Below are 144,179 nucleotides of genomic sequence, written 5' to 3' on the forward strand. Positions count from 1 at the left end.
TTCCCTTCAAACTTCTGCATGTAATTCTAGCATCCATCTGTGGATCTTGCCTGTGGTGTTTTAAGGTGATTTTCTATGTCCCTCGTGTCCCTCGTGTATAATTGTAATTCTTCTGCAAAGAAGATCTGTCCCTTCCCCATTTATTTATTCATCGATTTATTTATATTTGTATTGACTCATAGTTATTTCATTCTATGAGCTATAGTCTAATATTACCATTCTTTATTTTGCTCACAAACTGTTACAGCTCTGGCTGTTGAAAGCTCTTTCATGTTAGTTCCTATGCCTTTTTTTTTTTTTTTTCAACGTTTATTTATTTTTGGGACAGAGAGAGACAGAGCATGAATGGGGAAGGGGCAGAGAGAGAGGGAGACACAGAATCGGAAACAGGCTCCAGGCTCCGAGCCATCAGCCCAGAGCCTGACGCGGGGCTCGAACTCACGGGCCGCGAGATCGTGACCTGGCTGAAGTCGGACGCTTAACCGACTGCGCCACCCAGGCGCCCCCCTATGCCTTTTTGACATGCTATTGTCCTTTCGAGGTTACTTCCTTACTTCCCTGCACCACACAACTGCTCCAGATTTCTCCATTATTTTCCCTAACTCGGTTCTACAATCAACCACTCTTCCAATGGGCCCTGGTTCCTTTCATTGGAGAATGGTTTTAGAAAACAAGATCTGGATGCTCAGTAGCACTCTCATTATAAGATAATTTAGAATCGAAATATGATTCCAATTTTAGAGATAAGAAGTATGTGGATTTGTGAGGTTACATGATTCCCAGTGTTACACAGGGTGGATCCTGTATTCTGAGCCTCTCTACTAGTGTATATGCCTCATTTATTAAAAACATGAATTACTATTTGGGAAAAAAAGTGCAGATGTGCCAGATAAATGTGATTTCTGGTTGATGGAATGTCATATAAAGTAGGTTTATATATAAAAACAACCTTGGCATAAGTGTTTTTGGATTGACTTTGTTGAATGAATCATCATCATCAAATACTTCTTGGTCTCTGTGAAATATCCTATGGTTCGTGTGCTTTAATTCCTTTCCAGAAAATGGTAGGGGATATGTAAAGTAATAAAGAACATAGAAAAAAACGCCAGGGCAGGTTCACTTTTCGGATCCCCATGGTCTTGGATGGAAACGTGATGGCGGGGTTTACCCTCTCTTTGCCATGTTGCTTTAGTAAGCCAGGAAACCAAGGCTTAGGAATAGGGACCTGAGTTTGGCAAGTGGGAGCAGAGTGGAGCTACAATTGAGGTCTTCAGGCTGGATCCCGTCTGCCTTTGAGCGTCATTATCTGAGCAGGACAGGATGACAGTATCCCCAGACAGTGAGCCTGGGTCGGCAGGACCACAGACAAATTTTCCGTACTTTGTGGCCCAGGCCCTTGGGTTAGTCTATACTGCTGGGAAGAGACCTAGCAACTCCGCTCTCTTCCTGTCCCTCCTGTGTTTAATCCTCAATATTGTAACACTTCCTGCTTCCGTTAGTAGTGGCTAAGAATCCAAGACAGCATAGGTAGAGAAAGGAAAACATGGTGGTGTGACTGAATGAGATTGATCCAGAGGTAGATCTGATTTCTAATCCCAGATTTGCACTAACTGGTTGTTTACACAGGCAAGCTCTTTTATCTCTCTGAGCTCCTCTTACCTGGTCTTAAAATGATAGGGTCTGGCCAGATGACCTCTTAGGCCCCATCCTCCTTTGAAATTCTTGGAAACTATAAATTCCTTTTCAGAATTTCCCTGAAAGGTCCTTGGGCCATCCCCAGGCTCATTGGTAGAACTCTGGCGCCATCTAGTGGCCAACCCAGAGGACTCTTTCTCCTAAAAGGCTTTCTGCTCTCAGGTCTCGCCTCAATTGAAGCAAGAGAACAAAGCAGGTTCTGCCCTTCTTTGCAGGAGTGCGGCAAACTGCCAGACCAAGGAGAAACACATATTTAATTCATGTCCTAGGAAGATATTTTGTGCGAACACTGCTACTTCCTATGGCACAGGCTGCGGTGTGGTGGGCATGTGGTTACAAAGCCAGGCTCCTGATGTCAGGAACACCCAGAGAGGCCCTCTGATAAATGCAATCGGGAGGCGATGTGTTTGGGTTGCTCCCTGTGTGCTAATCTGTTACCCGCTGGTCCTTATGCTTTCGGCTGCTCCCCAGTTAACACTCATTAAGCATGCATGTAGTGCTTCCATCCTGAGCCTTGGCCCCGCTGTCAGAACCCTCCTCCAGACATCTGCAGCAGGAAGAGGACGGAAGGACCCCTTGGGTCTCCTGCTGACCTGGAACAGGGATCCTTCCCATTTGGAAGGTCCCTCTGGAGTTTCCCTTTTCCTGACGTTCTCATCTAAATGAAGATCACTTCTGAAGTCAGCCTGACCCCAGGCTGAATCACCTGAGTCATCCTTGGGCTGTGGTGCACTTATCCCACACACCTTGGCATTTGCCAAATGTTGCCATTAATCCCAGAATGACAGCCACTACCTGACGGCTCATCGTTCCTCTCACGGTAACTGCAGATCACCTGGAGCCAAAAGCTCCAAATCTTTTGCTTTTTAGTTTCTATATCCTGGCGAGGCAAGTACAAACAGCATTGTTGGTGCCCCTCATACAGGCAAGAAAAGCAAGGACAAAACTGCGTTATGTGACTCTCCTCACGTATGCAAATAGGGAGTGGCAGGGTTACAATAAAACAAAGGAGTTCTGACTCCCTGTTCAATTCTGTTTGGAAATTCGTTTTTCATGGTCTCAATGAGGGGCCGTTGGTTCATTAATTTTCACCACAAACACTATTGAGAACCATTAACTGCCTGTACCTTAAAATTTTTTTTTTTTAACGTTGATTTATTTTTGAGACAGAGAGAGAGACAGAGCATGAACGGGGGAGGGTCAGGGAGAGAGGGAGACACAGAATCTGAAACAGGCTCCAGGCTCTGAGCGGTCAGCACAGATCCCGACGTGGGGCTCGAACTCACGGACCGCGAGATCATGACCTGACCCGAAGTCAGACGCTTAACCGACTGAGCCACCCAGGCGCCCCTGCCTGTACCTTAAATAGCCGTGTGTGCACATGTGTGTATGTGTGTGTTTCCCCTGCCAAGCAAGACAATGTGGTCACTGGGTAGAGAGACCATGGGGCTGGGGACCAGAAAAGCTGGGTTTTTAATGTGGCCACCGCCAAGATGGGGGGCCTGGGAAGTCACAACCACTGAGGCTTTCATTTCCTTATCTGTGAAATAAAGAGAGCGCATTTCTGATTTGGGGTGTGTTTCAATATCTTTAACCCTGGATCTATCCAAACAAAACAATTCAGTGAGGTTACCTTTGCCTAGTAACTAAGTATCATTCACCTGGCTAGTCCAGATTGTTCAGGTGGGTTTATTGCTTTATTGATTTTTAAGTTTTTTGTTTTTCTTTTCTTCTGAGTGACCTGGCCTGTTCTTGGTACAGAATTCCATTCTCAGGTTATAAATTCCTTCAGGACAGCAATGGCTAATAGGTTTCAACTTGAGCGCCCTTCAAGTCAGTGAGCAATGGCTGTTGGGAGATCTGTGTGAAGGTTTCTGAGGCCATGTTCTGAGGCTCCATGGGATAGTGGTTGGTTAGCCATGCCTGCAGTGGGCATGGGCTGGGGAAATGTGGAGGGTGAGGGCTGTATCTGTGATAGCAGTGACGAATTTGAGAGGGGCAAGGGGAACCATGCCCCTTGTGCCCAGAGTGACAGAGCTCCTTGGAAGTGAGAGCTGGGATGGGAATCCAGGCCTCTTCCCTTCAAGTTCAGGTACTTCCCACCTGGTCTCCCTCTTTATTGGTTGTTGGCAATCAGGTGCTTAGAAGATGCTCTTTGATGACGATGACGATGATGATGATGACACTAATGGCTGTGACAGCAGGCTCTCTGCCCGTGCAGTTGTGGGTACTCCATAGATGTGTTTCTTCCTTTCTGCAGGAGAGAAGAGCGTAACCCTCGACAGGAGATGGGCCAGGTGCCTTTCATAAGTGTTCCAAAGATTCATGTCCTCCTTTCTCCTCCTGGCCAGTCCCAAGAGAGACTCCTGAAAGATAATGCCTTGCACAAGTGACAGGTAGCAGGTGGAGAGGATCCGGAGGGGAGCGGAGGGCAGCAGGACAATGGGGCCAGCCTTCTTGGCCTCACAGAGGGGTATCTCAGCGAACAGCGATGGCCTGTGGCCTTCCAAATGGCAAAGGCACGGTCCCAGCGAGGTCCACTGTGGAGGGGCTCTCCGCCCAGATGGACCTGCTGTACTGTGAAGGAACATTCTGTGTTCCTCGGCTGGCAGTGAGCACTCAGCCTATCAGCCTCCCCTGACTGCACACCAAGGGCCCTGATGTGAGGGCACCCTGGAACTTCTGCCCGGAGCAGATGCCTGGGCTTTCTGTTCCCACAGAGCAGCCTTGCCTGGGGCGGTCTATCAGTCTTTCTCCGCTGGGAGGCAGCCACCTGTCCTGAGCTGTGCATGGAGCCTCCTCACAGGGCCCAGGAGGGAGGATGCTGCCTGGGTGGAGGATGCTGTCTGGTCTGGCTCCAGGCATAGGAGGCTGGGGGCCCATCCCAGGCCCTGGAGCCTGAATGCCCTTTTGTTTGCAACGAAATCAATCTACCCTTTAAAAAAGCATCCAGTGGCCAAAGTCCCAGGTAAAAAGCTGTGCTGCTGGGGTGGGGGCGGGAGGGGCAGAATTCCTCAAGCTCTGTGGGCCTCGAACCGTCTCCAGGAAAGGCCCGGGCCTGGCTGGCAGTGTAGATGGGATTCCCCCCAACACACACACCTCTCTTTGCAGGCAGGTAACTCCACAGTGAAGAATAATAACCAAAGCCATGTCTCAGAGCTTTCAGAAAAGGGGCTCTGGATCCTGGCTTCAGGTTTGGGAAAGGCCTGGGTTTCCTGGAGCAAAACGCCTTAGAGTCCGCCTCCGGACATCCTCTCCCAGGATCCTCCTTAGGTCAAATGCAGGACCCACCCAGCTCCCACCTGACTCTGATCTCACAAAGTAACAGCCTTCACGGGCCCGGAGGCTGACTGGCCAAGAAGTCCAACGATAAAAGAAACCCCGTTGGTACTCACACTCCAAAGTGCCTTGTCTTTCTTCTGCAAGACTATTCCTTTCTTTGCCACCATTGGTTTACATTCTTCAATCAAGGAAGCGCCAAGAGGCCAGAAGCCTGCAACACACGGTATGCTTATTTCCATAGCAGGATTATCGACACAGGGTTAGTAACCGAACATATTTTGGGTCCTGAGGGAGTTTACTTGTCAAAGGTGAATTTGTTCTCCATCGGCGGAGACATGGCCCTAAGTTTCTGTCTCCAGGGATTCCATGGAGGTCCTTGTGGGGCAGGAGCAAACACGCCATTGTTTAGGCTAAGCTGCATCCCCACAACCTGAGCCATCCTTACTCTCGAGATTGGGTATGGACATTTTTGGAAGGATTCCTGATCCAAGCGACCATGTCAGAGTTCTTTCTACACCTGGCCTTCTTTCATGCATTTCTCTGCATTTTATTGCAAGGCAGAGGCTGTCCCTGTGCCTATAAACACTCCCTGCCATCCTCAGGAGGAAGGGCCCTCGGACAAATAAGTGAACAAGGTTTTATCGAATACTATGTTCCAGGCTCTGTGCCAGCCTCAGGGAGCCCTGTGGGTCCTCAAGAGGAGATATGAGATATGGGGGCAGGGGGAATCAGCATAAAGTGTTACAGGTGACAAGTTAGAAGTAATTATCGTGTTCAGTGGGGAGGGCACAGAGTAGGAGCCAGTATTTCCTCTGTGGGTAAGGAGATGAAGGGAAGAGGGTGGGGAAAGCATCCCCCACCACCTGCAATTGTTTTCGAAATGAAAGTCACAACGTGGAGCTCTTCTGTATACTCTTAAATCCGCGTGCCAGGCTTCAGGCCTCGTGGTCCCGGATGTCTGCCTGCCCAGCCTGGTGGGGGACCAACATCTGGGGCATAGGTCAAGTTCTCCAAGTTCCAAGAAGATGGGTAGGACAAGATTGTCAGTATCCTAATTTCCCACAGTGGGAGCTCTATTTGTCCCTAAGAGAGTATAGCCGTCTGAGGAAAGGCCAGTCCTCTGGCATGGTCTTGCCCAGGACATCCCAAACAGATGTTTTCTTCAAAAGGAGCTATGTTTTCCGGGAGTTCGAGCCCCGCGTCGGGCTCTGGGCTGATGGCTCAGAGCCTGGAGCCTGTTTCCGATTCTGTGTCTCCCTCTCTCTCTGCCCCTCCCCTGCTCATGCTCTGTCTCTCTCCGTCCCAAAAATAAATAAACGTTGAAAAAAAAAGGAGCTATGTTTATTTAAGAAATACTCTAAGTTCGGGCTACAATCAATCAATCAATCAAAAGAAGCAGCAACCCATCCAGAGCCACAGACCTGAACAAGGCCCAGGAAATCCAGCTAGGTTTGTCAGCGGGCCACAGAGTTGTGATTTCACATGGTATGGCTAAGGGAAAACAGCTGCCCTGAGCACTTCTGGGCCTACCTCACATCATCAGTGACAGTCTGGGGTCTCCATGCACCCAAATGCATGATTGCATTCATTCACGCACCCTATCCAGCAGAGTTACCGTAGATAGTTTCGTTACGTAGCATATATATTAACATGGAGAAAAATGTCTACACCACAGACAATAACTCACAGCTAAGGACCAAAGACGGCTTCCAGAATCCTTACCTTGCCAAGCTCACTGCTCAGTGCGGATACAAAGAAGCTCAGTTCTAACACGAAGTATGGGAATTGCAAGGTCAAAGGAGTTCAAGGAGCATGCTCTCCTTTTTGCTATTTGTTATTTTATTTAACTTAGTCTTCCCTGTAGCTTAATGTCCCTGCTCTGGGCAGGCTTTGGGAAACACACATCTGCTCATTGCAATCTCCGAAAGCACTTAGAATTTACAAGCCTTGCACTTTGGTGAAACTCCGTGCTCTTCTAAGGAGCCTCTAAATCAGTCTCCACTAGGGGTTCTGAGGTGCCTTATTATGTCCAATTCGCTCTCTATCCGGATCTTAATGGGATGTGTGAAACCTTGGTGAGGCAGTGCCGGAATGTTTACCGTTCACTGCCCCTTGGCTACTCTGGCCTCCCCTAGACAGAAACTCTTTGTTCACATAGCCCCATCATGTCTCCCCAGCAGGTGCCATCCACGGGGCCATAACATCAGGGACACAGGTTGCTACATCTCAGCAGCCACCAGGTAGAGCCAGGAGCAAAACCTGCTTTTGTTTTCGCTTACTGAAAACCGTGATCTGAGCTGTGTGCTGCCATTAAAAAATAATTCGCGAGTTTAAAAGCAGTAAACTATCCATGGCCACAGGTTACTTTTAAGACATGCTCTTTTTCCTTGAGGAAGCTGCACTATCAGTAATGACTCCTGGAGGGAGAGAGGGAGGGAGAAGGGCGGGAAGCAGACCAGGGAGGGGAGCTCCCGCAGCAGTCACTTCAGGCTATAACTTTCCAAGCAAAGAAAATGGCTGAGCCGGTTCAGATCCCCTCCAGCCTGGATTGCTTTGCTCTTCAGGGCCTCAGGGCTCACTGGAGCACAGCTCAGCGCCTCAGCGGGTCAGGCCTTGTCCGGCACTCTGCTGGAGGCTTGTCCCACATAAACAACAGCGCCAGTGCCTGACATCTGGTTTTAGGCTGCATCATTATCTAGAATCCTAATCTGTTCAGAAGGGATGCATTATACTCAGCTGCCTGCATTATGCATTTACACGGTCCCCTCCACACGGCAGACACCGCTCTAGGCACCGAGACCTCAGAGGTGAACCCAACACGGATGCCGTCATCATGGGGCTGATGTTCTTATGGAAGCAGCCAGACAAGAAACAAATAAACACATTAATATATAATATAGCAGCTGGTAGTGATCTGTGCCATGGAAAGCATAAAGCAAAGGGGAAGGCTATGGGCTGCTCTGGGTGGGGTGGCCAGGGAAGGTCTGCTGACGAGGCGGCCCTTTGAACAGGGAGTCCTGAACGGAGAGCATTTCAGAGGGAACAGCAGGTGCTCAGCAAAAGGAAGAACCTGGCAAAGAGCACGGCAGACACTAAAACCAGCTGCTACTGTTAAGTGCTTACTATGTACGTAATCGAGCACTTTACATACACCCTGTGCTGCTTTAATGCATTGTCTCATTTAATTGTCACAACAGTCCTATGACCCAGGTAGAATTATTCTATTTTACAGATAGGAAACAGAAGCTGAAGCACGACCTAATTTGCCTCAGATCACATAGTTAGGACATGGCAGAGTTGAGGCTTGAGCCTGGGTCTGGTCTCAGTCCAAACACCCACGTTCCTAACCTTTAAGATATCGTGCCCTATGCTGCTGTAGTGGAGAGCACTCCCAGACCCACAGGGTTTAGTGTGGAGGAAATACTTTTGACTGCCAGCTGCACGGAAGATGCTTTGCTCATCATGCAAACCGCTTTCTTGTATGATTGTTTTCTCTCTTACTTAGAAACATTGTCCAAAGTTGCGTTTTGGGTGGTCTCTTGAGTCTTTGCTGCTTCTCTCTTCTTTTTTAAAAAAATTTAAGTTTATTTATTTATTTTTGAAAGAGAGAGAGACAACATGAGCCAGGGAAGGGCAGAGAGAGAGAGAGAGAGGGAGGGAGGGAGGGAGAGAGAATCCCAAGCAGGCTCTGCGCTGACAGCGCAGTGGGGCTCAACCTGGGGCTTGAACCCACAAACCTGTGAGATCATGACCTGAGCCAGAATCCAGAGTCAGACGGTTAATTGACTGAGCCACCCAGTCGCCCCGCTGTTTCTCTTTTACAAGGCAAATGTGGTTGCTCCCAGGATGCCCACGAATGCCACTCTGTTCCCACCTTTATTCCCGGGCTTCCTAGGGGTGCCACAAAGTTGCAGTGCTCTCTCAAGAACCTGGCATGTGGAGCTCAGAAATGTAAGACTGCTTTGTTCTTACGTTAGCCCTGAGATCAGAAGTGATTATCAGAGGACAGCCATCTTGGTGAATGCCTCATCTAGCAGGACCACATGGACACAGTGCGGTTTGGTAGAAAGAATACCAATTTGGAATCAGTAACTCTGCAATTTTGCAGAGTCAGACCAAAAAAAAAAAAAAAAAAAAAAAAAATCTGCCTGATCCTGAGCAGATAAATCAGTAATTTTCTCAGAGCCTCAGAGTCCTCATCTACAAAACAGGAATGATCATGCCTACTTCTTTCTACCCTTTTCAGCAGTGACAAGAGAGTATCCCCAGGAGAATATGCTTCTCGTGAAGGAGCTCCTTCATCCTTCCCCAGAAGAGAAGAGAAAACACAAACAAAGAGCTTGGTGTGGAGCTCAATTCCTGTCTCCTAGATGTGAAAAGCCTGAAGGCTATAAAATCGCCCTGGAATTCATCCACACCCAAACAGTAGTTTTGTGTGTTGGCTCTTCCACTGCCTTGGGGAGGCAAAGCAAGGTCACTGAAAGATCTCTCTCCAGGGGCGCCTGGGTGGCTCAGTCGGTTAGGCATCTGACTCTTGGTTTTGGCTCAGGTCATGGTCTCACAGTTCCTGGGATTGAACTCTGCGCTGACAGTGCAGAACCTGCTTGGGATCCTCTCTCTCCCTCTGTCTCTGCCCCTCCCCTGCTTGTGCTCTTTCTCACTCTCTCAAAATAAATAAATACACTTTAAAAAATTAAAAAAAAAAAAGAATAACTTTTTTAACGTTTATTTGTTTTTGAGACAGAGAGAGACAGAGCATGAACGGGGGAGGGTCAGGGAGAGAAGGAGACACAGAATCTGAAACAGGATCCAGGCTCTGAGGCTCAGAGCCCGATGCGGGGCTCGAACTCACGGAGTGTGAGATCGTGACCTGAGCCGAAGTCGGCCGCCCAACCGACTGAGCCACCCAGGCGCCCCAAGAATAACTTTTAAAAAGACAGAAGTGGAACTGAAAGCACCCTGAGTCCAGATGAGTGAGAAAACATCTCAATAAGCACATTTTAGATTTAACAAGCCCAAAATGACCCCAAATACAAATATGCATGGGGTAGCTGTGGATGTGATTAGTGGTTACGATATGGATTTTAAGCCAATCCCTTTGAGTTCGGATGGTGGCCCTGCCACTTACTAGCTATGTGACTTCAGGTGACTTAATTGCCATCTCTGTACCTTTATTTCACCCTTCGTAAAATGGAGAATAGTAGTACCTACCCCAGATTATTATGAAATTTAATAAGCAAATGCGCGCGCACACACACACACACACACTAGTCCCTGACAAATTAAGCAACATTTAAGCTTTGGCCATTATTATGAGGAACGGACCAGGTTTAGGGAGGAAAATTCCAGGCCGTGAGAAAGATGCTATCACTTAATTATCCAGGGAACGGCATTCCCTAGGGAAAGCAATCCAAAGTGTACCAGGAAAGGCCACTCCGCTCCGTGGCTGAAGATACGTGGTGATCTTGGTTGGGTGCGGATGAAAGCTCCGCACCGGTCCCGGAGAGTAGGAGGGATGTTAAGTGTATGCTGCATTGTCGTTAATTAATTTCTCAAGGGCTGCAGTAATCAGGAGGCTCATTAATGCGTTTCAGCCTGCCTTTCATTTAGAGAACGAACGAGCAGTAAATGTAAATGCAGTGCACTTAGAAACCTTAGAAATCGTTCCGCGCTGTAGTAGGAGGGGGGAAACCCTGCTACGTCTCTAAGGAAAAGAAAAAACCCACAAGGGCTTCTTTAATCACGTGAGAGAGGAACAATTCCAACCCAACAGCAGCAGAAGCTCCCTGTGGCTTTTCAAAATATTATCATTTGGACCTGGTTGTCCCATTGCTCTTGTACAATGTTTAAAGATGCCATGCTCTATCCATATTTATACTCTCCCCAGCAGGGCGCTTAATCCTGACAGGCAGATTCCAGGGGCCAGGGCTTGGGGGAGCCCCTGCAAAGGATCCGCCCTAAGCTCACAGGGATGCATGGCGGAAAAGGTCCCCGAAGGCCCCCCCTACTGGAGGCTTAGCTGTTGTGTCAGGTCGGGGGCACAGGCCAGTGGCTTCTCTAATTCTTCGAGGCCAACCTCAGGGTCACATGTGCCTTCTTCACTCTAATCTTGCCCTCCCCTGAGGAGATGTTTGAAACTGTGCCAATTCCTTCTCTGAGTAGTGAGCATGTTTCCGAAGAGCCCTTTCACGGACCTGGACCTCTTCTTCCCCAGCTATTCCTAGTAAATAAATAACGTGCATAGAACTGTGCCTCCCTGATAGGAAGCCCTCTGTAAGTGTTTATTATTCTCATTGTGATTCTTATTGTTAACTGCTGGCAGACAGCGAGCCACGGGATTTCGGGGATTCTGTCCCTCCATTTTTCCACACTGGGCTTCCTCATAATAACTGCTGTACAGGTGGTCACAACCCACCATAGCATCTTAGATTGTGACTTAGACCTCCGTCCTCCCTCTTTCCCCATCCTCATCTTTAATCCACTTAGGTCGGTAACACCTATTCTCATTTTTACCCTCCCCCAGTGTGCAGAAGAGGGCCGGGCCTCGGTCTACACGGCCTCTCTACAGTAGGACATATCTCCAGTGGGCATGGAGGTTAGCCCACGGAAAGCAGAGGTTCCCATGGAAAGGGATGCCGAGTAATCTGTGACACACCACGCTCCTCCTTGGGAGTCACTTCACACCCATATAGCCCCAATTCCCCCTATCCCTATCTCTCCCAGGGGAACCTGAACATCAGACCCTCACTTGGGACCCCAACCACCCTTTCCTCTTCAGTTCAGTTCAACAAGCATCTATCGAGCACCTATTATGTGCCAACCTCTCTGCCAAGCGCTAGGGATACAAAATGAATAAGACACGTCTCTATCCTTAGGGAGCACAGAGTCTAGGGTTCAGTCACACCCAGAAACGCCACTGCAATAAATGGAAGCACAGAGGAATCTTCCTGAAGGAGATGGGGCCTGACTTGGTCATTAAGGACAAGAGTCTGAAGGAAACGGGTGATGGGTGCAGTTTTACAACTTATTTGCTCCTTCCAGTACTTGCCCAGAGGGAGCCTCCTGAGAACACTGAAGAGTCGAGCCTTTATAACGATCATGGTTTTTATACTCTGGTATTCCAAGATGTTCCCGGCCGTATGAGATTCACGTTGCTCCTTGGTTAAACGAATTCGATAATGGATATCTAATCTTGAGATATGGGGTCGAATGTTTATGGGGTGAGAATGTCAATCTCTACCTTAGTTCCTAATCTGTAAATAGAGTTTTTACTTCTCTTGAAATTCTTTCTCTTCCATGAAGCTTTCCTATTAACAAGGGTTTGTTGCTGCCTCCTGCCCTTAACCCCCTATCATGCAGTGCCACAATTGGGAACATGCCCCAGCATGTCCTCGCAGGACATAGTCCTATTTATACACGTGTGGGTCTATATCCCAATTATGGCCTGGACCTGGGTCAGCTTCTCAGATGCAACATGAATCATGTTACAACATAAAGAAGAATCTTACTTCCAGGCTTTGACATCAATTGGGTCAAGGCTGAAGTTCAAAATGTTTATTGCAACATCTAGTTTTAAACCCGAATCATGTTTCACTTTTAAGATTTTTTCCACATTTTGGGGGGCCTGGGTGGCTCAGTCAGTTAAGTGTCCGACTTCAGGCTCAGGTCATGATCTCACGGTCCGTGGGTTCAAGCCCCGTGTCAGGCTGTGTGCTGACAGCTCGGAGCCTGGAGCCTGCTTCAGATTCTGTGTCTCCCTCTCTCTCTGCCCCTCCACTGCTTGCACTCTGTCTCTCTGTCTTCCAAAAGTAAATAAACATTAAAAAAAATTTTAATAAATTAAGGTAGAACGTCAGGAAAAAGAATATATGCCACAAATAAATAAAAAGCAGATACTAGACTTAAATCCAAATACACTGAAAATTACATTGAATATAAAGAGTCTAAACATGCCAATTAAAATGTAGAGATTGTCAGGGCACCTTGGTGGCTCAGTCGGTTAAGTGTCATGATCTCACAGTCTGTGAGTTCAAGCCCCGCATTGGGATCTGGAGCCTGCTTCAGATTCTGTGTCTCTCTCTCTCTCTCCCTGCGTCTGCTCACACTTTCTCTCTCTCTCCCTCTCAAAAATAAACATTAAAAAAAATGTAGAGATTGTCATGGGGTGCCTGGGTGGCTCAGTCAGTTAAGCACCTGACTTCGGCTCAGGTCATGATCTCACAGTCCATGGGCTCAAGCCCCGCGTTTGGCTCTGTGCTGACAGCTCGGAGCCTGGAGCCTGCTTCCAATTCTGTGTCTCCCTCACTCTCTGCCCCTCCCCTGCTGATGCTCTGTCTCTCTCTCAAAACTAAGTAAACATTAAAAACATTAAAAAAATATTTTTGCTACATTTTAATGATTTTTCTAAAGGTGAAATAAAACAAAGGGTAAATTGCTTACACATGCTCTACATCTGGTAAGTTCTCAGTAACGTTGCATATGTTCATTATTATTAAGAGATAGTTCTGCTGAGGACTCAACTCATTAATACCTCTAGAGGTGGATAGAAATTTATCTGCTATGAGAAATAAGTTTGGCGTTTTCTTTATGTATATTACGTTGGTCTCACTGAACTCTCGTATTGTTCTTCAATGTTTTGTGCTTACATCTGGGCCTCCTAATTAGACTAAAAGGAGTGTGAGGGCAGTGATCTTAGATTTCTATTATATTTCCCTCACAGCACTTAGCACCATTCCTTGCAAATAGCAGACACCCAGTAAATATATCTCTATGCAATGATTGGCTCTACAAGGCTCTACAAATGAATATTAAAGTACCACATATAAAATACAAAATACCATAATAGTTGGCATCAACCGCTCCACGGTCCCTTTCGTTGTCACTGCTTCTCAGCTCAGGAAAATGAGTAGGAGGAGGGTCCTGGGTGAGGGGACAAATGCAGAGGACTGTAAACTATCCCGGCTGACCGGTTCACACACCTCAGCTTCTCCTTGTGTCTCTGTCTCACACTATCCACTGTCCCTGCGGGCTCCCGATCGTCTCTGACCTCCAGGCTCCAGGGCACCAGCTGAGGCACTAGTTTATTGCACTAAGGTGCAAACGACTTCTTCAAAGTTCAGGAGAAACCCTGGAGAGGCGGCCTGCCTCCTAGGTCACCCGCAGCAAGCCAGGGCAAACTGGGTTGGCTCCGTCCTCCCTTTCAAATAATAGGCCATTCAGTCTTTGGGAGAGAAGTGAATCAGCAACCCCAGGGCCATTCTAGCGGCCCAAACGGCTGCCAGCTGGACAGCCCGCTTCAAACAACCAATTAGTATGAGCACCACAAGTTGATTTGAGCAAATCCAGGCAGCTCTCTGCGCAAAAACTAGAAGGGCCCACATGTCCGCGTGGAAAATGAAGTTGTTTCACCTTCCCTGGCACGGTTCCACTCCAAGGAACAAGCTTTATTTCTCTCAAAACTTGGCTTCCCTTGACTTGCCAGATGAAAAATGATGTGAAGTTATTGAAATCATCTGCTAAGGGAAATGAATCCAAGCTCAGTGAAAGAGGTTTTGCTGCCAGCCTGTCTTATAAGCAAAATAGAATGGTGCCACCAGGTGAAGACAGTAGTTATTTCAGTGAGCAATTGTATTAGATGTAGAAGGTAATGAGGAATAAAGATGCTGGACCCAGCCCAATGATTTGCTACATATGCTTCTCTTTCCTGTTCTAAGGTAGCAAATGAACGGAGTGAGTTCAGCTGTGGGATGATAGAGGCTTCCCCCAATGTGGACTGACTCACAATTCATCATTCGCTGCCCGATGAAGAGACAGCACAACCCTGGGGAATCCGCAGACGTGAGATGCCAACAGTGCCTGTCCCACCCTCGATCTAATACTGCCTTTGGTGCACAGTGACCCCGGAGGAAAATGGCAAGCCGTGAAGTGGGATGGTGGTTAGGGAAACGACAACTGACAGACATTGTTAACTTTGTTGCTGAAATGAAATAAGGAAGTCCCAAGGATCTGGAGTATTTTTGTTCATCTCCATCTTAGGCCATTCTTTTGATTTTAAATAAATGCATTTCTGGAATGGGAGGAAGGAAAAGAGAGGGGGTGGGACATAGAGTGACAGCAAGGGCCACCTTGTTCTGGGAAGACATCCACCAAATTGGGTTAATCTGGCAGAACAGACTGAGGCAGCTGATAGTCTTTTTGCAAATGTGGCACATTTGAAGTTTCTGCTTTGATTAGTGCCTCTCTCCGTGTTATCTGAAAAGCCTATTGCGAAAGCAAAAACTGACAGTGTTTCAAGGAGTAATTGACAATTCCTTGATTAGAGTGAGAGATTTAACACACATTTCTTAGTAATTGATAGATCAAACAGCCAAAAATATTCAGAATAGTTATAAAGATTTTGAACAACATAATTAACAAGTGTGATGTGAAGGACTTATATAGAGCACTGCACTCAACCACTGGAGAATACACTCTCTTTCCCAAATCACATATTACATTTATGAAAACTGATGATGAATTAGGGCATAAAGCAGTACCAAATTTTCACAAATTTCAAAGAACCAGTACCATAACACTGCAACACAATTAAGTTAGAAATCAGTAAAACTTATAACGTAAAGTCTCTACCCATCCAGAAATTTAAAAGCACACTTAAAATCCAGAGATAGAGGGGCGCCTGGGTGGCGCAGTCGGTTAAGCACCCGACTTCAGCCAGGTCACGATCTCGCGGTCTGTGAGTTCGAGCCCCGCGTTGGGCTCTGGGCTGATGGCTCAGAGCCTGGAGCCTGTTTCTGATTCTGTGTCTTCCTCTCTCTCTGCCCCTCCCCCGTTCATGCTCTGTCTCCCTCTGTCCCAAAAATAAATAAACGTTGAAAAAAAAAATTAAAAAAAAAAAAATCCAGAGATAGAAAGCAGATTGTGGTTGCCAGGGGCTGGCAAGAGAGGGGAATGGGAAGTGACTATTTATTTAACGGGTACGGGGCTTCCTTTGGGGGTAATGAAAACGTGTTGGAACTCGATAGAGGTGGTAGTTGTTACAACACTGTGAGTGTACTAAATTGTACACTTCAAGTTGGTTATCTTTGTATGGATTTCCAAGTCCGTAAAAAAAAAAAAAATGCTCGTTATCTCCGTGTTTAAATCCTAACCAAAGGATACATGGGTGAGACTTTTGCAGGCTTCATAACTATGACATGTACATTTTTCTGTACAGTATGTATATATGTTTATATTTTCTGTATTATGCTTCAATAAAGAATTTAAGAATGAAAAACATCAACAGGACGAAATAATATTATAAAGTTTGAAAAATAAGACCTGCATGACACTATGCCCAAAATTTACGGTAAGTAGTGAACTCACTCAGATCAGGGAAATAAGATGTGGCAAAGGGTGATGATGAGGTCTCCAAAGTACACATAAAAGAAGACACACAGCTTTAAATGTTTCTTTGGAAAAAGAAGAAAGGTTTAAACTGAGCAAGAAACGCATTAAATGTAAGAAGGGAGAAACTAACAGAATATTCCCAAAGAACGTAAAAAGATGGAAATAATAGCCTTAAAGAAACAGATAACAGATGCAATAATGATGATCAACAAAACCAAACACTGGGTCTTGGAAGAGACTAACCCCTGGAAAGATTGAATAGAGACACAAATAGGGGCACCTGGGTGGCTCAGTCGGTGAAACGTCTGACTTCGGCTCAGGTCATGATCTCAGTTTGTGAGTTTGAGCCCTGAGTCAGGCTCTGTGCTGACAGCTCAGAGCCTGGAGCCTGCTTTGGATTCTGTGTCATCTTGTCTCTCTGCCCCTCCCCTGCTCATGCTCTGTCTCTGTCTCTCTCTCTCTCTCTCAAAAATAAATAATAAACATTTAAATAGATATATATAGAGAGAAGGCATATATAACATTAGGAATGAAAAAGAAGAATACACAAAGATCACAAATATAATAGAAATATAAGATAGAAAAACCTTATGCTAATAACTTTGAAGATGTACCTTTTTAATGGAAATTCCCCCCAAAATACTTACCAAACTGACTCTAAAAGAAATAGGGCGTGCCTAGGCAACTCTGGATTTCAGCTCAGGTCAAGATCTTACAGTTTGTGAGTTCAAATTGGGCTCTGCGCTGACAGTGAGGGAGCCTGCTTGGGAGTCTCTCTGTGCCCCTCCCCTGCTCATGCTCTCTCTCACTCACCCTCAGAAACAAACAAATAAACAAACATTAAAAAAACAGAAAGAAATAGGCTGCCTACATAATCAGTAGCAGAAATCTTCCCATGAAAGAAATCCTAGGCTTTGAGAGTTTTACTTGTGAGTTCTAGGAGACATTTCAATTACAGCCTCAGATTATAACCAGCACGTTAAATTAAGTAGGATTCATGGGATGTCATCAAATAAGTGGTTGTCTCCTACTATCCCTTTAAATTTTCTCAGTGAAGGTAATCCTTCCCCTGACACTGGATGAAAACTCAGGCAAGCCCCTTGACTTTTAAGGTTATTAATGAGTAATAGAAATGTCTCTATTTACTTATAGACACAAACCCAGACTCAAATTAGTAACGTAAAATGACCAGTACAATACAAGATAGGCTTTCGGTTTAAAAGTTAGGATTTCTCTTCCCCCAACTCAGAGGCTGTGGCAGACTGACCACCTGTTTTGGGGGAAGGAAATGGAGTCAGCGTCTTCTCTTTTTCTCTCCCCCTTTCTCAATCACCCCCACCCCTATCCCACCACCACCACTGCACCATCTATAAGAGACTGAAAATTTACCAGCGATTTGAGAAAAAAATAATGTAAAAAATTAACTGAACAGAAGTCACTAACCAGGTGACTGATGAGACAAGAAGAAACTTCTAAGGTATCTTTAAGTGTCACGATTTCAACAGCAGCTACCATCCCCAGGGCTAAGGGAATGAAAGAAAGATGTTAGCATTCTTGAAACTTCAAAGCATAGACAAGGAAGCCTGCAGAGCTGAAACTCTCGACCCTGAGGAGGAAGTGATACTTGGTTGGTGCTGGTGTGTCTGAGCTCAGAGAAGGAGCCCATGAGGCCAGACTCAAACTTTGAAGTGGATGTGGTCCTGTTCCGGGATAGAAGGGGTGGATGTGAGCAGCCTGGCCTTACAAGTCTTGTTGAAACTGTGAATGAACTGGCTGCTGCCATGGGAGGAACTGCCCCTGATGGGGTCAGACGCTGTGACACTCACAGGACCAGACAGGAAGGAGGCAGGGAGGAGCACAGCCCTTCTGCTCCCCCAGCCTTCCAGTCCCCCTCCGGTACCTTGAGCAGCAGAGCCCAACAGGGAAAAGCTGGCAAAGCAGAAATGTAGCTTACGGGGCTGTGGCGCTAGCATCACAGAGCAGAGAATGAAAGGGTGGGCTTTTCCTAAATGACAGACCCCCATTCCCTGACTGCTGTTTCTGGTCCTCTCCAGGTTAAGGAGATGGAGAAGGAGGAGAAGAGAAAGTCCTTACTTAACTGGTACTGTTATCAGAGTGCTTTGCTCTCTCTGGACCTACTGGATATTTGAAGCGGATTCTCTCTCTCGTGGAGGGCTTTCGTGTGAACTTTGCAAAACCTCTTTTCTTACCCCATCACTGCTGATTTCCTTTGATCTAAATGAATACACTCTATTCTGGGCGTTGCTTATTAACCCCCATTTAATGCCCCAAAAAGCAGCATCCAGCTTCTCCTGTAATGAAGCCTGCTCACCTCTCCAACTGACCCAATTCTACTTGAGACCATATAAGATGACCCCGTGCCAGCTCCTTTGTGTGCATCTGGCTGTACTTGAGCCAAGGAAACACTCATGGATCCTTTGCCCAGGCAAATCTGGGGAATGCAGACTGACTCAAGCCCAGGCACACCTTTCTTTCACTCCATCGGCAAAGCAGCAGGCCAACCCTGTTGTTGCTTCCTGTGTTTCAGAGGAGAGCCAGCCACAGGCCCCCCAGACCTGCCTCACTGCAAAGGACCAAGGGGAACTACTGAATCCCTCTTCAGTTGTCTCAATTCATAACAGCAGTGTTTGCCAAAGAAATTTTCTTGCAAAATTTCCATCATACTCCCTCTCTCAAGCCATGCACATGCTTGAGAGGATGAGGGGTGGTTAATGTCAAGGAACGAATTCCTAGATATGTCTTTTGAAAAGGCATCTTGGCCTACCATCTCACTTTGGAAGTTTGTATCTTGAATCTTGGTGCTTCAATTACAACTGAATCTTAAATTCTTCCAATTCATCTTATGCGATTAGTATAACAGTGATCCTAAAATCAAACAAAACAGAACTAGAAAGGAAAATTATAGGTTAAACTTAATCATAAGTAAAACTGCAAAAAACAAACTATTCTAAACAAACTATTACCAATCCAGCAGAGCACAAAAAAGATGACCCATCATCCTAAGTTAGGTTTATCCCAGGAATGCAAAGTTGGGTTAATTTACAAAAACAATTAATTTAATGTATTATATTAACAGATCAGATGAGGAAAACATTTAATCATCTCAGTAAATGCAGGGAAAGGCATTTGAGTAAAAGCATCCTGATTTGTGACAGAAACTCTGAAGATTATAATGAGGAAGGTAACTTTTTGACAGGATAAAAGCCAAAAGCAAACACGTATAGCAGGTATGATCTTTCAAGGTAAAACTTACAAGCCTTCCCTTTAAAATCAGGAACAAGTTGAAGACGCTCAATGCCATTGTTATAGTCAACATTATTCTAGTGATTTTCATGACTAAAACGTAAATAGGAAAATAAATAAAAGGTATACAAATTGGAAAAGAAGGAATAAAGCAATCATTGTTAGCAGATTGATATGGTTGCCTATAGAGAATATTCAAAAGAATCTATAACCAAATTATTAGAATTGAGGAGCTAACTTAGCAAAGTGGCTAAGTATATAAAACCAATTGCATTTCTAGACAGCAGCCATAAAAATTATAGTAATGTAATTTAAAAGATACCATTACAATAGAAACAACACTATAATAAAATAAAGGGACCTTTATGGAGAAAAACATCAAAGAAGACCAAAACTAACAGAGAGATTTACCATGTTCTCAGGTAGAGAGACTCAGTATAAATATGTCGACCTTCCCCAAATTCAATGCAACTCAAATCAGCATCTCAGCGGTTTATCACAGACCTCATTAATCCGATTCCAAAATTTACACGGAAAAGCAAAGCCCCACGAAGAGTCAAAGTACTCAGATACTCTTGAGTAAGAACAAGGTTGTGCACGTCTTTGTGTGTGTGTGTGTGTGTGTGTGTGTGTAAGATGGGGTAGCTCTGCCAAATAGCAAGATTGATAAATCAACTTAACTATGACAATGTGATATTAGAAACGGGATAGACAAATAGATCAAAGGAGAGAATGGTAAGCCCAGAAATGGATCCATAAATATATGAAAACTGATCTACTGGCACTCTAGAGCAGCTGGATGGCAAGGGAATGAGGTGTTCAATAAACAGTGGGGGAACAAGAGTTTATCCATATTGGAAAAAAGAGATATTGGATTCCTCTCTCACATCATATATAAACTATAATCCAGGTGAAACGAAGATTTAAATGTGGAAAGAAAAACCTTAAAAATTTCATGTGTCGGGCACCTGGGTGGATCAGTCGGTTAAGCATCCAATTCTTGGTTCTGGCTCAGGTCATGATCTCACAGGTGGTGGGATCAAGCCTTGTGTCACGCTCTGTGCTGACAGCGCAGAGCCTGCTTGGGGTTCTCTCTCTCCCTTTCTCTCTGCTCCTCCCCCACTTGCATTCTCTCTCTCAAAATAATTAAATAAACTTAAAAAAATTTATGTGTCGGGGCGCCTGGGTGGCTCAGTCGGTTAAGCGTCCAACTTCAGCTCAGGTCAGTATCTCGCGGTCTGTGAGTTCGAGCCCCGCGTCGGGCTCTGGGCTGATGGCTCAGAGCCTGGAGCCTGCTTCCGATTCTGTGTCTCCCTCTCTCTGCCCTTCTCCCGTTCATGCTCTGTCTCTCTCTGTCTCAAAAATAAATAAACGTTAAAAAAAATTTGTGTCAATATAGAAAAATATACTTTTTAATGTTTATTTTGAGTGAGAGCATATGCATGTGAGCAGAGGGAGGGGCAGAGAGAGGAGAGAGAGAGAGAGAATCCCAAGCAGGCCGCACACTGTCAGCACAGCCTGATGTGGGGCTCAATCCCATGAACCATGACATCATGACCTGAGCCAAAAACAAGAGTTAGACGACGCTTAACCAACTGAGCCACCCAGGTGCTCCAGAAAAACATTTTGACTTTAGGTAAGGAAGTATTTTCTAAACAAGACCCAGAAAATACAAACCATAAAGAAAAGATTGATAAATTAGAGAAAACCAAATTATAAATTTCCTTTTATCAAAAAACACTGGGAAGAGAGTAAAAAGGCAAACTAAAAATTGAGAAGGTATATTTGTCATGCATCGAATTAACTAAAAATTAGTATACAGGATCCAGGAAGAAGACCTAAAAATCAGCAAAAACCCCACAAAGAACCCAAGAGAAAATGAGCAACAGGAATGAAAAGCTTTTCACAGGAGAGGAAACATGAATGACCAATCCATATATGAAATGTAGCTTAATTTCATTAGTAATCAAGGAAAAGCAAAATGAAATCACAGTGAGAGGCATTTTTTTTTTTCCAACGTTTATTTATTTTTGGGACAGAGAGAGACAGAGCATGAACGGGGGAGGGTCAGAGAGAGAGGGAGACACAGAATCGGAAACAGGCTCCAGGCTCCAAGCCATCAGCCCAGAGCCTGACGCGGGGCTCGAACTCAGGGACCGCGAGATCATGACCTGGCTGAAGTCGGACGCTTAACCGACTGCGCCACCCAGGCGCCCCGTGAGAGGCATTTTTATACCTACCAGACTGGATAAAGCCTGAAGATTTTAAGTAGTACAATGCGATCTTCAAAATACTTGTACTGGGTGATGCAATCACTTTGAGGAAAACACTTACCTCTAGTATAGTTGTGACAGCCCATGTCCTCTGATTCCTAGGACTATGCCTTAGAGGAACTTCTGCGCATGAGCATCAGATGATATGTTTGAGCCAGCACAGTGCGTAGTAACAAAAAACTGAACACAACTCAACAGGAGAAGAGACAAATCAACTGTGGTAGATTCAGAAAATGGTTGTAACAGTAAAAAGGAAGCAACTGCATAACTGAATTTCAGAAATAGAATGTTGAGAGGAAAACAATACATGAAAGATGGCATTTTAATACACTTGGAAAACAAGCAAAGCAATATTTTGTTTAGGGATGCATATACATATGTATATGGTAAGCTATTAACTCTATAGCAAAGGGATGATAAAGCCAAATTGAAAAGCAATGATTATCTGTCAGGGAAGGGACATGGGGCTGTGACTGGCAAGACAGTGTTGCCAGATAAAAAGAGGGGGGCTCAGGTAACTTTGAATTTAAATAATGAATAATGTTTTTAGCATAATTATACCCCAGATATTGCATGGGACACGCTTCTACTAAAAATTATTTATTGTTCATCCGCAATGTAAAGCTAATAGGGTATATTTTGTTGTTGTTGCTTGTTTGTGGCTAAATCTGGCAACCCTACTCAGAGGGAGCTTCAATGACATTGATAACATCCTATTGCTTAGGTTGTGTGGTGGGTTCATGGCTGCTCAAGTTATGGTTTGGTTTTTTTTTTTTTAATTTTTTTTTTTTAACGCTTATTTATTTTTGAGACAAAGACAGAGCATGAACAGGGGAGGGGCAGAGAGAGAGGGAGACACAGAATCGGAAACAGGCTCCAGGCTCCGAGCCGTCAGCACAGAGCCCGACGCGGGGCTCGAACTCACGGACCGTGAGATCATGACCTGAGCCGAAGTTGGACGCTCAACCGACTGAGCCACCCAGGCGCCCCATATGGTTTGGTTTTTTAAAAGCAGACAACAAACTTTAAAGCAAGGCTGCCGCTGTCCACAATTCCACTTGGTGGATCCAAAGCTTTTGCTAAAAAATCAGCAATAGCGAGACCGAGGTGTCGAGGTGCTGGTCTTCCGTGACCACCTGAAGATACATCAAACTTCTTGTGGCTGGGCTTTCTCCTTATTGCTCACCATGCTCCTGTTGGTCATTACTTCACCCCCACGCTGCCACTAAATAGAGCTGTTTGGCTCAGTTAGGTAGGGTATCCTACCATCTTCTTTCCATAGTGTCCATAAGTGCGGGGTGTTACGCAATGCCTGACCCACTTTAAGCTCATGCTCCAAGCAATAAAAGAGTTTTTAACCATCAAAGGGCCTTCTTATCTCCCCAGCTCCTCAGAGAAAACATCAGCAAAGAGATCACAGAGAACATCCAGATTAAAGAGGCTATTCGTTGCAAAATCACTTGCCTAGTCCCATGGGGAGAAGCTTACTGGAGGGAGAAGAACCTTACACAGAATTTAATTGATGAAGACTCAATACATGAAGACTCTTCTTGATGCAAGTGCATAAGCAAAGGGTAAAGACTGCAAAGAAGACTAAGGACCCCCAAATAAAAGTAGAACACGCCAGCACAGCACAAACAGCAAGGGTGCAGGGTGGGGGTGGGGTGCTCAAAACATACAGAAGAGATTCCAACTGGATGTGTCATTAATGAGCCCCAGGACCGTGAGCAGCTGTTTGACTCACTGTTGTGTTCCAAGTGCTTAACCCAAAGACTGGCATAGAGCTGTCCTCAATAAATGTTTGTGGGTGGAATACATGAATGCATAATGAATGAAAGAAGTAGCAAGGGGAGCATTAAAGATTATTATCAGATTCGTAGAAAGGAGGAATTAAAAAGTCACCTCAGAATCTGCTGATTCTCATATATTTCTTACACGGGCACACCTCAGAGATATTGCAGGTTTGGTTCCAGACCACTGCAATGAAATGAATTTTGCAACAAGGCAAGTCACATAATTTCTTTGCTTTTCGAGTGCATACAAAAGTTATGTTGACACCATCCTACAGTCTATTAAGTGTCCAGGAGCATTATGTCCAAAACAACAATGTGCATGTCTGAATTAAAAAATATTTTATTGCCTAAAAAATGCTAACCATCATCCGAGCTTTCAGTGAGTTGTCGCCACTGATTACAGATCACCGTAACGAAGAAAGTAATAATGAAAACGTTTGAAACATTGTGAGAATTACCAAAATGTGACACCGGGACACGACGTGAGCAAATGCTGTTGGAAAATCAGCGCTGACAGACCTGCTCAACACAGGGTTGCCGCAAACCTTCAATTTGTAAGCAAAGAAATCACAGTATCTGCAAAGCTCAAGAAAGCCAAGTACAATAAAATGAGGTGTGCCTACAGATAGGCATGTAAACCGCTTATGGCTCTCGACACAAAGTGTAGATTCATAAAACCTGAATAAAAGAACTGATTGAAACCCTCATATCTATCCCGGTCAAAAATCTGGTGTCTGCAGTGGGCAGAACCAGAAAGCAGTTCCCAACAGAAGCTCCCTTGACTAGGCTTCTTCCTGTCTGGGTTTGCTTAGTCACCCTGACACCATGGTTTTGTACATCTCTGGTTCCTTCTGGCTGACCCTGAGGGACGGTGGCCAAACTGCTGATACTTTTCCTACTGCCATCAGGTGCTGATATACGGTCCTTCAGTTCTTGCAATGAACCATTCATGCAATAAACATTTATAAAGTATGAACCAGGTGCTGTACTAAGCCCTGGAGGCTTAGAGGTGGTATTTAATGAGCACTTACTAAGACAGTCACTGTGTTAATAACATTGCTTAAATTATCTAACTTGCAGCCCTACGTAGTAGGTACTGTTATTACCCTATTTCATAGATGAGGAAGCTCAGAGGTGAATAAGACAATGTCCATGGCTTCAAGAGGGAAGACGGACATTTGCCCTCCACCCTTCTGAGCCATGGGAACATAGTGTATAGGTGACCTGAGCTGCTGTCCCTAACCCTCTGTATTAGCTATCTAGTGCTGCATAACAATATCACCACCCAATGAGCAGCTTCAAACGACACCCATTTATTTTCTCACATCTGTGGAATCGGGGTCTGGGCACAGCGTAGCTGGATCGATCATCTGCTTCCAGGTCTCTCGCGAGGCTGCGGTCGGGCCAACAGCCAGGGCTGGGTTCTCATCTGAAGACTTCCAAGCTCCTGTAGTTGTTGACAGCATTCAGCTCCTTGTGGCCTGTCACACTGAAGGCCTCAGGGTCTTGCCGGCTGTCAGCTATTAGCTGCCTGCAATTCCCTGCCAGTTGCCCTCTCCGTAGGGAAGCTCGTAGCAGGCAGCCTGCTTCCTCAAAGCCGGCCAAGGAGAGGCACTCCTAGCAACAGGGGCATTCTAGTCTATGTAACAATCTAGAAGGGACATCCTATCACCTTTGCTGACTTATATTAGCTAAAATGAAGTCACAGGTCTGGCCACACTGTGGGTGGAAGGGGCTTACAGAAAGATGTGAACACAGGAACCGCTGTGGCGTCTTCCCGCCTTTTGTTCTTCCTCATCTGCCCAGATTAGCGGCCCCTCCTATCTGCCTCCAGAGCTGCCACAGGTGGCTGTGCCTTCACCTGACTGCAGTGTGAAAGGCACCCTACCCCCCTCCAGGGTTGTGCAGTGCACGCCTTGCATGACGATACGCAGAAGCCCTGCCGCTTCCATGAAATTATGTTTCTTTTTTACTCCGTGGGTGATCTGTTTATTTTTCTCTCGCTTGACTCTACTAAAAGCTTCTTGATCCGAGACTAAACCTTTTATTTTTATGTCCCCAGTATAGCAAGTGCCAAACCAGTGTTTGTCAAATCAATGGAAGAAAGATGGCAGCAAAACCAGCTCACGTGGGGGAGCCAGGAGGAGGCATGGGGAAGACTTCACAGAGAAGTCACATGTGTCCTCTTCCCCATCACTCAGCTAGAACTGGACACTGAACTTTTCAAAAGAGGCTTCACGGACAACTTCCAACGAGATGTAATAAAAACGCTGGTTTAACTGTGCTTTGATTTCCGACCGAGTCATGTCCATGGAGATGAAAACAAAAACACCCTGCTGATTCAACCCAATAAAAACCAGCGTTCTTGTTCTCTTACTACGGTAGTGGAAGGTGGCAAGTGGGGTGTTTCTTATTTTTCTAGAACTGGCAAGTAGAGGCCAGAGAAGAGAAAGAGTGCTAAGCTTTCTGCGGTCCAGGTCAAGACAGCATCCAGCGCTGGGGAACACCTGTCTGCGGGGCTTGCTGAGTGATGCCAGCTTGGCAATGTGAGCCCCAGGCTCCTCCCACCACCTTGCTTCCTCCACCTTGCTGTCCTCTACAAGTCCCCGGAGCAGCCCAAGAACTTTCAAGTGAATATAAGATAGAAGTGGATAGGGGCGCCTGGGTGGCTCAGTCGGTTAAGCGTCCGACTTCGGCTCAGGTCATGATTTCACGGTCCGTGAGTTCAAGCCCCGAGTCAGGCTCTGTGCTGATGGCTCAGAGCCTGGAGCCTGTTTCAGATTCTGTGTCTCCCTCTCTCTCTGAGCCTCCCCCGTTCATGCTCTGTCTCTCTCTGTCTCAAAAATAAATAAACGTTAAAAAAAAAAAAGTGGACAGAACTAAGGATAGTCTTAAAACTGGTTATACATTTAAGACCATTATCAAGTCCCCTTTCATTTTCTTCATACAAAATCATTTCTGTTTCTTTATGGTTTCCACGTTACAGGCCTTCAGTCACCCACTGTGATTCTTCAGACTACCGATAAAGCGAAGACCAACACCCTGTATTTCGGTTCATGACAGCACGTGCTCAGGGCCATACCTCTCGGACCTGACCAAAGGCCCAACGTGGAAGCAGATGGAAATGTTAGGACCACCAGCCACACGTAAGGAAACCAATGATACATGCAGCAATGAGGGGGTGTTTAAGTACATTAAGTACTACACCCAGAAATGGCTACCATTTCAACATGATCATTCTAGAGTTTTCTCTGCAGGGACAGAGTTGGTTCCTCAAATCAAACTAATAAAGAAAGAGAACATCGAATGCTTGCCTGAACGCCACACTCACTGCACTGTCTTGGGGAGGAGAGGCAGGGATGAGTGGTGCCGAGCTTTGAGGGAACTCACGTTATCTGTTCAGTCACTAGAGGCCTTTGGACCTGATGTTCCTCCGCGTGTCAAGGAACACTTTGAGTCAGAACAAAGGCACCCACCAGCGAAGTTCACGGCCTTCTGCTGTTCCCACCAGAGCACAGATCACCTTCACACTGTCCAGACACTGATTCACTCCTGATGGCTGCCTCCCGTGGCCCTGTTCCTGAAGGATGACACAGTTAGAAAGTTTCTTTTATGTTGCTTCTATTAAATGTGAGCTTTTTGGTGCCCTCGAGTGGTTCTGAGGCAGTAAAAACTATTCAGAGGTTAACATTGTTTTTAAAAATTAATATTCAATTTATTAAGGTTACAGATTAAAAAAACTAATTTTTCCTGAAGCTTTTAAGTTCTGCATCAAATCTGACTGTTCTCTGTATAGTATATATAGCCTGTCATATATATTTAAACTATGTTAAAGGCCTTTGAATAATATGTGATCCTATTTCTAAGCTAACGCCTTCAAGCATTTTAAATTGTATTTATAAATCAATGCATTCTATTTTTTTATTACTTCAATGTTTTGATTGAACTAATATAACTTTCTGAGTGCTCAAATAACACAGAACACTAATAAGTCAAACTTACAAGGAGGGCTAACCTTAATTTCTTTTTTTTTTAATTAAAAAAAATTTTTTTTAATGTTTATTTATTTTTGAGAGACAGAGAGACAGAGCATGAGCGGGGGAGAGGCAGAGAGAGAGAGGGAGACACAGAATCAGAAGCAGGCTCCAGGCTCTGAGCTGTCAGCACAGAGCCGACGCGGGGCTCGAACTCACAAACCGCGAGATCTTGACCTGAGCCGAAGCCGGACGCTTAACCAACTGAGCCACCCAGGCGCCCCCTTAATTTCTTTTATTTCAATACTGTATGTATAAACTTAGTAAAAGTATAACTTAAAAATCTAAAGCAATTATTCATATGTTATAGAGTTTAAGTTCTCTTCATTTTAATAGTAGGTCAAATTTTCTTAAACATTACGGGCACATGATATACCAAATGTATGCTTCTCCCTCACACAAAATATTTACAATGTGTTGACTTCCTTAAACACACCCATACTTACATCTAAACCAGCCTGGAGTTGAGTGATACTTAAGCATTTTACCGGTTCCCTAGGGCTGCCGTGACAAATTACTACAAACTGGGTGGCTTAAAACAACAGAAGCTTATTCTCCCTCAATCTGGAGGCTGAAAGTCTGAAATCAAGGTGTCAGCAGGGCCTTGCTGCCTCTTGAGGCCTGAAAGGAGAATCCCTCCCTGGCCCTTCCACATTGGGTGGCTCCAGGCATTGTCTTCCTTGGCTTATGGAAGCCAAGCCACTCCAACCTCTGCTTCTAGCCTCACATGACCTTCTCTGTGTGTCTTCTCTTCTATCTCTCATTAGGACATTCATCACTGGATTTAGGGCCCACTGGGGGAAGGTCTTCTTTCAAGATCTTTAATTTTATTACATCTGCAAAGATCTTTTTTTCCAAAGAAGGGAACATAGATAGGTTCCAGGGATTTGGATGTGGACACATTTGGGGGGGGGGGGGAACCATTCAACCCATTCTATACACAAAGAGGCTGCCATTCCAGTGGATCCTCAGAACACCCAGAGGTGGTAACTGAGTGTCTCTCTGGGAACAGCACTACTGGAACAGAGTAGTTCTATTTAAAGCAAGGTTACAAGTGCCTTTCAGCCGAGCTCATCTCATCATTCGCAGTCCTGCGTTCACATTCTGTGTTACTGGATTTCTTTACCTTCTCCCAGAATTCTGCACTAACCCTCCTCCCACCCAGACTACACACTTTAGTTGATTACGTTTTGCATTTATTGTCTCTTAACATATATAAATATATTGTCAGGTTATCTCTGAAGACATTTATACTTGGTAGAATCCTGGATTCTTTTCATATCCTTCCAATCTGTTAGAATCATCAGTATCAAGGGTTATTAAAACAGTATCCAAATGAGTCTTGTGTCTGTCTTATGGCTCTGTCTGGCTAGTTGGTCATACTTCTCAGATCTTTCCACTGCCAGTTTCAAACAATAGGTTAGGGATTCTCTTAGGACTTGGAACAAACTGTTGAAAAATGAATCTCAAAGAACCAATTCGACATTAGGTCTTTACTGAAAGGAGGTGGCCTTGTAGAGTGGTAAAGAAACTCTTCTATGTGTGAGCTGGGTGGCTTGGGAAAACTCCTTAGTCCTTTTGAGCCGGTGCACCCCTGATATAAAATGGAGGTAACATCATTCCAAGTTACTTCACTGGGCTGTGAGTGCTAAAAGAGATGATGCGTGTAGAGTATTTCTCACAGGGCCCAGTTTATAACAAACACACCAAAAGTGTTAGTGATTGGAATACTAGAACTTGTGTGTCTGATAACTATTCAGAAGAGTGTTTCCATGTTCCCTTAGGGACTATTTGAGCACAAATTTGATATCTGGTATTGATAGAAATACTCCTTAAAAGGAGGTTCCTTCCTGTGTATTATATATTCATTCATTTTTATTTATATCCAAATAATTGTTGAGCACTTACTATTTGCCAGGCAGTGTTCTAAGTGCTTGGGATGATGACTGAACAAGACAGGCAATAACTCCTGTTTCATGGAGCTTAAGTTCTAGTGGGGGGAACCTTACGGAGCAAGGAAAGGGGTCAGGGCAGTGCCAGGAGTGGGGTAGGTTGAAAACTGGTTAGGGTGGTCAGGGAGGATCTCATGAAGAAGGAGACATTGGAGTAAAGATTTGAAGGAGATGAGGGTGTAAGCTATACGCAGAAATGCTGCGAGGCAGCATTTCAGGCAGAGGAAGCAACAATGCAAAGGCCCTGAGGTGGGAGCATCGCTGACATGTTCAAGGACAAGCAAGACAACAGTGTAACTGGAGTGCTGTGAGTGAGCCAGGGAGTGGAAGGGGAAAAGATAGAAAGGTGACAGGACTAGATAATGAAGGTCACTGGCATCACTTTAATAAGGCAGGAGGCCATTGCCAGGCCAAGAGCAGAGGGATAATGTGATTTGACCTGAATTTTGAAAGGATCACTCTGGCTACAGTGTGAATAGATAGTAAGAGGGGAAAGGGGGGGGGAGCAGGGAGACTAATCAGCGGGTCTGTAGGAATCCAGACAAAAGACCAGGACATAGTACTGGGGGTGGTAAGAAGTGGTCAGATTTTGCTTTTATGCTGAAAAGCGCTATTTGTTGATATATTAGGTGTGGGTGGTGAGGAACAGAGAGGTGACAGAAGACGCTAAGATTTTTGACCTGAGCAACCCGAAGGACTGAGATGGGGAGGGCTATGCGTAGAGCAAGCTTGGGGTCGGAAGAAATGACTACTACACATTGAAGGGGTATTTTCTATATGAGTTTAGAGCTGGAGAGAGACAGAGACAGAGACAGAGGTCCTGGGTATAGATATATATTTGGGAGTTGCCAGTATATAGATGGTTACTCAGAGCCATGTAGCTTGATGATATGACCAAGGGTGAAGGGAGAAGGAAAAGAGAGCTGGACCAGCGGTGGACCCTGCCATGATTAAGATGCCAGGGAGAAAAGTGAAAGCAGCAAAAGAGACGGAGAAGGGGCAATCAAGAGAACATGCTGCCTTGGAAGCGAAGGAGCCGTGTCCTGCACGGTGCTCCAGTTTGTATTCGATGCTGGGAATGTCCTTCGTGTGATGACAGTGAGCCCCTTAGCAGTCTAGGTTACATCTGCTGCCGCTCTCCCAGTTTCCCCTGACTCTTCCTCTCTAGCTAAACATCTTTTGCCTTTCTGCGTAGACTTCCACAGGGGAATCAAATGGATTTTAAAAATTAAAAAATAGTAAAGGAAACAAAAATCAAGAAATACACCTCAGGATAGTAATGATAATTTTTGTAAAGTGTGCCTATAACTCATTTACATAAGCTACACAAAATATACACATCACATGCAAATGCCCTCGCGTTCATTGGTTCTTAGGAAAATCCTGTTGATTCCATGGCAGTAATGGATTTCGTACCGTACCCTGCCAGCTGTACAAAGGCAACCCAAATGGCACTTTGAATAGTCATAACTCTGGTCATACGTTTTGGACAGTGATGGCAACCCCTTCCTTGTCCCATGATTATCTAGTGGAAGAGCCTTAGTCACTAGTGTAAGCTGTTTTTGAACTCAGGGTCCATCGTATTTCCCTTGACATCTTTCTCAATACCCAGAACGTTGTCTGGCTCACACTAGATACTCTACAAAAGTTTGCTCAGAGAATGAATGAATCAAGTGCTTGCTGTACCGATGAACAACTTGAACCAAATGGACTTTTTTGGTCAGCAACTGAAACGCAGACAAGCACAGCAATTACATGTAGAAGTTGCCTTTTTTGGTGAGTGTATGGCATATTTTTTATTGGATCATTGATATTTCTTTTTTTTTCCCCTATAACATAAAAAAAACCCCTCAAAAGTGTAGCCTTTCTACCCCAGGACAGGGAAGACACTTGCCACCTTATTTGAACCACATGTAGCTCCAAGAAGAATACTAGGCAGAAAGGGGGTAGCTTCTGCTTTTTAATTAGCAGTATTGTTGAGGACAGATGCTATTCTATTTTTCATCTCTCTCTCTCTCTCTTGCTACCATTTCATGAATTATGATTTTCCATATTCTCAAAGTAAAAAAAAAAATCGCTGACAGAAGGCAAGCAAACCAATGTCATCAGTGAATATACCACACAAGTGTATATGAGAAGCTATATCACTGGCCAAAGGGGCATAAAACCGAGTTAGTCTGCAAACCAATCAAAAGGATCATTTCCATGAGCAGCTGCCTTATTAGATGCATAATCAACAGTCTACCCAGGGCGTCTTTCCATGGGAGAAGCCGGGGAGATAAAGATTCATTTTGTCAGCGTGTTCTAGTTTTTCATATGATTCTTTGCTGTCTCCAGAAGTTTTTTTCAGCCCTCAAACAGACAGCTATAAAATTGATTGGCTTGAAAGCCAAATAAAATAAAACACAGTAGCCTACTTTATCATTTACTACTAGCTATTTATTATGAGCAGTGCTGTGTTGGGATATCGACCCTGAGATTAAAGCTAGAGAAATATAGATTCTGAGATTCTGCGGACACATAAAGCTCCCCAGCCATGGTGACAGATGATAATGAGATTATACTCAGAGGCCATCTTTTATCTCAATGGAGCCCAACAGCTATCATTTTTTAAAAATAATGAATTGTACAAACAATGCAGGGAACATTTGCTTAGCAATTCTGCGATGCAGCTTCCTTGGGTCCCAAGTACATTGGCAGCCTGCCCAGCTGTCTGGCCACGGAGGACAGACACTCCCCCAACTCATTTATCTGTTGGTTGGTGGAATCATTTGTTCTCTTATTTACTTCAACCCACCCGCCGCAGGAGGCGTTGTCTCCCTGAATATCTCTTGTATTCATCATGTTCTTTCTTGCCTTCGGGTCTTTTTTCTCAGAGTGTCCCTCCAGCTGGGAAGCCCTCTTGCACATCCAAAATCAAAACGCTCCTACTACTTGAACACACAGCTTAAGTCTCACATCTTTCACAAAATCTTGAGCAACAACTTGGGAGCAAATTGGTCCAGATCCAAATCCTGGCTCTTACTGCTTATTAGCAGGGGAGCTGAGGGCAACTCACATCACCTGTCTGAGCTTCAGCTCATTTACTATAAAGCAGAGGCTAAAATTCTTAACTCCAAGATTCTTATCTAATTCGTATCTTTTTCAGGACCAAGCGTGTGAAGCGCACAGCACAATTTCTACCCCATTGTAGCCACTCACTGTTAGTTCCCCCTCTTGGGCTCCTTTTCTCAGTTAAGTTTTTAGCCCACACTTAAATAATTAGACACTGAATTTTTCACAGCAGGATGTACTGGATCTCAGGTTCTTCTGTGAACCTTCCCATTACCTTTTTGCTTTAACCCATGGTTCTGAACCCTGGCTGCACAGGGCAATCACTTCACATACACGCCATGGTTGGGTCCAAGCCCCAGAGATTCTGATTTAATTGGTTGGGATGAAGCCCAGACACTGCTTGACAGACAGTTCAGCTCTCTGCAGCTGAGCCGAAAGACAGGCCAAAGGGAAATACATGAACTCTCTGAATGGTCTTAAATCTGGGCTCACTAGCGTCAGTAGGTGGGCTTGGTCTGGCGGTCCTACTGTGCTCCCTGGTCCACTCACTGTCCCACTCCCCTCAACAGGGACGTCTCACTTCCTCTTCTCCGCTCAACCCCCCTCAACGCCTCTTACCTTATCATTGCCCTCTGCTAAGGATCTGAAGCATTCACTGATTAGATAGGAGGAAAACCGTGAACGCACCCCATCAGCACATGTCCCAACTCCTTGCATGCATACCCTGCTTTCTCTCCTCTTACTGTGAATGGAATGTCCCTGTCGCTGCGAAAGACCAGATCCTCCACTTAGATCCCGGAGCTCATTCCTTCCAGCAATCATCACCACAACGCTCCCGAATCATTACGGATTTCCTCTCTACTGGATCATCCCCACCTGCAACTACACGCTGTAATAATTCCCATCTTAAAATAAGTTCCCCCACCACTGCCCATGTCCCTCCAGGGACTGTCCCGCTTTGCTGGTCCCTTTTTAGGAAAAGAGCAACAATTTGAAACTAGCTAGTCCTCACTTGTCTCCAGTGCTTTCTTCTCAGGCTCCCTTGGACTCCCTTCAGGCAGGCTTTCATCCCCCCCACTGCACTGAAACACCTCTGTCAAGGTGACCAAAACCTCCAAGGCCAAAACCTCACGTTGTAGCATCTGACACGACTGATGACTCTGGTCTTCACTGTCACTTCGCTCTCTTCCTACATGACTGGCTGCTCCTTCTGTCTTCTTAACAGACTCTTCATTTCTCTGAAATGAACATTGCAAATCCCTAAGAGTCAGTTCTCAGACCTTTTATTAGCTTTATCCACACTCACTGTCTATGCGATTTAGTTTAACCCCATACATCTAAGTACCATTCATATACCGGTGACTCCAAGATTACCATCTCCAGCCTGGACTGGTTTGTTTCTCCAGCTGCCTTCCCAACACCTCCACCTGGTTTTGTCTTGGCATCATCCAATGTCACTCTACAACTGAATTCCTGATTCCCACCTATCCCCATATCTTCTGTTCCTACCAACTTCTCCATCTCAGTAAAAACAAATTCTACTTTTGGAGGCTGTGGGTAGGTCTACACCTCGTGCCCCAGACCCCTTGCCTGAACGCTTTGCTGGGTGGTAGCTGGGGGGTCGGTCGGCGTTGGTTGAAAATCACCTGCGACTTTGGCTGCTGGGATACTCACCTCACTGCCCACTAGTCACCGTGAAGAACGTGAAACCCAGGCCTCAACACTCGCCACTCTGCGTGTGCGTGTGTTTGGCCGCTGACCCCCAACCTGTGTTCTGCCTGTAGGACTCGTATGTGGACCCTGAGGCCACGTGGCCAGGACTGACTGGGAGGGAAGGGAGTTCTGCTCCCAACTTTCAATAAAACTGTTGTCTAAAAAGAAATAAAATGGGGCACCTGGGTGGCTCAGTCGGTTAAACATCCAAATTCGTCTCAGGTCATGATTTTGTGGTTTGCAGGTTTGAGCCCACATCAGGCTCTGTGCTGACAGCCTGGAGCCTGGAGCCTGCTTGGGATTGTGCGTCTCCCTCTGTCTTTGCCCTTCCCCCACTCACGCTCTGTCTCTGCCTCTCTCAAAAATAAATAAACATTAAAAAAATTTTTTTAAAGAAATTCTACTCTTGTAGTGTTCAGACCCAAACGCTAGAAGTCTCTTTAAGATGCATCTCTTGTTACCATATCCAGTCCATCGGCAAATCACCATCATACATGTTTTTCAATATTAGATAAACCAAACTGATAATTTAAAATGTGTTAATTTATTGGGGCGCCTGGATGACTCAGTTGGTTGAGTGTCCCAGTCTTGATTTCAGCTCAGGTCATGATTCTAGGGTCCAGATCGAGCCCTGCCTCAGGCTCTGTGCTGACTGAGTGTGGAGCCTGACTGAGATTCTCTCCCTCTCCCTTTGCTCCTCTCCCCCACTCACTCGTGCACACGCTGTCTCCTCTCTAAAAAAGAAAAAAGAATGTTAAATAGCATTGCATACATAACAATAAATACACATACACAGTGCCAGGCACTATGTTAAATATTTGACATATAACTTCTTTCATCTCCATAACAAGCCTATGATGGATGCAATTGCCCAAAGAGAATCTTGGCCTAAAGTCACGTAGCTTGTAGCAAGTGAAAAAGCTGAGATATGTAGGCAATAGGATTCCAGAATCCATGCACTTGACCACAATGCTTTACATTTACTATTTAAAATGTTTAGAACTTTCCAGTGTTGTAAATGTTGTTTTGACCACCTTTGTGCACAAAGCCTTTTCTTAATTTAGAACCATTCTTTAGCATGCATTCTCAGAAGCTGAATTGCTCAAAGAGCATAAACATTCTTAAGCCCTAAAATGGCTAACCCATTATTAATTAACATTGGCTCTTTGATTCTGAAGTCATATACAGTTATTAAGCAATGTTTTCAGAATAGAGAAGAAAAGCTGAGGAAGAACTTTAAATAGCTAAGTTGGATCCTTGAGTTGGTCACTGTGTATCTTACACACTCATTCAATCTTGTGGTCTTCAGTTTCCCCTCATTTGTAAAATCAAGATAATCCCTAGGTTAACCTTTCTCACAAAGATGCCTGTACCGGGCCCTTATTTCTGTCAAAAGAAGAGAATTCGGTGTTACTTTCCACCAGGCAAACCACAGACTCTGAAGCAGATCTAGGACTGCTCTAGTCCAGAAAGGGGTTGATCTCTTGCCATCGGTTCGGACACTGAGTTCTGACTTTGAAATGACCTCACAAATCTGAGTCTTACACCTACTTTGGCCTGTTTCAAGATCCTCTTCTAGTCACACCATCTGGACCTGCAGGAGAGATTAAATAGAGCTATCTTTGTTGTGTTTGTATATCAACTCTGACACCAATATTTTCTATCTCATGTTCTCAACTTTGATAGCATAGGTTTGGATAATGAAGAGCCAATAATAGGTGAACTCTGATTTTATGGTTTTTTTTTTGGGGGGGGGGTCTCATTCCCATTCAGCCTTCAGAAGATCCATAAGATCTTACAGGAACCTGTAAATTATATGTACCAACACTTCATGTTTTAGTGAATTTTCACCTCTTAGTCCAGAACTAACTATATTATTATCTTCTACCCTTAATCAACAAAAAACAAAGGACCCATATTGTAGAAAGGGGGAATTCTCAGAAGCTAAGAAGCCCCCTCTCCTTCCTTTTTCCTGGATTGGCAGTTTGCAAATCTTTTTCTGACTGAAAATCTCATCTATCTCCCCTGAATGTGAAAGGTTGGAAGCCTGGGAACTATACTTCCCAGAATACAAAGCCAGCCAATACCCTAATCTAGATTCTGCCAGTGCCAGAAGTTTATGAGAGATGAGGAAGGCAGAAGCGAAGCTGAAGCCATATTCTTCCTCTAGCAGCAGCAGTAGATTTTGCAGTGGCCTCTGTGTGTCACAAATTACCTGCCTCAGGGGGCATGTCCAAAAGTTTGAGCCCCCCATGTGTGGCAGCAATTCCCAGAAAGTTAGCTACCGACCTGAGAGCCAGTTATGGGCTTGGCTTCCCTTACCTTTTCTCCTCTAGCCCTTCCAACTGTTTTATAAGTACCTAACTGCCTATTTTAAATACCTTCCTGTTATAAGTACCTAGAATGGTTTCTGGTTTCCTAACCGAAGGCTGACTGATAGGTCCCATCTCCCAATTTATATAAACCTGTGATCAGGCATTCACCTAAGAGAAACACAAGTCTAATTTAGATTACCAGTACCAGATCCCTAACCCACAAGCGGTAAACCGATTTTAACCCCAAAAGTAGCCCCTTTATGTGATTTCCTTTTCTTCCCCCAGGTCTTGGGCAATTCTACAAGAATTATACAACAAGGGCCTCTGGGTGGCTCAGTCGGTTAAGCGTCCGACTCTTGGTTTCACTCAGGTCACAATCTCACGGTTCGTGACTTCCAGCCCCGCATTGGGTTCCACACTGACAGTGTGGAGCCTGCCTCGGATTCTCTCTCTCCCTCAATCTCTCTCTCTCTGCCCCTCCTCTGTGCTCTGTCTCTCAAAATAAATAAACTTGAAAAAAATTTTAAAAGAATTATACAACAGAGTCAAGACCTTAAAAATATAACATCAACATTACCAATGTTTCCAAGTGATACTTTGAGGATGGCTACATCCATTCATGTCTCTCTTTAGCATTTTCAGCTCCCTTTCACTTGATTTCTCTTGGATTATTTGCATATATGTTTATGATTTTAATTCTTTTTTTCTAAAGTTTATTTATTTTGAGAGAGAGAGAAAGAATGTGAGCAGGGGAGGGGCAGAGAGAGAGGGAAAGAATCCCAAACAGGCTCCACACTGTCAGCACAGAGCCTGATGGGGGGCCTGAACTTGTGAACCAAGAGATCATGACCAGAGCTGAAATCGAGAGTTGGACACTTATACACACACAATGGAATATTATTCAACCACAAAAAAGGAAATCCTGCCTTTTGCAACATGGATGAACCTTGGGAGCATTAGGTTAAGTAACATAAGTCAGGCAGAGAAAGACAAATACTATATGACCTCACTTATATGTAGAATCTAAAAATGCTGAATTCATGGAAACCGAGAGTAGAATAGTGGTTCCCTGGGGCAGGAGGTGGGGGAAATGAAGAGATATTGGTCTAAAATTACACATGTCAGATGAGTAAGTTCTAGGGATCTAGCATACAATAGGAACGGTGACTATAGTTTACTATATTGTTGGGGCACTTGGGTGGCTCAGTTAAGCATCTGACTCTTGACTTTGGCTCAGATTATGATCTCACTTGATTGTGAGATCAAGCCCTGTGTCGGGCTCTGCACTGACAGCATGGAGCCTGATTGGATTCCCTCTCTCTCTCTCTCTCTCTCTGCACCTCACCCACTTGCACTCTCTCTCAAAACAAACATGCAAAAAATACTATATTGTATATTTGAAAGTTGCTGAAAGTTGATCTTCAATACTCTCACCACATTTACAAAAAAAGTAACTGTGAGGTGATAGACGTGTTAACTCACCTTATTGTAGTAATCATTTCACTATAAATACGTTTATCAAATAAAAAAAATAGTCGGACACTTAACCGACTGAGCCACTCAGGCACCCCTGATTTTGTTAATTCTTTTAAGGGTAGGACTTTTTGTTCCCTAGCATCTAGGAAATGTTCGAAGATGTTGGTTAAGTGTAAAAATAAATGTTTCTATTTGCCTTGGAGTAAACACCAGCTCACACATTTCACATTTAAGTTTCACTTTAGCACACATAAGCAGGCCATCAGGTCTCTAAGGTTCTCCATTTTGGTGAGCAGTTTTATTCCAGAAATCCTTTCCCCCCATATTAATAGATTTACAATTACACATTTCACACCTACCTTAATCTCATAGATTTTAGATGGTCTCTCTAGGTGACTCTTACGTACACTAAAGCTTGAGAACCATTGTAATAAATGAAAGCACAGTTCCTTCTCTTTGAAATACCCACACCAGGAGTGAAATTCAAAGAATCCAAAGACTTAGGGTCTTTCCATGATTCACATCTGGGAGGTGATGTATAGAATAATAGAATTTTGGAGCTAAACATGTCCCTATGGATCATTAAGCCCCTCATTTGGTAAATTGGCAATCCTATATAGAGTTTCATTGACCATTTAGGGTAGAGCAGAAATTAGAACCCAGGTATCCTGAATTTCAATCTAGCGCTTTCTTTAAGATGGCTGTCATGTACATTTGCACGGGTGGTGAACTGAAGAACTCTGTGCCAACCATACTGTGGACATGCATATACATTAGTACAGTTTCCTGATAGTAGTAAAGTTCTAACAAAATTAGGGTATCAGATGCTTTTCCAACAGATGCGAGTATCGTGAGGAAGGGATAGCAGTTTTCCCTACTTTTTTCAATATAACCGTATACTAATATAGAATGTACAGGCTCTAATCTCAGTAACAAATACAACACAGATGGTTTATGCAAATTTGAATTGTGCAAACTTGAAGTTGCTGATATAGAAAATTTTTATAAAGTTTGGCTGTACAAAATTGCAACTCTCTAAAAAGCTGGCAAGAACTGCATATCCCAAGACTGGCTGACCCCAGTGAATCGCAAACTGTGCTCATGGATTGGCATGCAAAGGCACTGCCTTGTATACAGTGACCCACATTCTTACCGATGTTCCCTGGAACCTCCACGTGTGATTTTGGTGACCATTATGCAATTGCTTGCACTATTAAACCTTTAGCTCAGAAGTAATCTATGATAAAACACTCTGAACTCGTAATCATTGCCATTAATAGTTTGCCATCTGTTAATTTAGGAGCAAGCACACTCTAAAAAGCACTGGTGAGGATGCTGTAAAAATAAAATACAGCATTAGGGCCCCCAAAAACCCAACCCCCACAGCAACAGCATCTCCCATTCTAACACTATTCTGTGAAAACTGGTCTTAAATTATGAGTGTTTTACATTAAGTGATGCGTTCAGGAGAGCATCACTCACACGAAATAAAATTTTCCTCACTTAAAAAAATTTTCAGGTCAAGTGATTTTAACCCCTATGCCTATGCCTGAAAGACAGTGTGTAAAATTGGAAGGAGCCCTAGGGGTTTCCAATTTAATATCACATTTAGTGGTCCACCAATGGGATATAATTCTTTGACAAGCATCCCAGAAGTCAGATCTGTGTTTTCGAGTTTTAAATTCTTTTTAGTTCACCGTGAGATGGATCATCATGTAGAATAACACCTTGGTTATTTTTATTCCAGGTTCTAACAGGGCTTGAGATTTTCGTTAAGTCACGTTCACGGTGTCTTCACAGGCTTAACATCATTATGGTTATTCAATCAATTAAAAGAGGGCCAAGCATTCTTCTCCCCCACCCTGAATGATTGAAGAATTAATGGGCTAATAAGCACAAAATACTTTCGACCTTGTGAAATTAGTCTACAGACTTGGGGCATGACATGCCCTATAGCGTGTGGGGTGGCATCAGAAGAACACAGCTGTACCACCTGCCTCCATGTCTCCCTTACCCCCCACTACCTGATGCTGATACAATTGACCTCGCCTCATCCTGGATCCTGAGTCATCCGATCACAGGCTGTGCACACGATCAGTATGCCTGGTAAAACAGGGGCAGCAAAATTTCTAAATTTTGATTGTTAGTGTTTATTAAAAGCATCAAAGGGCTGATTGTGAGGGCAATTAGAGCTCTGTTAGAGGTTTACATTTATTCTGTGGTTCAGTATTGTTTGTCTTTGGAATTACACAAATGGAGGCCATAATCATCTCAGTGCTTAGGGCGTCTAAAGATCACATTATGGCCCCAAGTCTACCACTCACTTCAAAAAATATTTCACCAAAAAATTTCACCAATTTATTTCCCAAAATGCTCTCTTTCCAAGCAGGCAGGCTTCACAAAGAACCAAATCCTCTCACCAACACAGAGATATGTGAACACCTTGGGCAGTGCTACAAATCTAAGGAAATTGAATCCTGTTTGGCTAGGGAGGAACCCAAGTTTTGAGTCAAGGGTTGGTCTGAAAAGGTCTAGGTCGAACTTTTAGAACCATCATCTCAATGACTTGCAGGTAAGCTTGGGGTCCTAGGCTTGAGGGGAAAAGCGTTCGTTCTTCGTTTTTTTCTCCAACTAAGAGATGCACTTGCCATGCTCTAGGGGAGCCCTGTGACCCTTGCCACTTGTCAATTCCAAATATACATGACCTCTCTACTCTTGAGCCATCACTGAGATATGAGTGTGCACATAAAAACAAAAGCTGTATATTTCCATCACGAATTTCCCACACTTGGATCCCCTCCAGACACTATTCTGAACACTACATTCTGCTGCAGGGTACTAAAAACAGTGCTTTCCTCAAAATGAAACCTTTAAAGATCCCTTAGTAGCTGTTCAGGGACTGGGATTCAATTTCAATCCTCCACCCTTTGGCCAGCTGTAGATTCGAGATGCTTACATAAAACATTGAGAGTATGTACTTCATGGCAAATTTGATTTTTCTTCTGCAATAGAAATGTGTGTTATAGTTACCACAGACTATATTTTTACTTAGAAAATACAAAGCAATAATGCACCTCAACAAGAGAGAACAAATTCTTTATTTAATTTTATAGGTGTTCTTGATATAAGCTTCAGATATACTCCACTTACTACATGGAGTTTGTGACATCTACACCTCAAATCATAATACTCTATTTTAGGCCATTATATCTAAAAGCATGACTTTTCAAATCCTTTTATTACAAGTAGTTCTTGCACATAAATGTTACATCACAATAGCAAAAAAAATGTAAACTTCTTTTGCAAACTACATAAATATTATAATATCTGCCTTGAAGTTATTCTTATTTTAAAATCAGAATATATTCTAAATGCTTTATATAAAAAACTTTGGTCAGTAGCCCGTGTGTCTGAAGCTTTTTATTTTTCTTACTGACTTGCCTTTCATGTTGCTTACGTATTTGAAGGCGAAAATTTTAAAAGAGAACTCAGATCAAAATTCAGTCCATATGTAAGACAAGTACCAGAAATATGTCAATAACTGTAAGCAAAATATGAAATGTGAAAATTATTCCATATACTAAAATCCGACAAGCCACCAGTGGTATGGAGTTAACTGAAAATAAGGACTCAAGTCAAGCTCATACATGGTCCTATATGAAAGGAATTCAGGCCCACTTATCAATATACCTTTTACTTTGCTGTATGTCTGTTTGCAAATGAATCACCTCTTTGTCTTTTCTTTTAGAGCACAACAGGTCATTTCTACAGCTATAGTTCTAGACTGAAAAGTCTAGATGGCCAGTGAATTTATTTCACTACCACTGTCCTTGAGGTCTTTAACTACAAATTGAAATGTATAAACACACAGATGTGTATACACACCCATGCACACTTCGGCGATCACATCAAGGCCTTTTTTCCTGCTCTAAGAGAAGTTTCTAACATTTACCCTTTTTTTTTGTTTCTAAGTAAATCTTCTTCCTCAGAATGTTCTTTCATTTAAAAATCAAGTCTAATCTGGAGCCCTTACTGATTTGTTTTTCTGAGATTCCTATTGAACACCTAGCTACTGGCCACGGTTTCTTTGAGGAAACAAATATAGCTGAAGCATTTAAAAAATTTTAAATGCATGCAGAGAGAACTACATAGTCTTTCCAAGCAGCTATAGCAAGTGGCTCAAGTAACATCGTTATTTATCTTGGTCTAAGCCCTTGAACAACATCCTTTTAAAGCACAAAGAGAATGGCTACAAGATGGCGGCAGGGCCCAGAATGGTCCTCTGAGTGGTTCACAGGACATCACTCAGGAATCTGCTGTGCTGTCTTCCCTCTTTTGTGCATTTTCTCTAAACGCGCTGTGTCCCCTCTTTACTGCTCATGCTTTTAAACTATGTAAAGTGATTTTTAAAAAATCTGCCAGTGATTAATTTAGACCTCAAATAACACTGTAGGTGGGTGTTGTCAGAGGCAGGCAGCCATTCTTAACAGCTCCTCTCCCAGAGGCCTGGGTGGGCACAGGGACACCCACAGCTTAGGAACTGCTCTTGTTGCAGACCGTGCCTTGACTGATACTGTCTTCCTTATACTGGCTGCTCGTGTCGCTCCTGCTGAGGATGGTGGAGGGGATGCGGGAGGGGCGTCTCTCCGGGTTCCTCTCCTGAGAGAAGCAGCAGATCATCTTCTTCATGGTGCTGTACATGTCCTCGTCTTTGTAGGAGTAGATGATGGGGTTCATGACCGAGTTGAGCAGCGCCAGCAGCAGGAACCACCTTTTCACGTGCTGCACGCCACACTGCGTGCAGTTCAGGCCATCCAGCAGCAGAACCACCAGGCCCGGGGTCCAGCACACGACGAAGGCCCCTGCAGTGACAGAAAAGGAAGCCGGGCTGCTTATTTAGATTTCTTCTCACCCGGCCTTCAGTCAGCGGCATCAAGGGACCTTAAGGATTTGTTTTGACAACTGCAAAGCAAACTTCCACCCTTCCTCTGAGCACTTGAGACCTGGGCTCGTTAGAGGCGAACAGCTGGGCACGTCCTTGCCTATTAACCACGTTCTCTTTCAACTCCTTATCGGCTTACCCGGGGCTCCTAATTAGGGGCTCACATTTACCTCCCTCCTGCTAAGCACCACTCGTGCCTTCTCTCCGTCAGTTCTCTGAACCACACTAGAAGGCTGCTGCAGTCATGACACACACTTTGCAGAGGAGAAAACGAGGCCGAGTTCCAGGAGTCTGTGTGGGGAGGCCTCACACCTCTGCTGTTCGCTAGATCAGATGTTCTGGGGCGCCTGGGTGGCTCAGTAGGAGAAGTATCCGACTTCGGCTCAGGTCACGATCTCGCCACTCGTGAGTTCGAGCCCTGCGTCGGGCTCTATGCTGACAGCTCAGAGCCTGGAGCCTGCTTCGGATTCTGTGTCTACCCCTCAATCTGCTTCTCCCCCACTCACGTGCTCTCTCAAAAATAAATAAACATTAGGAATTTAAATCAGATGTTCTGAATGTTTTCCTGACAATAAGACACACTGCATCTGTGGCATTCTCCTGGTCTCTTAAGTCACCTGTTCACAAATTGTATTCTTTATAAAACTATGTTGACAGTTAGAAAGCACTGTCTGCTTTTTGATATATTCATAGGCCACCTACTTAATACTCTGCTCTGGATTAGGTTTTTGTTCTTGTTGTCAGAAAGAAATCTGTTTCATGATGACATAGAAATGTGCTTGCAGCCAATTTATTTAGCACAATTTTAGCACCAAGTGCACACGAAGGGTAATCTCTTCTGAGTCGCCAGATATCTGATCACACTTAGCTTACCACTAAGCTTTCTGACATGTTTTTCCTAAAATATGAGACTTAGGTTCAAAATTCCCTTAGTTGCCATAACCTCAGATAACAGTGACAGCTCACATTTATACAATGCTTACTATGAGTGAGGCGCTGGTGTAAATGCTTTTCCTCTATTAATTCACAGAACCACACTGTGAGGTAGACCCTATTATCATCCCCAGGAAACTGAGGCACAAGAGAAGTAACCAGCTCGCCATCAGACAGCTTATAAGTAAGTAGGTCACCATCAAACATCTAATTTTGAACCTTGGCAGTTATTCTCCATATGGTTTCTTTTCCCCGAAGTCCTTATCATTTCTAAATGTTCTTGCTTATCCATTCAATAAACATTCATTGTGAGCTAACAATGTGCCAGGAACTGTACTAGGCACTGAATGAGGCAAGGACTATGCATCCGGGAGCTAAAGTGCTACTGAGGAGACAGAATAAACAAGCAAGTCTGTAATCATATCACCAACTAGTTATTCCTACTGGTTAGAATTAGTCCTAGACTGTATCCCTCTTGTCACTTTATCTTCATTCTGAGAGATACAATAGGCAAGTCAAGAGTTGTAAAAAGGCCGGGTGAGGCTGTGAAATGCCATGAACTTTGGGGTCAGACAGGTGTGCCCAGCTCCTCACTTTATGAACTCCATGAATGAGGCAAATCACTGTGCTTCTCTGGGCCATTCCCTCGTGTACAAAAGAAGGATAACACTCCTGACTGTGTGGGTGGTTGTGAGGGGTCAGAAGTAATGGAAAGTGGTTCCCAACATGGAGTTGGGTTCGCCAAGTAGTGATTATCATCAGATGCTTTGTCAAAGACATCTGCCATATTAGATGTTTAGGAGTTATCAGGAGGGTTTAAGTCCCCATTTCCTAATTCCAGCTCACCAAGGCTTCCCTTTTCATTCCCTCCTGTATCATTTTTGGTCTGGCTGACATATGTGAATAAAGACCTTGGAGATAAGAGATCAGATAATGGCTCCTAACATTCACTTACTGTACGACTCTGGGAGACCCATGTCATCTGGCTGGGGTTCGGTTTCCTAAGCCATAAATTGAGGACTGTAGGCAAGTTTTGGGTTTTTCAAATTTAGGGCCAGGACATCTTCGTGGGCATGCAATCAATTTAATGGATTTGGGCAAGTTTGGGGATTTTTAAATGAAAGAATGGAATGGAACAGCTCAGAGTGTAGGTACAGACCAAGGGAAGTTCTGTTTCATGCAATGTTTCAGTTTTACATACTATGTTTTCTGTGTGTATTGCTTATGAAGTAAACTATATTATTTCTGACTGCTGGGCTTTGTCAGAAAGTTTGAAAAATGTTAGTGTAGATAATCTTTAAGGCCCCATCCAGCTCCAACGGTCTCTATTTCCCATAACGGTAACATTTTTTGTTCTCTGCTATTCCCAAGAGAGCATTACTATGTTGTCAAAGGACAAGAACTAAAAAAACCAGACATCAAAAGCTGTAGCTGCCAATTTTGAGGTGAAGACTCCTTTCTGTGTGAAATTGCATGATTCCAAAGAAATCCCGGTAGGAGGGTTCCAAGGTCCTTGCGTTAATGGGAAAGAGGGAAAAATATTGATTAACTTTATGCTTTGTTAAATATGCATGTCAAAATTTAATAGAGTATATAACTTCCAAACCAATGGAAGGCGAAGAATGGAACCAAAGGAAAGGAAAAAAAAAAAAAAAGATCTCAATTAAAAAAAAAGGGGGGGGGGAGTGGATACAGTCAAACATAGTAAAGTAGGACAAATAAAGAATAAAAGAAGATACTGGAAATGAATCTAAAACACTGATAATCAAATTCAATGTTAATTGTGGTATTGTTTTTTTTTAAAAAACAGGCGAACCTAAACAATTTGATGTCGAATATTACATCCATATGTGGTAAAACCAAAAGGGAAAGCAAGACGATTAACATGAAATTTAGGATACGGTTATTTCTATAGGAGAGAGGGTCACTGGGGTACGACACATAGGCCACCCTAAAGATCTTGGTAACGTTCTATTACACTGGGTGGCAAGTACACAGGTATTCTTTACGTTTTTTGTTTTTTTTATTCTTTTAAGTGTTATTCTTTGTACTGTAGATATATCTTATATAATTTTGTCTGAATGATATATTTCACACAAACACATACACATGACAAAAAAGGATAAAAGTAAATTGCCAACATCTTTTCCTAAAAACTGTTTTTTTACATTTTTTCCCTAATGTTTATTTATTTTTTTTTTTTAATTTTTTTTTTCAACGTTTATTTATTTTTTGGGACAGAGAGAGACAGAGCATGAACGGGGGAGGGGCAGAGAGAGAGGGAGACACAGAATCGGAAACAGGCTCCAGGCTCTGAGCCATCAGCCCAGAGCCTGACGCAGGGCTCGAACTCACGGACCGTGAGATCGTGACCTGGCTGAAGTCGGACGCTTAACCGACTGCGCCACCCAGGCGCCCCCCCTAATGTTTATTTTTGAGAGAGAGACAGAGAGAGAGAGAATGAGCACAAGAGGGGCAGAGAGAGGGAGACACGAAATTAGAAACAGGCTCCAGGCTCTGAGCTGTCACAGCACAGAGCCTGATGTGGGGTTCGAACCAACCAGCCGTGAGATCATGAAACTAGCTGAGGTAGGACGTTTACCACTAAGCCACCCAGATACCCTTGAAAACAGTTTTTAAAATGGGATTTTTTTTTTTCAACGTTTATTTATTTTTGGGACAGAGAGAGACAGAGCATGAACGGGGGAGGGGCAGAGAGAGAGGGAGACACAGAATCCGAAACAGGCTCCAGGCTCTGAGCCATCAGCCCAGAGCCTGACGCGGGGCTCGAACTCACGGACTGCGAGATCGTGACCTGGCTGAAGTCGGACGCTTAACCGACTGCGCCACCCAGGCGCCCCAGGGATTTTTTTTTTTTTAAATCACAAAAGTTTTTTGTTTTTTTCCCCCAGCATGAAACTCTGGTTTAGATTAGTCAGGGGACCTGAAGACTCTAAATAAATCTCCAAAGTGATGCCTTGTTTGTCATAATGCAGTGATTCATACATATTCTCCCTTTGTATTGAATTGCATAAAATAATTCATTCAATCAACACTTGCCAAACCTATCATTGAGCAATGAATATAAGAATTTTATATGAATTAACCATTTACTCTTCATGACAACCCTATTAGTATTATTAACACTATCTAAAAATACCAATGCTACTCTCATTTTAAACCCAAGGAAACTGGAGCATAGCGAAGCAAGGTAAAATGTTCAAAGCCACACTGCTCATAAATGGAAGAGCCAGGATTTAAACCCAGGCATCCTGGTACCAGAGCCTGTGCTCCTGTCCACATGCTAGGCTGTTCAGCAATGGACACAGAATCTTATTACTAGAGTGATGGGGAAGGCAGAAGGGTAGTTTTAGCCTGTGAAGCTTCATTTATGGTATGTCATGTCTGACTGTGAAGCTGCATATGTCATGATTAAGTCATTCTTTGGTTTGCTAGCATAAAGATTTCCTGGCGGGCGGGCAGGCAGGCGGGCAGGCAGGCAGGGAGGAAGGGAGGAAGGAAGGAAGGCAGAGAGGAAGAGAGGGAGGGAGAAAGGAAGGAAGGGAGGATGGAGGAAAGGATGGAAGGAAGGGAGAGAGGGAAGAAGGGAGGAAGGAAAGTAGGGAAGAAGGGAGGGAGGGAAGAAAGAAGGAATGGAGGAAGGGACGGGAGGAAAGAAGGGAGAAAGAATTCCAACAAAAATATAGGCTGGCCGCAGGAGTAAGAAGAAACAAAAATCTGCTGACCTTTTCTTTATACTGTTTCCAAGAACAACAGAACGCAAGCCTTCTTTGCCGGAGCAGCCGAAACGCCCTGAGCTGCCAGAGAACCCGTGCTTCGGCATGCCGTCTGAGGTGATGGCTGCACACAGGGCAATAAGCCTGGGAAACACGCCGCTTCCTGACTCCTCCACTCGGCAGCCAAGTTCTCCCACCAAACACATCTCAGGGTAGATGCACGGTTTACCTAGCAGTTTGTTCTTTGGCGGGGGAGGCGGTTAATGTAGGTCGACAGCTAGTTATGAGGCCCCCAAAACAATTTAAAAGGAGAAGAACATGTTGGGAATGGTTTTGGCCTTGGGAATCTGTCATCTTGGAGAATTCCTACAGAATGAAGGAGATGTCAAAAACAAACAGATGGGCAACTGGCCTATTCCTTAAAAAGGGGACAGATGATGGACCCTGGGAAATATAGATCAGTCAGTCCCCTATCAAATTCCAAAAAGTTTTGGAAGAAAAAGCTAACGCAAATGTTTTTTGAGTATTTAAACTCAATGCTCAGACCATGCCAGCTGGGAATCAGAGTTTTCAAAGAGAGGTCAGGACAAGTCCTAAACATTTTTTTTTTTTTAAATCAGGCATTAACAAATAGAAATGGATCCAAGGTGCCTATTTGGGAACCAGTAGAAAGAAAATCAAGTATGTTCCCCCTGGAGAAGAAAAGGCTTAGGAAAGACATGATGTGCTAACCGCCTCAAAAGCCTGAAAGACCATCATGTAGAAAAAGAAAGTGCAGGGGCGCCTGGGTGGCTCAGTCGGTTAAGCGTCCGACTTTGGCTCAGGTCACAATCTCGCGGTTTGTGGGTTCGAGCCCCGCGTCGGGCTCTGGGCTAACAGCGCAGAGCCTGGAGTCTGCTTCAGATTCTGTGTCTCCCTCTCTCTCTCTACCCCTCCCCAGCTTGCACTCTGTCTCTCTCTCTCTCTCTCTCTCAAAAGTAAATAAAACATTTAAAAAGAAAAGAAAAAGAAAGTGCAGACTTATCCTGCGCCATGGCAAAAGGTCACCCTGAAACAGAGGGAAAAGTACAAAGGGGCAAAATTTGGATGCAATAGTTTTTTCTAAGTAATGAAGCTATTTAGCAGGGGAACCGGTTCTTCAGTGAGCAGAGAGCCTTCCCTCAGCTGACTACCTCCTTTGCCTAGACCATCCTGAGATATACAAAGGGAAGGGATTTTTCCTAATTGAGAGAGATGGTTAAGTGGCTTCTGAACTCTTTTCCAAGTAGAAAATTGCCACATTCTACGAGACTAGGAATTTCAACCTCTCATAAAATTCAAACAAATTTGACTTGTTTCCTGGACACAATGATCAGACAGTATGGCTAAAAACTATGGAGATGAGTACTTTGAGTTAACTGTTCCCAAACCCGACTGGTCATCCAAATTACCAGGGCAGGTTTTTGATAATGCAGATTCCCTGGTCCCACATCAGACCCAACAGTCAGAACGTCGGGGGTGGGATGTGGAAATCTGTAGGACTCAAAAGTTCCCTGGGGGGTAATTGTGCACAGCCGGTTTTGCAAACCATTTCTCTATGCTGACTCAAAGAGTTTAATCAAGCCGACCCCGTGAGCAAAACTGTAGACTTCACAGATACATAGCAAAAAGTAACTAAAAAGAGAGGGGGGGGGCAGATTTCTTTAAAATAAGCAAATAAGCACCTCTACACATGAATATCTTCAGCTTCCACTTGGAAAAATGTTTGAGCACATCCTATACGTAAATAAACGTGCAAACACTAGCAGCAAAGCTGGATTGCAGGCAAGGCGTGCACAGTCCTCCTCTGGCCTCTATGGGCCCTCTGGTTTGCCCTGCCGGGAATGCCTTCCTGCCTCCTAATCCACGGTCTACTTTTCTTTCTAAGCTTAGCTCAATTTCTGCCTCCTCCATGGACCTCCGCCTTCATCCAGCCCGCAGTGATCCTTCCTTCTTCTCAGCTCCCGTGGCATTTTCACCGACAACATCCACGTGGCACCGAGCTCACTGCCTGCCTCATTCACTCTAACATTTCCCAAGAGCTCTGGGCCAGGCAGTGTGCTCAAGGCTTTACACACACCGGTCATTTAACACTCTCAGCCCTGTGAGGTTGCCACTCTTACCGTTATCCCAAGCTTACGTATGGTGATTTGAAGTTCAGAGTGGCTCAAGAATTTGTCCTGGGTCCAGAAGCCAACAAATACAAGAGTCATAATTTGAACCCGGGGCGAACTCCCTCATGCAAACCCCTGGGCACTGGGCTATCCTGGAGGTAGTTTGTTTTTTTTTTTTTTTTTTTTTTAACGTTTATTTATTTTTGAGACAGAGAGAGACAGAGCATGAATGGGGGAGGGTCAGAGAGAGGGAGACACAGAATCTGAAACAGGCTCCAGGCTCTGAGCTGTCAGCACAGAGCCCGATGCCGGGCTTGAACCCACGGACGGCGAGATCATGACCTGAGCCGAAGTCTGGCCGCTTAACCGACTGAGCCACCTAGGCGCCCCTGGAGGTAGTTTTTAATACACACGCCCTCTTTCTCAGGCCTGTTGTAAGCTCTCTAAGCATGTGGATCTGCCTCATCACAGTCTGTATTCTCAGGACTAAGTATGAAGCCCCACACTCAGCAGAGAGGAGTCAGTTGAAGGTGACTGAAATTTAGTAAGAGCCCTCCCAGGGCCAGGTACTGCACGAGCTGTTAACATCTGCTGTTGTGAATGGTTGTACAGTCCCGGCCTTCACAGGCTGACAGGCAGGGAACCTGGATGCTATGTGTGATGATTTTGACTGTTGTCACGGAAAGTCTCAGGCGAAGTGGCAGCCAGTTGAGCTGGGTGTTGAAGGTCAAGACCAGCAGTGCAGAGGTGAGAACAGCATGATGCATTGGGAGAGTTCCAAATAGTTCAGAATGGTTTTAACCCAGAGCTGTGACTGAGGAAGTATGGGTAAAGTCTGACAGATGACACAGGCCAGACCCATGTTGCCGATTCACTGTCATCTTCATAACACACCCCCCACCCCAATACATATACACACACCAGGCACCTCTGAGCAAGGGCCCTGTGGGAAACACTCAGGAGTTGCGATTTATTGTAAAGATCAGACCCCATAAGCCTTTGCCCTCAGGTGTCCATTGTAGTAATGAACTAATTTCTCTCCCAAGTGCCTAGAATGGTATGAGTCATATATCATCCTTGGGAAGATTAGAAATATCTCTACTTTCTGTGGTCCATAAAGGAATCCCATTGAGAAAGCTTAGATCAGAGGTTTTTCAGACTCCATTGCAACTCATTAGCGAGCTGTGAAATCAACTTAGTGGGCTGTAACCAGCAATTTTCTAAAAGATGAAATGGCACAGAACAGAAAACATCAGAGTGCAGCAAGTATAGTAAGGGTATGTTTCATGAAACTTGTTTCAGTTACACACAAAAATGTGTGTGTGAACTGGGCCATAATATAGAATGCACACTATTTCTTATTGTGGGTCCTGATTTAAAAAAAAAAAAAAAAAAAAGGAAAACCCACTTCTATAGATCAGTGGTTTTTTTTCAAGTCAGACTTCCCAAAGGAAACCTCTTGTCAAAGTTCAAAATCCAAACTCCTCTGACTCAAGACAGAGATGGGCAGCAGGGGGTGAGAAGGAGTTGAGTAAAGCCCTTCACAGCAGAACCCATGCACCTCTTCACACTACGACCCCCACTCCACACATGTACACACACTGAGGCACCCCTGGGAGTCCCACTGACTGCTGTTTGAAAACGACTGCTGCGGAATGGTAGTTCCTTTAAGGTTTTTGATCAGGAGCACGGATACGTCTTAAATTTTAGAGTGAAGCTTTCAGTGCTGGGGATGGACAAGTGGAGCTCAAAGTCCGCATCTGAACCACCTGGCAGGGGTGGGGGCTCTTCAAAGTTCAGATTTCTGGGCCCTCCCCAGACCTACCAAGTGAGAAACTGATGAAAGTAAGATCTGGGCATCTTCAGGTTGAGCCGGCTCCCTGGGGAATGCTTTACTGTAACAAGCATGAGACCCACTGTTCTGGCCGGGAGACTCCCCCGAAGGCTGGCTACAATTCAGGCGAGAATGGTAAGGATGGGAAGAGCAGTGCTGGCGGAGATGGACAGAAGCAGATGGTTATAAGCAGACGGTCAGGAGGACTGGATGTGAGAACAGAGGGAGAGGAAAGAATCTGGGTGACTGGGTCATATGTGGCTCTGATAACCAGTCAGAGGGGGCAGCAGAGGGACAGGTTTAGAAGGAGACAGGGTCCGGTTTTATATGCATCTGGTGTGTGGACTACCCGTGGCTCCTCCAGCCAGAGACGTGTAGAAGGCAGTCGGCAGCTTGAGAGCTCCAAATTGAAATGTTGACTTGGGAGTCACCAGCAGTAGGTGGCAACTTTGGCCATATGTCCTTCCATTAATAAATATTTACTAAGCAATCACCTACCATGTGCCAGCTACTAAGAGTGAACATTTTCATGATGATTACATTTGCATAACAAATCTAATTTCCTTCTATTACCGAGTGACAGGTCAGTTACGTTGACAAGAAGCAATTAGGTTTTATTTTAATGAGGCACTATGTTCCTTCAGTACCTGTTTAAGAGACTCGCTAATTGTCCAATTAGACTATAAATGAGCTTTCCTCTGGTAATTAAATAAACTAGTTTCAGTGCCATACTCAAAAACCAGTATCATGAGTTCAATGTTAATTTTTAAAGTACAGTGAATCATATACTAGAATATGCAATTACAGTGCTGAAATGATATTTAATGACTGCAATTTAAGGTAATCAGAAATATCAAATTAAGGAATGTCTAACACTTAGGAAGATAGAATTACAAATGAAAATATTGGTGACAAGTGAAATAAAAGATCTTCCCAAGTCCCTAATCAATATCATGTTAGACAGTCTATAACAGCCCTCCTCTCTTCTTTGGAAGTTTTCAAAATACCTCAAAAAACCTTCCGGTTAATACTTCACCCCCACATTACACAGGACATCGGAAGGAAGAACACCAGTCCATCTAAGAAGAAGGGTCCCTCACGGGACTATATTTAAGATAGTTCAACATTCTTGGGGTTTTCGTGACAGGATGTGCAGAAGACAAAGACTTCAAGTTGCATGAAACCTGTTCTTCAGGACTCATAGTTTTTTCTATTCCGCTAGTCACGCTTGTAGCCATATTTTCCTCTGTTTAAAAATTCACACGTGCAGGGGCTCAGTCGGTTAAGCATCTGACTTTGGCTCAGGTCATGATCTCATGGTTTGTGAGTTTGTGCCCCTCGTCGGGCTCTGTGCTGACAACTCAGAGCCTGGAGCCTGCTTTGGATTCTGTGTCTCCCTGTCTCTCTCTCTGCCCCTCCCCTGCTGGTGCTCTGTCTCTGTCTCTCTCCCTCTCTTTCTCAAAAATAAACAGACATTGAAAATTAAAAAAAAAAAATCACACATGCAATTAAAAAAAAATCCTGACATGTGAGCGGCACACAAATAAAACATCTATACCAATTAAAGCAATCACTCACACCGAATTGTTGCGCTTTGGCACATGGACTACTCATCTCATCACACAGGAGGATGTATTTTAAATATGTTCAGTCTGTTATTCTTTGTTTTCAGTCCAGGAAAAAGTGGCAGGGCACAGGCAATAATGCTAACCTAGTAAGCCACAGGGCTGTCTGATTTACTAAAATAGAAAATTACAACTCTACATAAAAGTCAGGTTGCGAACTTCATCCAAGGGAGGCCCTCCTCTTATTTGAAAAGAAATTTTAAAAGTAAAAACTTTAAGGTAAAAAGCTATTCTTGGTCAGAAGTGTTATAATGTTCAAGTCACGCATTAACAGAGTATTTAAGTGGGAATGCTCTTGTGGCATCAGGTAATTTGTTCAATGATTTCAAACTAACACTACCAGATGTGGTTTGACTCTAAATTCATATTCGTTTAGCCACAGTGTTTCAGAAATCCAATAATTCAGAAAATAGATTGTCACATATGTGAAAGGAATGAAAATATATACTTTCAGTAAACCTATTTTTACTACAGAAAGCAAGAAAACGCTAAGACTCTTCAAATAGAAGACGAGCAGTTAAGCATTCCACAAATGATTCATTTAACACTATTGTCACTTCTGCTTGGCCTTTTGACTCTAACAACTGGTTTTAGACACTTGTTTTAAATTTGTGGCCAGCTTTGGAAAACTGAAAATCTCAGTGCCCAGGGGTTACGAGATAAAATTTAAAGGAGAGACATAGCAGCTAGAACCACAGCCTAGACCTAATTCTAGTGTTTAACTCTGGGCCACAGCTGGAAATCATAAACTGAATAAGTAAGAAACACCATCTCCACCTCCAGACTCCTCTTTAAGCATAATATGTATGGACTAACAATACCTCAGAACCTCCCTAGTATATCAAGAACTCTCTAGCATCTAAGAAAAGGTGTGAGGTCAGCTGTGTGCATTGAGAGAGTGACAGCTATTTGCTTGGTATGATTTTAAAGATGGAGAGATCCCAACTAGTCTGTCCAAGGATCTGAAATTCTTGCTGGAGTCATTCCTTCAGATTAGAAAGGTCTCTGTTGCACCCTACCTAAAAATGTTAACATTATTAAGCTACAGGCATAGAATATTTTATCACACAAACTGTCATTAGCACGGAGCGGGGTTCTGAGAGGACGTTAAAGGAGTATCTTTGATGGGGTTGAACATTTTCAAAACGAGGGTTGAACATTTTCTAAAGTATGGGACACTGCATAAAAAAGTTGACTTGCGTAGAATATGAGATTCTGGATGAAATACCAGATGGCACAAAATACCATTCTGAATTCAGAGGAAGGGAACAGGAATTAGTAGGAGCAGCACTTGACTTAGAGAAAGTTGGACCTGGAAGAGCAACAGCATGTTATAGCTTAGGACTTACAACGTCATGACGCAAGAGCCGTCACCCTCCTTCCTATGCCCCTGGCTGCCATCATGAATCCACCACAATACCTGCTTCTGAATCCACATATGGCCTCCAATCCTTCCTTCACAGCACAGCTCTAAGCTGCCTCTAGCAATCAGATGGAATTTGCCTTTGGGAGGAAACCCACTTAACCATCCTGTTATAGTAAAAAGAGGATAGGCTGGAGATTAAGCAGACACTGAGTTGACTACAGGCGAATCCATTCACCTTCCTGGGCCTCCTACCAGTTTCTGAGCTATGGAATGATACTGATTTGACAGGATTTTTGTGAAAATGTCATGAGATCATGCATGGAGTGTCCAACACAGAAACTCCCCAGAAAATGGTAGTTCTGATTACTCAGAGTTGCTTATTTCCCCTGCTGTGCTTCCTAAGGCAATTCATAAACACAATCCGGTAGAACACTTCAGTCGCTGTTGTGCACGCGCATGCATGCGTACTCACACACACACACACACACGATTTATGATGCTCGGTCCTATTCGCATCTGGCTGCCCTGCTAGCCCGATCCTCAAGATCCCTTTTGTGTCTTATTCAACTTGGGATACCCAGTGCTTAGCCAAGCACCATATATACAGTACTTACCAAAAGCTCGCTACATGGAGTAAGGGATCTCAATCCGAATCCAGACCCTAGAGTATGCTTCTTAAAAGGTCGTTATGTTTCTCTGCTCCCAATTTCTTTACCTGTATACTAATGGAATTGGACTAGAATGACCTGCAAGGTTCCTTTTGGCCCTCACATTTGATTGTCTGAGTTGCACGCAGAGCTTCCTTCAGTCATGGCCAATGTGTAGTCCCAAGTAACTGAACAGAAAAGCCAATACGGATGCTCTCTACGGTGCCAAGTGAGAGAGAGAATTTTATGGTAAATCTAAGGTGCATGTTACATGATTCCAGCAGAAACTGGTGTCTAGGTGGGGACGCCCAGAATGCTCTCAGATACCAATGTTTATTCAATTAATGTATGGTGAGCACTTAAGTGTCATGCGCTATGTTAATCACTAAGCTAGCACTATGCTAATCACTGGGAATAGCAAGACAAAGGAGACAGAGGAGTAACTGATTACCAAGCAGGGTGTGCACAAGATACTGTAAGAGCATACTGCCTGAGGGTCTTCACAAGAGTTGAAGTTGACCCTGTTCTCTACAGGGTCACCATGGACTGAGTTTTTAAAGTGACAGAGATGTTAAGGATACCCTATGGCAGTGTAGCTATTATTACCTTGTTTTCAACATAAACAATATTTTTGATATATTAAAAACAATCTTGTTGAAACACTGAAAGAGTTGACAATAATATTGATATAAACAATAACAGTACTGAAAATAATACTACCAATGTAGAAGATGTTCATTATGTATTGTTGAATTTACAAAAAAAAAAGTTACAAAACACTATGGGTATAGTAGGAATTCATTCTGATTAAAAAGAAGTTAAGCATGCATTGTGTATGAACATGTGTGCACTTAGAAAAGACCACAAAATATACAGTATTTCCGAATACCCTAGCGAAGATAATCTCCAGGCAGCATGAGCCAAGTGCTATTTACCTTCTTCCTTATATCTTTCATTATCGTCTTTATTTCTTCACTAGGAGCATATCTTTTGTTATAAAAAGCTCTCACTAAAGCTATTTTTGTTTCTATTTTGGGTACAAATATATCTACACGCACTAGATTTCTACTGCGAGAAATGCCATCAGACTGATCCTATGTAGCTGAAAAACAAGAAGGTCAAGACTGCCTCTCCTAACAAATCTCTTTTTTTTTTTTCAACGTTTATTTATTTTTGGGACAGAGAGAGACAGAGCATGAACAGGGGAGGGGCAGAGAGAGAGGGAGACACAGAATCGGAAACAGGCTCCAGGCTCTGAGCCATCAGCCCAGAGCCTGACGCGGGGCTCGAACTCACGGACCTCGAGATCGTGACCTGGCTGAAGTCGGACGCTTAACCGACTGCGCCACCCAGGCGCCCCCTAACAAATCTCTTAATAGGAGTTTCACTCCATGTTACCTTCAGATAGTTTGCTCAATAGAAAAAAGCACAGTAAGAGTCTGAGAAAATCATGAAATGGTAAAACCATGTCATAAACCTTGAAGGAGAACCAATAAAAGTCAATTCTGTAAAACGTGAGGTTTATTATCGCAGTGTTAATTAAAAAACATTTTCCACTAGTTTTACATTAATCGCAAGAGGAACAGGTAAAGAAAGGAGGACGTACTATACTCACTGAGCCAAAAGGTCCCAAATGATCACTTCTCCTCCCCACAAGAGCATGTGTGTGTGTATATATATATAACATATACATATGTATGTGTGTGTGTTTGTGTGTGTGTGTGTGTGTGTATCATCCAACAAAAATTTATTGAGCCCCAAGAGGAGCCAATGTTAGTGCTAATTACCCAGGACACAGAAGTAAACAAGATGGACACGAACTCTTTCCCTGGTCCTGACTTCACCAGCTCCTTCTCATTGTTTAGTTCTCAGCTCCAAGCATGCCCTTTGGAGAGGTCTTCCTTTGTGACAAATAAAGTCGTGCCCAGTCCAGCCATTCCCTAAAATATTGGTTTCCTTGTATCACTCTCTGCATTGATCTTTATTTGTTGGCTGGTTGACTGACGGATTTACTAACTGCCCATCACCCCAACTGGAAAGTAAGCATGAAAGTGGGGCCTTTGCCCACTGAATTCATCTGCAGGCACATTCCATGTATACAGCACTTTCTAGTTCCTTTATGGAGGTTCTGATTCTAAGTCTGGAGTGGGGCCCAAAGACCTGAATGTTTAACAAATACTCCAAGAGTCTCTCCTACTCAGGGCAAATGTGCAAAGTGCCAGATTCTATACAAACCCAAGTCTTAATTTTCATCCACTAATCCAAACATTTGATGACCATCCACTAAGAGAATGGCTTCTTAGGGATCCTTCTGTTGGAAAGGAAAAGTCTTTAATTCTGATAGACTCTGTAGAGTCATGTGAAATGTAATTTGGTAATACCGAATGGGATAGACCTATAGGAAATTATGAAAAACCATTACCAGTCAGGCCTCTATTCAAGAAAAAATATTTGGTAAAGTACAACCTAATAACGTATTATAATGGATCAACTGTGCCATCAGAGAAAGAAAAAAAAAATATTTGGAAACATATTCCTAGTCAGCATTGAGCAAATCTGCAAAGTTTGATAGAAGGAATACGAGGAAATGGGTGGCTTATGTATACAGCAAAGTAAAGTAGGAGGACCTACGTAGAATATGTGCAAAAGATAACACTGGAAGGATGGAATGCAAGCCGGTGCAGCCACTGTGGAAAACGGTATGGAGGTTCCTCAAAAAACTAAAAATAGAACTACCCTACGACCGACCCAGCAATTCCACTACTAGGTATTTATCCAAGGGATACAGGTGTGCTGTTTCGAAGGGGCACATGCACCCTAATATTTATAGCAGCACTATCAACAATAGCCAAAGTATGGAAAGAGCCCAAATGTCCATCGATGGATGAATGGATAAAGAAGGTGTGGTATATATATACAATGGAGTATTACTCGGCAATCGAAAAGAATGAAATCTTGCCATTTGCAACTATGTGGATGGAACCGGAGGGTGTTATGCTAAGCGAAATTAGAGAAAGACAAATATCATATGACTTCACTCATATGAGGACTTTAAGACACAGAACAGATGCACACAAGGGAAGGAAAGCAAAAAGAATATAAAAACAGGGAAGGGAACAAAACACAAAAGACTCTTAAATTCAGAGAACAAACAGAGGGTTGCTGGAGGGGTTGTGGGGGGACGGATGGGCTAAATGGGTAAGGGGCATTAAAGGAATCTACTCCTGAAATCATTGTTACACTATATGCTAACTAACTTGGATGTAAATTAAAAAATAAATAATTTTTTTTTAATGTTGGGAAATCACTTAAAGGGAACAAAGTCACTAGTAAATGTCAAATGGAAACAGAAAAAAAAGATAACACTGAAAGGGAAGACAGACACTGTAAGAAGTACATGCAGATGACATTAAGGTATCCTGTAAGAATCTGGAAATGAGAGAAAAATACTTGGTCTTGGAATTAAGCCCTAAACCAAAGTCACCTTAAAGAGATAATATGGTCCTTGGACCTGCAACACCTTTACTGAAATCTGACTGAAGGTGGTAACATCTCAGGAGAAAGAATGTCGCCAGAGCCAGGGATGTCCAGAAGTACCTTATGCAATTCCTAGGGAGAAAAGTTCCTGGTCAAGCTGTCTCTTCTTGTGGCTGGGAGGTCTCTAATGTTCTGATTCTGTGCAAAAGGCAACCTCTGAATGTAACTGGACTTGCCAGGTATTAAGTATCTGAACCTCTTGGTAATTAAGAGAGAGGACCGACCACAAGGGGCAAGGAAGGAAGCAATCAGTAGTGACACTTATGCTTTGTTCATATTCTTGCCTCTGTCACCTTTACTGCCTGTTGACCTCCTCCTTATTCTTTCAAGTCCAGCTCATTTGTCACCTGCTCTTCACAGCTTTCGCCAGACACTCCCCACAGGCTGAGTCAGATGTTCCCCATTCCATGTTTCCATGATACTTTCCACATGCTTATTGTCAAATCAGACACCATGAATGGCTTGTCCCTCCATGGCCAGCTAGACTGAGAGCACCTGAAGGGCAGAAATGCTGCCACAATCACCTTGGATTTCCGACACCTGATTGGGACTGGATGCTTAGTAGGTGCTCAATTTTCAAGCAAGCAAGCAAGCAAGGAGAGTTGGAATGTCACAGACAGTAACCAGAGGTGACATAAGAGAAAATTAAATATTCTCTCTGCTGGGTTTTCACTTAGAATGACTCAGCCCCATGTACTGGTTTCAGACAGAACATATCTCAGGCAATCGGCCCTGATCACGTTTCTGTGCCATCAAGGTAAGCTCAAGGTTACAGCACCTCAGGAGACCCTCCTTATGAATTTACTCAATAGCCTTTTCCCAAACTGTGCAAGTTTGTTGGCTGGAATTGGTAATAAACTTTGCCAGGAGCACAACTGATATATGTGGCTTTGAATTACTCTTAAAAGCCCGTTTCACCCATATATAGTTGGTTACTTTGTAGGTAATTATTACTAGGCTTACTGCAATTTGATTTGCAGTGATGTTTCATTGATTCATTCTTGACCAGTTATACCCTTTTTACCCTTGCTAATGTGTGAAATAACTCCCAACAGTCTCCACCCAAAGCGTGAGCCTTGCCTTGCCTAAGGCCCCTCCAATTCCCGCAAAGGGGGTTAGAGGTGCATCTGTTTCTTCTGGTTATTTCTTCAAGACCCTTCCTTCACTCCTTTCCCACAATTCCATATACCTCTTACACTCTGTGTTTGAAAATAAACTAAGTTAAACCTTAAAACATAGAATGTCTTACTCCATTTACCCTGTATAATGTATGTACACAGACGTATGCGTATACATGCACACTTTAAGTACATACACTTGTTTTATGTTATATATGAATATTTAATTTAGAGTTGGTAAGATAAAAATCTTTTTTGCTGCTAAAAATTTCCTTTAGGGAAAGACTGAACATTCCAGGCCATTGGGTGGGAACAGAGTTCCCTCTTAAGACAGTGAAAATTAGACTGAACTTAGTTTATATAACTTTATCCTGGAAAGCAAGCAGCAAACTTAAATGTGAGGACCATCTGTGCTAACAATGCAGTATCACCTAACCAGTCCTCACACTCTCCTATGGACAAGGATGATGATCATGGTTCCAATCTGTGTTGCCAATCATAAATGTGCTTCCTCCCCATCTAAGAATAGTTATACAAAATGCTAATGTTCTTTTTTTTTTTTTCAGGGTAAAACAGAAAAAAAAAAAGATTTGTGTAGGGCATGGCTATAATTTTATATAGGATTTTTGAGACGCCATCTTTAATAGCTCTTCTCTTTCTTGTGTCTTCCTGTAATCATTAACACGTTTATTCATTTCAGCAGTAAGAGTTAAGCAAATAAGATGCAGTTCCTGCTCTTGAAGTGTTTGCTCTCTGGTATGGCAAAAAGGGCTCACAGATAAAAATAATTAAGGCAGTAAATGACACATAGCAAATGAATGGAATGGGGAGATAATACAGAAACTCAGAGAAGAAATCCCCACATGTTGGGGTGATTGAAGACCTGATGGAGAGAAGAGGACTCAAAGGGGTGCATCATGGAAATGCAGGAATTATTAGAGAGGAAGAACACTCTTCATTTGTCCCCCAGCCCCTGGCTAAATGCCTAGTATATAAATACACCAAACACCTTTGAGATCAGGCACCTTGGTGCTGTAAGAACAGAAAGCTGAGACAACTCCCAGTGTGCATCTCACCCAAAGGAACTGTAAGCCATGTTATCATCACAGGTACCTGGAGAGCTAAGGACTCCTTTTCTGAATTGGGATGGTTTATTATAATCTAGAACAGAGGAATCTGCGGCTCTTCTTATAGTCCACGTTTTTCCATATTTGGGTTGATCCAACTCATAGAAGTCACATAAGCCACATTATGTCATTGTTGAAAGAATCCTCTGTTTAAAAAGCTACTTTTACTATCCTAGTAATCAAATGAGATTAGTAAGTCCAAATGTGTAAACAACAATCAATAATTTATAAACTGTTAATCAGTGAAGAAGAAACATCTAAATCACATATAGATAATGAGAAAGATCGCTCAAAGTTTAGAGGACTCCTTGAATTAGACCGTCTCTTTACAAACCAAACACCCTAAATTCAATAAAGGGCAAATAAAAAAGTCCAGAATACCGTGTCACTCCAGCAATGGAACTAAAAGCATCATAATATTCAAATAACACAAATGCCATTTTTATCCCTTAGTCACCCCCAGGAAAAACATTAAATGCTTCCTCTTTCAACATACCTTTTTATTTTACTGAAACAAATGTGTTTATTATTGTGTACAATGACTACCCGGTAGTGTTACCTAATGATACACATATACTGAAGGATTTACTAGTTTGGTAAACTTGGATAATCTACTTAAACTTAAGCCTCGCTTCCTCATCTGTAAAACAGAGGCAATAAAATCCCCATCATGATGCTGGTGAGGCCCAAGTGAAAGAACGAATATAAGGCCTTTCGGTGCAGCATTAGGCACAGGGTCATTGTCATGATCATTATCTCTTATTATTGCTCTAGGAAAGACCTTTTGGGATCTAATATTTGGAAAATCCACAATGGCACTGGTCAGAGGGATAATATGAATGTGTTTTCACAGCTTGGCCTCTAGAGACAGACTTCTGGGTTCAAATCCAAGACCTACCACTTGCTTTTAGGTACCCTTGGGTACTTGTCATGAAACTTATTTAACCCACTTATACCTTAGCTCCCTTACCTGTAACAAAGATAATAAGAATACCACATCCTAGGGTTGCCCTAAGGGCCAAATGACAGATTAGACATGAAGTATACAGGTAAGTGCTTGGCACAGAGTGAGACTCGATGTGTTGGCCATCCTTGTACTGACCCTGTTCTCCAGGTTTAAAGATGGTCAAAATCGAAATCAAGAGTCTCAGAAGAGGGGCGCCTGGGTGGCGCAGTCGGTTAAGCGTCCGACTTCAGCCAGGTCACGATCTCGCGGTCCGTGAGTTCGAGCCCCGCGTCAGGCTCTGGGCTGATGGCTCGGAGCCTGGAGCCTGTTTCCGATTCTGTGTCTCCCTCTCTCTCTGCCCCTCGCCCGTTCATGCTCTGTCTCTCTCTGTCCCAAAAATAAATAAACGTTGGAAAAAAAAAATTAAAAAAAAAAAAAAAAAAAAAAAGAGTCTCAGAAGAGTGAAAAAGATACTAAGGTAGCAGAGTTACAGGAGATGTAAGAGTCCTGTTCTTCCCTAAGTAATCCCAGAGGATTTTAAAATAAAGTGAGTCTTGCGGTGCCTGGGTGGCTCAGGCAGTTGGGCATCTGACTTCGGCTCAGGTCATGATCTCATGGTCCGTGATTTCGAGCCCCATGTTGGACTCTGTGCTGTCAGCTCAGAGCCTGGAGCCTGCTTCGGATTCTGTGTCTCCCTCTCTCTCTCTGCCCCTCCCCAACTTGTGCTCTGCCTCTCTCTGTCTCTCAAAAATAAATAAATATAAAAAAAATAAAAAGATAATTCTATCACTGAAAGAAAAACACTCTATCAGTTATTAATTTAAAAACTCACTTTAGGGGTACCTGGGTGGCGCAGTCGGTTAAGTGTCCGACTTCAGCTCAGGTCATGATCTCACAGTTTGTGAGTTCAAGCCCCATGTCGGGCTCTGTGCTGACAGCTCAGAACCTGGAGCCTGCTGCGCATTCTGTGTCCCCCTCTCTCTCTGCCCCTCCCCCACTCATGCTCTGTCTCCCTCTCTCTCTCAAAAAGAAATAAACATCAAAAAAAAATTTTTTTTTAACTCACTTTATATGAACACAGCACTTCAGTTATTTAAAGAAAGACAGAAAATTCCCCTAGGCTGATTCCACATAGTCAGCAGATGTGCTTCTCTGCAGATTCTGAGCTAGGTTAGGGCCAGCAAAAAGAACCTGGGGTCCTTTCCCATTCTAGGAGAAAAACAAGGTGACATTAATTCTGATGGAGTCAACAGAAAATATGTGAAATGCCAAACTTAGGAGTTTGTCACTGTGAAACATGGCAATATGATTCATTAGTAAAGTCGCTATTACATATATATTACACACACACACCTCATATTAGTCAATTGTCATGGAAAAGGGAATACTAACAGTTGTAATCAGATATGGAAACAGGAGGGTAGTGAGGCTCTACATACCACATTTTTGCTGGGCCACAGTAAAATCAAAGGTTAGAAACTTGCATTCCTATTTGCACAAGAACTAGGATGAAAAGAATATTATTTGGAGCTAGAAGAAAAATGATTCAGAAATGGTATCCTTACAATACATGTAATTTTGTGCTATCATGTTTCTTTGTGAAATACCATCCTGGGATGGGTGAACAAGATGGCCTCTAAGGTCCCCCGTGATATAATATGATGTGATTTTGTAAAATCTCCCTAGAACACCAGAGCTCTGTAAAACACAGGTCTAATACATACTGGGGTATAAAGAGCATCAGGCCAACTCCCGGAGAAAAAAGTTGTACTCACCTCCCTCCAGGGAAGACTCTGGAGGCCAGGGGACAAGATGCGGATCCTTGGAGCAAAAGGGATCTCTGGATAAGGATCACTGTTGCCACCAAACCTGTGCCAACAGTCTGGTTATTAGCCTCTCTGCAGGAATGCTAAGAAATCTGTGCCACCCAGTGTTGACGTCAGGTCTCCCATGGATTCCTCTGTAGATCACCTTCTTTCACTGTAAATTCCACCATCTCTTGTGGTCCCATTCTCAATGATTCCAGACTCTGTGCTCATATATACAGGTTACATGATCCGAGCTACAGGTAATAGGATCGCTTTCCTCTCAGTTGTCCAGGACAGAAATTTGGGTGTCATCCCCGACTTCCCTCTCTCATAGAACACATGACAACAGTCACCAAGTACTGTCAGTTCTGCCTCATTCATGTCCCTTATTCCATTAATTTCTTTTCAAACATCCAACCCGCCTCTTAGATCACCATCATCTGTAGCTTGGATTAATATAATAACCTTCCAAATGGCCTTCCAGTCTTTACCCCCTCTAATTCATTCTCCAAAATGTGGTCAGCAATCTGAATATAATGCAAGTCTGATGAAGCCACTCCCTGCTTAAAAGTCTTCAGGACAAGTCCAAAGTACATAGCCTGACACGTAGGTCCTTCATGACCTCACCCTGACTGACTTCCCACACTCCTTGCTCCTCTGACCCTTTACTCTGCCCTCTGTGTTATTTGCAGTGCCCTGAGCTGCCCATGCTGTCTTTCATTTCTGGGTCTCTGTCCTCGCAGCTTCCTCTGCCTTTAACACGCTTCACAGATCCATAGCCCAGTTCTTCACAAAATTCCACAGCTTCCAGCACTTGGCTTACTAAAAATAGCAGCTTACATTCAATGTGAGGGGTTCTGTTCAAAACATTTTCATGCATTTAGTTATTTAATCTTCGCATCAACCTTTTGAGGTAGGTATTATCATGTTCCCCTTTTATAGAGCTTGCATGATCTCTCAAAGCTGTGTTATGTACTTCTAAGTGCTCCCCGAGCCCCCCTGGGTTTATCATAAAACTTACTATTATGTATTTCCCCAATTTTCTGTTCCACAGACTACAGGTCCTAAAGGAAAAAGACACGTCTGATTTTTAGTGGTCTCCTAGATGAAGCTCAATAAGTGTCTGCCAAACTAATAAATGATGACAATCCTCGGCAATATGGTATATGGGTTGGGAATACATTCTAGAAGCAACTTGCCTGCATTCAAATTTCAGCTCTTACAATTACTAACTGTGTGACCTTGAGTAAGTTGTTTAACTGCTCTGTCTAGAATGGGGATAATGATAACATATACTTCATATAAGAGTTAAATAAGTTAATATCTGTAGAGTGCTTCGATGAGTTCCTGGCACATGTAATCATTATATAAGTGTTTGCCATTAGTAGCATTCATGTTAATGAAGGGCCTCAAACCACTTGTAAAATGGAATGAATATCATTAGCTCAATTTTCCAGGCAAGAGGAGCTGACTAAGATCAAGTGACAATCCTCAAATATATGCTAGCTCTAAAATTAAATATCATCATCCAAAGACTTGTTACAATGCGTCAGAGACACAGAGCTGAAGGATTCCTTACAAAACCAACCAGCAGTAGGCTTTTAAAAAACAGTAATGACAACAGTACATGAGTGAGTATTCTCCTCACCAAGTCTAAAGAGAAAACGATCCAGAACTTTCAGAGCACACCACTTTATTATAGAAAGGATAAACTCCTACATGGGAGGGCCAAATCTAGAAGAAAGTTACCAGGAAATGTTTCATAAGACTAACAGGACCGTCTCAGATTTGTGAGAATGTTTAGGACCAAAGAAACTGTTTTATGGAGAAAATTCCCTGAACAAATTACTTGCTGACAGTGAAAAAAACTTGCATCCTCAGACTCTGACAGGGGATTTAGTTGTGTGCCCTTAAAAGAAAAGCCGATGTCTTTTTAAAACAAAAAATTCTAAGAAAAGATAGAACCAAAGGAATACACATCGGGACAGGATTTTGTGAAACAATTAAAGTATTGCATTCCTTGTTAGGAACATTGTCTCTGTTCCAAGATTACTGAAATGAAGGCCCCATTTGCTGAAAACAGTGGCTAGTTTTCACCAAAGGAGACACAGAAATGGAGAAAAGTTTTATTCAGAGTTGACCCTTTGCTGAGCAATCCAAAGCCTCGGTCCCCACGTCTGTAACCCATTTAAATGCTCACAGGAATTTCCTAGTGAAGAAACAGCAACCAGGACTTTTACTCTAACGTTATCCCCTAGTTCTGAGCAGCAATCCACCCTTTGGCAATGATTGGCAATGAAAATAGTAAAGTATTCACTGAAGTTCATATCTTTTCTTTCTAAATCACATGTGAAAAGTGACTTCCTAAAACTCCATTTCCCATATTTGTGACAGACATTAAATCCAACTTAAAAAACAGCAAAATCATGAACACTTTTATTTGCCTGAGAGGTTTGCAAGAACAGCCAATGGTACCTCATGACAAATGTTTGTTTTACTTATTGGTTTAATTTTTTTTTTAATTTTTTAAACGTTTTTTTAAATTTTTGAGACAGAGAGAGACAGAGCATGAACGGGGGAGGGTCAGAGAGAGACGGAGACACAGAATCTGAAACAGGCTCCAGGCTCTGAGCTGTCAGCACAGAGCCCGACACGGGGCTCGAACTCCCGGACCGCGAGATCATGACCTGAGCCGAAGTCGGCCGCTTAACCGACTGAGCCACCCAGGCACCCCGTTATTGGTTTAATTTTTAAATGTTTGAGACAACAAAACCCCATTACGACTAAAAATCTGGAGAACCCCTGGATTTCACTGAAGAGGAATTTGTCCTTTAGTGGAAAAGAAAAATAGATGAAGCCACAACAATGAGATTCTAGAAAATTTTCAATGGCTCTGTCAATCTCCAAGCTTATACCTCTACACTATGATGCCATTGGGTGTGCATGGCTTCATGCTGTGGGATTAAAATGGACACCAGTAAGCAGATTCCCTCTGTTCTGGTGACTGCTTCTGGCTGCACACCCCTCTCAATTAATCTCTTGGTCTCTCTCTATTTAAGTATCACATCCCTTGTCTCTCACTGTCTTTGTCTGCCTGTCTCTCTGTCATACACACTCACCCTCCAGCCACATGGCTCTGCAGGTGAGGCTCCTGGCATATCTGATTCTACTCTGGACCAAAATTAGTTCCTCTGAAGCACCAGATCCATAAAGGGCCGATTAAAATCCCCTTCCTAGACAGCATCTTCTGGCCAGAGGTGAATGGTCTAAAGGTTGGCATCTGATTCCAGGCTGGGGCCACTGAGTCCCTTCCTAGAAAATTTGTAAAGGCGATTAAGACAGAGACCTTGACATATATGTGGCTGCCATGTTTTGTACATTATAAACAGAAGTAGTGGCAGGGGTGGGGGTAAAGAAAAGCAGTTTGCAGAAGGAGGTGTGACTAAAATCAGCACGTAGGAGAAACTAAGATGAAAAATGAACAGACTTTCCTGGATAGCACAGGGCTTTTCAACCTCTGGTTCCAGGCTATTCCTTGGGCATGTTTATCTACACACCCTAGGGTTCTATGACCTTTTGTTCTTCTTTTTCACCTAAACGACAAGAGTTGGTTCCTGTTTTTATAATCAAAAGTATAGTTAATACACGAATGGAACTCCAAATTTAAGTACAGGGCCCCAAACTGAAAAAGATATAGTTTCTTCCAGATATGTCACAGCCACCACTATCAGATCAATCGTTTGCTGTAATTTTAGAGTCTTAGACAAAAGAAGTACAATCCACGGTCAAAAGCCAAAAAGTTCCCAGAGAGTTTAGAAACAGAAAAACAAAAAACAGAAACAAAAACATAGTGTGTGGCTACCCATGTGCTTTTAATGGTATAAATGAATTAGAAATCATTTGCCTTACATCTCCTTTAGCTTTATAAATTAGAACTCTGAAGAGATATATTAAAGAAATACACTTAAGTAGATGAGTTTTCATTTTGATAAAATGTACAACATTCATGCAGATTGTAAACCTCATCAGTCTGTTTATTCATAGCCCTCCTAAAAATTGTCATTAAAAAAAATTATCTGTTAAAGTACTTATGACTCAGCACATTTTTTTCTTTATGTAGGTAAATGAGGGTAGATTTGGGAGTTCCTTTAGAAGCAGAAGATAATAACAGTCCTATGTTTGAATTTCAAGTTCAGTATCATATTTGGCATGGATTTCAAAGTCTTCCAGGGGTGCTGTTTTGTTCACAAGGAGGTTTTTCTTGTTTGAGCCCTCTTGCATAAGACTCTTGGAGGAGAGCAAAGAAAAAAAGATTCACTACATGTTGAGACATGAAGAAATTAGTGCACAGGAAACGTAAAACACCCAAGAAGCAACACTTCAGTCTCTGTAAGCTGAACAGCAAGGCAGTTTCGTCCTTTCCTTACAAGATGAGGTCAAAAAGGGGGGACCAAGTGCTGAGGAGAATGTAAACTCCCATCTTGGGTCTTCACGCTGTGGAAATTAAGCCAAGCCTGGGTGGATGACAGGACTGAGCCCAAAGTTCAGTGCCTATGGAGGCCCTAGCCTGTAGAAAATTCTATTTTTTCTGCCCTCACATTTAAAACTGCCTTCTTTTATCATGTCCTCTCTTCCCCTCCACACAGCTACTCCTCAGTCCCCTGGCCACTGCTCTCAGCCAATGCTGGGGTCCCTGAGTGGGAAGGAAGGTGGGTGGGGATCCACCCTCAGACACAGGAGGGAGTGGACACTTCTCTCTGTGACTGCCTTCCAACTAACTTAGTTTTAAATTATGATTTTTCTCTTCAGTTGTGTTAAGACACATTTAATAGTGAGCTGGGTTCTTAGGAAGCAAAGATGTAGGAAGAAGGACCCGTCAGTCATGAGCGTGCTGGCCTAAGCTTCTGCATGCTGGAGGTGCTGTGGGCCTGGGTCATATGTTAATCAGTTTCACACAGGCGGTCTTCTTGCTAGGGAAAGAGGCTGTGAGGAGCTCCACATCTGCTAGACACTGGCAGAGACTTCGAAGGCTTTCAGGGGTTAAATTCTAGTCCACACTAACAGCACCACCCTCCTAAAGACATGTAAGCATTTCACCAGCCCATTCACTTGAACCTGGCCTTCTGCAAAGAAAGTAAGTAGCCCAGTTATCCTCTGGATGCAGATCAAAAGTCAGTGAGGCCTGAGGCCATGGAATCTGCCAAATGACTCCTCTGTCAGGGCTTCTGCTCTTGCTGTCACCAGCCCTGCCTAAGTGGAACTGTCCCCCATCATCACTGGGCTCACTGCATGTGGGTTTCAATTCAGGTGTCACGTCAGCAGAGAAACTTCTAGGACCACCCAGCCTAAAGTAGCCTACCCTTCCCCTGTCTCTGCCCTGCCACTCTTTATCCCTTCCCCTGCTTTATTTTTCATCAGAGATCTTAACACTATTTGACATTACATTCTAATTCATCTGCTTATGGTTCACCCACATGAGCATGTAAACTCATGAAGGCAGGGACTTCATCTTATTCATCTCTCTGTTCCCAGAACCTGAATGGAACCTGGCCCAAAACAGCCCTCAGTAAACACTATTTGAATGAAAGAATGAATGAATGGGAACGGAATATCTCAATTTCTAGCTTAATATATGTTCATCTCCCCGTCAGCTTTCACTTAGTCCCCTATGCTTTCTGCGCTTGGTTTCCTGACAAGGGTTGATGGATGGAGAGCTTCACCCTTTCAAATGTCTTGTGCTAAAGCAGAAATGCTTCATTTGAAGGTATATATGAATTATAAAAACCTGGTGTTGACAGAAAGCATAAGGAGAAAGACACCGCACTATGTGGGAGGGGGGTGTGGACTGAGATAATCTATTGGAGGACAATTGAGAAATATCTGACAAAATTTTAAAAGAGCCTTTTCTTGATTTACTAATTCTCGAATAATATAGTCCACAAAAACAGTATAGAGGTACCCATAAGGATGCTCACTGCAGCATTAGTTGTGAGAATGAAAAATCAGAATAGACCATAAAATAATCAATAATTTGGTATGGAGTACTATATACTCTTATACACTGGATGAAGGGAATTAGATATGTTGATACGGACATGTAAAAAAAATCCAAGATATATTGTCAAATGAAAAAAGCAAGCTGGCAAACTATTATAAATATTAACACATTTCTGTACAAAAATCATGATTATGTGTGTGAGTACACACACACACACACACACACACACACACACACACACACACTTATTTGCCAGGAAAGGGTCTATAACAAAACGACACATCAAAACTGTTAACAGTGGTTCTGGCCTTCCTGAAAGAGAGGACTGAGGGCAACTTTTACCTTCTAAATCATAAGTTTCTATAATGTGTAAATTTCAGCAACCAGCAAGGACTACTTTCATTATCACAAAAATAATAAAGGCTTTAAACACATTTAAATTCTGGAGCCAAAGCACTTTAATATTTATAAAACTATTTACATTCTGAGCTCCAGTCTGGACATTCAGATTAACATGTTCTGTCACCTCTCTAGGCTTTATTTATTCCTGAGCCATAAAACGAGGCTAGGAATTTCTGTCCTGCCTGCTGCTTGGGGTTATTGGGCAGCTAAATCAAATTCACAGGGTGAGTTTTGAGAACATTTTGAAATTACCAAGTCACTTCAAGCAGCCGCTATGTATATTATTGTTGAAGCTCCTTGTTAGCATTGTTTTTCATTTACTCCTAAGAATACACTCTAGGAGGGATTTGTGGTAGGACTTTTACAGGTAAGGAAATGGGTGGAAAGAAATGAAATTTCTCCCTCGGACAGCAGAATTAGAATCCTATGCCACCTTTAAACCTTCACTCTATCCCAGGAATTACCCAGACAGGAGATAGAGGAAAGGGCTCTGCAAACCATGATCCCTCCCATATGAAAGGCACCGGAACAGTCAGGAGCAGGAACAGGCACCCCTGGAAACTACAAAATGAAATAAAACTGCCGTGAAAAAAACTGTTATGCTCCTTATCCTGCAAATGTGTTGGTCCAAGGCCAATTAATCCCTTTAATTATGCTCCAGTAAATGCTTTTATATACCCCCAGCCATAATAGTTTAGGAAAACCTCTTCAGAATAAATAGTCAAGATTTTTAAAAAGAAGAAGAGAAAATGTAGGCTTTGCTAAAACAAACATGCCTTCGCTTGGAGGAAAAATGAGGCTTTTAGAAAAAAGCAGGGATAGTGACTTTACCAAACTACAGAAAAGGCTACTTCATTCACTGGGAAGTTTCTAAAAGTTTGCTTGTTATGGCCATGCTACCATTATATACAAACAAGCAGGCAGGACAACATATTCTACCAGTGCCATGCAGCCTTGGGTCTAAAAGTTATTTATTATCCTTGCCAAGGCTTCAAATAAGAGGGCTCATTTCTAAATAAGGTGGGTGGGACCCAATTTCCTCAGCCTCAAGCAAGCAAATTAAAAAAAAATTTTTTTAATGTTCATTTATTTTTGAGAGAGAGACAGAGTGCAAGCAGGGAGGGGCAGAGAGAGAGAGGGAGACACAGAATCTGAAGCAGTTTCCAGGTTCTGAGCTGTCAGCACAGAGCCTGACGCGGGGCTCGAACTCAGGAACCATGAGATCATGACCTGAGCCGAAGTCATATGCTCAACCAACTGAGCCACCCGGGAGCCCCTTGGCAAGTAAATTTTAGTTCATCATCACAAAGTTCTATCAATTCCCCAGCACTAGCATGCATCTAGTAATATAATAAACGAATTCAAGATAGTAGGTTCACTGATCATCAAAGATTGTCAAAAAACATTCCCAGATAAATGTTCCTGTTTAAAAAAAAAAAAAAAAAGGCATTTTAAAGACGTTTCAGCTACATAACTGAACACCAGACTACTGATTACATTCTAGGTATTATTTTTTAAATAATAGTAATTCTTCTCTCTTCCTTGGAAACATCTAGAGGTTTCACAGCAATAAAGACTTCTTTGCTTATCACTTGAGTCCTACTATGTGCAATGCCTTGTGCAATATAAACACAAATGAGTTGCAGCCGTCCCTGCTCTAAAATGAGTCGCCTAACACAGAGAATTAAGGTTAGAAAAGCTATGCCTTGTCTGCCCTTCTCTGAAAGTTCCAGTCTTTAATTAGAGAATCTCAAAACATAATATGAACCCCGTGCAATCTTTCTTTTCAAGATACTGCCGCAACAGATTCCTGTGCCCAATTCCGACACTGATATTGAAGATGTGTCGCTGGAGCTAGTAAACCTTGTCATCAGGTTAATGTTAGAAGCCCTGTCTCCCCTCTCGTTTATAGCTACTTTTCTCTTCCTTCCTTCCTTCCTTCCTTCCTTTTCCTTCCTTCCTTTTCCCTTTCTCTCTCTCTTCCTTGTTCCCCACTCCTTTCTTCCTTCCTTCCTTCCTCCCTCCTCCCTCTCCTTTCCTCCTTCTTTCCTTCCCTTTCCTTTTCTTTCTCCTTTACTCGCTCCCCCTTTCTTCCTTCCTTCTTTCCTCCCCCTCCTCCCCCTCTCCCCCTCCCCCCTCCCTCTCCTTTCCTTCCTCCCTCCCTCCCTCCTTCCTTTCTTCCTCCCTCCCCCCCTTCCTTCCTTTCTTTCATGATTTTCTCACATGAAGCACCCTCTAAAACATTTTTGGGCAAGATTTCATTCCATGCTTCCTCAGGAGTGCAATAATATTGGAAGCACAGTTTGCAGGTCATTCTGGGAGGTCAGTGAGAAGTCTCCTGGTGTTAATAGCTTGAGTAATATTGTTTTCTCCTTCAGACCACACCAGTAAATTGTTTTCATTACCCACAAAGGGATTGTTTGTGTCAGAGCAAATGAGATCTGATACAAATTCAAACTGGCTAATTTCAACCTAACAAAATAGCTTATTCCTAATAACTAAGAGAACAAGACAATGATAAAAAATTTGTTTTTTCTTTATGATATAGAGGCAGGAGAGAGTATTAAATAGATGGGTCCCCTCAGAGCAAATTATGCCACTACAGTGTGCTATCTGCAAATGTGAGGGAATACCCTGTAGTTTATTCTCCTAGAGACTGGGGCTTGGGGGTATTTTTCAAATGTTTTCTAAAAATGCTATTTTATGTTCTCTAGGAATATCAGAGATTCTGCTTTGGGTCTATTTCATTGAACTTCTTTTGTTTATGAACCACCCTTTTTTGTTGCTGTTGTTCTTTGGGTCATCCAAGTGTAAAGCTCTGAAGCTGGGTTCATCCTTTTTGCTGTTCCCCTCATGCCTGATATGCCTCACCCTCCTGAGCCATCTATCCTTTTAATGTGCTTTAAATCTATTTTTCCTGTTTTCTCACTGCCACCATAGTTACCGTTGCCTGTGAAGTGTTTCTGCACGGGACCTGGATAGTTTCTTCCAAAACATGCAGGTCAGGGCTCCACCAGCAGACCACTAAGGCAGAAACCGGTGCGCGTGTGCAGGAGGGGAGGGAGAGCTTGTGTATGTGTTGAAAACATTGCCCGGGTGATCCTGCTACAACGCACCACGCTACCTCCTGAAACCTCATTTCTAGAATACTCTGGGCCCTCTCTCTGCAGCCCTCCAAACCAAGCACTGGGAACCAGTTAGAGCCTACCTCTGATCAGGAAGACTCTGAGGAGCCCCCAGTCTCAGTTCGGCCACATTCCTGGTCTCTGCTTTATACTCTAGTCCCCTTAATTAGGTCTCCAAGGTAACCTGACCAGTACTCCAGATCTTCTGAGGCTAGGTCTCTCCCTGACTCCTCTCAGTCTCCCAGGGACCTGTGTCCCTCCAGAGGATGCATCCGCACCCATCCTGGTCCCCAGCGCGGTCCAGGTCAATGACCAGGTTCCCATTACCTGCAGTCAAGCTTCCCTGACTTCCAACCGCTGATTTCAAGGTGGCTTCCTGTAGCCGGCTGTTGGAGAAAGTGGCATCTGTTGTCTCCAGCTCTCTTGCCTGGATCCCAACCCTTCCTTGGTGGCTGCTGGCACTATTCTAGGGTGCTATTGTGCTGTCATATAGGACCTGCCACTTTACCCTGATCTGTCTGTGGCACTCCCTCAGCAATGCCCTTAACGGGAGGCACAGACCTTTGTGAGCCTGCCCAGATCCAGCCAGGTCCTTGCCTCGCCTGCACCATCCGACAGCCCTGGCCTCAGCCTGGCAGCCACCCCAGCCTTTCACCTGCCGCAGAGCTTGGACCAGCGCCAGGCTGAAGGGAATACGTGCTTTCCATGCAAATGTGGCAGCTCCCACCTGTACTACTTTCTGTCACCACCTTGTGACCCTTTCCTGGTCTGCAGGTGTTGGAGAAGCTCCATCCAGGGGACCGAGGGACCAGTGGGCCGGCTGTCCCCTTAGGTCTCCGCGTATCTATTTCCCATGTGAAGTGAATACCCAGAGAGCTCTCTAGGAAACTCAAGAGGAGCCCAGGGATGCCAGAGACCTTTATCTCCTGTGGAGACATAAGGGCTGTGAGCTTTACATCCAAGCTTTCTCTTTCACTGGATAAAGGGTTGTCTCAGCCTACTGCTCCCCTGACCGATAACTATGGAACATCATTAATATACTCCGATATGTCTTCAAAGGACCTTAAGAGAATGAGGACTCCCTCACAGAACCCTTGGACCCTAGTCTACTCTCTTTTCTGTTGTCCAAGGCTGTCTCTGGCTCATGAGCCCCACATGTACTGACTCAGTTGTATTCTCTGAACATCCAGTGTCTGGTCACACCAGTCTCTGAATGATCCAAGATGGCTGCTCTCTCCTGAGGCCCTGAAGCCTCTTGAGGTCCCCGTAAGTCCCCAGAGGGTAGCCCAAGGTGCTTCAGAGGGGCTGCAGAGCCAAGTCCAGAGAATGCCTCAGCTCAGGAGCCCCAAGTTTCTGCATGGATCCTGAAGACCACAGTCCCTCTACCCCACAATCACTGAGACCCCTATGTTACCTCCCCTTCCTAAACTCAAGGGAATTCAAAAAAGCCCTCAACTTAAGAACTTCCATACTGCTCCTGCGGGACCCTCAGGCTAGCACTGTCCTCCCCCTCAATGATATAAGTCCAGAATCAAGTGGCTGGTCCTTGGCATTGTCCCCCTTTGACCACATCCTGAGACTCCCCCAGTCAGAAGGGTCTACACAATCCCTTATTATATAAAGGCCAGCAAAGAAGAATCAGGAAGCCTAAAGATTCTCTAGGCTCATGTCAATGCTACCTCTCTAAAGTGCAAGCTGCCTTAAAACAAAGGAACCAGGGGTACCTGCGTGGCTCAGTCGGTTAAGCATCTGACTTCAGCTCAGGTCATGATATCATGGCTCATGAGTTTGAGCTCTGAGCTGTCAGCACACAGCCTGGAGCCTGCTTCAGATTCTGTGTCTCTCTCTTTGCCCCTCTCCTGCTCACACTATGTCTCTCTCTCCTTCAAAAATAAATAAACATTTTTCAAAAAAAGGAACAGTATTTCCTTCCAAGTTAGAGCAAATGGAGGAGAGTCCGGTTATTACCCCATAAGTGAGCACTAGCCTCTTGTAGGACCACCTCTATGTCCTTCTGAGGTTCTATTCCATGCTACTGAAGAGAGAGTCTTAGCTTCTAAGCCACAGAGACTCAATTAGAGCCCACAATCACTTGCTTCTGCTATGCCGCCTCAGCATCCAGTAATGCCCCAGCCGCAGCGGACAGCACTGAACTCCTCTCAGAGGGCTTCACAAGTTTGCTGTGTGTCCCTGGAGTCATAGCAAGACATCCAAGTGGCCACACAGATACCAGAACTTTGCCACATGTTTCCAGTCAAAGTACACTCAGTATTGGAGCCCAGAGCCCCCAACAGAACATCAGGCCTAACCATAAGGAGTCCCAGGACCCAGGAGCTTGGAACACATCCTGGGAAGGAAAACACTGATATTCCACGGAGGAATTGTTCAAGTCACACAAAAAGTTCTGACCTTTCACATGAGGCCCATTTGTGGTGTTCTTAAGTGAGCCCAGTCATGAAGGGGACTGTTCTGGATAAAACACTTAACAGGTCTTGTCTTGGACCCAGCTGACAACAGACACAGGTGGGTCCTTGCTTCACTGGTGAGTCTAATTCTGAGAGCCCAGTAACATATGAGCTGTACACGCGAGCTCCTGGGACTGTCTCAGCCACACAGCCCGTCTACCTCCCTGTCGGTGCTGCAAGCTGGTGATAAGGGGCCTTGCCCTGGAAACAGGCACCTGACAAGGAAGCTTCTAAGAAAACACCTCTCACAGTTGAGGAGATGGATCGAGACAACACACAAGGCTGGCCCTCATAATCCTGGGGGAGGATAAATTCAAGTCTCTGCAAGTGGTCCTGGGCTAGTTAAGGTCAGGAGGTTATAGTCAGCAGCCGCGCTAGCCTGGTGTGTGTGCGGCCTGCACAGTCACACACAGCCTGCGTTCACCAGGGCCCTGAGCTCTGTTTCAAGATCTGCTGTCTCCATCTTGAAATCCTTAGTAAGCTCACCTTTGAACTTGTTGTTTGTAAGTGACATCTGACAGGACAATAGAACATGAGTGTGAGCAGAGACATCCAGAAGAAAGGAAAGAGCTTGAGATCTTAGTGCCTTTAAGCGGTACTTTTCTCCTGCCTTTTTAAAATAAGGGGCCCACGAATCGTGTAGCCAGTCCTGTCAGCAACCCTGAAGTAACAGCCTCCCAAGTCACCAGCTAACCCTCGAGGGACAGAATTAAAGCCATAATGACCATGTAGCTCTCTGGAGACTTCTCCACCTCTAATCCCATTTATACCAAAGAAATCTCCTTTCAGGCCTTGAGTCACTCACTTAAGGTTTACTTGGTACCCTCTTCAAATGCCTCCAGCTCAAAAAGACCATTGGTAAGAACTAGGACACCAGGCGCCTGCATTCCAGAAAGCAAATCATGTCATGATACCATAGGATAAGAAGCATCCTAAGCAGCAGTAGGACCATCCCTGTGGTTATGACTAGGACAAGGACAGAGGCTGGGGCACCTGCTCAGGTCCTGTCCTAGGACCATCTGGTGAATATGTTGGTTAGATCACTATATAAACATTTGTTGAGTATCTACTGTGCACCAGGCACAACAGAAATGGAGACAGATACAGTCCGATCTTTGACAAGCTGAATCTAGTAAGAGATACGGGCATTCAGCAAATAAATTATAATGAAATGGGCTAAATATTTTTACACATATAAATAGTAGGCTGTAGAAGCACTGGATAATCAACTCTGAAAGAGTCAGAAAGTGTCCCAGAGGAGGATCTCAAAAGATAGACAGGAGTTTGCCATGCTAAAAATACCCAAGAGGGGCACCTCACTGGCTCAGTTGGTAAAGCATATGAGTCTTGATCTCAAGGTCATGGGTTTGAGCCCCATGTTGGGGGTAGAGATTACTTTAAAAATAAAAAGAAGGGAGTACCTGGGTGGCCAGTCCGTTACAGCATCCAATTTTGGCTCAGGTCATGATCTCGCATTAGTAAGTTCAAGCCCCGCATTGAGCTCTGTACTGACAGCTCGGAGCCTGGAGCCAGCTTCAGATTCTGTGTCTCCCTCTCTCTCGGCCCCTCCCCTGCTCGTGCTCGCTTACTCTTTCTCTCTCTCAAAAATAATCATTTAAAATAATAAATAAATAAATAAATAAATAAATAAATAAATAAATAATAAAATAAAAAAGAATGAAAAAAACAGAGGGGGGGGTCTATCTCTAGCACCCATATTTAAAAAAAAAAAAAGAAAGAAAGAAATATTACCCAAAAGGAGCATCAAGCAGACCTGTCCACCTGCAGAATGGTGAGAAGCTGGGCACAACAGAAGCCTGGGCTGTATGGGAGGGGGATGTTCAGAAAAGAAGGCTGGGACCAGAATTGTGAAAGTGGCCTCACAATTCCAGCCCAGGAATTTGGGCTTTATCTGGAATTTAAGAAGGGCCAAGAAAAGATTAAACAGAGTTCATTGTGCTTTTTTAGGATGATGCCTCAGCTGGTGGTATGTAGGAAGGCCTGGGGCAGGCAAAGCTGGGAGGAGGGAATCCTGGTAAGCAGGATGGTGAGGCTTAGTTTAAGGGGATGTAATAAGATCTGAGATACCACTCAGGCTGATTTGGTGACTAATGGGATCTAGATGGTGGGAAAGATGACCATACTAAGTGTTCCTGGTTGGAAGGCAAGGCAGATGGGACCTCCACCATAGACACGCAATACAACCCATGGAGCAGGTTTAGAGGGGAATGTGAAGTCTGAAGTGCCCGTGGGGCATCTGGGCGTGTGTGCGTGACCGGCAGCTGGAGACAGAGATTTGGATCTCCTGACAGAGGCCCCAAGGATGGAGACACAGCTTCGGGCGACATTCACGGAGAAGCGTTGGTCCATGCCACAGGAGGAAGGTCACCTTAAGAGAACTTGGGCAGCCACAGGGGACAGGAACAAGGGCATTTCAGGGATGGCCAAAGATGGGAGGGACTGGCAAGAGACAGAGATGGAACTGAAGACACAGAGATGTTCATGCCATCAACAGGTGGCATGAATCAGCTGTGCAATAAGGAGTTCCAGTCAGATCACTGAAACAGGCAGTTAGGAGGGCAACGGTGGCTTCATTGGCACAATCTTAATAGGGGCAAAGCTAGATTACCATGGTTTGAGGCGGTAAGAAAATTGGATAAGAAATGGAAGAAGAGAGGCAGTACAGTAGTTAAGAAAGACATGTAAGGTCAGGGGCTATAATTTAATGGTCAAATACACAGGAGAGCAAGAATTAGAGACTAGGCTCCTGGGGAGGCTGGGAGTAATGGGCTCTCGTAGAGAGCTAGAAGGTAAGAATGGAGACCTTTGCAGGTTGGCTAAGACGGTGGAAGGAGGGGTAACAGGAGCATCTGTGTCAGGTGACTTCTATCTTCTTGGTTAGAGCCAGCAAGGAAGGTGAGGTCGGCTGGGAGCTGAGGAAGGGCAACGCTCAAAGGCTTTAAGAAGCCTTAGTTTCTAGGATGAATTCCTGCCCCTGAATCTTGGTTTCCAGGATGGATCTCTGCTTCCTGCTTCCAAGTTTCTCTGACCTTGGCCATCTGCTTATCGGATCTCTGCCTCTTGCCAGATTTCCGCAAGCTCACGTTCCACTGGTCTGCTCCCCGTCTGCTCTCCTTGCTGGGCTTCCCCGGCTGTTCTTCCTGGCTGGTGTGCACTTACTTACTTGGCTTGCTGCGGACAGCTGAACCATCCTACTCTGGAAGGGGCCAGCTCTGCCTTCCCTGTGGCTTCTGAGCTATACCACCCACAGAGCCTTCGGCCAATTCCAGCAATCTCCTAAATGATCTCTCCCTCTTCAACCCTCTCCTATCTTTCTAAAACTCTGCATTTGGCAACTCCTACCTTCCTCTCAACCCATCAATGCCTTCAAGCCTCTTCAAGGGCTCTCCATTGCCAGATAAGGCAGTTTAGCTGTGGCCCGGGCCACAAATATAATTTGGCTTGTGGAGTCCTTTAACAAAAGTTGAAGTTATCCCATTAGCCACAGGTGCCACCCCTCCCTAATGCCTTGTACCTACCCCAGGCCCAATCCATGGACCAAAATCATCTTCCTGGCCTCTGTAGACATTTGACAATAAAGTCCACACCATCTTAAGATTCAAGGCCTTCCACTCTGACCCCAGTATGCCTCTCAAACAAGACTGTCATTACTACGCAAACCCCTTTTTCCAGAAATCAGTCTGCCCTTCTCTCCTTCCCACTCCTGGCCCCAGTATGGTTTCCCTGGAGACAAATATAGATATAGATATAGATATAGATATAGATATAGATATAGATATAGATATATAAATGATACAGATATAGATATAGAGATATGCCTGTCTTCTATCCTGTCATTCCACTTATCTGCAATGCTTCACCCTCTCTTCTCCACCTGCCATACTGAGAGCTGGCTCAAAGCCTGCCTCTACAAGGAAGCCTCCACAGACCATCCAAACCCACATCATTTTTTGCCTGGGCCCCTCATTTGGCCCTTTTGTATGTTTCTTTGTTCCTTAAGTTATCCTATTAGTTATCTTTTCTGGGGGTAACCTTCCTGTTTCCCCAGATCAGCCTATAAACAGGGTTCCCCTTAAGTCTTACATACAAAAGCCAACAGAGCAGATCTGCCTCTGTGTAATTTATCTCACACACGACCCAACTGTCGATTCATAAACCCTGGTCACCTCCTGACAACCATAAAATATCAGATCAGGCACAAATTCGTAATGCCTTTAGGGTAGAGGCCACGTTTTATAGTAGTATACTGCCTAAAACCCAGTAGGTACTTGGTAAATGTTCACAATGAGGAAATATAAAAACCAGAAATCTCTTCCTGTTCAGAAAATCAAAGGATAAAACAGGCCCTGTATTGGGCCATGAACTCTCTGACTTGATGAAAACAAACAACTCTTGGCATATATCATGGTAACATAGGCATCCAAGGACAGGTATATTTCGCCAAGGCAAGAAGGGAGACCCATTAGAAGAAGCAGGAACTAGGAAGTCCAGAGCTCTGGCCATAATACTAGCAATGATTTATAAGGTGAACTTGGACATCTCTCAACAGACACTGATTCTTCAAGGTAACAGGGTCTTTCCTTGTCACACTCTGCAGTTATACCGACAATCTGGTGGTGAGGGAGAGTGGGTGGCTGGAACAGAGGGAAAGCTGTCAGAGCAGATGGATGCGCTGCTCACCTGTGGTGTCCCCCCAGCCAATACTTCTGGTTCACCTGCCCTTTATCCCAGCTTCTGTGTTGCTCCCAAGGTCTGAGAGGCCATGATTCCAGCAAGTACCTTTACTCCTAATTCCCACCCAACCAGTTTGCTTTGGCTACGCACCGAATGCAGTGGCCCCCAGCTGAAATTCTAAAGATACAAACAATGTTAACATGCACTTGATAAAATTCTACCATGGGTCAGTACCTCCCATGCTACTCCAGGTGTCAGCCCAGTGATGTGACCTACTGGTGTAGGTATGACATTCAATGGTCTGAATAACATGCCATGGCCACACTCTCCTTTGGCAGAAATCGAGGCCCTAAGGGAAGGTATTACTGAGATCTGGAAGTCTAAACCTTCTAGGAGGCTGGCTGGGTGTTGGCAGGAGCACTGGATGTAGTTGGGTAGTGGAACATCTCTGCTAAGTGAAATAAGCCAGACAGAGAAAGACAAACACTGCATGCTATCATTTATATGTGGAATCTTAAGGAAAAAAACAAAACAAAACAAAACAAAAACCAAGGAGAGGAGGAAAGAAAGCTTATTTCATAGAAACAGAGACTAGAATGGTGTTTATCAGGGGGGAGGGGAAATGGGGAGACGTAGGTCAAAGGTCACAAGTATTCAGTTATAAAAATTGTAAATTCTAAGCACAGCATGACAACCACAGTTAATAATTCGATACTGCGTACTTGAAAGTTGCTGAGAGTAGACCTTAAGCATTCTCACTGTAAAAAAAAAAAAAAAAATCTCACTCTATGAGGAGATGGATGTGCAAATTATCTTGGTAATTATTCCACAATGTGTATGAGTACCAAGTCATCATGTCAGATACTTTAAACATATCCAGTTCTGTCAATTACCCCTCAATAAAAGCTGGAGGAAAACACAAAGGTAGAATTTGAGAGGTGTTTCTGTACCTTGCACTCAGGAAATATTTAATAATTGTTTGTTCCAGCTGAAGAGGAAGGTCTCAGGTTTCTTAAAAAAAAAAAAAGCCAGAAAAACAGTTGTGAATGAGGAAGTCTGATTGGGGAATATAAGAAGCGGAGTGAATTTAGCGTCACAGAACCGAAGGGGTGTATGGAAGAAATGGAAGAAAGAAGGCAGGGCACTGATTATACTGGAAATGAGAACAATGATTTGGAAAAAATGACTTTTGATCTGACTGCAGAGGGAGGCATCTGAAGCAGTCAAGTGGGAGGTTAAAAAAAAGAACCAAGAGCCAGACTGGAGACAACAAACAGCTACATAGACAGAGGCAGAGGGGAGGAAAAGACCCCTAAACATGTCTCAGAGGGAGGGGTCTTAAGAAATGAAGGCAATCTGGGGCGCTTGGGTGGCTCAGTCGGTTGAGCGTCCAACTTCGACTCAGGTCATGTTCTCACGGTTTGTAAATTCAGGCCCAGCATCAGGCTCGCTGCTGACAGCTCAGAGACTGGAGCCCGCTTCAGATTCTGTGTCTCCCTCACTCTCTTCCCCTCCCCCACTTGTGTGCACGCGCTCTCTCTCTCTCTCTCTCTCTCTCTCTCTCTCTCTCTCTCTCTCCCCCTCCCTCCCTCCCTCAAAAATAAACGTTAATTAAAAAGAGCCTGATTTAAAGAAAAGAAAAAAGAAATGAAGGCAATCTGAAAAGATGGGATGGAGTGGGATTCAGTGGCATACAAGGATGGGGTTTAACTTGAAGCTGTCTTCCCTGTAACATCAGACAGTGAGGTCTTCCCGATCACCATGTCCCTGCTCAGTACGCAGGGGGTGGGTCAAACAGTATTGTGGGAGGGCAACAACCAAGAGCCACTTGATCACTTACAGCTTGCCCTGGAATCAAACGCCTCTCTCCCCCAAGGCACCTGTTGCAATACCAGGAAACACATCAAGTCTCTGCAAAAGAGGCACTCCTTTGATTAGCTGTTTTAAAACAAAAGTTTGAACACCCCTGGACTCAATGTACTAAGTACTGGTGCCTGGATGGCTTGACTCTGAAAAGAATTAGTCATTCTCTGTCTGATATGACTGCACAGCAACAAGAGGGCTCCTGCATGCCAACCATCTGATCATTTCAACATTTCTTAAAGCAAAGGTTTAACTTTGTTTTTTTCAACAGGTATCTGATAACTCAGGCATGCAAGGCAGCGAAACATTGAGAGCAGGCTTCTGTGATGCAGAAGCCACGGAAAGGCTACTAATGCTGAGAACAAATATTTTAGAATTTCCTGGACTCTATTAGCTCTTCTCGACTCCTGGCCTCTGTGTGTGTGCGCGTGTGCTTGTGCGTGTATGCATGTGTGTACACTTTTTAAAACATTTTTATTTACTTTGAGAGAGAGGGAGAGAGAGAGTACGAGCAGGGAAGGAGCAGATACACTTTTTTTTTTTTTTTAATTGAGCAAGGATATTTCACTAATGAAACCTATAAATAATATCAAAAGGCCTAGCTTCTGGTCTCAGCTCTTTTCAGATGAAGAACAAACTTCCCAGCACTAGTATAGGTGGGAACAGTACTTGACTAAGAAAGCATTCTGGTACGATTCATTAGCAAGATGGGACAGTTTCTTATGAGGAATGTCTTCTAGATCACACACAAAGATGTTGGTGCTGTATTACAGGATTCTTACTAAGCTAACACTTAGTGGTCAGGGTCTCACTTAGGATGTTTTATTCATAAATGTTGCAAAAGTGAAATGAATTATTAATGCAAAGATCATCTGTCAGAGATAGCAATCATTAACAGCATTTCATGGTGGGGGTCGGTGTTTACAGAGACCAATAATGCAAACTCAGAGCCTTTCTGTTCTGTGGTGACCACACATTTAGGTTGGCCTCGGTCTTCGGGAACTGAGCTGATGCTATTTGCCAGCTGTCAGGCAGTCTCTGGGGAGAAACATACCCAGTCAACTTCCTCCCGACCACTTGTCCACATCACAAAACCTGCTATCACGATGGCACCAACAGTAGGCCTCCGGGCTCCCTCTCCACAGTACCTGTGACATTACTGGGGAAAAGGGCACTCTGCTTAAATGCAGGGCCAGGCTCTTCAGAGTCAAACTAAAGCCAATATAGCCAATATTTACTGAGCACGTACTATGTGCCAAGCACTATACTAGGTGCTTGTATGTGCATTATCTCACTGCATCCTCAAAACCTTGCCATGCCAGAGGCACTGATATCATCCCCATGTGTAAGAAGCCAAGTCACAGATGTTGTGTAAATTGCTCAGGGTCACATAACTTGGAGTGGCAAAGCCAGGATTTAAATCTGGTTCCCTCCCTATTCCCAGGCCCCTGGTGTTGCCATCTACATCTTGCATAAAGTTTCAAGAGCGTGCGGCTGTCATTCCCTGCAGAGAGATAGTCGTAACTGTCACTGCCATACTGCAAAATCTTTAGAAAAAATCAAGAGTCAGCTAAATGTTGAGAATTCAAGTGACTTTACAGACATAAACAGAAATCAAGGGAGACACAAGTTATAAACCTCATGAATAGGGTTGATGTTATTCTATCCCTATCACTTATGTGAAGCTAATTAACCTTGAAGAGTGGGGTCCTAGAACCAATCTGCTTGAACTTGACTCTCAGCTCTGCTACTAATTTTAGGCAAGCAACTGAACTTCCTGGGCCTCAGTTTCTTCAATTAGTAATAATAACAGGACTTCCCTCAAAGAGCTGTCATGAAGATTAAATGGAACAGAATGTGCCAAGGGCTCAGAACCACATATAGTACATCCTGAATGTTAACTGTTATTATTTTTGCCAATACGGGTCTATGGGCAAGACGCTTAAGTCCATCCAAATTTCCTTATCAACAAAACAGATCTGCACAGCATTGTTATGAGGGGTAAGTGAAATCAAATCCCCAAAGCAGGTAACGCGCAGACTTCCTAATGGTAGGAGCTCAAAAAGTATTCATTTGTTTTTCTCTTCCCAAGACAGCACTACCACTCACCCTTCCAAGACCTCTGTTTCCCATATTATAAAATGGGAGACCCATCCATTCCTTGGCCACTCACAGGCACATCACGGCCAGAGTCTGCCAAAGGCCAGGCTGGATGTGAGGAAACCTGGTTTCTATTTGTAGTTGTAGCTCTTGAGAAGCCACTTAACTTCCCTTAACTTCAATCTCCTCATTAATTCACTCATTCTATTATAGTTTTTTTTTAAATGTTTACTTAGTTTTGAGAGAGCGAGAGAGGCAGAGAGAGACTGAGACACAAAATCCGGAGCAGGCTCCAGGCTCTGAGTTGTCAGCACAGAGCCTGACGCGGAGCTCAAACTCAAGAGCCGTGAGATCATGACCTGAGCCAAAGGCAGAGACTCAACAGACTGAGCCACCCAGGTGCCCTCACTCATTCTATTATAATCTCAACAAATAGGTTCCAGTCAGCGTGCTACACGTTTGATACGTAAAGGTAGATAAATAAGGTACAATCCCTGACTGCAAAGCAGGCACCACTCTAGTTCGAGATGAAGGCATGGAACATGGAACAATTAAATGGATTGGCTGAAGTACGGACAAAATAGAGATGGCCCAAAGGCGGTAGTAAGCAGATTTACCTAGGTAGGGCAGGGAAAGATTCAGAGAAGACAGGCCCCTGAGTTGAGTCTTACAAGATGAAAGGGAGCTTCCCAGACAGAATAAGGGGGAAGGTATTCCACCATGCACAAGGCTTAGGATCCCAAACAAACAAACCAAACCACAAATAATTATAGCTGAGTATAAGGCATATCTAAGGGAGGCAGAAAAATAGAATAATAATATCTTCCCCACCTATCTTGTAGGATTTCCCTGAGACTGAATGAGAACATGTATTAAAATGCTGAAAAAGGGGCACCTTGGGTGGCTCAGTTGGTTGAGTGTCAGGTCATGATCTCGAGGTTCATGAGTTTGAGCCCTACATCGGCTCACGGCTGTCAGTGCAGAGCCTGCTTTGGATCCTCTCTCTCCCTGTCTCTGTTCCCCTCCCCCATTTGCTCTCTCTCCAGAATAAATAAACATTAAAAAAATAAATAAATCCCTGAAAAAGACACAGTGCTGCAGAAACATCATGTATGCTTATTACTAGTACTCTAGCAAGGCTCATGATGGACTGAATTTTCACCTATTTCCTCCCAGCATGAGAACCCCCAGCACTGTTTCTTTACCACCTTTGCCTCTTTCCTCTCTCCCCTGAGAGAAAGCAAGAGGAATTTAGCACTGACCTAAGTGGAGAGGTAGGAGGGGGAAATGACAAGAAAAACATGCAGCTCTTTGTTTCAGTTACCACAACCTTTTTCAAGGTCCTTTAGCCATAATGTTTCTTGTATTTTTTTTTATTTTTAAATGTTTATTTAATTTTGAGACACACACACTCACAGAGAGAGAGAGTGAGAGAGTGAGAGGGAGGGAGGGAGGGAGCATGGGAGGGGCAGAGAGAGAGGGAGACACAGAATCTGAAGCAGGCTTCAGGCTCTGAGCCATCAGCACAGAGCCTGATATGGGGCTCAAGCTCACGAACTGGGAGATCATGACCTGAACCAAAGTCAGAGGTTTAACCGACTGAGTCACCCAGGTGCCCCCATCATGTTTCTTATATTTTAAAAGATGTCAGTCATTACTGGCTGGAAAAGAAACCTCGACCGGGGCTTTTCAAGCAGACTTGACCATAACCCATGTTAAGAAATACATTCTAGGGGTGCCTGGGTGGCTCAGCCTGTTAAGCATCCAACTCTTGATTTCAGCTCAGGTCATGATCTCAAGGTTCACGGGATCGAAGCCCGTGTTGGGCTCTGTGCTGCCAGCACAAAGCTGGGATTTGGGATTCTCTCTCTCCCTCTCTCCCCATCCCTACCCTGCTTGTGCTCTCTCTCTCTCAAAAATAAATAAACTTTAAAAAAAGAAAATACGTTTTATATTACAATCCTGTACACACACAAAAAGTATTAGTTACAATCTCCTAATTGATTTCATTACAGGTCACAACCTGAGGTTTGAAAAACACCACCCTAAGAGACAAGGCTAATGGAAGATTTCAAAAGTATGGTTCACAATACCCTCAGACTTCTTTCCTTTTTACTTTTTAAGACTTTGCAAAATAGAAGAAAATCCAGCCCCCATTTCCCAGGAAACATAACATCCTTGTATTCATAGTTCACATGGTGTATTGTCTGACAATAAATGAGAGGTTTTCATGGGGGGCTTCTTGTGCATTTGTCTGGTTGCTACAGCCAATGAGCCTTGTTAACAAGTAGGATTTCAAAATACATGACCCTCTCTTAGGCAAGGCCTTGGTGCCCTGTGGAAAGCAGGGATCATGTGTCCGCAATGTCTCTTCCATGAGAACATTCAATAAGCAACTTCTTTCATGTGAAGGGCTCATCACACATTATGACCCTGAAATGAGCAAGCATTCTGCCTCCGGGCTGCTAAAATGGGCACACAATGCCTAGATGCCTTTCCACTCATATACAGATTTAAAATTCACACTATCATCACATTCCTCAACAAGGAAAAAAATCTGCTCCCTAACCAGCTCTGTATGCTTTGTATGCAACCAAAATACTAAATTAAAGCTGGAAATACACACAAAGGTCATCTGGTCTACCTCTCTCCTTCCAAAGAGGATGGCCAACTAAATTTCCTGACTCACGGTTGAGCTATTTTCTGTTGTACCACAACATGCATCAGTGTTCCACGAGGCCTTCCTTGTGGCACTACTCAAGCTTTAGGTGTTTCTACTGTCCTTTTGATTTTGTTACTTCTCTTACTTAAAATCCCTCGCCCACTCAAATCCCACCCATCCTTCAAGATCACATCCCAAGCCCTCCGAGAAGCCGTCCCCAAACTCCACTTGTCCATCCCATCTTCCTTCTCTGAAATGAGATTCAGCTCACTGAATTCATGCAACTCTTTGCCTTTTAGATGCTGTTCAACAGTTAATATATATTAATTGACTGACTTTGTAATCTTTAAAAGAGGGTATATTGAAAAGAAACTCCAATCTTATATTAATCTTTCCCACAACATATATATCAATGCAAGCAGAAAAGTCCAAATGATTAAATCAGACAATCATTACAGAAATAAGTAGTAAGCTACTAATTTGCACATACATAGAACCAGTGACTACAGTGATGACAGATGCTACCACTGCTGATTTTTCAGAGATGCTATTATTTGGGTTAGGCAACTGAATTCTTACATGTATCTTCCTCCCTGAGGAGATACTATGATAAACACTTTCATGGAAAAAGACTGTGCTTTGATACACAGTCAACCCACTGAATTCTGTGTTGACTTTGGTCACTTATTGTTATAACAACATCATTGGATTTATAACTTGCAAAGAATTTAAAGATCATCTAACCTACCTCACATGATGAAATTTAACCAGGAAAAAGTGAGCTAATAATATGCTTTGTATCACCCTTGTAGGAAATGACAGAGTTGTGGCTAAAACCATATCTTCTGCAATCCAAAGAAATCAGGATCTCCAAGTCTAAAAACCTCATACTACCCAGCTCTTCAGTTTCATTTCCTCTGTCCCCAAACTTCTCATCTTCCACCAGATCCCTCTGTCTCACCACTAAGGAACTTCCCCAGGTCCTCGCCACCAAACTGTCTTCCCGCCATTAACCAATTCCCCCACATTGTTCCATCTAAGTGCCACAACTTCTCTTATCCTACTTAGCAATTTCACAGTTTATTCTGTTTTTTTCCCTTATCGAACACCACACCTGCCAAAACTACACAGCTCCTGTATTTCACCCTTCCGTAACCGTTCCAGACAAAGTTACATTCAAACCTGAAGCTAGTGACCATCACTATCCTACAGAGTCCCGTTCTCCCCACCTAGGATTACAGACTGTAGATGATATATAATAAGCTGAAAACAGAAAGCTTTCTCTTTAATCAGGCAGGTAACCTCTCAAGACAAATGGCCAAACAAACAATGATGCTTGCAAATCCAGAAGGGAAAATAGCAGAATTCACTGACGATCCCAACAAATACTGAACATCACTCTTCACCAAAAACATCAATACCCTATCTAGTTCAAGGGTGGAAAAACTGATTAATGTGACTCCTTCCTTTTCTTACTTTTAGTCTACATTCTTATCAAGGGGTGAAATGAAGAATGAGGGGGTGAAAGCAAAAGACAGAATAAAGAGAAAACCAGGAAAAAGTCCAAATAAATCAAAACTGGCTGGAGAGTACAGTGTTACACATGTGGGCTCTGAAGGCCAAACAACACGGTGAGTGCTGGTGACACTATCCATCACTGAGTGGCCTTGGGCATATAGCTCTGCTCAGTTTCTCCATCTGGTAAATGGGGATAACAGTGGCACCTGTATCACAAGATCGCCATGAGGATTAAACAGGATGGTATCTACAACACACTTGGGACAATGCTTAACACATAGTAAGTACTATATAAATATTTGTTAACGAAAACAAACCCTCAGTTTGAAATCATTTTAACCATCACGCTATGTATCTGCTGACTTCCATATCTTACTAGCAATTTCAGGACCCGGAGGCATCACGATGCCTCCCATACCATACGACAGATTCCCTACATCCTCTAATATGAATTGTTTCCCAAGAATTCATTTCATAATTCCTTCGTACTGGGACTTGACGGGAACATACTCCAGGGTCTCTCAACAACAGTCCTCGCTGCTGCAGCCACCACACATGGTGAGAAATGGCCTGTCTGACAGAAGACAAGGCCTGTGAGCCCACACAGCACCAGTTCCACCTGTAACCCGGACTAGAATGACAGGGCAGCCGACCAGACTACAACAAAACAAAAGGAAAATTCTTTGCACCCAAACACCTCTTCTAGGGACAGGGCTCGCAGTGCAAAGCCAAAGTCCTCAGAGCTGTTCAAATTTGCTGTCCTAAGGCCTCTTCTCCCTTTATTCATTTTGTTCTGATCAGGCTATACCAGATTTGATCTTCTCAAAGTCACCTAAAAACTACTAGGTTTGCTGGGGCTCCTGGGTGGCTCAGTCGGTTAAGTGTCCAACTTCAGCTCAAAGTCATGACCTCGTGATTTGTGAGTTCAAGTCCCACAACAGATTCTGTGCTGACCACTCAGAGCCTGGAGCCTGCTTTGGATTCTGTGTCTCCTTCTCTCTCTGCCTCTCCCCTGCTCACATTCTTTCTCTCTTTCTCAAATAAACATTTAAAAAAAAAATTTTTTTTTCTTAAACTACTAGTTTGCTAAGCTAAGCCTAGTAAGACCTTATCTCACTCTACTTCCCAAGAATATTCACATTGCAGATACTCCCTTTCCTTGATGGCTCTGTTCTCACAGCTTCTAGGCCGCCATATTCTCCTGGGTTTTCTGGCTACTCCTTGGAGGGCTCTTTTGTTGGTTGTTCCTTGCCTCCCCACCCTCCCTACACTGGAGGGCCCCCAGGCTCGTTCTTTGGTCCTCTTCTGCATGTTCACCATCCACATTCACCCCACTATGGTGAGCTTATCCACTCTTCTGGTTTAAAATACCATCTCTTCCCTCAATGACTCTCAGTGAATCTCCAGTCCAGACTTAATCCCTGAACTCCTGATTCAATAACTCACTTGGATGTCTAATACGATTCTAAAAACCAAACTCCCGATCTTCCCCCCAAACCTCCTCCTTCACAGCCTCCCCATCTCAATGAATGACACGCCCCACCCTCCCTCCTCCTGTCACCGTGCTTCACACCTTATCCATCAGCAAATCCTGTCACCCCGATCTTTACAAAACATCCAGAATCTGACAAGGCACTACCTCCCAACTGCCCTCTCGTCCCTGTCACTATCACCTCTGTGAGTACTGAAATGCCTGCCCTCTTATATTTTCTTGCCTTTGCCCTTGCCCCTCACAAAACAGCATCTAAAAAGGTACCATTAAAATGCAGGTCCAGGGGCGCCTGGGTAGCGCAGTCGGTTAAGAGTCCGACTTCAGCCAGGTCGCGATCTCTCGGTCCGTGAGTTCGAGCCCCGCGTCGGGCTCTGGGCTGATGGCTCAGAGCCTGGAGCCTGTTTCCGATTCTGTGTCTCCCTCTCTCTATGCCCCTCCCCCATTCATGCTCTGTCTCTCTCTGTCCCAAAAATAAAATAAAACGTTGAAAAAAAAAATTAAAAAAAAAAATGCAGGTCCAATCATGTTACCTCTTTGTTCAAAACCTTCCCATGGCTTCTCATCTCACTCAGAAAAACCTAAGTCCTTATGATAACTACACAGCCTTACGTGATCTGAGTGGCCCTAGCACCTCTCATCAGCTCCCGGACCTCCTCTCTTTCCACTCTCCCCACTTGCTCTACTCCAGCCACACTGGCCTCCTTGCTGTTCTGGGTTCCTATCCTTACTGCATCTCCTGCCCAGATGGCCTCCCCCAGACACACACACAGCTCGCTTCCTCACCACCTTCACGTCTGCTCAAAAGTCATCTTCAGCGGAAGCTAGAACTGCAAACTAGACCTGCTTAGCCTCCTTATCTTCCTGCCCTGCCTTATTTTTCCCAATGAGACTCATCAACTTATTTAATAATTTTTAATTATAAATATAATATAATTTAATTATATATAATTATATATTTTATACATATATAATTTAATTAATAAATCATATAATTATATATGATATATATTAATTAATATAAATTCATAATATAATATAATATATATTTATATTAAAATGTACTACAAAATTATTTTCCTTGTCCCCATTACAATACTTGACTTGTTTTCCCCTGCAAGAGTGTAAACACCAAGCACATTGGGGATTTATGACTGTTCTTGTTCACTACTGCATTCACTTAGCAAGCACCTTGTATACACTAGGCACTCAATAAATATTTGCTGAATGAATGGGAATAATGGCTCCCTTGGTTCTCTTACCTAAGACAGTCATCACCGTCTTCATTAGCTTCATGGGTGTCCTTCGGCGGGTGATGGACCCACTTGTATGTGGAGACAAAACGTTGGTTTTCCTCTTGACATACATGTAGATTCTCAGGTACACCACAACCATGATGAAGAAGGCCACAAGGTTGGACACAGTCCAGAAAATGAGGTAACTCCTGCTGTAAATGGGGGCCAGGGAAGAGCAGGCAGAGATGTCACAGAGGCAATTCCAGCCCAGTGTGGGGACCGCCCCCATAAAGATGGCAATGGCCCAGACAAACAAAATGAGCAGCGTCACCCTCTTTTTCGTCAGGTTGCTGTGGATCCGCATCCTCATGATTGACATGTGCCTCTCCACAGCAATAACCAACAAATTGGTCAGAGAGGCGGTCAAGCTAGTGTCCAGGAGCCCCTGGCGGAGAAACCAGCGGTTGACGGTCAAAGTTTTTGAAACGGGGCCAGTGTTAAACATCAGGAATACATAGGCAATTCCAGCAAAGAAATCTGCAGCAGCTAGGTTAGCCAACAGGTAGTAGAAGGGGAAATGAAACTTTCTGTTTTTGATCACTGCTGCGATGACTAGAGAATTAGAAAAAAAAATAAACAGGCAGAAAAATGTTCCAACACACAAAACAATCACAAGCTTCGTTCCTGTCCACTCATCGGCAGTGTCTGTGTTGCTCCTATTATAAAAAAAGTCCATCCGCTTATCATAGTAACACTCATTCATTGTGGAGAAGAACCGAACATCCTAGAAAGAAATTTAAAGAAGAAACAAACATCACTCTTTGCAAATTCAATCGCTAAACCACCAATTGCCACTGCTAAGCCCCGTGTTCTAGCCAACTTCTGTTAATCCTTCAGATCTCGGTGTAAATATCCCTTGCTCCAGGACTCTGGCCCCTGACCTCCTATCACAACATTTATCTTGCATTAGTAATTGTTGTCTGTTTCCCAGGCTACGTCCAAGCTCAGTGAGGGATGGTCTACGGCTGTTTTGTTCACCATTAAAATCTCAAGACCCACCTGTCCTGGCTCCCTCATGACCGGTATTTCCTGAATGGCTGGCTGGTTGAATGAATGATCATGGATCAGCAACAGATCAGATATTCTGAGCCCTGCAATATCCACTCTGCACCAGTAACAACGACAACACAGCACGTAAATCCTTTCTCCTGGTGGTTTCCAGTTCATTCCTTACTCATGGATTCCGTTCACTAGGCAAGGGCAAGTTGGTAAGGCCAGGCACATTCTCACCAAGATAATGAGTACTGAGATACTCTTCACACGACCAAATGGACTCCCCAAGAGATCGGTCTTGTACCACTTCTGATTCTACTCCTGATCCTCCTTTTGCCATCTTTTCGTCTCAAGCTGTAATAACAACACTCACTTATTAAGCATGTGATGCAGGGCTGAAGACTTTGTTCTCAGTACTCCTCCTTACTTTTTTTTGTTCACTTCTTCCTTATTGTCCTAATTCAAATTATACCAGTGGGGATCTGCTTACTGGATTTTCAGACTCAATCAGTTTAAATCACTTTCCTTCCCTGGGCTTTCAACGCAGCGGGTGGTGTGAGCTCTGGAGGTTAGGCAGACTTCCAAGGATGTAAGAACATACCTGCCAAGTGAGGGTGAGTCCTCAGGACATATGTCTGAAAGTAGGCCCCAAACTGGGGCATCAGGCAGGCAGAGAAGACGCTGCTCTCGGGACAAGATCTCTTGGACACCAAAACTAAGGGATTCTGGCCAAGGAGGGGTTGAGAGGAGCCTAAGGATCCCTATCCATCTATGCTTGGTGGAGAGAGAACAGGTGTTCTGCCTCACAGTGGTCTGGCCACAGCCATGAAGGGTCCCATCAAAGGAAGCTGGAGTTGAAAGCCAGGAAACCGAGAGCTACGATGACTATGGGCTCCCTTTCAAGGACTGAGGCTGCAATGTATTAGCTGGAAAACCAGAGATCCAGTAGGCCCAGGCACTAGCAGTCCACTGGTGTGAATGATGTGGCTCTAACAGTGAGAGCTTGATAGAAATCCCTAGCTTTTAAGATTCTTATAAATGCTGTAATCCAATACCATATCCAGAATCAGGATAAGCAGAGCAGATACCAATTTGAAATGGCACAAAACAGAAATATATCTTAGACCGTCTTTTTTTGTTTTTAGTTTTTATTTATTTTGAAGGGGGGAGGGGCGGGGGGGGGGTAGAGAATTCCATGCTCAGCGCAGAGCCTGACACAGGGCTCAATCTTACAACTGTGAGAACATGACCTGAGCAGAAATCAAGAGTCAGACACTTAACCAACTGAGACACTCAGGCACCCCCTGGGTTTCCTTTTTAATTTATATTTTAATGGTGTAATGATACTTTAACATGAGTTAGGTACCTACTTCTCTGTCATAGCAAATACGAAGTAAAATATCATTTTATATGCTTAAAATAAACAAACTGGCAATGGTCTCAAGAGGCAAATGGTTCTAGTGTCTTTCAATTACAAGGAAAGGGGACTCAATTTTAATCACAAAAGAAAAACTACTCTCTTTGGCAGACATTCACCAACGTTTAACTGCCAACAGCAGACAACTCCATCAACAGGCCAACATACCTATGCTGTATCTTGGTAATTTTCCCCAATTAAAAATATATAATTTTAATAGCTTCATAAGGTTCCAGTATATGAACATGACACACTTTATTTAATCCCTACATGTTGGACATTTCAGTTGTCTGTAATATTTAGCCTCTGTAAGCAAGGCTGCACTTTTGTACATTAATCTCTACATACTTGGCCAACTATTTGCTTAGGATTTCTTTCTTTAAAGAAAAGGACCAAACCCTTGTTTATTTATTTTATAAAGGCACCCCCACAGTCGGGGTTGAAGGTCCCCTCTGGATGGAAGCAGCCCAACTGACCCACCACCAACAGGTAGTTTGCCCAAGAGGATTGCTTAGGATTCATCCACAGATTTCAACTTCATGAAGTAAAGGGTATAAGTTTATTTAAAGGTTTCTGATAAATATTGTCAAACTCATCGTATTTCTAATCCCACCAGTTGCATATGAGAGTTGAAGACACTAATCTAGTGTAATTCAATTCAAATATTCAAGGAGAAAATTCAGCTTTCAACAGTATTAAAAGTATATGGAAATTCAAGACAAACCATTCAAGAACATGAAGAATCTTAATGGTGCAATTACTATGTGTTCTTTCACTAATAAAAAATAACTTATGTACTTTATTTTGCTATATACTCTAGATAGCTAAGAGAAACATATTTATTTTTATATATATATAATTTTTTAAATGTTTCTTTATTTTTGAGAGAGAGAGAGAGAGAGACAGAGCATGAGTGGAGGAGGGGCAGAGGGTGAGGAAGACAGAATCCGAAGCAGGTTCCAGGCTCTGAGCTGTTAGCACAGAGCCTGATGTGGGACTCGAACTCAGGAACCACAAGATCATGACCTGAGCCCCAGTCAGATGCTTAACCAACTCAGATGCCCCAAGAGAAACACACTTCTAATTTAAAAGTTATGTTATCCTTGACTAACTCATCAGCAATATCAATTAATAGGTCAGAAAGACACTGGGATAAAGATACCACCAAGAACACTTTAAATTTCCTGAATTTCCTCTTGAAGGGGTCTTAACATTTTAGTTTTGGTTCATAAATATGGTGGAATTTGTAATTATATGATACCCTAAAACCTCAATGATTTTTACTTGAAAAATCTTCAAATTCAACTTTCCTTCCATCAAACCCCAAATGGCACATTCGTAGAACATATTTCAACAAAAATCATCCTGAGACTGAGAAGTAGTTTTGTCTTACCACGCTGAGGGAGAAACCACAGAAAAAAACATGGTTAACCAGAACTCTCACCAAACAGCTCCCTACCTCCCAGCCTCAAACCCTACTTTTGGGAGAAACCAACAATGAGAGCAAATAAAGTTCACACAGGGAAACTATGAAAAAGATTCCCTAGGATGGAATATTGTACAGCCACTGAAAATTGTATTTACCATGAAGTTGTTTTTACCATGAGAAAAAGCACACACATGCCATCATCTTAATTGTAAATAATTATATAAGTATGTATGCACATGCATACATATATATTCATATATATGCACACACATACATTTCTTTTTTTTTCTTTTTTTGGAAATAAAAAGATTTATTCATTTTAAAAGCCCACTACAGAAAAATGTACACATCTACATTTCTCAAACTTTACACACATATATTTCTTGAGTTATCCTTTCAAGATACAGAAAAATAGAAGGAAAAAAATCTCAAAGTGCAAATAGTTCATTAAGGATGGTAGAATCGGGGATCATTTAAAAAATTTCTTTCCTGGGGTTCCTGGGTGGCTCAGTTGGTTAAGTGTCCGACTTTGACTCAGGTCATGATCTCACCGTTAGTGAGTTCCAGCCCCACATGGGGCTCTCTGCTGTCAGTGCAGCGCCCGCTTCAGATCCTCTGTCCTCCTCTCTTTCTGTCTCCCCTGCCAGCACTCTCTCTCAAAAATAAACACTTAGAAAAAATTCTTCCCAGTTTTTTCTCTGGTCTACATTTTCTGTAATAAATAAGTAAAGAGACTTTTAAATGCTAGTTTAATTCTGCCTTGGGACCATACACTCCACTTAATGTATCCTACCTTTCTTTGACAAATATGGCTGTGAAAAATCAAAATTCACGTTCAAAGGAAAAGCCTCAAGGATTCGCTATGTTCATTATTGCTACTCTCACCAGCACAGCACACTTGAGAGTTTTTCAGTGATAATGAAAATAAAATGGTTTCCTGCCTCAAATGTCACATAACCGTAAAACCTCAGACATTGACAACTAATCAAATCAGGACATCCCTTTCCCCATCTCTCCTGTAAAACGTTTCCTAATGCAATCACCCCAGAGCTTCAAAAATGAATAACTAGAAGGGCTCAATTGGTTAAGCATCTGATTTCGGCTCAGGTCATGATCTCGTGATTTGTGAGTTCAAGCCCCACATCCAGCTCTGTGCTGACAGCTCAGAGCCTGGGGCTTGCTTCGGATTCTGTGTCTCCCTCTTTCTCTGCCCCTCCCCTGCTCATGCTCTGTCACTTTCTGTCTCAAAAATAAATAAAACATATAAAAAAATTTTTTTAATTGAATAACTGGAAGTTTTGTGAATTAGTGCTTTTGATTTTTTTTCCTCCCCCCGTCATATGCTGCAAGCTTATTGATGGTCCCTAGTACATACTAATGACAGATCATATTTTCTTAGTTGGAAATTACCAAAAAATTTAATGAGCTCATAACAAATGATCAATTTATTATCTCCTGAACTCTCTCAAACGCTTAAAATAGGATTCTGTGATCCGGGCCTAAACATTTCCTCCGCAGAGACACCTTCTCCAAAGACTCCAAAGTAACCACAGAGCCCTGTTTTATCTTCACCACGGCATCTATCATTTGCTACATATTTTCTTCCGTGTCTATGCATCATTTATGGTCCATTTCCCACCACTGGACTGTTCTGCTCCAGGAGAACAGGGATCTTGCCAATTCCGACCACATCTGTGGCATCAGCATTTGTGGGAGGAACGAATAAATCTCGGTCCTACACTCTCTCTTCTCCCACTAACACGAAAGGGTCAAACACCATTGCTGACCTCTGTATCATGCACTAAATATGTCCATTAGAGAACTACTTACCTCTGTTCTTGGGTTAGTTAACTTCCTATGTCCACGTCATTACTACTATTCCTAACTGCTAATATTTGAGTGATTACTTTGTGCCTGGTGGGTCATCTCATTTAATCCTCCCAACAGTGACGCCCATACTATCACATCCATCTGGCAGGTGAGGAAACTCAAGCGCCCTTCCCTAAGGTCATACAACTAGTAAGAGACAACCCTGGATTCTGTTCAGGCAGCTGTGTTCCCAGGCCCGCACGCCTATGGACGCCAGTCCACTTTGTCTCCACGGGCAAACAAAACACCCAACAACTACAGTCACACTTACAATCACTACAGAATTACCAAAACAGAGTGATCCAATCAAGACACATTCAAAGACTGCCCTGTACCATAAAAAAATCTAGGCGTTATAAATAGCCTGGGTTTCTTTGTTTTGCTTTAACAGCCCTGAGAAGCACAGAAAAGGCACTTTTCTGAAAATTTGTTTTCAAATTTTATGGGAAGTGGGCCACACAACATGGTCAATTTCAAGACTAATGTGGCGAAGCTTTAATTCTGCCAAATCCCCAGCTGCTTTTTTTTTTTTCCTTTCCCCCCCTCTTTTCTTCTTCTCTTTTATACCAAAGGTTTAGAGGATTTGGCTAGTTCCGACCCCCCAAACAAAAGATGTTAAACTTTGGAGCTATTACCACAACTTCAAACTTCAGTAATTTAAGACTTCATAAAATGATGGCTTAGGAAGTCTATATGTGGAATCCAAATGAAAACTTCATGAGCAAAGCTTTCATTTAGACCATCCCAAACTTGATTCTCTGAAAAAATGTTCAGCTAGCCCATAATGTGGAAACAATTATGAAAATTAAGACATCTGAAAACCACTCAAGCAGCTTTGATTTCTGGCTACATCTCATAAGACACGGTGCTGCTGGCCTTTTAGCTGGCTTTCAATAATGCTCCCCCTTCCTCCTAGGACACAACAGGGGGCATCCTGAACGAGGTCAGTGGGTGCTGTGCACATTTCCTTTTCCTGAGGCCTGCAAATGTGGAATAGTCCGCTCCCCTCTGGAAACCCCAGCCAGATGGGAGTTGGAGGTTAGGTCAGTTGCTGTGCTAATGGCCAGAAACGAGACCACTTCTGCATAAGCAATCACGTTTGCTCACTGAATTCTTTTTAATAATTCATGTTAATAGTAAAATCAGGATAGCATGGGAGATTTAAGTCCACATGTGATCCCTGAGGTTCATTTTAGCCATTAGTTTCAAAGCCTTTGGACTTTGCTATTCCCTCTGCCCAGAAGCCTCTTCCCCCACATACGCACAGGCTCATTTCCCCACTTCATTCCTGCTCAAATGTCACTGCATCAGACAGCCCTCCTCTGCCACTCTCTAAAGGAGCACCTCACGCCACCCTGCTGAGCTTTCGCCCTCTGTCCTGCCTCATTCTTCTTTGCAGCATTTCTGACTACCTGTCACCATCTACTGGGGTTATGGTCTACCTCTCATGAGAAGGAAGTCAAGGACATTGTGTTGTTAGGGTGTGTCATCCCCAGTACCTGGAACAGTGCCCAGCACACAGTAGGCACTCCGTAAAACACTTGTTAAACGTAGAACTAAATGCAATCCTTGTGCATACATGTCCGTGTGCCCGTAACTGTTTACCCAATCCAAGCGTTATTACTTTCTTCTTCTGTGTACCCTCTAATTTAGATCTCACAACTCTCTTATTTTCTCCACGGACCTGGCTCCAAGCCCCAGTGGTTGAGAGGTGTGAGGAGTAGAGTTCACCACCCTTGAACAGGGTGGTCTGCAGGGCAGTCCCACAATTGAGACCTCTCCCTTGTGTGTATGGATATCAGAAACTATGACTCCTCTTTGAACATAACTTCAAAAGAGAGGGCAACCCAGTGGCCAAAGCTAGAACAATTTGAGTAACAAAACAAAACAGCATTGGACTATAAACCAGTGTATAAAATAAACATTCTTAATGCATACTGATGTGAGTAAATGACTGAATAACAAATGAAAAAGAGGAGATAAATTTCCCATGCAGAATAATTCCAAATAAATTACACAGACATTCTACTCTAAAAGAGGGGAACATAACTCCTCCCAGAGGACAGCAGGGAAAGGGCAGGGGGTGGGGAGGGGTGAATCACTTTTCAGTGGAGAAGCTTGACAAATGACTTTACGGAGGTGATCAAGGTCAACAGCCACAGTGGTAAGTGATGTTGCCAATCTGTAATCTTGATATATGTTAAGAATGGCACTCTACTGTTCCCCAAACCCACAACTACAGTCTCATCACGAGAAAACTCTCAGACAAATCCCAAGTGGGTGACATTCTGCGAAATTCCTGATCAGGACTCCTCAAAAACTGTCAAGGTCAAGAAAAATAAGGAGAATCTGAGAAACTGCCACAGTGAAGACATAAGGAGACAGAACCTCTAAATACAATACGTGTCTTGGATCCTAGAATGGAAAAGAGACATTAGGGTAAAAAACGAAGAAAATCTGAATAAAATACGGGCTTAGGTGATAATGCTATATCCATATCGGTTCACTAATTATAACAAATGTACCACACTGATGAGATGCAAATAATAGAAAGAACGGTGTGTGGGAGTAGAAGAATAACAAGGGGACTCTATACTATCTGCTCAGTGTTTCTGTAAATACAAAAAAGGGAACCTGCCTGGGTAGTTCAGTCAGTGAAGCACCCAACTTCAGTTCAGGTCATGATCTCACAGTCCATGAGTTCAAGCCCAACGTCAGGCTCTGCGCTGACAGCTCAGAGCCTGGAGCCTGTTTCAGAATCTGTGTCTCCCTCTCTCTCTCTCTCTCTGCCCCTCCCTCACTTATGCTCTGTCTCTCTCTCTCTCTCAAAAGCAAACATTAAAAAAAATTACAACACTCACATTTAAAAATAAAATAGATTTTAAAAAAGAGAGGAGAGGATGTTATCAACCTCACTATGCTTCCGTCATTTCAAGATAAATAAAGCTCACGTTTCAACAGTTGCTGTACTCTGTTAGGGTAAAACACACAGAGGAGAAGCAATTTGTTTGAGATTCAATTTAAATGGATACTGTCTGTGATTGAGTATCTCTTAAGAAGGAATAGTAAAGTCGGGCATACAAAATTGTTCCGATTTAGACCCTCCATCTCCACACAACAAGGCCTCCACAATGCACCCAGGGCCTCTACTGGTGGTAAAGTTCCCAGGCAGTGGCCACACAGAGGAGGGGCAGACACACGCGGGGTGCATTTGGGAAATGACAAACTTCCGTGGCTCCGGTCGGTCGTGCTCGGCCCAGCGGTGGTGACCTGCGGGGGAGAGCTACAGCTGGAGCCTGGCAGAATAAACATGTCCCTCTGCCACTGCACGCTTCTGAGCCCTTTAGGTAAGGAGGACCGTCTGCTGTATGGCAGCTGGTTCGACCCCTGCTCTCTCTCTCCATCGAGTGGGCGGATTCATAAGAGGCCACGGTATATACACAGTGCTTCTATCTACGACTTGTTTACTAAACAACCGTGAGTGAATGTATTGTTCCCCAGATGTCGCTGATGACTGAAGTCTGTCTTAAACCTCTCGATTAAACAGGAAAGCAGAACATGCAGAACTAAACCAAAGAAGTGAGACGTGGGTTTTATGTGATCAGCAGATTCCCTGACTTAACTTGTCCAAATAGAATGTGAATGTTTCATTGTGTTTGCTTTATCTATTATGCAATTTTAGTGCCATCTAATCCACGAGGCTAGAAAGATGACAGACACTTTGTCCTCTGACCCTCTCAAAAGTAAAGATGCTAAGCGTAATGCTTAAAATGAATGTTCACACATAATGAACATGTTCTATCACACAGCAAATAATCCTTAGACCATTATGTAATCACATGCTTTACTGTTTGGAGGAGGAAAGTGCCATAATTTAAAGTGTAGACATTTATAGCTAAAGGAAGTATCTTGTACAAAGAACCCTGTCACTGTGAAAATATATTTTGAGAAACTTCAATGTTCCTGCTTATAGCAAAGACTTTCCACAAGAAGAAAATTAGGTTTCTGAGGGGCGCCTGGGTGGCTCAGTTGGTTAAGCTATCAACTTCGGCTCAGGTCATGATCTCGCAGTTCGTGAGTTTGAGCCCTGCCCCGTGTCAGGCTCTGTGCTGACAGCTCAGAGCCTGGAGCCTGCTTCGGATTCTATGTCTCCCCCTCTCTCTACCCCTCCCCTGACCACGCTCTGTGTCTCTGTCTCTCAATAATAAAAAGACGTTAAAAGAAGAAGGAGAAGAAGAAGAAGGCGATTAGGTTTCTTTAGATGTAAAACCCACGACAGACAAAATTTTGGTCCAAACCGTTTGTATCAACCTAACTGCAATACTGCATTCCCTTGCTCACTCCTTTGCATGGCCCTGTCCCTTGCCTCCAGTCCTAAAATGGATCTTCAAGAGTCTCTTGCTTTATACAGTTTGTTCCAAATACTCCCCCACTGTCACCAGCAATGGGTCCATAGCGATCTGCGGTGTGGCCCCTCTGTGCTTCTGGAGATGACGCCAGCCCAGGTTAGTGCCTGACTGAATTCTAAAACTCTGTATAGAAAGGAAAATCATATTTCCAAAGCATGTGGCTATAGCAGGTAAGAGTTGTTTTAATCAAGGCTTTGCAGGTTCTTTTTTTTTTTTTTTTTTTAATGTTTATTTATTTTTGAGAGAGACAGAGTGCCCGCGGGCTAGGGGCAGAGAGAGAGGGAGACACAGAATCCAAAGCAGGCTCCAGGCTCTGAGCTGTCAGCACAGATCCCGACACAGAGCTCGAACTCATGAGCCCCAAGATCATGACCTGAGCCAAAGTTGGACACTTAACCGACTGAGCCACCAGGCGCCCCAAGGCTTCGGAGGTTCTAAAAGAGAGCACCACTACTGCTAAACCGATAAGCCAGAGGGTCTCCTGCAGGGATTCTACGCCCTGGTCAGGGAGCAGCACTCGTCACTCAAGTGGGAATCTCACAGCCCTCCCCAACCTGCCTCCCTCTCCCACCCCGCAGGGCCTGTCTGGTAGTTAGAGCACAAAGGTGGCTGGTCATGGAAATGCATACAAAAGGCATCTGGGCGATATGCCTGATCTCATCCGTGGGCCCCCCTAACCCCCGCTCCAGCCTTCTCCTTGTGCTCTTTACCCTGCAGGACTCCATCAGCAGCTCCCCTGCCCTCCAGCTCCAGCCAACGAAGAGGCACAGCAAGAGACTGTGAGGCGGGAGAAGGCAGAGCTGAGACACTGACGGTCCCTGCTCCTTCCCCGCCGGGCTGCCGTGGACTGGCCTGGTTAGCTGCTGTCAGACAGCCTCCCCCTCCCCTTGGCTTTCAGGTTGAGTCAGTCCCCTTGACTGCTCCTTGCTGCTTCCAGCTCTCGGTTGGCACCGCACCATCTCTTGTTGGTTTCCGTGAACTCTGCCCTCTGCCAGTTACCAAGTGACCGTTTCCCCTGTTCCAATTACCAGTGTGACCGTATCATCTGTTTCTTGTGGAACGCTGATGATACAGATGTCATTTAAAGTACACTGTAGCATGACAAAAACAGGTTATTTTCAAGCTTTTAATATGTTATGGAGCTTCTTAAATCTTTTAGTAATATTTAGTAATATTAACATTTCTTAACATTGTGAATCCAACAAACAACTCCCAGAGAAGGAAAGAGGAATAAATCATATTCCCGAGGGCATGGACCAGCATCACAACTCTTTTGATGCCCTCAGTGTCCCATTACGTGCACCAGAACCCTACTAAGTTTCTCCACGCATAAGGACTTAATAAACGAGTGATTTACCCACGGCAATAGGGGTTATAGAAAACACAGGTGATGGCACTGGATTCCAGTGGATCCCTGCATTCTGGAGTCTACCTCACAGATGTCCTTCAGTGTAATCCAGGACCCAGCCCAGCTCTACCTGTGTTGCTGGTCTTACACACCATGGAAACAGATGGCATGGATCAGTGTGAAGTTGGGCTAAGGATTAGCCAGGTTTGAAACCAGATGCTGCAGAGAAGGGGATCAGTAGACTTTCCCTTACAATCAGTGGAGGGCAGGGGAGGGTAATGACAACCTGAGCCAAGGGGGCACTGCTGCCTGATGCGAGGCAAAGGCAATGCAGACATATGACAAGGGTGACACATGGGTGGGCACCACCGATCCATCCCCCAGTGGCAGGGCCAGCTGCGGGGAATCCTGAGGAAGTGCTGCTCTCCCAGAAGCTCTATGGCCTGCAGCCTTGGTGGAAATGCTACACTGGTAGATGATCTTTACGTGCATTCAGTTTTGAGAGAGAGAAAGAGAGAACAGAGGGGTGGCACAAGCAGGGGAGGGAAGAGAGACACACAGAATTCCAAGCAGGCTCCAGGCTCCGGGCTGTCAGCTCACAGCCTGATGCAGGGCTCGAACTCATAAACTGGGAGACCATGACCTGACCCAAAATTGAGCACTTAACCGACTGAACCACCAGGCGCTCCTGATGATCTTTAGACTCTGGAGACACCAGCCTAACATAGTCCCTGACTAGGCACAGAAGCTTGGAGGCTCAAAAGCACTGAGAGTCGTCCCTATTCTAGAATTCTCCTCTCTCTCGCTCTTCCACCTGCTCCCTCCAATACGAACACAAACACGGCTGGGGGAGATGAGAAGCAATCCTTGCTTCTGGAACTTAAGACAAATCCATACTACTGGAACTTTCCTACACATACACACTGATTTTCCTGAACTGACTTTTTATTCGCTAGATTCTGACTCCTTTTAGCCACTGTTGGGAAGGACTCCTGGGGTCACACTGTAGGCGTGTCCTCTACCCCAGAGTGAGCCTTTCCCACCAGACAGTGAGCTTCTCAAGGGCTGCAACAGTTTCTTACTTAAATTTGCGCACCGGACGCACAATACAGGGGCATGGAGCAGATACACAACAAATGTTTGGCTCATGGGTTGGTCAGTTTCAGTCAGCTGGTGGGAAGCAGAGGAGGTGGAAACTTGATCACATTGTGTTGACTAATGCTCGGGAGATACAGGAGTGAAAAGAAAGTACAGGTATTCTCCCAAGAAATTTAGCGGAGAAATACTAGGTACCTCTTCGATGGCATTCAACACACTTTATTACAATTTATTTGTCTTAACGTCACTTCCAAACCTGTTGGGAGCAGAGCTGGTATCCTGCCTCCCTGTTCTTCGAGACGCAAACAAGTATTTGCTCATAATCAGCACAAAATAAAAATGTGTTCAGTTTTACTAATTCCCCAATCCTCTCCTTCCCATCCTCTTTCCCTTTGGTCCACTGTGGAAGTCGACAAATAGTCATCCCCTTCTTGATACTCCCCACCTGAGCCTCTGTGACCCCATTCTTTCCTGGTGTTTTCTCCTAGCCCTCTGTATCGCTGCCCCGTTTTCCCATCAGTCCTGCAGTGTACGTACTCCTAGACTTGTTCTCAGCCTCCCCTTCTCTTCCCTTTAAACTTTCTCCCGCCCGAACTACTACTACTTAAATGATCTTCTCTATGTGGATGACTCCTGAACAATGATCTCAAGCCCCGACACCTCTCACACAGTCTCATTCTAAGCTCCCAAACTGCCTTCAAGATAAACAAGAAGAAAGTTGGCATGAAGACAGCACGTATGTAGGTTGGAACTCTCATCTTCCTTTCAGCTCTTGGAGATAACGGGACCACAGTGAAAACTACAGCTGCAAGTTTAAACAGCAGGGTTTTAGTGCCGGGAGATAGAATGATGGTGGTCTCAGGCCTCACAAGTTGTCCGTGGTGCAGCACACAGAAGTTGGCAGAGAGGTCTGTAATCGGACAGACTTTGTCCCACTCACACTGGCCAGGCCCTTGTATGTTCTCTTTCCTGGATGTTTTGCTGAGGCTCAGGGTAGACTAGCAGGGCCACCTTTTCCCTGATGCCCCACTGGGTCCCAACTACTGCAGTGTTCTAGGCTCTCAACTTGCTCCTGCTCCAGCACTTGGGATATAGCCTTGGGGATTCTAACTCAGCTGCAAACCTGAGTCTATGCTGGCTGGGCTTCCCCCAGAGAATGGTTCTCAGCCTCTTCTCCAGCGAACTTCCCCTTATTAACCTTACCATACAGCAGGGCTCTGACCCTCAGGCTGCAAAGAAGGACTGGCCGGACCCTAGATTCCATTTCTAAGAAGTCCTGTTCTGTGTGGTAGGACACTAGACTCATTCTTCTAGCTCCTTTGCCCATAAGTGTATACTGCCCTGAGACTGCTCTCATGACTTTATTTCATTTTTTTTAATTTCTCATTTGAGAGAGAGAGAGAGAGAGAGAGAGAGAGAGAGAATGAATCTCAAGCAAGCTCTATGCCCAGTGCAGAGCCTGATGTGGGCTTGATCCCAGAACCCTGGTATCATGACCTGAGCCAGAATCAACAGTTGGTTGCTCAACCGACTGAGCCACCAGGCGCCCATGATTATTATTATTATTATTATTTTTGTATCAGTATTTAGCTTATGTTCTATGGCTCAGACTGCTAAGTCGTTTTCCAGTTGGAAAGAACTCCATTCCCCGCCTCCTTGCAGCCAGGCTGGCCACATGACTAAGTTCTTGCAATGGAATGTGAACATAAGTGAAGTGAGCTACTTCCAGGTTAGCCCTAAAACATGCCATGTGTGCTCCTCCGTGCTCTTTCACTTTCCTGCAAATGGGAACACAGTCAGCTCTGTGATTCGGCACTAAGCATTCAGACCAGGGCAGAGCGCTAAAGGAGCATGATTCAACAGAGTGCAAGGACAAGTTTCTATCAGTAAGGAGAGAAGTACAGAAATCACAAATAAACACCTGGAAATGTTTACAGCACTTTGACATTACTGTGAAATACAAAGTGCGTGATCAGTGGCTCACAAAACACAACTATTGGTTTTTGCTGTATTGGAAAGAAAGAAAACCAGCCTTTACACAAAGAGTTTGAGAAGCATTGCCCTAGTGGATGGTGGGAAAACAAGAAGAAAGGGACCCTTCAAACCCTAAGCACTCACCTCAGGACTGTCAACAAGAGAGAAAAATAAACTTCTGTCTTCTTCAAGGCACTGTGTATTGGAAACTCTGCCCAAGAAGCCCGCAGCTCTAGGTGAAGGTGCTGGAATGAAATAGAATGTGGACATGCATTGGCTGTTCCTTCCTTGCAGCTTTTAGCAAAGCATTACAAGAAAGAGATGAGCTCAGGCAAGAATTGTTTGTAAGTAGGTGTACAGGAATGGACACCATCTTGAAACTGGGGGATTAGGAAAGTTAACTGCTTCTGTGACCCCAGAGAGCAAAAGATGGTATCACCACTCAGAGCCTTTCTTGAAGGTCTGTCAATAAGATGTTCCAGTGAAGCAAAGGAAGACAGGCCTACAGTAAAGATCAGAGTACAGGTGCACCATCCTGCCCATGGCTATGTTTTAGAGGATCTCAAGGTAGAGACCAAAGAAGGGGGAAGACAGAGGTGGGTCAAGCACAGAAGGTAGGAAATAAGGCAAGCTTAAGAACCTGGTCAAGAACCAAGCGGATGTGGTAACTGGTTAATGGAACAGACCAGAAAGCCAGGGAACTTTTTAAGGTATTGTATTACCACAGCTGGGCCTGGAAAGGCCCCTGTTCACTCTTCCCCAAGAAGCACACTCTCCCACACCCATTTCAGATACGGCCACAGACGGGCAAAGAAGAAACTTCACAGGAAACAAAGTCAAAGTCAGGGTCCTTGTGAGGCCTCTCCTGGAGAGCAAACGCAGGGACCACCCACAGAATTACCCCACTGCCAGGGCAGAGAGCTTTTAATTCCTGCCCAGCACGGCTTCATTCTTTTTATGCACCTGTGACTGTTGCGTGTCTCCTGTTCTTCTGAATGGGAGCTTGTTTTATTTTTAGGTGGTTTTCTTGTCCCTCCTCCTCCATCATATACCAGATGTTGGTCAGTCAGAATAAAGAAAGAAAGGAACATTCTATGACGAGTATATAAAAAACAGAGATTAGATAGAAAAGGCCACACCAGGGGCGTCTGATAAACTAAACCCTTTCAAGGAAAGCATGGGGGGCCATGTCACATAGGAGGGGCTGGGTAATAATGGGGAAGGAGCGGAAGCTTCAGCATCGGCTGGACCTGAGTCAGATGTAGACTCGTCACACTCACAAATGGCTCTAACCTGGCACACCGATGATGCAGTCAGAGCCTTTTCCTTTCTCTATAAAAATGGCACCATAACTACAGTGACTGTAATGGGGTTGGTGAAGGATTAAATTAAAGCAATGTTTACAAAGTGATTGGCAAGATGCCTAGCACATAGGAAGTAATACAATGGCAAATAGTACTTCCTAAGAAAGTCAGAGATAACTCAAATTTTCTTAAAAAAACCAATGGAATATACAGCCAGCATTCTGGAAGTTTAACTGTTTGTGCTCTAACATCTCAATTTAACAACGAGTGATGACAAAGTCATCCTATATCTACCCTAAAATAACTACAGGCCAGGAACGAAGTTCTCCCTGCCTGAGAATGTGCCCAGTGCTGCGGTGACTAGGCTTCAGGCACTGCCACCTCCTTCTGCTGCTGCCCGAGACAGAGCAGGGAGGCAGGGATGGAGAAGGAGGTAGAGGAGGGAGAGCAGAGACACCACGGTGTGGTAAAAGAACCCAGACTTCACGTCTAGGTTCAAACACCAGCAGGTGAGCAGGTGAGCAGAGTGGACAAAGAGCGTGGCTCCCATTGCAAACATCATGCTCAGCAGTGGGAAACTGAGAGCCTTTCCTCTGAGATCAGGAACAAGACAAGTAGCCTCTGGCCACTTCTTCTCAACATAATACCGGAAGTCGCAGCCAGGGCAATTAGGCAAGACAAAGATATGAAGGCACCCACATGAGAAAAGGAGAGTAAAATTGTGTCCATTCACAGATGACATGATCTTATACACAGAAAACCCTAAAGGTTGCACGCAAACACAAACACACACAAAAATGTCGGGACTAGTAAGTGAATACAGAAAAATTGCAGGATACAAAATTAACACACAAAAATCGATTGCCTTTCTATACACTAACAATGAACAATTCGAAAAGGTAGTTAAGAAAACATTCCCATTTACAACATCAAAAAGAGTAAAATACTGAGCAATAAACTTAACTAAAGAGGTAAAAGACTTACACACTGAAAAGTACAAAACATCAATAAAAGAAATAAGAGACACAAATAAATGGAAAGACATGCTATGTTAACAGAAAAGAAGCCTCAATATTGTCAAAATGTCCATACTATTCAAAGTGATTTAAAGATTCAGAACTATCCCTATCAAAATCTCAGTGGCATTTTTTTTAAATCCTAAAATTAATATAAAACACAAAGGACCTCAAATAACCAAAACAATCTGGAGAAAGAAGAACAAATTTGGAGGCTGCATACTTTCTGATTTCAAAAAGTATTACCAAGCTATAGTCATTAAAACAGTATGGTACCAGCAAAAAGACAGACATCTAGACCAACAGAACAAAATAGAGAGCCCAGAAATAAATCCATGCGTGTATGGTCAACTGACCTTCAATAAGGGTGCCAGGAATACACAATGGGGAAAAGACAGTCTCTTCCACAAATGGTGTTGGGGAAACTAGATGTCCACATGCAAAGGAGCATGGCTTCTGGAGCTACATGGCCTGAGTCTGAAGTCTTACTCACCAGCAAGCTAAGTAAGGGATTTCCTCATCTGTAAAATAGGGATAATAATAGTATCTAATTTCTAAGACTGTTGGCAGATTTAAATCTGACACTTAGGATTCATTCCTTTACAGCCATTATCAATAGGGCCTTGGGAAAGTTACTTAACCTCTCTGACCCTCCATTTCCTCTGGTGTAAAGGGGAGACAAGCTCTACCTTGTTGGGCCACTGGGTGATTAGGACAAAGTGAATGAAATAGCCAATGGAAAGACCTCGGCCCACTTCCAGGTCCAGAAGAAGTGTTCAAAGTGAGTTCACATCTCTTCCCATTTGATCCTGTGGTGAGATGGGCAGGGTAGCATTCTCCACGGCAGGGTAGCATTCTTTCCAGAGAAGAAAACTAAAACTGGGACAGACTGATTCTCTCTCACCAGCACTCATCCTTCTGGCCCAGGGTCCTTGGACCACACTGATTAATGGAGCCCTTTTTCGGTACTTAATTCTATGCCCCCACGAGACATGGAATATTCAGGTTTGCTCTCCATAATGACATTAATGCCTTTTGCAAACATTTACTGATTCTAGAAGAAACAGAATATGATTATGGTAAACAGCAACAAAATTTGTAAGCATACCTCTACTTATAAGTTTTGACAAAAGCTTATGGGAAACAGTCCATACCATGAAATGAAAATGACAGAATAAAACTTTAAATACATAACAAGAAATAGCAATGATTAGTCAGTTTGCCTGTTTCAGAGAAAGTTCAGAAAAACAAGCAACTGGATTTACCTCTAACACCCTGAATGATCTAACTTAAGAAACACCTTCTCCAACAGCACTGTACTTTCCCCATCAACACAATAGAGTCTACCATTTGAACTAGACCACAGAATTCAATCATCTGACTTGTAAGAAATTAGACTGGAAATTAACTGAGAAAGACCAGTAATGACCTAGTCCTGTGGACATTCATTTTCTTTTCCCTCTGTTAGATATTCATGGAATTCGCATACATGGAGAGTTACAAACATGTAATGGGTAAGTTCCACTGTCCTATCATAGTGAATTCTACCCAACCATTGATTCCTCTCATCCCTGTCCAGTTAACATTTCCTCAGTGTTCATTATATGCAGAAGACAGGCAAAGATGTACAAACACGTACAAGGATGTCAAATGGGAGCGCCTGGGTGGCTCAGTCCGTTAAGCATCTGACTCTTGATTTCAGCTCGGGTCATGATCCCATGGTTCATGAGATCAAGCCCCATATTGGGCTCTGCGCCTGACATGGATCCTGCTTAAGATTCTCTCTCCCTCTCTCTCTCTGCCCCTCCCCAACTTGCATGTTCTCTCTCTCTCTCAAAAAATAACTTAAAATTATTTAAAAAGAAAAAAAGAGGTCAAATGCCCGCAGGAAGCTCATAATCTAGAGCAGTAGGTGCCTTAACCGGGGCTAATCCTCCATACACCCCTGCCCCAGGACATCTCCCAATACCTGCAGACATTTATATGGCAGACGCAACTGGGAGTACTACTAGCATCCAGGGATGCTGCTACACATGCTACAAGGTACAGGACAGCCCCCACAACAATGAATTGTGCAGCTAAAACGTCAGCGGTGCCAAGGTTGAGAAACCCCAATCTAAAGGGTGAGATGAGGGGCGCCTGGGTGGCACAGTCGGTTAAGCGTCCGACTTCAGCCAGGTCACGATCTCGCGGTCCGTGAGTTCGAGCCCCGCGTCGGGCTCTGGGCTGATGGCTCAGAGCCTGGAGCTTGTTTCCGATTCTGTGTCTCCCTCTCTCTCTGCCCCTCCCCCATTCATGCTTTGTCTCTCTCTGTCCCAAAAATAAATAAACGTTGGAAAAAAAAAAAATTTAAAGGGTGAGATGAGAACTGGAAGTGTAGTACTTCCATGAGTTGAATATGGTGTGAGCTATAACAGAGACAAAAGCGAAGGGCTCTCAGATTGACGTTTAAATAGGCAAACAAAACTCAGTGTTGGCAAAGGTAGAGGGGAAATGGCATCTCCTTAACATACTGGCGAGAATGTAAATTGATCCAACTTCTGGGGAGCGCGATTTGGCAATATGTTATCAAAAGCTTTGTTTATACTATTTCGATCTTTGCTTTCATTCCCATCTTCTTCACGCTTCCTTTGCTTTCTCTTTTCTCTTCCTTCCCCAGAACTGAGGGCTCAGCTTGTGAGGGAGAATGCAGTAGGATGAGAGGCAGTTTGGGGAGTGGCACCAAGGCACGGGCAACATGTTAGGGAGCAACAGAGACTGGTGAGCAAAGGGGCTGGAGGCTGATAACAAAGCTGCTTAGGCGCATGGGTTAGCAGGCCTGGCAGCCAAGGACAAGAGGCCGTGGGGACAGAGTCAGGCACAGAGGAGGCAGCATGGCCTTTGTGGTTGGGCCATGGGCAACTAAGAGTAAAATGCTGTAAAAACAAGTAAAATGTAAGTAAAAATAATGAAGATAGGCTTCAGTAGAAGCTAGACACAAGTTTCTAACTGCCAGAGAATATACGTACAAAGATATAAAGGGGTAAAAGTAGAAAGATCCCTGGGTGTTGGATTGGAGTTGGAGTATTTGTTATGAATTCATGATGTCATAACATATGGCCTAATGTAGACAAATGACGAGTGTATATGCGTGCATATGTATATACATATATTTCCTAGCTCCGTCCAAGAGGCCTAAAACAATGACACTCCAGTAACAATGGGCACATCAATCGTCCATATCTTAGTTTCTAAATACCATTCTTTACCAAAAGGGAGACTAACTAGGTCAGGGAAAGTACAAAGTAAGCCTGGAATATCTTGTGGTACCAGAACATTTTAAAATGCTCGGTGAATAATGGGGAGATCAAAAGGACACAGGAGCCAGCTTCGAGGGGCTTCCACTGGTCAAATGAGGACCATCTGAGCATCAAAATAAATAATGACGGTAACAGATTTCAACATTTTGGATACAAAAGGAATCCATGAATGCTTTCTAACATAAATGAGTAAATACAGGAGGGAGAAAGAAAATTCTTCCTCACAGTATAATGCCAATGAATAAACGTGGGAGTGATGGAAATACAGAATCACCATGTGGCAACTTTCACAGAGGTGGCTGATTCAGGCAGAAGTCATCAATGACCGGTTATGCCGTAGGTGGAGGTTTAATGAGGAACAGGCTATTAACATAACCTCAGAGTACTTCCCCACAAACACCAATAAATCTCAAAGAAAGAAGTGGTGAATTCAAGGCGAGGAGAGCAGGCAGACACCAACATAAGCAGGTGCTCAAGGCCAATATTCCAGCAGCGAGAGTTTGACATGGCGTACCTTCCTTTTTTTTTTCCTTTATTTATTTTTGAGCGGCAGAGAGAGAACGAGCAGGGAAGAGCACAGAGAGGGAGGGAGGGAGGGAGGGAGGGAGGGAGGAAGAGAGGGAGGGAGAAAGAGAGAGAATCCCAAGCAGGTTCCGCACCATCAGCACAGAGCTCGATGCAGGGCTCAAACCCACGAACTGTGAGATCATGACCTGAGGGAAGTCAGAAACTTAACCGACTGAGCCACCCAGGTGCCCCAACATTGTGTCCCTAATGTGATAAACCAAGAAGAGCAAAGTCCTGCCAAGGTCACATGACCTGAGTCTGGTTCTGAAGAAACACGTGCTAGACCCAGCTGGAGAATCATCCTACAGCATGTAAGACCTGTACAAATGCAAGGATCTTAGGAACAGATTAAGTCTGAGGAACTATTCCAGAGGAGACATGACAAATAAATGTAATGTGTATCCTAGATAAAGCAAGAAAAGAGTGATCTGGGGGATGGCTGAAGAAATATGAGTGGGCTCTGTAGACTGGATGGTAGAGTTGTACCGACATCAATTTCCTGATTTGGTGTTACAATGATTAATTTTGCATGTCACCATAACTGGGTTAAGGGATGCACAGATAGCTGATAAAATATTACCTGAGTGTGTCCCTGAGGGTGTTTCCAGAAGAGATTAGCACTTGAATTGGTGAACTAAAGATCGCCATCACCCAATGTGAGTAGATGTCATCTTCCATTGACAGAAGAAGGGGGAATCTTCCCTGTTGCGTGAACTGGGATTTATATCTTCTCCTGTCCCTGGACATCAGTGCTTCTGATTCCCAGGCCTTCAGACTCAGACTGAGTTACACGACCAGCTTTCCTGGTTCTCCAGATTGCAGATGGCACGTTATGGGACTTTTTGGCCTCTAGGACCCTATGAGCCAATTCTTATAATAAACATCCTCACTTACATCTATTTATACCCTATTGGTTCTGTTTCTTTGGAGAACTCTAACCAATTCAAATGCCATGGGGATATAGGATATGATTATACTTATTTTCTCTTTGTCAGACCCATATGACCCCAGGGAAAGGGCCCCCATTCAAAGGACTAACCTACTAAAAATCAACCAGGGCAGGAGGCACGTGAGTCGGTGAGTTCTAAAAGTAGTCTCTTGTTTCGGTCTTCAATAACCAGTTACCGGCAAGGGCTTAACTTTGGATTTCTTTAGCTCTCCTTGGGGAGTGAATGCCTCTGACTGACTCCACTGCCCACCTTTGATTTAGATGATCTGAGTCGATCTGGGAGCAGCTCCAGAATTTCTGTAGAGGAGGGGCTTTGGGGCAGCTTATCTGTAACGGGAGACCAAGGAAGCCTCAAAGCTTCATTTACAAAGCAAGCACACTGCTTTTGTGTAGATTGCTTGTTTGTTTGGAGGGCCTTTGGGCAAACGGGTGGCACTTACACAGAGACTAAGGTGCCCTCCAACCCAGCCCTGCTATCTGCCAAGCCATCCCTGATGATGTCACAGAATCTGCACAGGGCTAAGTCAAGGCCAGGGCCAGGAGCACCTCCTGGAGGTGAAGACACAAGACTAGTTGATGAGTATTTAGGGGGGCTGACTAACATCTTTAGAAAGGGGTGGGGCAGGCTGTACTGGGCAAGTTGTCTTCCAGAGTGACACCTAGTCTGGCCCAGCCTAAGGTGTATGAGTGATTCACACCTAAGGAGAGGAGGCAAGGTCCATGGGAGCTGGGTGATGTCAGGGGTCACAGGCAAGGAAGGAGTTTCATGTACCAGGCGGCAGGACAGGAGGAGAGGGGTCAAGTGCTGCAGAGGCAGGGCCAGCAGATGAAGGGAGAAGAGGCATAAGGAGAAGGACATCAGCCTCAAGAGTGAAGAGGGACAGGTGCAACCCAGGAAATCAGGACCCTCCTTTCGTTGGGCACTACTGGCCTGGCCCACCAGGCAGATCAGGCAGAGCACCACACATCTTTCAGAATGAATTCAATAATTAGCTTGTCTGTGGGGTGGAAATGCCTTGAGTTGGGGCAGTGCTTTGCAGAGCGAACCGTAGAGACCTAAGTTAGCAAGAAGGCACATGCCAGTGAGGATGGCATCAGGCACCCCAAGTCCATGTCTGGTGATTGCGTGGCCATGCTCTTCTGACTCACTGGCTGGTTAGCTAGCTCTGTGTTCTTGTCTACCAAGAACTGAGATGAGCAGACCGTACAGGTAATACTAAGAGGGAATTACTGCTTCTTCGGAACATTGCCCTGTGCCTTCGATCACACAGTGTTAGGTCATCTCAGTCCTGAAATTTGTGTTCCCCATAGCACAGTTTCGCAACCTCTGGCAGGATTTCCTCCGTGAAGTCTCACTCGACGTGGGAGGGCAGGAGAGAAGGCTCCGGAGGGACTGCAGCAATGAGCACTTAGCACACCCAACACCCGTATGGAGACCCTACCACCCCCATGCAGCCTGCCTAGGGTGTCCCACATCTGGAGGCCCTGCCTCTTTAATTCCAACGTTTATGTGGTCCTCACAGGCACAAAGCTCTTTCACAGAGACGGCTTAACGGCACCCACAACACATGCACGTAGGTAGAAAAGGAGTTATTATCCCTGTTATGTAAATGAGAAAACTGATTCAAGGATGACAGGCGATTTTTCCAAGGTCACAAGACCTCACAAAGTGGAGCTGGGACTAGAACCAAACCCATGTTCTCCAACTGCCTAACTCGGTCAACTCTCAGGGTTTCTGCAGACAGCACCCCGCCCCTCACCTCCACCTCTCCCATCCTTGGCAGGACTAAGTTCCAGAGGACTCCTCCACATACATGCAGAATCCAGGATGAGGAACAAATGATCAGCAAGGCCAAAGAGGAGGAGGCTCAGTGCCTGCAGGAGGAATGATGGAAAGAAGAACAAAGGACCCAGGAAGGAAGGAAGCAAGCAAGGAAGTGGGTGGAACATCTCTAAGTCACCTACAGCTCGGGAATCTCTGTTGGCACTCTCACCAGAACATGCGTTTGCACCCATGTTTAGACAAATATCAGTCTTGGAGGAAAAGATGGCAACCAGCATTTAAGGAGCACTTCCTGTATATCAGGCACTCTGCTGAGTGCTTTCTCTTCTAATTTTCGGAGGTGGACATAATCTTCACTTTTACAGACAAGGAAATTAAGGCTTAGAGAAGTGAAGCAAGTATCCAAGGTCACAAAGCCTGGCCAGGAACAAAGGCTGGTCTGACGGCAAAGCCCTGCTCTTTTCCTTACACCACATTAATAATGCCTTGGGCCCCTGGCTCTGCCATTTAGAAGCTTGCAATCAGACTTAACCACTCTGTTGGGTATAATCACAGACCAGAAAGCATTCTGAACTAATGTACACTCCAAGGAGAATGGCTAATAGGTAATTTGAGTTATAGTCATTCCCATTTGAGTTACAGCAATTCCCCCTGCCCCACCCCAAAGAAATAAGAGGTTGGACTTAAGTTATGGTGATTTCTGCCCCCTCATCAAAAAGATGGAAAACATGGGGGCAAAGCAGTCAGCCTTGGGCATGTGTGCAAGACTTTGAGCAGGATGTGCCTCGACTGCTGCCTGGCTACACTTCTGTGTGCATCTGTCCTGTGTGTGGGTTTTGGAAAAATGAGGGAAAGCATGAACATGTTATAGACTCTCAGATAGGTTCATGACAGAAACAATCACATGTTTCTATGTCTTCTGAGATCAGTCTTCATTCATAGAAACCACAGGCATATCTGTTCTACCAAACATCCTATGCAACAACCAGATACCTAAAATAGATCTGCCGTAACATACAGGGGCTGGTAGCTGATTTATGCATTTGTCAGATTTAGAAGACAGGATGTGTCATTTATATTTAAATCAAAGGCACAAAGTTTTAAATGTGAAAGATGAAAAAAGAAAACAAAAAATGTGCCCAAATGATCTACTTTTCTAATTACGCAGTAGTGACGGTCAATAGAAGATATGGCCAGCAGCTTAGAAGTCCAGATCTAACATGTCCTAGTACACGATACTAGCTCCATACAGTCTCAAGGCACAAGAGACAACTCTGGAAGCTTATCTCAAGTACATAAACCTCACTGGCAGGATTTGTTTGCTGGTCTTTTTAGAATGGTCCTGTTTGTTTAGATACACATGATGTTAACAGAGCCAAAGTTGTGTGTTTCTAACTGTATAACTTCTAGTTGAAAAAATTCTAACTCACTGGACTCAGACCACACAAAATTGGGTCCCAAGTTTCAGGGAAAGCAGGGTTAGCAACTACTGATAGATCGTTCACCAGAAAGTGCAACAACTCTCCTTAACAATAAAAAAGTCCATGCATTGATGAAACGCCATGCAATGCATAGACTAATAACTCGCTGGTAAAGAAGAGATCATCTGTTTGTAGCTGGCATTTACTTCATCATCCAACTCATTAAAAAAAAAACAAAAACAAAAACATAAGTAGTTACCCTAAGAAGCTAAGTGGCCCTTAACTTTTAAAGTAACATTCCAAGACCAGGTAATACTCTGGGCAGCAAAGGAGTGAGGAGGGAGAAATGTGTTGCAATGACAATAACAAATGACAGGGACATATTTTGTGGAAATTACTCAGTTAAAAATTGCTTTTGAGGCCCGTTTTAATGATTACCTTTATAAGACTAAATTGTGTGCCAATATTCAGTCACTACTCCAATTACAAGTTGAGAAACTTCTAAGCAATTTTGGGTAGTCACAACTTGCTCAGGGAAAGCAATAAAGTAACATTGCTACAGAACAAAGCACTTTTGTCTTCCGTTGGTGAGGGGGATCACGGGGACCTTCATTAACTCACCAAGCACCACCCCCCACCCCCCCCACCCCCAGTGTTACCAGTTTGTTAATAGCAACGATTGCACGAATCTTTATGCCTTGCAGACTTCGAGCTTTATATCCTGCCACACCGTCGTCCCGGGCGTTAACCCGAGGCTGAAAAAGGTTAAATCCCTGGGCTCCACGGGAAAAACTCAGTTCACCATCAAGGGCTGTGAGGCTGGGCTTGGAAAAGCAGCACCTGTGCCAAGGCAGAGCGAAGCCTGCGTCGCGCTCCCGGCGCCCAGCCCACCAGCCCACAGCACATGCAACGCGGATCCTGCATCCCGGTTGCTTTTCACCCCCAAGACAAAAAGTGGGGGCGGGCAAGATGCGCCACCCGGAGTTTGTCCCAGGTGCTTGGAGTAGGTTCGGGGCCCGGCTGGACGCCAGGCAAACCCGAAAAGCCGCGTGCCGGGCCCGGCGGAGGTGCGCCTCGGCCTCCCCAAGCGGCCGCCCCGGCTCCGGGAACCCTCCCCGCGCGCCCGGCGCCCGCACTCACCGCTCACGCTCGCCCGCCGCCGAGCCCGGGAGCGGGGGCCCTTGCGGCTGCTGCATGCCCTCGGGGCCGAGCGCAACGAGGCGACCGGGTGCCGGGCTCCGGCCGGGAGCGGGGAGCAGTGAAGGTTTAGACGGGCCGACAGCGGCGCCCCTCCTCTCCAGTGGCAGCTGCTACACGCCCGGAGCCCGAGGAAAGTTTGGCGGAGCGAGGGGTGGCGCCGAGGGGGCGGAGGGGCCGCGTCCCCGCCCTGCCCCGTCCTGCCCCTGGCGTCCGACTGTTCCCACGAGAGAGCGCCCCCCACCGGCGAGGCACGGATCGGCGCACAGGGGCTCTCCTACAGATCCCCTCCTGCCTGGGACTGGTCCCCAGGAGGGTGGCCGGCCTGGAGGAGTGATGGTGCCCACTAGAAGTCCGCTAGGACCCACAGTGCTTACAGAGCCATACCTCGGAGCCCGGTATTAAAGCGCTGTCCCTCTGTCTCTCCTCGCTCGTCGGGGAGAGATATGTTTGGAGTGGCTCTGGGTAAGTGCAGCCCACACCCACCTTCCCAGGGGAGGCAGGCTCACTGCCAGGCCAAATGCTTGCTCTAAAACTTGAACCTCAAAGCTACCCCAGGGTGCGGGCAGCCCCCAGAGGCCCAGGATGTTCGTGTGCGTCTGGCCTGGAGCCTTTCCTAGGCACCTTTTTGTTGAAACAGGAAATTAAAAACAACAACAACAACAACAACAACAACTTAAAGTTCTTATAAGAGGCTTCTTAACCTCCTGGGGTAAATAGTCCTGGGTACTTTGCTTTTCAAAGCTGAAATATAAAGCCACCACTGACCCACCTTTGGTAAAGAAAGATGCAAAGTAAAACAATGTCCTCAAGACTTTGTTCTCTCTGCACTCTGCAAAGTAAAACAAAGTCACAGACTTGCTGAACGTTGGACCTTCCTGGTGACCTCACCAGAGAGAAATACTGTGAGGTCCTTCCTACTCATGCTTCAGAACCTTGGGAAACACTGACAGCATGTGCCCAGATAGCTTCTTGTAGCCCTTGGCCATTCATTCATTCGTTGTTCATTCAACGTTGATATTGGGACTTCCTGTATGTCAACTAGGAACCATATCCTAGAAGACAAACTATATGGTAACCTGCCCCCTACCATCAAAGAAATTCTTTCTCTGAAGATAATGTTTTGTTTGTTATGGGATGAACCTCATCCCATAGGGCATGACATCCTCTGTACCTCAAATCTTCACAGGGATATGGCTAAATTTTGGTTGACATGTGCAGAGTACTGTTGCTTCACTTGGGTGTTCAGAAAATTCCTGTGTTGCCTTGCAGATGAATGGTATAGGGAGGGCTACAACTTGCAAAGCTAGTGTTAAGAAAGAGCATGTTTACTGGAATAAGCAAAAACGTGGCAGATGGTATATGAGAACAAGGTCAGGGGAGTGAACAGCTCAACTCCAACAGCACAGAGCTGAAAGGACAACCACCAGCACCTAGTAAATGCTAATGTGTCGTGTGTTGAGTGAGTAAGCCGTTGTAACCCTAAACTGGCAACTGTAAACACCAGTTAAAGCCTTCTTTTACTGGAAATTTTTTCCAAGTTCCAAACAATTTAATTAGCAAAGGCACTGGGGAAACATAAATTATGTTGTAACTTGGGAACTTCCTGAACTTGAGCATTGGAAAGGAGAACAGGGATTCTGTAAAGCCATATGTGATTACCTTTAATGCATGAGTCCTAAAAAAAAAAAAAAAAAAAAAAAAAGGAGAAGGGATTATGGTTAGCTGTTTTTGCAAAAGGAACCAGACATTCTAGCTAGATGATTTTTTTTTTTTTTTTTTTTTTTTTTTTTTTTTTTTTTTTACAAATGTGGGTCAGGTCTGAGGGGAAGGCAAGAAAGTGAGCCAGAAAAGAAATGCAGAGGGAAAGAGGCTGGGAGAACATCCAGCTTGTAGACCTATGGGCAGGAACAGGACAAAAAGGGGACAAGAGGCAAAGGACAAGTAAAAAGAGACGTGTGGCCCCAAATTCTCATTTTTAGAAAGAAGCCAGAACCTTCTTTAAGTCTTTGTAGGGTCTATGATATCTCACTTCTCCACCAAAATGTTTTTATTAGTAAAACTAAAGCTGACATCAAAAATGACAAACGTCAAGCCTGAGGGTATACCTGGCCCTAAAGATCACAGGCTAGAAAGTCATTCAAAACTTTTTCAACAAACATTTGCTGACCAGCTTCCTAGGTTCAGAGTGTTGTGTTTTGTGTTCCTGGAGATACAAAAATGTATAACATTGTTTCTATAAGGGGAAGAGAGGTGCACTCCACAGTGCTTGATGGAAAGGAATTGTGATGGCTGAAGGAGCAATTATTGCCTTGGAGAAGCTATGTCCACCAGCGTCTCCTTGGCAGGGAATAAATGCTGCAAAATAAATACATGAACAAATAAAACTAAAAACCCAGCCTGCCCCCTCGTATAGTGAGAAGCGACACCACAAGACTCAGGCAAGACTTCTCCCCCTCGGGTTTTATGGAAAGAGGCCCATGTTCCTCTGCCCCCTGCTTGCTTTGGACCTCTGATTGCATGGGCAGGAATTCACAGACTGTCCTTCTCAACTTTTTTTTAATTTTTTTCATTTTTTTTTTTTACAGTCTGAACTGAATCTCTGTTAAATTTTGCTCATCTGTACTAATTAGCAATGAAGCTGCCTACAGCAGATGAATAATGCGAGAAAGTGAAGGGCAACTATAACGTGAGAGATGTAAGTGGTACCTGAAATAACAGTTAGCTAGAAGGTTCTGAGGAAAGCCTGTGCAAAAGCAAGGTGATTGCCCTGTAGAGTACTCATCAATTGCATGTAACTCCAAGTGGAAAGCAATAAAGAGTCACAGAAATAGTCAACAACTACCAAAGTTAAAAATCAAACTCATTTAAATTGGGCAAACCATCTCATATGACTTATGTGAATCATTCAAAAATAATCCTTAGATTTTCATCTCATCGCTACTGAGTTCTGCGTATTTTTATGCTTCAGAAAAGAGTAACCAATTTTGAAAACAAAAGTCATGATGGGAATCTTGTAGCAAAAATGAAAATATATTATAAAAACATAACAACTAGGGTGCCCCTCGACCCAGATTTCTTTCTTTCTTTTTTTTTTTTTTTACTTTCTCTTTATTTATTTTTAAATTTACATCCAAGTTAGGCAGCATATAGTGCAACAGTGATTTCAGGAGTAGATTCCCTAATGCCCCCTACCCATTTAGCCCATCCCCCCTCCCACACCCTCTCCAGTAACCCTCTGTTTGTTCTCGATATTTAAGAGTCTCTTATGTATTGTCTCCCCCCCTCCTGTTTTTGTATTATTTTTGTTTCCCTTCCCTTATGTTCATCTGTTTTGTATCTTAAAGCCCTCATATGAGTGAAGTCATATGATATTTGCCTTTCTCTGACTAATTTCGCTTAGCAACTGACTAATTTTGCTTAGCATGTGGACCCAGATTTAAACCTGTCATCCAGGCATAATTCATTTGCAAAAGCAGCCTACTTCTGTTGATTAAATTATATGGTTAATTTAATTAATAATTAAAACAATATGGCACTGGTATAAAACTAGAGAGACAAAACATTAGAGAATAGCTATCCCATATAGAGATCATAGTAAGTATAAAAATGTTTATATTTGAAGAAGTTGGCATGCTAAATCAGTAGGAAAGGGAAGGCTTGTTCAGTCAATTGCCCTACTATAATTCATTGACCTTTGGGGAAGAAATAAGGTTAGATGCTTATCAAAGTAATTCTCATATGCATGAAAGAGTTTGTTAAAAAGGAGAAAGAATCATAAAACAATTAGAAGAAAATAAAGATTAATATTTATTTGATTTCAAGTTTATGATGAACTTTTTTTTTTTTTTTTAAGACAGAGCAGGTGGGGAGGGGTTAGGGAGAGAGAGAAAGAGAATCTTAAGCAGGCCATGCCCAGTGCAGAGGCCAATACCGGGCTTGAACTCATGACCGTGAGAGATCATGGCCTAAGCTGAAATCAAGAGTCAGATGCTTAACCGACTGAGCCACCCCAGTGTCTCTGTGATGAACTTTTTTAAACATAAGAGCAAGGGAAGAAATCACAGAAGAAATTAACTAACTTGACTGCATGCAAATTAAATACTGCCACACATAATAAAATAGTCCTGTAAATTTAAATTTAAAAATCAAACTAAAAACTAGGGGAAAAAACTATTTGCGACATAGGATAGATGAAAGGTTAACACTCTTCCTACATTACTTACTGAGATGGAGAGGCATGTAAAAAACTAAACGATTAACATCAAAACAAAAATAAGTCGGGGCGCCTGGGTGGCGCAGTCGGTTAAGCGTCCGACTTCAGCCAGGTCACGATCTCGCGGTCCGTGAGTTCGAGCCCCGCGTCGGGCTCTGGGCTGATGGCTCAGAGCCTGGAGCCTGTTTCCGATTCTGTGTCTCCCTCTCTCTCTGCCCCTCCCCCGTTCATGCTCTGTCTCTCTCTGTCCCAAAAATAAATAAACGTTGAAAAAAAAAATTTAAAAAAACCAAAAAACAAAATAAGTCAAGTGTATGGACACATGGAAAAGAAGAAATACAAATGACCAAAAATATATGAAGATACATTTCAACTGATCTAATAGTAAAACAGGTGTAAATGAAAATGGTATACTACTTGTCACCTACCCAATGGCAAAGGTTTTTGATTATAGAGATTGCCAATATTAACTAAGGTATAAGAGAAATGGGTAACTTCAGGTGGGTTGGTAGGAATACAAATTGGGGAAATTTTTCTGGTGGACAATTTGCAATATAGTATATTCCATTCATTCTCAGAAATACATTTTTTTCACATTTTAGTATCTCTAAACTGAGATGTGTTTTACAATCACTGTCAGCCAGGCAGCAGTTGTGATTTCGTTGCCATCGGCTGCCTATATGAACCAAGTTTTGAAGACTGGATGTCAGCTGTTGGAAGAAATCCCAGAGCAAAGACTGGAGCACATTTTAAAATAGGCTGCTTCCAAATGCTTCTGATGCACTCAAGCCAAGGACCACACAGAGTCAAAAAGTGACTCCAAAGAATGAGGAAGTTTAGGAATGAATACCTTGGCCAGGGTTTTTGCTTCTCCTTTCTGGATACACAAGAATAAACATATAAGCTAATTATGTCTTTACATAAGTCCAGAAAATTCTTTCAATAATTATAAAAATAAAAGGTATAAGTGATAAGAAGGCATTGTGTTTAATTGGAATCCTTTTCCTTTTTAGTATCACATAAAATAGTGGTGCCCATTACAATTTATGGGATTTGGGGTATGATGAATTATGATGTATCAAGAACCCACACCATTTGTTCACACTATTTGACCCAGCATTCATACCTAGAAAGTTATCCCAAAGACACCCTGGAAGCATGCAAAGATTGTAATATAAATACAAACATTTCAGCATTATTTATACACCCGATATGTTAAAAGCAACCTAAAAGTCTAACCTAAAAGCTCAACAGGAAATTGATCAAATGAATTATCATACACCCGTATGACTGAATGTTATCCAGCCTTAATAATTATGTTCTCAAAGAATATATAATGACATAGATACTCATCATTTCATATTCAATTTTTTAATGTGCCTATTTTGTTTGAGTTTTCTTATTTTTGCTTTACTGAAGCAAAATTCGCATAACACGAAATGAACCATTTTATTTATTTTATTTATTTATTTATTCTCTTTTTTTGGGACAGAGAGAGACAGAGCATGAACGGGGGAGGGGCAGAGAGAGAGGGAGACACAGAATCGGAAACAGGCTCCAGGCTCTGAGCCATCAGCCCAGAGCCCGACGCGGGGCTCGAACTCACGGACCGCGAGATCGTGACCTGGCTGAAGTCGGACGCTTAACCGACTGCGCCACCCAGGCGCCCCGAAATGAACCATTTTAAAGTGAATAAACAACCCAGTGGCATTTAGTACATTCCGTGTTGTGCAACCACCATTTCTGTCCAGTCCCCAAACATGCCTGCCACCCCCAAAAGGAAACCCCATACCCATTACATTTCATATTAAATTTTTATAAAAAAGCAGGATACAAAACTAACTAAATCTGTTTTCTTCTTTTGAAAACACGAGTTTGCCTGTATGAAAGAAAAACTACCACAAATAAATACCCCTATATGTTAATTATAGATATTATAGGCAGGTGAGATTACATACATTTTTAATACACTTTCCTGTAGTTTCAAAGTTTTCTGCAATGAACATATATAACATTTGTAACCCAAATTTTCTAAAAATAGCATTTGAAGTGATAAATTCTTATAGTCATGTGGGGCCCGTGCCTTTTCAACCATGTATAACTATAAAAAAGAAAAGCATACAGTCAAGTTGAGATTTGAGGGTTTGTTCAACTTTATATGATCTAAGAAACCAGAATCTAAGTAGAGAGGATTAGCTTCTTGTTTTACTCATTTTGTGTGGATTCACTGGAATTTTGATCTCTCATACCTGTTAGCTTGGCTACTGTACTTCTCAAAGGAGAGGTCCCAAGCAAAAGCTGGGAAACTAGCACTGTAAGTCCTTTACAAAAATCCTTTACACCGAGCCTGGACATCCAGGGATGGGAAATGGTCATCTACCACGACCGAGGAAAGCATGCTTTATTCACTCAGGAAAACAACGCCCTAAATCTCTCCTCCTCCGAGCAGGCTTTATTTTAGCAACTGCTTCACTTTCTTTACAGTTATGCTGAAATTACTTTTGGAGATAATAACTGAGGTTTTCTTTGACTACCTTTATTGCCCCTCTGATCCCTGAGCATTGTTCCTGAGAGCATTTAATAAAGGAGGACACAAAAACAACAAAACTTTCAGAGAAAAAAAAAAACAAACCTGAAAGAATAAGAGAAACCAGTTTTCAACCCCTGGGTTCCTAAATAGATTTCCTTAAACTCATAGCAGAAAAAATAGACACGTGATTTGTGATTTGTAAAAGATGTGTTCTCCCGAGTTTCAAAGGGCTGCATGCTGAAAGAAGCTTAACATAAATTCCCCCGCCCCCTACCCAGAAGCAATCAACTAGAAGAAAACAGATGGGAGAACCAGACCATCCTCCCTGAGGACTAGATAAGGTTTCCTGACAGAAGAATTTGAGCTGGAGGAGAAGCAACACTGATAGACTTGGGCAGAGGTTTCTTTCTTCTTTCTTTCTTTCTCTCTCTCTCTCTCTCTCTCTCTCTCTCTCTCTATCTCTCTCACTCTCTTTTTCTTTCCTTTCCTTCCTTCCTTCTTTTCTCTCTTTCTTCCTTTTACTTTCTTTTAATGTTTATTTTTGAGAGAGAAAGAGAGACACACAGAGCACGAGTAGGGGAGGGGCAGAGAGAGGGAGACACAGAACCCAAACCAGGCTCCAGGCTCTGAGCTGTCAGCACACAGCCCAACTTGGGGCTCAAACTCACTAACCTAGAGATCATGACCTGAGCCGAAGTCGGAGGCTTAACCGACTGAGCCACCCAGGCACCCCTGGGCAGAGGTTACTGACCCCTCACCACTCCTCAGACTAAGCTGTTATAGAAAAATAGATCCTCCCTTGAGTTAGCAACACAGGAATAATGTGGTAGATTGTATTAATTAAAAACACAAGCCGCCCCTCCCTGGGGGAGAAATAAACCTCTCTGCTTATCCATTTGACTTGCTTTGGCTGATAGTGTGAGCTGTGCTAGCCAACACAAAGTTCTCTGTTCTCTTTTCCTCTGCCCTGATAGCAGCAGTGTCCCAGAGGGAGGCGGCCCCATCAGCCTGGACCCCGGAGGGCAGAGGGCATAAGGCAGCACCATTGCTGACCTGAGAATGACATACAAGTGAGACATAAACCTTTGTCCTTCTAAGCCACTGAGAGTTGGGGAGCATTTGTCATCACAGCAACACCTAGCCTATCCTGACTAATGCACACAGAGAGTACTGTGCCCTGCTGTCCACGGGAGACTTGAACGGGAACCATTCATGCTTACGTGCCCCGTGCTCCAGCAACACTGTTCCCATAGTGGTAAGAGTGGCACAGCTAAACACAGGAGGAACCGAATCCGCTCTCTGAGTTTTCCGCGGGCCCCAGAGTGATGCAGAACACCACCGCTACAGTCAGTTCCTCGCAGAAAAGTACCGAAAGGGAAATATTGGCCGCAGATGCAGCAGGGACAGAGATCAGCATGGTTATGAGGGCGGATCACTTCTCAAAAAGATGTCGTGAACCGGGTATTCAGTACCCACCCACTCCACCGCAACACCTGAACACTACAAAGTCCGTTCAGATCTTAGATCCCGCAACAGGGGAAAAAAAAATGGGAGGGACAGAAGCCCAAGTATAAACTTCAAATGACCAAGACCACTGCATTTGCCCGAGTTTACCTGAAAAGTAACATGATTAAATTCTCTGTCAGAGATAGAAATAGTGGGTTCAAGATAGAATTGAGATCCGCTTTTAGAAAAATACCTGTATGGGGGCGCCGGGGTGGCTCGGTCGGTTAAGCGTCCGACTTCGGCTCAGGTCATGATCTCAGGGTTCGTGAGTTCGGGCCCCTCATCGGGCTCTGTGCTGACAGCTCAGGGCCTGGACCCTGCTTCTGATTCTGTGTCTCCCTCCCCTCAGCTCCTCTCCTGCTCACACTCCGTCTCTGTCTCAAAAATAAAGAAAGATAAAAAAAATTAAAAAAGAAAAGTACCTATATGTTTTTTCAGAAGTTCACGGCCTGAGAAATGTGTACACACTCCACCAGGATATTTTAAGAGAGTGTCATGGAGGTTGCAAATATTCAACAATGTGGGGTGCTGAGGGGACGCTCAATGCTGAAGCCATGTGTGGACGATAATAACCCCTTCTATAGTAGGCTAGCTTCTCCCAAACCTAATGCTCAAGCTATGACTTGCCAGAGGCAGGCACCAAGAACGTGCTATTAGCAACACTTTCAGCTGCACAAATATTTATTCTGGTAAACCTGATAAAGAGAAAGGAAATAGTTGCAAATGAATCTTGTTAGAATTTTCTGCATTCTATGCAGTAAACTTTTCTCCTTGTTGTGCAAAAGAAAGCTGTAATATGACACTGACGTTCTCATCTCTGGGATTGATTTTTTCAATTGGATTTGATAGATACTGCCCAGATTAATATTTAATGTTTTTGTATAATTTGAATAATAACAGTAGACTAAGACACAAGTGCACTTTAGAAACAATCTGAACTGTCAACCTTTAGTGCACTTAAAACAGAGGGTTGATTCATTTAAAAAAAATTTTTTTAACGTTTATTTATTTTTGAGACAGAGAGAGACAGAGCATGAACGGGGGAGGGGCAGAGAGAGAGGGAGACATAGAATCAGAAGCAGGCTCCAGGCTCGGAGCCATCAGCCCAGAGCCCGACGCGGGGCTCGAACTCACGGACCGTGAGATCGTGACCTGAGCTGAAGTCGGACGCTTAACCGACTAAGCCACCCAGGCACCCCTGGATTGATTCATTTAAAATGGAAGATCAAGAACTAAGAAGTTTTGTCTTCTTTTTAATATGATAAAGTTTGAAATGAGAAATATTTAAAATACAAAATAGAGTATAAAATAAATAGGATTTTGTAATTTTATGGAAGCATATTATAATAATTGTATCAAGTGATGTTATGCTTGGCTTTTCAATTATTAATAAATATTTCACTTACAAACAAGAAAATGTCATGATAAGTTATTTTACTATCATAGATGATTTTCTAAGAGTCTCAAATCTTATTTTTTTTATTACCAGGATATGATTTATTTTCATTATGTTGTATTGTGGTAGGAATGGATGTAGTGGAGGCAAATAACAATGAGAGGAAGGTATGAATATTAGTAAGGAGAATAATGACCCATGTATGTAGGAATAAACATCAAGTACAAAGTTGTGAAAACCAAAACGATAAAAATAAGACATGTTATAGGACTTTATCATAGAAGATTGTATTAATCAAAGCATCTATAACTTCTAAGATTTGCTGTCAAATTCAAAAATTTTAGTATGCTCCACACCATATTTACTAGCTACACAGTCTTGGCCAGTTTCACTCAGTCACTACAGCTATAAATGGAACAAAGGTACCTACCTCCAAAGGCAGTGAGAATTAAAGAGGCAGTATACTGTAGTAATTAAAAAAAATTTTTTTTTAACATTTATTCATTTTTGACAGAGAGAGACAGAGCACAAGTGGGTAAGGGGCAGAGACAGAGGGAGACACAGAATCCGAAGCAGGCTCCAGGCTCTGATCTGTCAGCACAGAGCCTGACGTGGGCTCGTACTCACAAACCATGTGTGAGATCATGACCTGAGTCAAAGTCAGTCGCCCAACCAACTGAGCCACCCAGGCACCCCTGTAGTAATTTTTTAAGATGAGCTTATTATTAGAAAAAAACCAGGTTATTGCATGATAATAAAAGAGTCAACATATTCCATAACAGACCTTTAAAATATATGAAATAAGGGGCACCTGGGTGGCACAGTCAGTTAAGTGTCCGACTTCTGCTCAGGTCATGATCTCACAGCTCGTGAGTTCGAGCCCCGCGTCGGGCTCTGTGCTGACAGCTCGGAGCCTGGAGCCTGCTTCTGATTCTGTGTCTCCCTCTCTCTGCCCCTAACCCACTCGCATTCTGTCTCTCTCAAAAATAAACAAACATTAGAAAAAAAAATGGGGGAACTACTAGAACAGATACTTCACAGAAGAATATAAACGAATGGCTAATAAAGCACATGAAAAGATAATCAAAAGTCATCAGTAAAACACAGATTAAAACTGCGGTGAGATACCACTGCATACACACACAATAATGACTAACGTAAAAAGACTAAAAATGCCAAATAGGGGTACAAAGTCCTGTATATTGCCAATAGGAGTTTAAAACGGTCTGACCATTTTGAAAATGTAACTGTCTGTTTCTTATATGTTTAAACATACACCTGCTCTGTGACTCAGCAATTCCAATTGTAGTTATTTACTCCAGAGAAATAAGAACACATGTCCACAAAAAGACTTCTATCGTAGTATTCAGAGAAGCTTTATTTGTAATAGCCAAAAGCTAGAAATAACACAAATGTCTATCAACAGATGAGTGACTATATTTTTGTATAAATACACAATGGAATACTACTTGGCACAGTAAAAAAAAAAAAAAGAACTATTGATATACAACTATTGATAACAACTGAGATGAATATCAAAAGCGTTAGGTTGAGGGGCACCTGGGTGGCTCAGTCGGTTAAGCGTCCGACTTCGGCTCAGGTCATGATCTCGCGGTCCGTGGGTTCGAGCCCCACGTCGGGCTCTGTGCTGATGGCTCGGAGCCTGGAGCCTGCTTCAGAGTCTGTGTCTCCCTCTCTCTCTGACCCTCCCCTGTTCATGCTCTGTCTCTGTCTCAAAAATAAATAAACATTAGAAAAAATTTTTTAAAAAAGCGTTAGGTTGAATGAAAGGTTCTAGACGTGGTATGTGATTCTAATTACATGAAGTTCTAAAAAGTACAAAACCAAGGTATAGTGACAGAAATCAGAGTGTCAGGATTCATTGGAAAAGAACCCAAGAGAACTTCTGGGGGTAAAATGTTCTATATCTTCATTTCTCAGAACTCATTGATCTTCACACTGAAAGTCTGTATTAGTTATGACTCTCTCTACATTTGGATATATTCTCAAGTTTCCATAACAATTTTTTTTCAACGTTTATTTATTTTTGAGACAGAGAGAGACAGAGCATGAACAGGGGAGGGGCAGAGAGAGAGGGAGACACAGAATCTGAAACAGGCTGCAGGCTCTGAGCGGTCAGCACAGAGCCCGACGCGGGGCTCGAACTCACGGGCCGTGAGATCATGACCTGAGCCGAAGTCGGACGCTTAACCGACCAAGCCACCCAGGCGCCCCTCCATAACAATTTTTAAGTTGATAAAAAATAAAATGATTCTAATAAGGTGCTTTAATGGTTTCCTCTCATTTTCAGATTTAACTAAAGTCCCAAATGCCCAGAACAAAATAGACCAGGACCTTGTATTTCACGATGACCCTGCTAGAGCACAATTGCGCAACATATAGTAAGTGACTGTGAAATTGTTCCTCCCTACACAGGCAGTCTGTCCCCTCCAGACTACAGAAGGGTGAAAGTGAAAGAGGTCAAGCAAGGGGATTTCTTTGGAAAATGTTACTGAGAGACTGAGATGTTTTATCTCCCTCGACTCCAGATAAAGGACAAAAGTGCTTCCGCGTCATCTCAAGCCAATGAGAACACCATTCAGTGAACTTGACGTATAAGCCTAGGACCTCAAGCCGTGGTCCACAGATCAGCAGCATGGACATCACCTGGGAGCACGAGAGAAATGCAGAATCTCAACCCCAACCCCAGACTCACTGAACCAGAACCTGCATTTTATTTATTTATTTTTTTTTTTTTTTTAAATTTTTTTTTCAATGTTTATTTATTTTTGGGACAGAGAGAGACAGAGCATGAACAGGGGAGGGGCAGAGAGAGAGGGAGACACAGAATCGGAAGCAGGCTCCAGGCTCCGAGCCATCAGCCCAGAGCTTGACGCGGGGCTCGAACTCACGGACCGCGAGATCGTGACCTGGCTGAAGTCGGACGCTTAACCGACTGCGCCACCCAGGTGCCCCAGAACCTGCATTTTAATAGTATTCCCCAGGTGACTGGTATGTGCATTAAAGGTTGAGGGACACTATCCTAGAATTTTGGTGGGCGTAAGGACTGGAATGAGGAGCTGTGCCCAAGTCACCCTGGGGGCAGTGAAGAGAAGGGAAGAGGGCCTGGGAGCACATTGCACTTTCACCCAAGGCAGCCCAGAGCTGTTAGTATTTCCATGACCAAACAAGATCCACACAATGTGCTGTCAGCCTGAGGCTGGTCTGAAGGGGATTTGGCTGCAGAGGCCTCCTTGAGAGCAAAGTAGTCCATGGGAGCTCACTATGAGCTTTGCCCACTCACGGAAACTGCAGCTATACTTTCCTAAAGGTTTTCGGGGGGCAGGGGCTTTGGGGAAGTGAGTAATCACTGAGAAACCCAGGTAAGTGTCCTGTGAGAGAAAGAGACCACTATTAAATATCTGCTATTCAGAATCCCAAAGCCAGACAAGATAGCACCAGCCATATAAGAATGTCCCCTTGGGGCGCCTGGGTGGCGCAGTCGGTTAAGCGTCTGACTTCAGCCAGGTCACGATCTTGCGGTCTGCGAGTTCGAGCCCCGCGTCAGGCTCTGGGCTGATGGCTCAGAGCCTGGAGCCTGCTTCCGATTCTGTGTCTCCCTCTCTCTCTGCCCCTCCCCGTTCATGCTCTGTCTCTCTCTGTCCCAAAAATAAAAATAAACGTTGAAAAAAAAAATTAAAAAAAAAAAAAAAAAAAAAAGAATGTCCCCTTACTGCTATTCCTTCTAGACTAGATCCTGAGAGGTTAGAAACTAAGACAATGGAGTAAAGGGGCACAGACAGAAAAAAGAAAAGCAAAGACAACCAAGTTCCCCTCTCCTACCTCGGGTTTCCCAGCTGGAAAAACTCAAGCCTTAGAAGGAGAGAAATTTTAAGTTTAAATGAAATTCAGAAATGTAATTATTATACCAGGTAGGGCATCACAGTTACTGAAACAAGATTGTTCTTATTTCTAAAAGTAATCACAAGATGCCTAATTATCTTAGAATAACTAGGACATTTATGATACTTGCCTAAGATTTCACCCAAAAGGTAAGAAAAAGGCCAGATTACATATCGGGTTTAAATGGGTAATTGGGAAAAGATTAAATTTATATTCTGTCCACATCTTACTGAGTCTAGCTCATGCAAGAAACTGAAAATATAGTAGGTACTTTAGGGGTGTCTGGGTGGCTCAGTCGGTTGAGCATCTGACCTCGGCTCAGGTCATGATCTCGCGGTCCGTGAGTTTGAGCCCCACGTCGGGCTCTGTGCTGACAGCTTGGAGCCTGGAGCCTGCTTCAGATTCTGTGTCTCCCTCTCTCTGACCCTCCTCCATGCACTCTCTGTCTCTCTCTGTCTCAAAAATAAATAAACATCACATTTTTTTTTTTTAATGAAAAAAGTTGGAGGTACCTGGGTGGCTCAGTTGGTTGAGCATCCAACTCTTGATTTTGGCTCAGGTCAAGATCGCATGGTTTGTGGGATCGAGCCCCAAATCAGGCTCTGCGCTGACAGCACAAAACATGTTTGGGATTCTCTGTCTCCCTCTCTCTCAGCCCCTCCCCCACTAAAAATAAATAAACATTTTTTTAAAAAAGAAAATAAGTTGATATAAAAAGAAAACCAAAAGAAACGAGAAATGAAAAACTGAGTCATTGTAATAAAAAAACCTCAATGAACCAATAAACAAAAACTTAAAACCAGCTAAAGAGGGAATTAATGAACTCAAAGATATATCTAAAGAAATTCATTAGACTGTAGCACAAAGAGAAAAGGGGATTGAAAATAGGAGAGATTCAGAGATGAAGGAATGGGATGAATGAGAAGATTCAACATGCTTCTTTCTTTTTTTTTTTTTTAAGATTCTATTTTTTTAAAGCAATCTCTACCTTCCACATGAAGCTTGAACTTACAACTCTGAGATAAAGAGTTAAATGTTCCACCAACTGATTCAGCCAGGCGCCCCTCAACATATTTCCAATCAGAGTTTCAGAAAGCAAGACAAGAGGGAATGAGAAGGAAATCATATTTTTAAAAAACTAATGACTAATTTTCAGAGTTGAAAAAGACATGAATTTTTTTTAATTGTTTTAAATCTTTATTTATTTTTGAGAGAGAGATAGAGTGTGAGCAGGGAAGGAGCAGAGAGAGGGAGACACAGAATCTGAAGAGGCTCCAGGCCCCGAGCTGTCAGCACAGAGCCTGATGTGGGGCTCGAACTCACAAACTGTGAGATCATGACCTGAGCTGAAGGCACCCAGGTGCCCCAAGACATGAATTTTTTGATTCAAGAACCACAACTGCTTCAAACAATTAAAATTTGAAATACACACACAGTGAAGTATTAAAGACGAACAAATCTTAAAAGCAGTCCATGAGAGGGGCGCCTGGGTGGCGCAGTCGGTTAAGCGTCCGACTTCAGCCAGGTCACGATCTCGCGGTCCGTGAGTTCGAGCCCCGCGTCAGGCTCTGGGCTGATGGCTCAGAGCCTGGAGCCTGTTTCTGATTCTGTGTCTCCCTCTCTCTGCCCCTCCCCCATTCATGCTCTGTCTCTCTCTGTCCCAAAAATAAATAAACGTTGAAAAAAAAAATTAAAAAAAAAAAAAAAAAGCAGTCCATGAGAAAAGACAGACTACTTAGGCTTATAATACTTCTCCCAACAACAATAAAGACCAGGAGAAAATGGAACTCCATTACCAAAGTGTCGAGGGAAAAGAGGGGCAACCTAGGATTTAATTTCCAGTTAAAGAATGGTTGAAAACTAAGGGTGAAGTAAAGAGATTTTTCAGATGAAGACCAAGACTCATTAAAAGAACTACTAAAGAAAGAAGGAAATTGAACCCAGAAAGAAGTGGTCTGCCAAAAGCATTTTTACTAAGGTAAGTGGTAAAAACATGAGTAAATCTGAGGAAACATTGTCTGTACCAGATACGAAGCAAAAATAACAACGAGGGAAGAAGGCTGGAAAAAGGAACTAAAATACTAGACAAGAAAAACACGTAAGACAGAGAGTGTCTAGAGAGTGAAAGTGATCCAGAGGAAAAGAGCAAAGAGTAGCTGAGATATTTTGATTAACTTTCTATTTTTCTAAGTCAGGTGAAGAGTTGAAAAGTTAAGAGCACAGGGGCACCTGGGTGGCTCAGTTGGTTAAGCTCTGGCTTACCTTTGGCTTCAGTTCCTGGGTTCGAGCCCCACATCAGGCTCTGTGTTGACAGCTCAGAGTCTGGAGCCTGCTTTGGATTCTGTGTCTCCCTCTCTCTCTGCCCTTCTCCCACTTATACTGTCTCTCTCAAAAATAAATAAACATTAAAAATTAAAAAAAAAAAGTTAAGAGCACATACGAAAAGAAGTAAAAGTGAATCATGAAAAATTCCACTAATCCAACAGAAGGACAGAGGCAGGGGAGAAACAAGAAAAAAAAAAGTATGATTTATGGAAAACAAAAATTAGGATTATAGAAATAAGTCCAAATATATGCATCATTAAAACAATGTAAGCAAAACAATTCCATTAATATAGATTGTAATGGACCCAACAAACCTAGCTACATGCCGTGTGAATGAGATATATTTAAATTATAATGAGAGGAAATACAGAGTAACTAACAAAATACTAACCGAAAAAAAAAAAAAAAAGCCTGTGTAACTATTAATATCAAACAAAAGAGACCATAAGGCCAAAAATGGTATTTGGGATAAAGAGAATCACCACATATAGAAAGGAAATAATTTTCCAAGGAGTTATTTTGCTAAAAAAGCAAAGTTTTTCCTATAAAACTGTGTTCTCACCACTTCCATTGCAACCTTTACAGAAGTACTCCTACTGGGAAGAAATAATAACACCTTCGATCCCACCTCACAAATAAATTAGATGTAAGTGACTAAATTTTGTTCTTTTCTCTCTCCTTTTTAATTAACCCCATGGCAATCTAAAAGGTTTAAAGTCACTTAAATTTTTCAGCAATGTCAAAGGAAAAGGATTCACGTTGAGCGCTCATGTTATTGTGTTTATTAAATCCTTATTGCAAAGAGCAGCAAAAGGAATTATAGATTTAAGTGAGGGCTGGAAACACTGCAGGTTTGAAACACCGACTCCAGTGTATTAGCAACTATATTAAATATTAAATATTATAAAAGAAATGAACACTTTCAGTTAGAACAGTAGGCAGTTTCAAAAACTAAGTTCCTCTTATGCCAGGTTTCAGATACATTTCTCATAATGCATGGGCATTTCAATTAATTTTCTTTATTTAGTTTTCCTGTTTGCGGAAGAATATAATTTCCCCCTATATAAAAAAAAAGGGATAATAAAACTTGCTCTACCTAGTACAGGGTTATTATGAGGATAAAACTACACAATATATGGGAAAGCCCTTTGCAAACCTTGCAGTATTATGTAAATGTAAGACATCACTATGAATCCATGGTCCTATGATGAATTGTTAGTATTAAAATGCCTTACCCACCATTTCCCGAACATGCCTGTAAAATCTCAATTTTCTGTTATTGTTCTTTAAGAGTAAAACCTATTCCCATTTATATATTTACACTAATATTAGCAAATCATGGCCCAATAAAACAGATTTCAGTGTTTACCTTTCTCTCACCAGACACATACACACAACTATGGCTACATGTATACCCAAAGACAAGGAAAACTCGCTTCAGTATTTAGTGTGAGGACATGCTTTTTCTAAATAATGGGTTCTGTAGTTCATGTAAGCATGACTAGAATATCTTGCTATGCCTTCTCACAGTGGGATCCATTACTGTTATGCAGGTAACGCTGAATTCTAGAGGTCGATAACAGGATTCCGGCAAGAAAAACAATGCAGTCAAAACTGTAGTGAAGAGGGGAAGAGGCAAGGATAGGCAGTGGATATGCTATAGCGATGTTCCCTCCAGAAAGCCGTGGCCTTCTCCTTCTGTAGAATCCATGGATCCACACACAGCCATGGGCAGAAAGTGTAAATGCTGTTGGAGGTAGACAGACCCGTCAGCAATCGGGATGAAGAAAGCTGAGTTACTGTCAGAAATCTGGGCGAAGAAAGCTGAGTTGTATCATCTCTCCAAGCCTCTATTTTCTCCTATATATTAAAAAATAAATAAACAGGGGCAAGGAAGTCTACTAAACAGGTCCTCAGTCTACAGCCCGGTCTGTGTGCTCTTGCATTGCAGGGGATCAGGGTCTCTACGTAGGCTACCTCCAAGACCTCTGCTCTCACACTTGGTCTTAACTACTTGAGCTCAGCCCACAGTTTCTTATCCCTCTGTGGAGTGTCAATCAACTTAGAAGCGATGAGACAACTCTACAGTCTTTGTAAGCGTCCCTTTTGCCATGTCTTCTAATTGCTGGAATCCTCCTGGATCGTTGCAGCTGCAAAGGCAGTCCCCACCACCAGGACACTTTTCCAGGTCACCACCAGGGAGATCCTTGGCAACTGGGCCACTGCCTTGTACTGGGGACTCTTCATGCCCCACCTACCACTCAGGACAGCATGCTCTTCACCCACCAGGGATGAGTAAACCAGGCCCAAATCTCCCACCTTACCACCCCTTTTTCAACCATCTTTTCCGGTACTACTTTGTGTTACTTCAGACCCTCCAAGAGGCAGATTGCCAAGATGGGACTAGAAATGCAAGAGAATTTGTGGGGTGGCTCCTCTGAGGGAAAATGGGGAGCAAGCTGGAGGAGGCCAGGAGGGCGGTCGGGCTGCAGTGTGGGTCTGACCCCACGAAGGAGGGAGGAAAAGGGGGAGTGTCGGGTAGGAGAGTCTTAGATACAGTCCAGGTCTGAGAGGGATTCAGTGACCCTGATAGGAAGTCCAGCACGGGGTCTCCTGCGTGGCAGAAACGAGCCAGCTTTAGGACCACTGTTGCATCCCCTCACTGGCCCTGAGCAGTCGGTGGAAAACACGTCTCCAGGCAGGCGCGGGCAGATTCTGAGCGGAGGGCAGCTGAGGCAGCGGCCAGCTGAGGCAGCGGCCAGCAGGTTCCTCAGAGCAGGAGAGTGAGACCATGCATTTTTGTGGCCACCACAGTGATGGAAAGACCTGACAACATCTCACTGGGCAATCAGTAAATATCACCCCTTGAGGGACAGACCAGTAATATCTGCCTCTGGATATAATACCCCGAGGAGGACACTTCAATGTTTCCATGGTATGTCCACCAAAAATGCATAGCCTGATTTCTAATCATGAGAAAGCATCAACAAATCCATATTAAGGGGCTACATGTAAATAGTGACCAGTCGTTTTCAAAAATCTCAGTGCCACGAAAGACAAAAGCTGATGAGGTTTTCCAGATGAAAGAAAACTAAAGGAGCTATGACAGCTAAACTCAGTAGTGACCCTGGATTGGATCCTGTAACAGAGGGAAAAGAATGCCCGCAAGAACATTATTGGGACAATGGATGCAATTGGACTATGCACTGTAAGATTTGATAAAAGCGTTGTATCAATGTTAAAATGTTAAATTTCCTGTATTTGATCATTGTACTGTGATTATATAAGAGGCTATGCTTGATAGAAAAAATATACTCGTGTAGTAAGGCAAAGGGGCATAGTATATGCAACCTTCTCTCAAATGGCTCAGAAAAATAAACTAGGTCAGTTAGAGATAAAGAGAATATGAAGGACATTTTCTGAAAGGTACATGAATTGAGTTGCAGGTACAACCGCCAAATTCGTCAATGGTCAAATACTGAACTGAGACATGAAAAGTACATGAGAGATATTAAAACACGTTGTTAACAGCGGCTGTTCTGGCTTCTGGCCAGCAAGATGACAGAGGTGCTGAGTCGAAGTTTTCTGGGGAGGCTATCATACTTCAATCACAGCTATGGGGATTCATTATGGCACTTGCCAGAAACTCCACCCCATTATATGCAATTATCTGCTTTATTTTAATTTTCTTTCTTCCTTTTTCTTTCTTTCTTTCTTTCTCTCTTTCTTTCTTTTTTTAAAGGAGACCGTTAGCTAAGATTCTAATTGTGGGCATATTGACTTTGATCCATTAGTCAGTTTTTTTTTTAATATTTTTTCAACGTTTATTTATTTTTGGGACAGAGAGAGACAGAGCATGAACGTGGGGCGGGGGGGCAGAGAGAAAGGGAGACACAGAATCGGAAACAGGCTCCAGGCCCTGAGCCATCAGCCCAGAGCCTGATGCGGGGCTCGAACTCACAGACCGCGAGATCGTGACCTGGCTGAAGTCGGACGCTTAACCGACTGCGCCACCCAGGCGCCCCCATTAGTCAGTAGTAACATGCTGGCTTATGTAGAGGGAGTGGGAGCGAGGGGATGGTCAGTCTGCCAAACACACATTTTAAGCTCTATCAACTGAAAGACAGACAGTAGTTCAAGAAGGACATACCCAGACATTTGAGACATCTCTATCAAGCTTTGGTTTTCATAATTCTTACACACACACACACACACACACACACGGCTTAAAATCTTAAGTTTCACCTCCATTCACCAATGTGTCCAGTTTATCCTTTTCAAAGCTTGCTTACATCCATTATCTCCTAGACATTACATCAACCTTATGAACTATTCAGCTCTAAAGATGGGCTGCCTGGGTCTGTGTCCCAGTTCTGGTGTTTACTGTTATGTGACCTTGGACAAGTTACTTAACCTCTCTGTATTCTCAATTTTATTATCCCTGTGTTACAGATAAGGGTTCTGAGGCTTGGAGCGGCTTAACAAATTGTCTAAATCACTTGGCAATTTAGTATTAGAGCTGGGAATTTCTATGGAGCTTTCAACTCCCCCTACAAAGATATAAGATTATTTTCCATTAGCACCAGCATTGTGTGAATTCAAGGAATGCTGCTTAACAAGGTGTTGTTTAAAAATAAGGGGCGCCTGGGTGGCGCAGTCGGTTAAGCGTCCGACTTCAGCCAGGTCATGACCTTGCGGTCTGCGAGTTCGAGCCCCGCGTCGGGCTCTGGGCTGATGGCTCAGAGCCTGGAGCCTGTTTCCGATTCTGTGTCTCCCTCTCTCTCTGCCCCTCCCCCGTTCATACTCTGTCTCTCTCTGTCCCAAAAATAAATAAACGTTGAAAAAAAAATTAAAAAAATAAATAAATAAAAGCCACATTTCTCATTAAGCAGGTTACACTTAATTTTCTGCCATTACATACTATTCAGCAAGCATTATTTAGAAGGCAGGCAGCAGGAAGGGAAGATGGGAGAGGACTGTGGGGTCAGAAGCTCCAGATTTGAAGCCACTCTCTGACCCCTACTCTGTGCTCAGTTTTCTCTTTGGTTTAATGGAAATTCAGATACGTAAGTTGTTAAGTTTGCTGGAATGAGTAGTGACACTACATGTACATAGTAGGCATTCAACCAAATATAGCTTTTAAAGTACATACTATTTTTTGAACGCTTGCTACTCACCAGGAACCCTGCTGTGCACATGAAACACAGAGACACAGAAAATTTTGTGCCTTTGGGGGCTCACTCTCCAGGAATTTTTAATGGTTCCTCACACAGCAAGGACACTAAGCCAGTTGTATAGACTGCAATTCTTTCCTTCTGAGTATGCTTTTAAGATTTTGTTTACGTCCTTAATTCTCTGAAAATTTTCATTTTCATGCAATAAATTCATCTGATTTTTCTTTTATGATTTACTGATAGCTTTAAACTCAGAAAGCCCTTCTCTGCTTCTTATATCAGATCAATATTCGTCTATATTTTTTTCTAGTTCTTTTACAGGCTTAGTTTTTCACATTTAAATCTTTAATCCATTTGGTATTTACTTGGCTATATGGTTGTAAGGTGCTGAATAATCATCTTTTTAAGACACATTCCTGATAATACTGGTTGATAATATTAGCTTATTTGGTTTGTGCCCATTTCTGTCTCAATAACTTACCCTCTGAGCTGCCTGCTGTGAACGTGAATTGCCACTCTTTGAAAAGGCCAGTGGGGAAGAAATGTTATTTCGTTCAGTTTTATCCCATTTGGTCGCTTCAAATTTAAGTCAGAACAATAAATGCCAATTCTTTTGTTTCAATCCTATAAATGAGGAGGCTTAAACAGAGTATTTTGTAGAAGGGTTAAAGGTCAGGGCCCCCGTAAGCCTAGAAAGTAGGAGAGAGGTGACGTCATGTCAGTACCATACTAGCCACGGCCACTCACACCCAAGCTCCCCTCATCTGCCTGTCATCCCTTTCCCTTATGTTCATCTTTTCCAGGTGGACTATGGAACCATTTATGCCAGGGAAATAAAATTCTAGTAGAAGAATCATCATCAACCCACTCACCCCTTCCTCCGTCTGTTCCAGGAACAAAGACCTGCTCAAGAAAGGACATGGGAAGCAATCTCCACATCAGTCTGGCTGGCAGCTCCAGTGCACCTTCCCCAGAGATCAGACTTGGGTTGGGTGGCCTCACTGTCCAAGAATGTGGGCGTGGCAGTTTCCCCACAGTGCGTCCTGCTGGTCACCCAGGGTCACGGTGCTGGTATGCATTGTCTTAAGACCATGGTTTGGCCTCTGAGCATTTGGTCTGTGCCAGCTGCCCACTGTACCCCTTTGGGCATAGATCCATGATCAGCCTGCCAATCTTTGAGCGTTCTCCCTCACCACCGATGCCCAGCTGGGCTCCTCTGACTGTGCTGGGAGGTGAGAAGACTCTTAATGGGGTTTCCTACCATCCTGCTGCCTCACATATTCCACATAGTAAGGAAGTGTTACGAGTTTACCACCTGCAATAGTCACAGAGTTGGTTTACTGGAGTCAGAGCTTGCAAGGAGGTATCACTGGGGTTGGTCTTGGCATAAACCACTGACCTTCTCTGCAGGGCTCTGGAAGGAAACAGGCAGATCAGCCCCACGTGCACTCAGGCATTTATAGAACTCCATGCTTTCTTCATTTATGAGGTATGGGCCATGCCACATTCCTTGCCCTGCCCCCCCCAACCCCCAGTCTCAGTCTACCCTGACCCAGGAACATTCCTCTAATATGACCACATTTCACTACCACCCCCCAAATCAAGGCAGTGGGGGTAGGCACAACACAGTCCTCTCTCTGAGCCTCTTAATCAGTTTACCTCCCCACCCCTGCACCCTTGACGTCCCCACACACTGCCCCTGCCTAAGAGAGTCATAAAGTCAAAGCACCTTCTAGCACTTACCTGTAAGACCGTCAATTTCAGGTAGCCACACTTAGTTCTGAAACTTAGTGATCCCACACCCAAATCTTGATGGTGGTCATGGGTAGCGGGTAAGGAGGATGGATTCTTCATAAAGTCTCTGTGCAATCTGTAAGCTTCAGACTACAGATGTCAGTCTGGCTTTGTTAGTGGTTACACCCACACATCTTGCCACCTTTATAGACACAAACCATGGCCGGCCTTAAGGTCACAGTACTTCAGTGTGTGTGTGTGTGCATGTGCGTGTGTGTGTGTGTGTGTGTGTGTGTGTGTGTAGGGTAGGTGGAGCTGGATGATGCAGAAACAGAAAGTCTTGGATACGCTTCTTTTAAATATGTGGAAGGAGAAATGCCCATGGGATAGAAATATGCATTAAAGCCATTCAGCCTAATAAATGTATTTCTCTGTAATAGGAGTTATGAAAAGAGACCTTCCCCCCTAAATGCATAGTCCAAAAGCATGAACTCACAAGAAAATGACAGGGTATTTAGCAGAAATGTCTTTTGAGAAAGAAAGAAAAAAAATACACACACACACACAGATAGATAAAACACATACGTGAGATCTGGTATATTCCTTATCGACAGTTTTCACGCAAATTCTTCTTTGTGTTTAATTACAGGGAAATGACCTCACTGTTTTGTTGTTTTTATCTGGATGATTGCAGAAGTTTTGTAACTAATTTCCCTACTTATCTCACCCAACTCTAATCTATCCTTCGCAGTTCTGCCTTTTCTGGTCTTGTAGCTCCCCATGGTGCTCACAGTCCCTGTGGCCTTGCCTGTCACTTCTCGGTCTTGTATTCTATTACTTTCCTCAGTACATGACCCACATTTTAACCACCCCAAAACATTTTTCTTAACTGGCTTGCTTCTCCCTCAGATGTCCATGCTTTTGTTCTATCATTGCTTTTATCCAGAAAGCCCTACCCCAATCCCACTCCCACCTTGGCCATCTGGTCAAGCACAATGTATTATTCAAGTCTCAGTTAACATCATCTAGTTGTCTTTAAGAGGCCTTAATTTATACTTCAGAGAGGCAAGAACTACTGCTATTCTGCTCTTATATAGCACTTGGGGTGCCCTTGTGCTATCCTTGCTTTGTATGTTATTGTCTCTCCCACTGGACACCAAACCTCTTGGGGCCAGAGACCATGGCATTCATTCCTTGCATCCTTGGTACCTAGCACAGTATTGGAAATCAACAAATATATGCGGAATTAATGGTCTTTAACAGCATCACCCTTTTCCATCTGCACATCATGTCATTATCTCCTTTCCCCAAATTAGCAGTGCTTAGCACGTCCCTTGCTTAACTTGTCATCTAAGAAACTTTCATGCTTATTAGCCAAGTCTACCTCTCAAACCCCCCAGCTGGAGAAAATTAAATATTGATAACAGCTCCCTGATTTTCCCCCAAAGGCAACCAAGAGCTAAGACCCAACTCACTGTCTTGCTATCATAGATAACACATGCAGGATGGCACAAACACAGGGTGCTAGGTCCAAATGGCATTATTAATACTCTCTCCTCTGGTAGACCCAGCATGGCAGGCTCACAAGTGAGGATGTAAATTCACTTTGTCAAAGCAAACATTCCTCTTGGGGGACATCGGCTCAACCTCCAGGAGAGAATAATGACCACAGCCCACAGGCAGTGGGGGATGAGTAATTTACTGCCGCTAGGCAATTAGTGTTGCTAGAAAAAAAATTGCTTTCATTTAAAATTCTCTTTAAACCATATGTATCATGGCTCATGGGATAATTTATGTATCATTAGAAACTAAGAAACATACATCACCCTAATAAATTGTCTCTCCCATTCACCACAGCCAATAGCTCCCAGGGGTCTTTAAGAAGTCAGAGTTTTGCTGTCCTTGTTATACAAGATGGTGTGGAAATGTTGTATGTGACTAATTTAGCTTCTCATTCACTCCCTGGTTCTCTGGCAGAGACAGATGGCAAGAGAGACATTTGCCACCATTTTTACCCACTGGTTTGCAGCAGCATTTGCTGTAAATGAGCCCACGGTAGAACAGCCATAAGTTGTATTGTTTTCCCTAACAACTTGAATGTCTATTTTGAGATTTGGTCCATCTTGATGTCTTCCCAGTGCTAATATGTTATTTTCTCCAACACACAGCATGTTTAACAATCCTACAGCTTCTCATTCAAAGACAGGCCCTTCATTCTAACAGCAAATGGCTGCAAAGAGCTTGGAAAGAGCATCTGATTGCTTAGTATGTGGAGCAGGTCCCACGGGACTTTGCTGGGCAAGGTCACAGGACATATGGTAACTGGGCAAACATAACTTGAGTTTAGAGGATGAACTACCCTGACTCTGTCAATGGAAAAACATGAAATGGAGATAAGAAAATGAGGCATGGGGAGAAAGGTGAGCAGCCCAGCATCCAACCCACCAATGCAACATGGAAACAACCTTGACCAACATCACCAATTACAGAAGTTTAATCTCCATCTTTGTGAGATAAGCAGTAGGCCAGAGCCACTCAGTCAGTTAAACATCTGACTCTTGGTTTTGACTCAGGTCATGATCTCACGGTTTGTGAGATCGAGCCCCATGCAGAGCTCTGTGCTGGTGATTCAGCGCCTGTTTGGGATTCTGTCTTTCCCTCTCCACCTCTCCCCTGCTCGTGTGTGCTCTTGCACATGCTCTCTCTCTCTCAAAATGCATAAACTCAAAAAAAAAATCACCACTCTAGGAATGCCTGGCTGTCTCAGTCATTAGAGTATCCAACTCTTGATCTCAGGGTTGTGAGTTCAAGATCCATGTTGGGTATGGAGCCTAGTTAAAAAAAAAAAAAGCTACTTTAGAGACTTCTGGGGAAGATGGCAGAGTGGAGGACCCTAAGCTCACCTCATCCCACAAATACAACTAGATTATCACTCACATCAGTGTAAAAGCCACTCCAACTCAGGTTCACTCTTTCCTTTTGTTAAATTTCAATTGTTTTATAAACTAAGTATGACACTGGGCTCCTAGCCTTTGTCTAAAAGGCCATGCTTTAATCACTGAGATCATCAATGAGTTACACTGTACTACCATGAGAATTTACTACATGACTTGGTTGGGGGGAGGGGCTGTTCGAAAAACATTAAGAATTGCAAGACTGTGAGGGCGAAGCATGAAGCCAGGTGTGGGGTCCTTTGTGAATGCATAGGTCACACAGCCACAAAGCTGCATAGCATGAGTATCAAGTATCTCAAGTGGAAGGAACGGGAAAGCAGAAGTGTTCGGCATTTGCTCCAACTCACTGCATCATGTTCCCTTTCCCATGCCTATAGTTCACTGTCCTCGCTTAAGGGCCTAATGTCTGAACACCGCGCTTGGGGGTTCATCTGTGAGGTCCTCAATCACTCTGTCCCACAAGAGCTGCTTCATGTATGTTTTACAAGTAGTGTGAACTTCTGGACTTGGTAAAGAGACTCAGCGTTATGGGTGAGAGTCCAAACTTTGAGGAGGAGCAAAATAAAGTTTGCTCAACTTACATGAAAATAAAGGTGAAACTGATGAGTAGTAAAGTGAAGTTGAGTCATCCAAAGTTCCTGTGATAAGTGGCGGCCCCAGGTGAATTCTTCAGGGAACCGGAGTCATATCTTTAAACATCACAGGTCTTTATACTGGCAGGAGCCATCCATGGCCGAGACCACAGCAGCAGTTCACCGAACATACTTT

General features: G+C 43.7%; 1 protein-coding gene and 1 long non-coding RNA gene across 2 annotated transcripts; both read right to left on the reverse strand.

The window, feature by feature from the left end:
* Positions 1-3,088: 3,088 nt before the first annotated feature.
* On the reverse strand, positions 3,089-14,682 carry LOC122480710. The gene is made up of 3 exons (XR_006296632.1): positions 13,815-14,682; positions 5,091-5,188; positions 3,089-4,061 (listed from the first exon to the last, which is right to left on the reverse strand). It is a non-coding gene; the product is annotated as an uncharacterized LOC122480710 (long non-coding RNA).
* Positions 14,683-41,313: 26,631 nt separating this feature from the next.
* LPAR3 (lysophosphatidic acid receptor 3) lies at positions 41,314-117,841 on the reverse strand. The gene is made up of 3 exons (XM_043575454.1): positions 117,617-117,841; positions 91,568-92,324; positions 41,314-43,098 (listed from the first exon to the last, which is right to left on the reverse strand). Exons 2-3 carry the CDS (start codon positions 92,301-92,303, stop codon positions 42,770-42,772), a joined length of 1,065 nt encoding a protein of 354 aa, XP_043431389.1. The 5' UTR covers positions 92,304-92,324; positions 117,617-117,841; the 3' UTR covers positions 41,314-42,769.
* Positions 117,842-144,179: the final 26,338 nt, after the last annotated feature.

The sequence above is a fragment of the Prionailurus bengalensis genome, chromosome C1 (genome assembly GCF_016509475.1).
Source record: "Prionailurus bengalensis isolate Pbe53 chromosome C1, Fcat_Pben_1.1_paternal_pri, whole genome shotgun sequence".
In the NCBI taxonomy this organism is placed as follows: Eukaryota; Metazoa; Chordata; class Mammalia; order Carnivora; family Felidae; genus Prionailurus; species Prionailurus bengalensis.

What these genes read in the sequence shown, in the direction of transcription:
- LPAR3 (XM_043575454.1), bottom strand. Translation starts at nt 92,303, where the DNA reads ATGAATGAGTGTTACTATGATAAGCGGATGGACTTTTTTTATAATAGG. An exon ending in GACGGTGATGACTGTCTTAG is followed by an intron (nt 43,099 to 91,567) that starts GTAAGAGAACCA and finishes CTGTCACTGCAG; the next exon opens with GGGCCTTCGTCGTGTGCTGG.